The sequence below is a fragment of the Coptis chinensis genome, chromosome 6 (genome assembly GCF_015680905.1).
Source record: "Coptis chinensis isolate HL-2020 chromosome 6, ASM1568090v1, whole genome shotgun sequence".
Classification (NCBI taxonomy): Eukaryota; Viridiplantae; Streptophyta; class Magnoliopsida; order Ranunculales; family Ranunculaceae; genus Coptis; species Coptis chinensis.
In genome coordinates, this window is record NC_141461.1 from 8,974,076 (window position 1) to 9,118,254 (window position 144,179).

At 37.1% G+C, this 144,179-nt stretch overlaps 7 protein-coding genes, 1 long non-coding RNA gene and 2 other non-coding genes across 12 annotated transcripts; 4 read left to right on the top strand and 6 right to left on the bottom strand.

Annotated features, from left to right (window-relative positions):
* Positions 1 to 10,678: 10,678 nt before the first annotated feature.
* On the bottom strand, positions 10,679 to 11,774 carry LOC147491302 (uncharacterized). The gene is made up of 5 exons (XR_015197457.1): positions 11,584 to 11,774; positions 11,427 to 11,485; positions 11,155 to 11,336; positions 10,975 to 11,042; positions 10,679 to 10,890 (listed from the first exon to the last, which is right to left on the bottom strand). It is a non-coding gene; the product is annotated as an uncharacterized LOC147491302 (long non-coding RNA).
* A 988-nt stretch (positions 11,775 to 12,762) lies between these two features.
* Positions 12,763 to 19,979, top strand: SAT32 (interferon-related developmental regulator family protein / IFRD protein family). Its single transcript, XM_086569505.1, has 13 exons — positions 12,763 to 13,090; positions 13,676 to 13,841; positions 14,655 to 14,735; positions 16,431 to 16,513; positions 16,604 to 16,722; positions 16,829 to 16,939; positions 17,083 to 17,192; positions 17,293 to 17,587; positions 17,675 to 17,752; positions 17,845 to 17,895; positions 18,002 to 18,091; positions 19,297 to 19,374; positions 19,729 to 19,979. Exons 1-13 carry the CDS (start codon positions 13,081 to 13,083, stop codon positions 19,777 to 19,779), a joined length of 1,323 nt encoding a protein of 440 aa, XP_086425631.1. The 5' UTR covers positions 12,763 to 13,080; the 3' UTR covers positions 19,780 to 19,979.
* Positions 19,980 to 21,659: 1,680 nt separating this feature from the next.
* Positions 21,660 to 24,248, bottom strand: LOC147491304 (F-box protein CPR1-like). The gene has a single exon (XM_086569168.1). The coding sequence runs from the start codon at positions 24,162 to 24,164 to the stop codon at positions 23,076 to 23,078; it is 1,089 nt and encodes a 362-aa protein (XP_086425294.1). The 5' UTR covers positions 24,165 to 24,248; the 3' UTR covers positions 21,660 to 23,075.
* A 10,424-nt stretch (positions 24,249 to 34,672) lies between these two features.
* LOC147491305 (glucan endo-1,3-beta-glucosidase 3-like) lies at positions 34,673 to 38,194 on the top strand. The gene is made up of 4 exons (XM_086566173.1): positions 34,673 to 34,864; positions 34,941 to 35,972; positions 36,076 to 36,111; positions 37,352 to 38,194. Exons 1-3 carry the CDS (start codon positions 34,789 to 34,791, stop codon positions 36,105 to 36,107), a joined length of 1,140 nt encoding a protein of 379 aa, XP_086422299.1. The 5' UTR covers positions 34,673 to 34,788; the 3' UTR covers positions 36,108 to 36,111; positions 37,352 to 38,194.
* On the bottom strand, positions 37,665 to 37,736 carry TRNAM-CAU (transfer RNA methionine (anticodon CAU)). The gene has a single exon. It is a non-coding gene; the product is annotated as a tRNA-Met (tRNA).
* Positions 38,195 to 51,497: 13,303 nt separating the features above from the next.
* LOC147491307 (nucleic acid binding protein) lies at positions 51,498 to 59,492 on the bottom strand. The gene is made up of 9 exons (XM_086566019.1): positions 59,354 to 59,492; positions 58,696 to 59,016; positions 57,352 to 58,103; positions 55,079 to 56,826; positions 53,297 to 53,472; positions 52,514 to 53,159; positions 52,345 to 52,426; positions 52,153 to 52,200; positions 51,498 to 52,015 (listed from the first exon to the last, which is right to left on the bottom strand). Exons 2-9 carry the CDS (start codon positions 58,943 to 58,945, stop codon positions 51,812 to 51,814), a joined length of 3,906 nt encoding a protein of 1,301 aa, XP_086422145.1. The 5' UTR covers positions 58,946 to 59,016; positions 59,354 to 59,492; the 3' UTR covers positions 51,498 to 51,811.
* A 39,073-nt stretch (positions 59,493 to 98,565) lies between these two features.
* Positions 98,566 to 100,392, bottom strand: LOC147491308 (uncharacterized). Its single transcript, XM_086567226.1, has 5 exons — positions 99,683 to 100,392; positions 99,339 to 99,560; positions 99,165 to 99,230; positions 98,995 to 99,060; positions 98,566 to 98,856 (listed from the first exon to the last, which is right to left on the bottom strand). Exons 1-5 carry the CDS (start codon positions 100,328 to 100,330, stop codon positions 98,764 to 98,766), a joined length of 1,095 nt encoding a protein of 364 aa, XP_086423352.1. The 5' UTR covers positions 100,331 to 100,392; the 3' UTR covers positions 98,566 to 98,763.
* A 2,965-nt stretch (positions 100,393 to 103,357) lies between these two features.
* TRNAD-GUC (transfer RNA aspartic acid (anticodon GUC)) lies at positions 103,358 to 103,429 on the bottom strand. The gene has a single exon. It is a non-coding gene; the product is annotated as a tRNA-Asp (tRNA).
* Positions 103,430 to 103,432: 3 nt separating this feature from the next.
* On the top strand, positions 103,433 to 107,676 carry LOC147491310 (putative ribonuclease P/MRP protein subunit POP5). 3 transcript variants are annotated; one of them, XM_086564337.1, is made up of 4 exons: positions 103,433 to 103,568; positions 106,387 to 106,571; positions 106,669 to 106,806; positions 107,309 to 107,676. In XM_086564337.1, the coding sequence occupies exons 2-4, from the start codon at positions 106,397 to 106,399 to the stop codon at positions 107,455 to 107,457; spliced, it is 462 nt and encodes a 153-aa protein (XP_086420463.1). In that variant the 5' UTR covers positions 103,433 to 103,568; positions 106,387 to 106,396; the 3' UTR covers positions 107,458 to 107,676. The 3 variants fall into 3 exon arrangements, with proteins under 3 accessions (XP_086420463.1, XP_086420464.1, XP_086420462.1); XM_086564338.1 differs by having other exon boundaries at positions 103,542 to 103,568; positions 106,369 to 106,571; XM_086564336.1 differs by having other exon boundaries at positions 103,564 to 103,601.
* Positions 107,677 to 107,940: 264 nt separating this feature from the next.
* LOC147491311 (mitotic checkpoint protein BUB3.1-like) lies at positions 107,941 to 112,598 on the top strand. Its single transcript, XM_086564335.1, has 9 exons — positions 107,941 to 108,142; positions 108,220 to 108,350; positions 108,419 to 108,501; positions 109,481 to 109,747; positions 110,669 to 110,744; positions 111,049 to 111,129; positions 111,857 to 111,935; positions 112,012 to 112,112; positions 112,217 to 112,598. Exons 1-9 carry the CDS (start codon positions 108,023 to 108,025, stop codon positions 112,299 to 112,301), a joined length of 1,023 nt encoding a protein of 340 aa, XP_086420461.1. The 5' UTR covers positions 107,941 to 108,022; the 3' UTR covers positions 112,302 to 112,598.
* The last annotated feature ends 31,581 nt before the right edge of the window (positions 112,599 to 144,179 follow it).

Sequence of the window (144,179 nt, forward strand, 5' to 3'; positions counted from 1 at the left end):
TTCATCCAAATTAATATACTTCGTAAGAACTTCAACCAAATTTTCCATACAGTTCAAAAAAGTTAATCCTTCAAAGTTTTTCTCATAATACTCGACTAGATTATCCATTTCATTATTTATCCAAAACATCTTTATAGCATACGAACGAACACGAACACTTCACAAAAAAAAAACAAAAAATCACACACACAAAATCAAATTAATAATATTATAAGTAATTAAATTACAAAAATAAATAAATAATAAATAAATAAATAAAAACTTACTCATCTAATATGTTCCTCATCCTCATAACCGCCTTTTGAGTTTCACTATTTGCATAAACATTAGACCTACCACGGTGTATACAACACCTCTTCTGCTTGATTTTTTTAATCAGATATTCAAAAAAACCGAAAACAGTAATACACTCATAATTATATTGAACATGAGATTCTACTGACCATTTGTCTTTTGGACAACAAAAAAAATTACGAAATTTACACGAACAATCTTTACAAAACATAAAAAAATAAAAAAAAAAATAGACAAAGAAATTAGTAATCATAACAAAAATAAACATTTAAACATAAAAGTAAATGGATACTAATACAAAAATAACTCAACTTACACTTCCATTTTGATAGAATTCCAAAATAACCTGAAAAAAAAAATACACTACATTCAATATATCATGTAACAACATACACACATACATTTAGTTTTTTTCACTAGAGTAGTTTGACCAGTTGTTGATTAAAAATGGGAAAGTCATTAGTTGGGTTTGTAAATGATGGGCATAAAGTAAATTAAATGGTAATGTAGTTATGACGAAGAGATTATTAGAAAATTGTTGAAAGGGTAGTTTTGGATTTGATATTCAATCTTATAAGTTTAAGAGGAGTGTGTCCGTGAAGAGAGATTTTCCCAGAGGGTCTAGGCGATTTGCAACGCGGGTTGGTGAAAATTTGAATGGGAATGGATACATTGAAAAATTGGAAGTGAAGGAAGAAGGTTTACCTGTAACTTCTTTGGAGAAATTGGAACTAATGGTCTGTGGATACACTGACGGTATCGGGAAAACCTATAAACTGACGATAATATAGACTCCCAACAAAACAATGATATTAATTTCTATGCTTATTACCCACACAGATGCCAGTCAAAATTCATAAAATTTTTAACACCTAATTAAATTAACAACACGTGGTCGATACCTACTATTATTAGGATTTGACTAAAGCAAATGGTCAACTAAGGAAAAGACTCTATCTAATGGGCTTTACTTGGGTTTTTTTTTTAAAAAAAACCAGTGCATCTGTTACTTTTCCAGTCATGATTGCAACTATCTACACTACTAAATAAAAGAGTGTGTCGCGTAGATGGTTCATAGGGTGTAAAAGATTTTGAGTATGATCCTAAAATATTGAATTAACCTAACAACACCTGTACCAATATGGAGAAAACAGATGGATAGTGTGGGGGGGTGGAGTCACAAAATGAACTACTTCATTATTCCCAAAAATCATATCGGCAAAATAAGGTTCCATATCACATTCTAATTCCATAGAAAGCTAACCATTCACTATCCACTTGAATATCTCTGCTGTTTCCTACTTTGTCTGAGCATGGTCACGAGTTAATAATAGTCAGGAGTCGCATTACATCGGTCACTTATTTCACTCTGTTGCTAATGACTTAAGCCATGTATATCATCAAGAATTTCTTAATTCATATCTACATCTGGTCTGCCACAACCACTTTGCGAGTCTCCCTTGGATTTGAAGCTGAAATGGTAAGTAATATATAGATATTGCTTTTATTTGAAAACTTTCATTCATATTTAATTTTTGTGTTGTCTAATTAGTCCACGTAATGGATTTCAAAATTCAAAGGACTGCTTAATAGATGTCAGTAAACAAAATATAGGTGAAAGATAGCGAAAGGGAACTCATGCCCTTGATCTTATTCTTGGGCTATAATAGTCAGCACACGCCATGTACCTAAACAGGTCCAAATGATTGCTCAACTTTAACCACATTTTTTAGTATGAAATTTGAAGCTCTAATGGTCTGTTCTGACTGTTATAGTTTAGCCTCACACTTCTAACAATATCAATTTACTAATCTACATAATTATTTTCGATTGTGTTGTTATTGAAGATGCAGTTGCTACAGTGCAAGCTGTCAAAGCTGCACAGCTAAGGTCAGTGTGTTTTTACTTTTGGTTTACAGTTTTCGTTGTGTTTTTCGTCTTGAAATCAGGTCGTGTAGGTGACATGTCCATCCTATCAATATTTTACCTAAAATGCATATTATGTCATACTATATGCCTATGTATCCCCAATTCCTTCTTAAGAAAGTGTCTTCTCCAATTTAGAGGGAATTGTTGTGGTTGATATACTAACTAAAAACCTTATTGTTATTACTTCCCTATTATCTTCTTAACACATTTACTTTTACCTATACTTTTGTATAAATTAAAGTCGAAAATCAACTACGACACTGTTCAATTGCTCACGAGGGATTTCTTCACATTAACACCAAATTTGTTACCATTTGTACCCAGTGAAAAGGCTACAAAAGTAGTCGTCTTTCTTCTTATGCACCCTTTTATCTCTATCAACTCTTCCCTCATTCGCTTTCTCTTAAAAGCTACATGCCAAAAAAAATATATATATAAATAAAATAGAGATCTCTAATTCTCTCTCTACTGCTGATTATTTCTCTTTAGATATTTCATTATATTTTTTTCTTTTTTAGTTTCTTACAATTTTGCAACGATCACACCAAATTTCATTTAACCCATTCAACAATTTATCTATTAGAGGAATTGGCTTTTTTTTTTTTTGTTTCCTTATCAAGCCTGAATGATCATAATTTGAAGGCGAGCCTTTTGGAAGCCTTCTCAAGATTCACTACTTTCCTTTTTAGAAGCGTCAAAATAGCTTTCGGGTTTTACTTGCAAACTGTAGTATCTAAAAATGTTTTCTATTTTTTTCCCCCAATTTTTTGTTTTTTAATTCTATTTTCTGATAACTGTGTGAGATTTGAGACGGTGAACTTCCTGTGTTTTTGTTGGTTTGTTTGGCAGTTGAGGTTTAGTGTATATGATATTACTTCTGAAGAGGACTTCCCTGCTCTTTGTAAAAAGTATATTTGTATGCTATTTTATTTTAGCTATAAACTGTGGTTTTCCGTTGTTGGAATAGAGTAAGAAGTTCAAGGTAATAACAATTCCATTTCAAAGAAATTAATGAATTTTAATGTAGATTGAATGCATGTAGATCTAAATGTAAATGATGTAATTTTTTGCTTCATAATTTTAGCACTATACATTCCAAGCTAATTGCTTATTATTTTATTAGAGGTTACTTTACTTATGTTTTAAACAAACTTGGGAACCTTACCAACTAGGGACTCTTAGTTTAAACTCTCGCCTGTGATGATACACACCTTAGGGGTCTATTCTTTTGTGTAGTTTTTCTCTTTGAACTTTGTAATCACATAAACCAAGTAAAGATGGAAAGAGTTGAAACTTCTATGCATAGTTTCTGGAAACATGCATAATACGTTTTATGATGCAGAACTAGCGACATTGAAAAGTCACATAACTACACAAATATGTTATCTATAGTTTGTTACATTGTGTTACATATATGCGACGGCTGTCGACTTAGATTAAGATGGTACACATTATGTTGCATAACTTTGAAAAAGAATGGAATGGTTATGAGTATTTTATTATACAACACTTAAGCTTTATTTGCCTTTCTTTTCTATAATAGTAGGACTATACATCTTTACTAGACTTTAGTTCTAACTTTTTGTATAAGACCTTCCCTTCCAACTCAGTCATTTTGGAAGCATATGCACAACTTTCACATATAGCGATCCCCCGACTGAGACTTCATCTATATTGTGGTTGGTGAGTAGCTACTAGGTATAGACAACTCAATCCTTCTTTATGAATTTTGCTGGAATGATCTTAGTGTTTTATTATTTGTTTATTAAAGGGTGGGTTGAATAGGGAAATGATTGTCAACTTTATGGTATGTTTTATAGGGTACTACCTATTGTAAAACGAAATAAGCGGGAGAATGGGTACAAACCTGAAAGGCATTGAACAAGCACAAATACGAGGTATGTAAAAAAAAATTCTGCATTAATGGGTTTCGAAAATGTTTAATTAATGGGATTAAAATTTGATTGCAATATATGCTATTACCTCGAATTTTCAAAATCGAAGTTATGCTTTTATATGTTTTAAGTAACTAGATTGTTCTTTTTGAATGATCCATAATGTCCAAATTCCAACTGTTTTTTTCCCTAACTTTTCCAAGTTCCGCACTATCTTATTGCTCACTAACAGTCTAGGCACTGCATTGTTAATATAGTAGGCACTAAACAGGGCTACATAATATGTTTTTACACTCTTCATCCCTTTCAGTAACAAATTATACTTATTTTCTTGCTTCCTTCATTTTTTCGGGAACAAGTCGCCCTTCCTTCTAATAATGGCCAAAAGCGAGTAGGAAAGGTGGCTACTAACAAAGGACAGTCACTGAGCTTCTACCGTTAAACTTGAGTACACTAACCAACCAAGGGGGTGGCCTAATTCAAAAACATCAACTGTTTAAAGAAGCATTACTTTGCTGATCAAACTGTCTCACATATATTGTTACAACCTTCTTTTTCGTCATTTTCAATATAACAAGAGGAGGGTCGACTTTAGGAGTTTTAAAGATAACAATTTCGTTTCTTAATTCTAGGTTTTCAAGAGCATGCATTCTTTAATTAAATCCAAACAAGGGTTTAGGGAACCCTTCTTTCATTCTCTATTATCGTCGTCTATTTGGTATTTTTTTTTTCACAATCATTATCGTTGTTGTTATCCTCTTCTTTAAACCAAATAGTACAACATATTTCCTAAAATTAATTGCGGACTATTTTAAAAAAATCCCAATATACTTTGAATATAAAGCCATGTGATTGCTCGATCAACAACTGAGGAACAGACTTACAGAAGTAACTCTATCAAACTTAAATGGTTATCTGGGGTAGAAAATTGATACGTTACTAAAAAGTAGTAGATATCATGCTTTGTCCAATAATGATCACGAGTCCGATTACATTGCTCAGTCATCCCTCTGTTCCCAGGAGAAGACCAAACATATTACTTATTTCAATATGTTGCCAATGACTGAAGGCATTTATATGATCAAGAATTTCTTAATTCTATATCTACAGCTGGTCTGCCACCACCACTTTGCGAGTCTCCGTTGGAGATGGATTTGAAGCTGAAATAGTAAGTAATATATCGATATTGTTTTTATTTGAAAACTTTCATTCCTATTTAATTGTGCTTTTGTCTACTTAGGCGCGTAATGGATTGCAGCATTCAAATGACTGATTGATAGACGTCAGTGAACAAAGTATAGTTGAAAGATAGCGAAAGAGAACTCATGCCCTTCATCTTATTCTTGGGATATGATGGTCACTAAATGCCCTGTATGCAAACAACTCCAAATAATGAAAGTGGATGAATATCAACCAATGAAAGTAATCACAATAATCTGCTCACTCCAGAAGCCTATGACATTGATAGTTTTTGTTATTTTGTTCCTTCTATTTCAATATGTAAACTTCACCAGGAAACTACTAAGTAGTGCATCACTATTGTTTTCCCTAAAATTTTATTACTTTAGTAACTTTAGTTGGATTGCCTTTTCATTATGTCAACTCCAGGAGACAACTAACAGGTAATGCATTAATGTTGTTTTCATTTAACTTTTGTTACTTTACTATACCTTCAGTTCGATCCACTTTTCCTATTTTAGCTTCACATGCTTAAGACGACCTCCACGATAGTAGAATGTCAAAAACATGTTTCTGGAATTTTTCCAAAGGCAGAGTCCACACGCATATCATATGGAAAGAGAGAGGTTATACGATTAATTTTCACCACTCATCGGTAGTTCAGCACAACCTGTTGGCTTTGCACTTACAAATAGGCAACATTCAGCAGAAAGTGAACTATGGTAACCTAGATTAGAAGTGGTTTCATTTGTTATCCATTTAAGATGACTGCTACCTTCAACTGGGCCACATTAGCGCATCACTGTTTCGTACTTTATTTGATAGACGAGCATCATTACGTAGACTTTAGCCGGCCGGTGTTTATTTCGAGAAAAAAAAAAAAAGTGTTGTGTTACTCTTCCTTCCATAGTACTCACCTCTGCAAAAGTACTAGGTTAACCGAAAAAATTAATCTGAAAAATGAATCTTGAAACTCTTGAAATTCTCTATTAGTAACCATGATTTAACATTTAATATTTAAAATCATATCGAGTAAATTCATACCAAACAAATGAAGAACCTATGGTTTTTCAACTCCAATCGAAATCGTCGTTAACTCCCATCTCTTGCTTCTACGTCAGTTAGCCACATATTGTGAAGGTCGAATAGTACCTTCATTTATAACGGTACAACCACCAAATAAAACAATCACTGAACAGTTGATGAAACTCTACATACCAAACTTCACCTCAGTTATTTAAAAAAATCAAAATAATTACTACAGAGCTTCCACAACTAACTGCTACACCCCCCAAAAACAAAAAAACATTGATAAAGTATGTGCCTTCCCCTTACAGCTTCACATTTAATACATAATAAAACATGTCTTAACCTAAGTCATTCTAATAATTAAATACTTACAAGCAAATTAACACCAAACACCTCTTGAACAAAAACAAATTTCTACTTCTCAATATTTTTCTCATTATAAAAACACTAACTGCATTATTATATATAATTTCATACCTCTTCAACCATCTTGATTGTCTGAATAAAACCATCTCCTGTTCATGTGCCTTTCTCTGCTACATTGTAACATTTCAATGCTCGAAACAACATTGTCAGTACCTGTTTTTTTTTACCTAGATATTTTGAGCAGATTAGGACATTAACAACAAATATGCCCCAAACTTAAGCACTTGACAATTCGATAAAATTGACTTTGGTGAAATACAAGCGACCTGTGTTTAAACACTTAAAAGTAATACTCATTATTAAATTCACCACAAGTCGATTTCATCATAAAAAATCAACTTTTATGAGAGAACAAATCATTATAACAAAATACTTTCATTCTAAATATATAATTAAACCCATAACAGCCTCTAACCATGTTAAGTAGTTTTATATTTTATACTACTCTTTTATATTGAAAATAAATGGTATCAAACTCGGGGAAAAAAAATCTAACAATATAAATAAACTGATATTATTTTGTTGCATCTAATATCGTATGCCTATAAATAGGCATTCATATATGTATCCAAAAGTATAAAACATTAGTTGGAACCTGCCTTAGTTAACTCTCCTAACTATTTAAAGCTACGAGACAAATGAATTATTCTATAAAGCATAACATCCAAACCAAAATAAATGTCTAGAATACGTGTCAAGTAAATACACCATATTGTTACACGCTCACAGTTCCTTCTTGCTCCAAGTATAAAACATTAGTTGAAACCTTCCTTAGTTGAAAGCTACGAGACAAACAAATCATTCTATAAACCATAACAACAAATTATTCTATAAACCATAACATGTATGAGTCCACCCGTCACTTCTTGCTCCACATGTCACTTTGTTCCATTCCCACATTGTCTATAGAAATCATGTTGGCAACCATATATCTTTCCCTTGGCAACCATATATCTTTCCCTCCCTTTTCCCACCTGACAATCTAATAACTTTATCCCCTTTCACACTACCCCAAATTTCATGCATACCCACTACCCCATATATTCATTATATTGACACATCACCTCATCTATAATTTTACCCTTACCCATTTCCCCTCACAAATCTACACATCACCATAAAACCACGTTTATCCACCTGATCATATATCCTACCTAGCTACTAACCTATTTGCCTTACATTCACAGGCTTTTTACAATTCCAATGAAGCGACTCAATTTATCCTTTTCATTCTAAACATATTTGGGTGGCTCTATATATATCTACGTATAGTTTAAAGCAGTCTCAAGGATACCATACAATATCAAACATAACAGTATAACTCACTCTAAATAAGATCACAATCACATATTCATCCCAAACTTCCTACCTTTCAATCTTTCTCATTATTACCAGAATGTCTTATGCTCACCATCACTGTGTTAATGATATTATTGGTAATGGCAATTGAAAAATAGTTGTACGAGTTGCTTGAATTTGGGAAACAACATACTATACAACAGATCAATTCAAGAGTTTCGACATGCTACTATTTGATGAACATGTACATATATAATTCGTTTTATTATTTATTCACATTAAACCTATTAAACAACTTAATTATGATTAACATTAATATCTTACTCTAACCCATTTGTTGTTTTTCTTACCAATATCAGGGCCACAAAATACACGCAAAAATCCCATTAAGCGTTGAAACAAAGTTCAGACATCAAATTGAAGAAAATCGCATTTACTATATCGAAGGGTTCACTCCTTATAGAGCAGTTAATTCCCGTAATTTAATTGCTGGAGAATGGATTATATAATTCAAATGAACTACAAAAATTAAACCTCAAAATACAGATAATCTTCCATTTCCAGAATATGCTTTCTCATTCATCCCTTTCTCTGATATACCAAACTAGTTCAATACCAGACATCTAATAGGTCATCAAATATATAATTGATTTCAGCTAAGCTTTTATATTTTTTTATACATCAAAATATAATCTAAAAATTTTGATGTCTTTTTTACAGATGTAGTTAGACGAATCTACACGTGGAACCAAGCAAGATCGATCAAGAAAAATAATGGGCGTGATACCGTTATTAAAGAAATTGAACTTCTTAATGAAGAGTAAGTTAACTAATAATACTAATATTACTAACAAATTTTCACTTGCGTTTTCTAAATTCATATAGTAACAAAGTTTTTACATGTAGGGGCTATCTGTTAAAAGTTACTCTTTGGGGCAATGCAGCCAAACAACTCGATCGCCACAAAATCTGAAAAAATTCAAATAAATCGATTCTCACTGTTGCTTCTACAACTCTTAAATATGATAATGGTATTGTCATATATAATCAAATTATTATTATTTTATATATCTACTTTACATATCATAATATATTTTGTACCATCTTTTAAAAATAATATCATCTTTTATATACGACAGGTGAATATGTGCTATCCTCTACATCAGCAACAAAGTTATATCTTAATTTAGACATTCCAGAAGTTGCGATTATTAAAAATAGGTATCATTGCTAAAGCAAAATTAGATTTAAGTTAAACAAATATTTGCAACTTAACATTTTAATGATGAAATTGTCTTCTGTTATATAGTCCAATTCAAAAAGAACATCAACAATTGCAAGTATAACCTCCTCAATCACTATCCCAATCAACTGAAGGTACATCGTCGCAGGAACTCACTACCCTATCTGATATTCTTGAGTCACTAAATGATATTCCGTTACAGGTAATCAAAAAATATATATAGAATTTTTTTGTCTATATTATGGTTTCTGTACATTATTAACGATATTCTATTCAGGTTACTCAATTCAAATATGAAGCAACCATCTCCATTATACTTTACGATGATGGATGGTTTTATGTTGGATGTATAAGTTGTCCTAAATCAGTTACTAAAACTGGCGATGTTTACGAATGCCCAACGCATGGAGTAACTGACACAGAAAAAAAGTAATATAACTATACACAGTTAACATCATACATTTTATCACTTATACATACTAAATATTTTCAAATGCTCAAGTACCGTTTGAGAATGAAAATTATCGACGAAACTTCAAAAGCACGAGTTGTCGCATTCCGTGAAGCTGTTACACTTCTACATAAAACTGAAAATGATGAGCTACATATAATTGAATCACAGGTACAAAGCTACAATTGTTTGTCTAAATTTCAACATTTTTTCATTTACAGTAACTTGATGTCTACAATAATTGATTGTATACAGGACAATGGTACTGAAATACTACTGGAGCTCTTTCAAAATCTTATTGGATATAAAGCTATCTTTCAGCTAAAAATAGATGAGTTCAACAGGCAACACAAAAATAGTTTCTTCACTGTTACAAAAATATATCCTATTACAAGAGCTTCATCAAGCAAATAGGATCACAAGAACTTAATCAAGCAAATAGGCTTTCAATCAAGATACTTACACAAAATCCAGTTTGTACTGTTAATATAGTGTGTTAAGTTGTTTTTCTCTATGCTATCCCAGCTGTTAATATAGTGTGTTAAGTTGCTTTTCTCTCTGCTATCTCAGCTGTAATATGTACATTTTCACTTAGTTATGTTAATTATTAAATATTATGTTTAATTTATTTTTTTCTTTTTTTATCAATCCCTTTTCATGGTCAATTTATTTTCCCAAACATAATCCACTTATTCCTTCTGAATATATATATACCAATCATAATTTGTGTTTTTTTTTTTTTGTACCTTACTTAAGTAAGCTTCCACCTTTGACCTCCTTAATAATATGTTTGCTTTGTCAATACATACTTACACATTAAATTCAATATCAATATTGTGAATTAGTGGTTAACACTCATATTATATTCATTATTGCATCAGACTACCAACTATCAAACATTCTTCCATATAAACCATTACTACATGTCTACATCTAATACTTCCCCTCCTCACAACAATACATACAACATCAACATTTCAACCTTTTTAAACACACTACTCAAATTCTTAACATGAACAACTTAAATATTCTGCATACTCATAACTTAAATAGCTCCTTTTTAATACGTTCCTTCTTCAACAAGCTTAAACTCCAACTCAGAGCTTTAACCCACTTTCTATTTTCTTCCAAAGCCTTCCACACATCTAAAACAACAACAAGAAAAATATCTATTTATAAATGAAAAAAAAAATAAAAAAAGTATGAACTTTAAAATAAAATCCAATTACTTTTTCAACCCATAAGTATTATTAGCACATAATTTTCTATAGCCGCAAGTATGCTTCTCAAAAGAATCCTACAATAAATGATTAAACAAAAACAAACAATTATTACAAGATTTTTTAATCAAAGTAACAATTAAGCAGTATACAATTAAACCCAAAATGTATATGAACATAACAACGTACTTTGATATCAATAGTCAGCGCCCTTAAAGCTAAAACAACCATTTTCAATTCACCTGTAGATGAACGAAATTCATATCCTTGCTTTTTCTTCTTTCTTTTCTTCCGCCCTACCCCAACTCCATTTAAACGTTTCTTTTTAAGCTCACCCAACTTTTGATTTACTTGAACCAGCTTTGGATAATCTAAACGCAAAAAATGAGGCGAAAAAAAAACAAGTTAATAAAAAACAAATGCTACTAACAACATTAAGTCCATCAATATGTCAACTTTACTTTTCATGAGTATTATATTCCTTCTTCTTCTAAAGGGATATCATGCTTTCCTCAGGCGGCTGTTAAAAAAAAAAAAAAACCATCATCAGCAACTATATATACTTTTATGAAAGCACTGCAAAAAAAAAAAAAAAAAACAACTGTTTATTAAACTTACAATCATAAACTAATTGTCATAATTAAGTTGAGTATTTAATGAACATTCACTACTGCTTGAATATTCAGCACTACTAATCTCAATTGGTTCATTTATACCACCCAATAAATCCTCATCACTACTAATCAAGAGATCTGAATTAGACATTTTTAACTTTATCAGATATAGCAAGTAAACAAATACACAGGAGTAGTGCTATTTTACTTTCCAGCCTTCTCTCTAATATATAACAACATCATTTGCATGAAACTAACACCGAATTTTTTTTTTCAATCAAATGTTTACAAGTGTTTTACCTTTCATCACGAAGAGAAACAAATGTTGAGGGAATTCTAAAGCTCGCATCACGTGTCAGAACTAATCAACTTGGCCTTGGACAATCATGTACAAAAGCCCAATTTCTATTTAAAACTTCAAACCCATTTCCTAATAAAACCCACAATATCAAACTTTAACTTCAGCAACCCGGTCATATAAAAAAAAACCCATATATAATCCACAACACTGACTTGAAACCAATTTAACGAAATTAATTGCCCCCCATAACTTTAAACTTTAACGTGCGTAGCACGTGCACTTACCTAGTGAATGTAATAGATATCAACTACCTACACTAGCATCATGCCACGTGCCTAGCACGTGGAATCCTAACGTGGGTGAGCCCACCAATTTTTTTTATTTTTTTTCAAAATTTACAATCAAATTGAAATTACAATTTTACCATATCAAAAAGACAAAAACAAAAACAAAAGAAACTACAAAATTACTAAATTATCCCTGTAGATTTTTATCTAGACACAAAGACCCACCTATGATGTTTGATAAAAACTATATTTAAAAAAATACAATTACCATTTTGCCTCTCAAAAAAAAAAAAAAAAAACTGCAAAATTAAGAATTTACCACTGTGACCTACGTGCAAATTTTTTCTATATAGTAAAGATTTCTATACACACGGGCCACGAGGGTTTGCTATGCTCCAGAACTAACAAGTAAGTTATCATAATAAAAGTTGGGCCAAAGGTCCATTATAACTAAATCAGACTAAAAACTCACGTGGGACTATTTTGTAACCCACGTTTCAAAAGTCAAAACTGGAACAAAAGAATATTCCACACACGTAAATCCCCGCCGCTTAGCCAATCAAAACCGTCCAATTCTTTTCCTTAATTGTAAATCAACGCTCCACATGTTTCCACAAAACAACGCTTCACACACTCCACAAAACCAAATAAAACCCAAACCTTCAAATTGCTCTGACCTCAAAATCAACATTTCCTTCTTTATTTCTTCGACCGTTCAAAGCTCATACACTTCATGGATTTGTTGAACTCGAAATTGAATTCGATCATTAACTCCTCAATTACTATTGATATTTATTCTTCTAGCAAATCCGCTTGTCAATTTTTCAACAGTAATCATTGTTTTATTCTTCATCAGATTCATCAATCTTGTTTTATATAATATTAAATTATATATATACAAGGACATAAAGCGATGGGGAAACGTAAGTTTCAGCTGAATTGGTTGATAAAAGATTAGATTTTTAATGTTTTGTTGAGTTGGGGATGTGCACTTTTGTTTTAATTGTTGATATTTTATTGAATTTGATTTGTTTTTAAAGTTATTTAAAATCAATTGGTGAGAAATGATGAAAATTAAAATGTTTTGTTGGTTTGGAAGTGTAGTTTTTTGTTTTAATTTTAAGTGTTTGATTGAATTTGATTGTATATGCTATGTTTTCCAGCTCATTTTGTTAAAAAAAGCTGAATTTTGTTATGTTGGTTGGTTGTTATAGATGAGAAAAGTTTCTCTTATTTTGAAGTGTTTGATTGTGTGTAAGCTTTTTTCAAATGTTTTTCAGCTCAAGTGTTTACATGAAATATTTTGATGTTTTGTTTAAGAAGGAAACAATAGTGAAGTGTACTTCTTCTTTCAGTTTATTTGTTTCTTGTCATTTGTTTTTCACTTCAATTTGTTTACAGATTTGGAAATTTTCATGTTTTCTTTGTTTGGGATATTCTGGTACAAGAACAAACTCAACAAAGCAATCGGGAAACTTAACCTATTATTGTCTTGATTGCCATTGCAGGTAATAAGCAACGTAAGAATGCATCTATGTACGATAGTGACGATGATAGCAGTGTGAGTTCTACTTCAACTGCAATGTCAGACTTGACACTGGCAACAGAAACCGAAGAATTGTATGATGGGGAAAAGAGCTTGGAACAATGCTTGGATTCATTGTTTGAGAAGAGGTATTCATATTTTCCTATTTATGTTACATACAACGTTTATTCTTAAAGAGTTTAATTTGTTAATATCGTCTCGAAGTAATTTGAATATGGCTGTGGGGTTCAAAAGTGATACCTCTACGATGTCTGTGATCTTGTTTTCACCAGGATAATATAATTAACCTGTGTCCCTAGATTATTTTTCGTTCATATACTTTCTTCTTCTGTTCCTGCGTTGCTGCAAACTTCCATCTTAATAAGCATATTAACATAGTGTAGATAATGGGTTAGGTCTTTTAATTGAATAACCATCAAGAAAGCGAAGGAGATTTGCTAAGGAAAGTGACTTGAATATAAAGTACAAGACACCAAGGTAGGATGAAAGTGGCAAAAGAAGAAACTAAATGAGAGAAAAAGTATGCATCGTGTAGATTTTTAGGTTAGAGGAGATTTTCCCTCCCAAAGAATCATGTCAAAATATGTGAGGGAGTTTGCAGTGCATGTCATCACCCTTAGCTTGTCTTATTATCTGGTGGTTGGCTGGTGACTTTGCACCTACTGGAGCACTCATGACATACTTGTTTGACAGTTTGCTTTATAATAGTTTATCCCCGCAAGTATCCCGTGGTGTCCTTACCTTTCTAAGCCACATGTCTTTGTTATAAATGTTTGTTTTTCTGTGCCGTGTCTAAAGATTTTCGAACTTTATTTATCTACACACAACTTATTACCGTGTTCTTAGTGGAATATCTGCTTATTAAACGTCCTGTTGATGTGTACCTTTGATGGATTATATTCAAGTAGCTGATGTTGATCTTGTTCTGATTTTTTGAGTAGGGGCTCAACAAGAGAGAAGGCGTTATCATTGCTTATTGAAAGTTTTGCAAATAAAATGCAATCTCAGTTTGTGGAGAAAAAGTAAGTGATTTATCCAAAGTTTTTTTTTGATAGTTATTTATCTGAAGTATTAGTATTAAATTTGTTAGATGTGATAGTTCATTTTCTTCTTCTGAGCTGTCTGTTGTAGAAATTTTCACGTTTTAAGTTAGAGGTGTATCTTGGAAATAAAAGAGATTATGGAGTGACTTGCTAACCATAAAAAAGGGTGTTTATTGGCATTTGTTTATGTTGTTTTCACTTTAAAACTCAAGCAAAATGTAATTGCTATGTATTCCTTTGGCGCTCTACTTCAATTTGGGGGATTTTGACTCGTCCAATCATTTGTAAATCTCATCCAGCGTCAACGTTCAATGCTAAGGTATATGTCCTCATTTTATTGTCTTCTTCAGACAAGGAAAGAACCCATCCCCTCACACTTGTCGTGTAAACTAACTTCGAGAATACAAGATTGCGTGCTTCGAGCATGTCTCGAGTTATATGCAAAGCATGTGTGCTTGCCCATGTAATCAGCACAAGCTCAGACCCTTTGTTATGTCTGTTTTTCTCTAATTTGTTTTTCACTTGAAACACGTGAAAGAATGACCAGGGAGAGAGAGAAAGGTTGGAGAGTTTACATTTGGGGAACAATTTAACTTCATGATTAAGAGTTCTGGCACGTGGTGTAGTATTTTATTCTCTCAACATACTGTGTGTTAACCAGCTATATTACAGACTAGGGGAATCACAATTTCTGATGATTTTTTTTTCTTCTACGTCAGAACAACCAAGTACCAAACACTAAATTCAATTCCATTCCCTATGTATATTCTTACCGAAAGTCTTTTGTTTATTTTAACTACTCTCCCGGCGTTGTAACATTTTACGTAACAGACATTGGAGCTTCGGAGGGTAGTGTTGTTGTCGGCCCTCATATTTTATTAGTCGTTTCAGCTGAATGCTACATAATCTCACTCAGTTCCTGACCCAGAAGTTTTGTGGAGGGTATTCAACCTGTAATTCACATCTGAAAGCCAACTTTGATTGGGAAATTTTTCGGCCCTTCGTGTTTTTCAAAAGCTCGATTAGTAGGAAATTTTTGTTGTTAAAAAACATGAAAACTAAATTAGTAGATATAAAATTTCTAGCTTAAAAGTAGTAACATAGATCTATAATTTATAGCATTTATTGTTAATAGTATTGGATGTATTAGATATGGTACACTATATATAGACATTATGTTAAAACTGAAGTTATCAACTGAATACCCTCAGACCCTGCTTGGTCTATCCCTGGTCTCACTCACCAATGTTAACATACCATGACATAGGAAAATAAATTAGTTTCCTAGAATTGGAAAAGGTATTTAGTTATCACTTCCCTTGGTCTCTTCCGTATTTTAGAGAAAACGATGATATAAAGTTGATTGAATTGCGTAGTGCTCAACATTTTTTACGAAACGATTCTCCTGAACAAGACTTCACGACGTTTTACTGTCCATTTGTCCATCCACTTGACCATATTCTACTTAACGAATGCAGCATGTGAGTTTGAATCATCACTGGAATCCTTAGCTAATGCATAATATGACATCACGTTGCTAATGGAGTATTCTACATAGCATGCTCAGATATGGATTTGATATATAAATAGAAATAGATATTTATTTACTTATGTTGGTGCTTCAATGTTGAAGATACCTAGCACTCATGTGGCATCTTTTGTTGTTTCTTGCAGATGTATTACATTATTGAATCAATGCCATAATTCCATCAAACGTGGATCTGCTAAAGAGATAAATTTAGCTTCATGTGTCATTGGTTAGTTTCTATACCTTTTCACTGTTGCATTTTTTTTTTGTCATTTATATCATATGTTGAAAGCTGCAAGTTCTGAATTTTGGGTTGCAGGGTTGCTATCTCTTACTGTTGGTTGCGACGATAGTACAGCACATGAAATATTGGAAGAGTCGATTCTCCCATTCACACAAGTGCTGAAGTCTGGGTCAGATTCATTGAAGATTTCATCTGTACGTATGAATTTTATATTGTGGATCTGGAATTCATTAGTTATGGTTCTGAAGATCTTTACATGCAAACTTTAGTATTTAACGGATAATTTGGATATCGTTGTAGATACTGGACTGTTTGGCAATTATCACTTTCGTCGGTGGGAGTAATTTAGAAGATACAGAAAGATCTATGCAGATTATGTGGCAATTTGTTAATCCAAAGTTGGGTTCTAATGTGAGTAAGCATAATCCTTTCCTTTATAATAGAAGAAATCTCTTTTATCATGAATTCTATCTCAATTTGTGAATTCATTGCTCATCCATTGTATGTGATTTCTGTATTTGTTTTTTCAACAATCACAATTGTCTTCATATCAGGTACTTCCAAGTAAACCTACTGCAAATATCTTGACATCTGCTATATCTGCTTGGACATTTCTGCTTACAACTATGGATGGTTTTAAAATCAATTCAAAAGCTTGGCAAGAGTGAGTATTGCTGTACATTTATACGAGAAGCTTTCTTCTTCTTTCAATCATATACTTCTATTACTATTAAGAGAAGACTTACATGATCTTACAAACGCAGGTCAATTGCATACTTTTCTAATCTATTAGATAAGGATGATCGATCAATTCGATTAGCAGCTGGTGAAGCACTTGCTCTCATTTTTGAAGTAGGGAGTCTTGAGAAGTTTCTCATCACAGCTAAGGATTCTAGTGATAGTTCAACCCGTGAAGGGTATATACATCTACAAGGTTTGAGAGGAAAAATCTTAAATCAAGTAAGGAATCTATCTGTGGAAGCAGGGGGTAAAGGTTCGGCAAAGAAAGACCTTAATAGCCAGCGGAACCTGTTTCGGGAGATTTTGGAATATCTCGAGGTATTTCTGTTTATCAATATTTTTTCCGCCACATTTTACCTATTATTTATGTGCACAAGTCAATGTAATATTGTATATGACTATTAGGAAGGTTATGGTCCTGAAACCATAATAAAGATTGGAGCAGATGTTTTAAGCACCTCAACATGGTCTCAATTGATACAGGTACTTAGTGTTGTACTTTTATTTGCTGAGATAGTAGTTTGGAGCATGTTCTCTCTCTCTCTCTCCACTCACATTAATGTCTTTTTCTACAGGTGAACTTTTTAAAGCACTTCCTTGGAGGTGGTTTTGTCAAGCACATGCAGGTTTGTTTCTTTTCATGCTCTGCATTGAGGTTCTAATATATTTTATTGTTTACTTGAAATATTTTTTTTCCTCCATGAAAATTAATGTTGTGTTTTTTTTTAATAGGAAAATGCGTTTCTGCACGATGTTTTTGACTTTAAACCTAAAAAGAGAAATCTTGCCGGAAGTGAACAGTCGTTATCAAGTGCTGAAAAGGTTGGTTCAACTATTTCGTTGTATAGTAAATTCCAATCATTTTCCTTATGTTTCATATCTATTTCAAATTTTTATTTTCATATGAATGACCAAAGGCTCTTTTTGATCTGCTGCTTTTATTTTCTGGTGCGAGCCTGGTAAAAATATACTCAGCTTGTTGTCTTTTTGTGTATATGAAGTCTTATTAAGTTATAGTGGTCATGTGGTTACCTATTTTAAGGTTTGTAGATACATTCACACATACATGTTGATGTTGGTAGTGGTCTCATTTCTCACTAGCAACAGCTTGTCAGGTTGAAAACCAAAACCGAAACTTTATGAGAGATAAGAAGCTGATTGTGCAGCTAGGAAGCTTGTAACAATTAACGTAAATGTTCCTAGAACGTATATTATTATGTTTGAGTTGCAACTTACATTTTCTTTTAATATGTCTGAATCTTAACTGAGTTTTGAGTGCAATACTTTGGGGGCTGTCAATGGGCAGGATCCAAGCCAGACCAGTGGAGGTCCACAACCAACCAAGTGTTGCAACCAATTTAACAGGCCCTAGAACCTAACTGGGTCGGACTTGGACCAACTGAGCTGTTATAAGGAAAAGAGAATTGAGCGTATTGATAAAAAAGAGGAGGATATAGAATTGAACTCTTGACCTGTAGCATAGTAAGAGTTACTTCAGCACTAGACCAATTCTTTTTGAAGTTTAAATATGCAGTAAGAGGATAACAACCAGATGGGTTTTGCTGTGATGAATAAAATATGTCTATTAAAATTGCAGGAATAATGTAGGACATGTACTTTTAAGTCGGTTCATTTCGAATTGGACCATGGTGTATCTAGAAGTGATGAAGTGATCCAAAAAAGTTATTTGAGTGAATTTGTTTCGGGTTGTAATGCTGGATCTTCAACACGATCTGAAATTCAAGGTCTAGATCTTAAGTTGTTGGATTCAACGCAATTTGTGTGTTTTGTGCCTAGTCTAGTACCCTGCCCATCCACGGTGCTTTACATTACTGGATCACGTACTGTTGATCCGTGCCTTTAATTATCTGTCATCTTATTATTACCTGAAGAGAATCAAACATTGTGGTGGGCAATATGGACCGAAAATAACTTGTTATGTGCTTCTCAGCAAGTGGTAATTGGTGATATTTGATGAAGTGGTCTACATTTATCTTTGCTCACCTGTGTCTTATTATTACATACAGAGATTGTTCAAGTCACCAAACTCTGCTCTTAATAAGGCTAGGACTCAGTCGCTGAATAAGAAACGCATGATGTCTCAGGTATTCTTTGTGTTCTTTTTGTATGAATTTTTATTAATTCTTTCTGGATGAGTTTTTTGTTCCCTAGTCTCATTGCCAACATTGTACTTGGATTCTTTATTTTTAGTTGCTGGGGTTTTCGCTTGGATCTCCTACTTAAAAGTTGTTTACTGATTGCTTAAAAAGTAGTCTTTGCCAGTTGCATTTTCTTATGAAGTTGGTTCCCAGTGACTAAACTTGGATGATTAATCCCACATAAAGGATCAAACCTGGGTTATAGCTAATCCAAAACAGTGTTCTAGTTACTGGGTGGATGTTGTGGAAGTACCTAATTTAAATCTAATCCATTTAATGTTATACGATGCTTCCTTGCAGGGGAGGAACACTGGGCACTATGCGCTGAGTGCTGGAGATGAAGAGGTGTAAAAAACCTACTCTCAACAATAATTTGTTACCGAGAGCAATAATGTTTTTTTTCTATTTGTGTCCCCAGTACTTATTCGAAGGGACCTTCATTACAGGATATGTTCAATTAGGGTTTTCTTGTGTGTCAATGTTGTAACTTTAAATTCTTTTGTTTCATTAACAATGAAAGCCAATAAAGCACATTATGTTTCAAGCCAAAATCATTTTTGTTACTTATCATGATTGTAGTTCCTTAGTAACAGTGCGCATGAAAGACAATGTGCAGTACTAGTTGGTGTGTGTGAGCGTTGATTGTCGAGCAGTAGCGGGGTGGGTTAGGCATGTTTATGAACAAAAATAAAAAGCACGTTATTATGAAAAGCAATACAGGTTTATTTTTAATTTTGGTATTTTGATTTTTAAAATTTTTATTTTAATTTAATTGTTTTTGAAACAGCTACAGGGTTGGGCAGACCCCAACCTGTATTCGTATAAGAAACTTATCTAGACGAGACCATAACACTGAAGGTACTTATAAGATGGGCTTTGCTTGGAAGGCATTATCAGTTGAAGTGAAAATGCCTAATGAAGAGCATATTATGTATGTATAGCAGGCATAATATACGAACTCACAAACTCACAATGTTGATGGTGATGCCAACTGTCACCATATTTAGTACTGCACAAATATCTTCACCAGACCAAAACAGAAAATCTTTCATCCGCTTTCTCACTAAACCTACGAAAGATCTCACCTAACTGTCTCCTTACAACCAAATTGATTTCGGTTTTGTCTTCACGACTAAAATGATAATACACATGCTACTGGAAATAAAAAACTAACAATTCACGACAGAAATCAGCAGCCAACTTTAACATGGATTCAGTCTTGTTCACCTGTATTAACAAGGCTTCTAGGAGAAATGAGGCTGCCAATGTGAACAATAGCGTCATCTGATGAACGAGAATAAACTCCATCAATGAGAATAGTTTTAAATTCTTTCTTTCTTTTCTAAATCATAGTAACCCTGAACTTGATCACCATTAAAGGCATTAAGTAAGACAATTCCCTTCTTCATTGCTCTTAAGAAATTAACACGCACTCCTAGCAAAATCCCCCATGGCGCAAGTGTTTCTTTCCTAATAACATATACTTTAGTCCATGACACCCCATAATCTTTCATTACCCACACGTCGAAATGACCATCATCTTAGGCAGGAGGCTGTTTGAATTCCCTGAACTTTTCAGTTCCAATATCGATGGCAGCAATGCACTTGACGTCAGGGGATGCACGGTTGAAGTGATGTAAGTGATATATTTCCCAGTGTAAAGCTCCTTTCCGAAACAATGGTGTGGTTGTATCATGTGAGAACAATTTTGTATGTGTTCGTAGTTGCATCAAAACCAAATCCAGGTGTGGTCCTAAATAGTTAGCCTGTATAACAAAAAGTGGCCTTGGGAAGCTCCAATATCTCTTTCGTGATAGGATAACAAATATAAAAAAATTCTTGGTCAGGTAACGAACACAGACACATCAAGCCATTAGAAGAACCTACTACTTTAATATTCATAGGGGTTAGGTCAAGTTTGATATCGATAGCCTTGAGTGAGGTATGAATATTTTCGTGATCTACTAAGTAAAGCTTCCTTCCCTCACCGCCAAGGATAAGAAAACTAGGATCAACTCCGTCTATCTGAGAACAATGCCAATTAACCAAATAAGGATCATTAACAAAACTGTTTCACTCTGTACAGACAAACCTGCATCGAGAAAGAGCTTGGATAGGGAATCTGGAGAAGATATTAAACATGATTTCTCGGGAAATGTAAGGCGCGCGCTGCTTTCTTATTGTCATCTTCCTGCTGCTGAATGTCCTTGAGGATGGTTGCCCTGCTGAAACCAAAACCAGATGAATTACTAACCCCAAACCCAATTCCTACAACAGTTTAAAAGTTTCCTAATCGTCGAAGGTTTCCCAAACAAAAATAGGAGGTCCCACTACTGGCCCAAACTGCCAGTTCTCCAGGCCCAAGGAGACAAACAATGTCACTGCACCTTCAAAATATCACCATTTTCATACAGTTTTCCGTTTTTACATTTTAAATTCTTGATCTTTTTATTATAATTTGACTGAAAGGGGAAAAAAAACGAACAGGATGCCACTACTAGGTGTTGCGAAAGTTGGCCTGAAGTCCCAAACACTATGTTATCTGGATCAGTACCACCTAAGCATTCCTTGCATTCATGTTCCATACATTCACGGTGCGTGCACACATGTCCAAAGGACAGTCTATAACTCTATACACTATGCGAGGTAACATTTCCAAATAGGAAAAAATAGGTGCTTGTGGAAATTTGGAAAATAATAGATATTTGGGAAATGTATAGGACGTATTCATGTCATGTGGAGTCATAGGTGGCAAAAGGGTCGTATGCAGAGTAGCGAAGAGGAGACATGATGCAGCGGATCAGGTCCGCAGTAACCTAACTGCCGAGAAGTGTCATATAGAGATTGGGACAGGTGGGGAGATAGGGAGCGCGAGATGGGGGAGAGATGAACGAACCTGATGAAAAGAGAAGTTAGAAAAAATAGACAATATATAAAGAATAGAGAGTGAAAAAGAAAAGAGAGACCCTAATACGAGTGAGTTCATAAGTTGTAATATTTGAGTATAAATTTTGGCGTCGTCTGTGGGGAGAGCAAAATAAAATGGCCACCGTAACAAAAAAGGGAGTAGGAAGACCAAGGAAAGAAGTTGTTCGAGAGGTACTAGAAGAGGTTGTGAGCAAAGAAAGGGAGATGGGCGGAGAGGAAGAGATATCTGATTTGGCGGCAGACGCTACTAGACTTATGCAAGAGGAAATAGTTAGGTTGAGGAACGAGAATATCGAGTTGAGAAAGGAAAGGGAGACCGCACAAGAGGACATGGAGCGTGGGGATTATCGAGGCAGTGAGGTGGAAGAGGAAAATAAAGAGTACCAGCCCCGGGGAGTAGATCAGTAGAGGGCATCACGTTGGAGGTAGTACAGGCAATGATTGAGAGAGATAGAGAAGTGAATCGTGCGGCTGAAAAAGTGAACCAAAGTGCCGCTCAAAAGGAAGTTGCTAACCTCAATAAAAATCCGCTGGCAGATTCGATATGGAATTCGGAGGTGCCTAAGAGATTCAGTCAACCAAGATTTGAAAAGTATGAGACCCAACTGATCATTTGCATCACTTTAGGCAACAGATGCCGTTATGGCAGGAAAGTAAGTATGATGGGCTGCGCTGCATGATGTTCCCTGCCAGCCTTAAAGGGGAGCCTCGGATTGGTATTACCGCTTGTCTTCGCGGAGCATCAGTAGATTTGAAAAGCTAGAGTGCGCCTTTGTGGACCATTTCATGATTTCATTCACCAGAAAAGGAGGGTTGTAGATATCGCGGCTGTGTTCAACATCAAGCAGAGGTAAACAGAAAAGGAAGGTTCCCTGCAATGGCCCAAGAGTGTCTTTCCTAATAACATAATCTTTAGTCCACGACACCCCATAATCTTTCATAACCCACACGTCAATACGATTACTTTTTTCATCAGTCATACAAAGAAACTCTCCTAGCAAGCTCAAAGGCCCACTTTGGCCAGGAGGCTTTTTGAATGCCCTTAACTTTTCACTTCCAATATCAAAGGCAGCAATAGAACTGACTAGTGAGGACGGTGGTTTGTTACCTTCTTCGTAAGTTTCGAAGTTCTCGCGGTGAGTGACTTCCCAGTGTAAAGCTCCATTCATAAACAGTAGAGGAGGATTTAACATAAAACAACTAGGAATGCTCTCTATCCTTCTCCATCTTCCTGAGCCAAGACTATATACCTCAACTCTAGTACGAACAAATTCATCCGCACGAAAAGTCATCCATGTGTTAACAATCTTATAATTTCCCATAGTTTTATCAAAAACAAACCCGGACGCAAATGAACCAGATATTACATCAACAACATCGGCTTTCGGAATCTCCAATACCTCTGTTTGGCTAATGGGATTACAGATATAAAAATTTCCATAACTGGGAAATGAACAAATGCACAGTAATCCATTAGAAGACCCAACCAGTTTAATTCTATCAGGGAGTGAGTTCACTTTGGTTTCAACAGCCTTGAATGAAGAAGTATGACTTTGATGATCAACTATATAAAGATTGCTGCTCCTATCGAGAAGAATAAGGTAACTAGGATCATGTTGGTTAATTCTGGAATGATGCAAATTAATGAAATGTGGATTTGTAACAAAACTTCTCCAGTATGCATACCAGGGTTTACATACTAACTTACATTGAGAGAGAGCTTGAATTGGGAGTCTAGAGAATATTTCCAACATTATTTCTCTGTAGAGTTGAATCACATGCCTTTCCATTCTTCCTGATCCTTCCATTGCTCGATAAAGTAGAGTGGCTAATTCCTTCGAGGTATGCTATGGTCACGGAGTACCATGGCTGTTCTTTGCTTTGTGTTTAAAGTGTTCATGGAGACATGGACCAAATATCAATGTTAGGCCTTGTAGTTAAACAGACTAAACTTGTGGGCCTAACTTTGCTGGATCTGCATTATAGTGTCTCTCACAGTTTTGATAAAATGAGAGAGAGATTGATTTGAGAGAATATTTACTTGATTAATTTCTAGGTCTCATACAATAGTTTATATAGAAATTACAAGTTCCGAAGATTGATATCAATCTTTACTATACATGTAAACAGAAAAATATAAACAAATAACAAAGATCTGTACAGTTTTATAAACAGACGGTGTGAGTCTGCTTATTGGAACTCGGGCACGGGCGTGCTCGAGTTATACGATGTCAGAGCGCGTGCGCGCTCTTACTTCTAATACTTCCCCTCAAGTTGGATGGTGAATGTCAAGAATTCCCAACTTGTGAATTAATCTCATAAAGGTGTCATTGTCGAGAGGTTTAGTGAAGGCGTCAGCCACTTGATCTGAGGATGGAACGAATGTAGGAGATAATAACTTGGCATGTATCTTGTCGCATAAGAAATGACAGTCCAATTTGATGTGCTTCGTTCGTTCATGAAAAATTGGATTTTGAGAGAAATGGAGGGCGGCCTGATTGTTGCAGAACATGTTCATCGGAGAAGGGTGAGAGATGCCTAAGTCATGCAGAAGATACTTTAACCATTGAAGTTCACACACAAGGGTAGCCATGGAACGATATTCGGCTTCAGCAGAAGAACGGGATACAGTGCTCTGTTTCTTTGTTTTCCGAATATAGGACTAGAACCAAGAAAAGTGCAATAATAACCACTAGTAGATATCTGGACGTGTAATTGTGAGATATAATTAAAAAACGCCCAATCAAGCGATGATAGACAATAGGATCTTGAAGTAATGTACCATCATTAGTATGGAGGTTGATGTTTTGTTCCATAGGGAACTCAGAAATATGACCACCAGTGGTACCACAATCAGACATAATGTCCAAAAGACATTTGCACTGTATAAGAAATAATCCTTCTTTGGAACGAGCCACCTCAATACCCAAGAAATATTTAAGATGTCCCAAGTCCTTGATATAGAACTTTGCCTCTAAAAATTGCTTCAAGTTCTGAATGAGAGATGGATTGTTGCCTGTGATTAGAATGCCATCCACATAAACAAGGACAAATGTAGAATTAGAACCACGAATATTAGTGAATAGAGAATAATCAGACTTCGACTGAGTGAAGCCGTCAGTGTGATAAGAGTGGTAGATAGTTTGGCAAACCATTGTCGAGAAGCCTGCTTGAGTCCATATAAAGACTTATTGAGGCGACATATCCTGTGCTCCCCCTGTTTGGCGAAGCCAGGAGGTAAGATCATATAGATAGTTTCATCCAAATCACCTTGGAGAAAGGTATTGTGGACATCCAGCTGATGAAGGGACCAATGTCTGATAGCAACAATGGAGAGAAGTAATCGAATAGTGACTAATTTAGCAACGGGTGCAAAAGTGTCATGATAATCTTGGCCTTCAATCTGATTGTAACCCTTGGCAACAAGACGAGCTTTGTAACATTCAATAGAACCATCTAAATGATATTTAATCTTGAAAACCCATTTACAACCAATATGCTTATGATGAGAGGATAATGGAACAATAGTCCATGTGTTATTCTGTTCCAAAACTGCAATTTCATCAGCCATAGCAGCTCTCCATTCTGGAATTTTGACAGCTTGAGAAAAAGATGTAGGAACAACTGAAGATGACACTTTAGACAAAAAAACTTTATGACAAGTAGAAAAATTAGTGTCAGAAATATAGAAAGCCATATGATATGGAGTGGAAAACTGTGTTACCTTAGAGTCCAATTGGATGAGGTTGGCCAAACAAGGGACTGTAGGTACTTTGGTGAGAGTAGGGCAGTGATAATCTTTGATGAGAAGTGGAGGGAGGTTTCGCACTCTAGTAGATCGAGGTGAGGTAGGAGGGTTGAGTTGTGGTGGCTGAGGGAGTTCCAAAATTGCAGGTGATGGAGTAACAGATGGAAGATTGTCAGGAGGGAAGGCGCGTGTGCGCTCGGTTTGTACTGGATCAGAGAGCGTGCGCGCTCTGACTACTAGAGTTACAGGAGGGAGGGCGCAGGCACGCTCGATTTGCGTTGGATCAGAGGGCGTGCACGCTCTTACTACTGGAGCTACAGGAGATGATTGAATGTCAAAAGTTTCATTGTCTGGGATGGGTAAGGGATAAACAGGCAGATGTGATGGTGGGGAAGATAAATGTTGATAGGAGAATGCATGCTCATGGAAAATCACGTCATGGGATGTATAATATTTTTGGAAGATAGATCATAAATGCGTTATCCTTTCTGAGTATAAGGATAACTAATAAAGATGCCAAGTTTGCCTCGGTGATCAAACTTATTTTTAATGGAAGTGTTATGAGCAAAACATAAACAACCAAAAACACTAAGATGGGCAATAGAGGGAGGTGTTGTAAACAAAAGCTCATGAAGTGATTTGCCATTTAACAAGGGGATAGGAATTTTGTTAATGAGATAGCATGTGGTGAGAATGCATTCACCCCAGAAAGATAACGGGAGATGAGCTTGAAAACGTAATGCTCGTGCAATGTTGAGTAAGTGATAATGTTTTCTTTCAACAACAGCGTTTTGTTGGGGAGTATCAACGCAACTACATTGGTGGATAACCCCATATTTGGAAAAAAATTGTTGCATATATGTTATGAGATATAAATTCGGATCCATTGTCGAATCGAAGGACTTAGATTTTATGAAAATGGTCATCAATGTTGTCATGGTCAGATATGAGCGAATCTATTATAGAATGAAATTGAGTATGAATCATGGCAAAAAAAGATTGTAAATGCATAGAAGTTTCAGATTTGACAATCATAAGATAAATCCATGTAGCACGACTAAAGTAATCAATAATAGTTAAGAAAAAACGAGCATTGGAATAGGATGGTAAATGAAAAGGACCCCAAATATCACAATGAATTATTTGAAAATGTCTAATAGTTTTTATTGAACTATGAGAAAAAGATAAATGTGTTTGCTTAGCTTGCGGACATACATGGCAAGTAGCATTATTGGAACTAGGAATAAAAGGAAATTGTTTAGCTAAAATCTGCAAAGGAGTGAAAGAGAGATGTCTTAAGCGATAATGCCATAAATTATTGGTGGTGGAGTTGCGGGAAGAGCAAACGAAAGCTAGTTGAAGATGGTAGAGTCCCCCATTAAGTCGTCCCAATCCAATCATCTTCTTCGATAACTGGTCCTGAAAAAGGCAAGAATCATTAGTGAACGTGACAGAGATAGGGTGAGACTTGACTAGTTCACTAATGGAAAGTAAGTTAAAATGAAATATGGGAACAAACAGAACGTTGTCAAGACGTAATAAAGGAAAGAGGATAACACTACCAACATGAGTGATTAAATGGTCGGTTCCATCCGGAAGTTTAAGAGTAGAATATGTTAAACAAATATGATAATGAGAAAACAGATGTAACGATGAACATACATGATTGGTAGCACCAGAGTCGATGATCCATATGGATTTAGAAAAACACGATAGAGAAATACCTGTCAGGTTTGCTTGTGAAGTGGTGCTACCTAAATCGAGTAAACTGAGAAGTTGGTTGTAATGTTCTGTGGAGAAAACAGGAGAATTGGAGTCCGTAGCAACTGAATTGGCTTGAGCAGGCTTGGGAGGGATAACCGTGCAATTTGTAACATGTGCCAATATGATGTCCAACTTCGGTTCAGATGATTGCGAGAATGGACGAGAAGCGTCGCGCGCCTCGGGTTGCCCTCAGTATCTGAGGGCTACGGCCCGCTCTACATCATTGCGATCGAACCCGGTGTTATCTCGCGGAGGTTTAGATGAGCCTGATTTCAAAGAAGAAGCCCAATTGGTCTTTTAAAAGTGGTATTTAGGGTAGTAGCGTCTGGAGCAGAAGGAAGAGAGAGTGCATGAATCTTTTATTATTTCTCTTCATGTCGGATTAAAAAATAAATCTTGGACATATGAGGAAAATTATCCATTTAGAGAATTTGACTGCGAATGGATTGAAAACGAGCATCTAGGCCTTGCATGAATTTCATAAAATGACCGTCTTCAATCTCTTTGGCAAAGATAGATGCATGACCACAAGTACAAGCAGGCATAGTAGACAAAGAACTTAATTCATCCCATAAAATTTTAAGCAAAGTGAAGTAAATAGATACAAAACGATTGTCTTGTTTGAGAAGAGTGACGGAATCCTTCAGTTGAAAAACCTTGAGTGCATTAGTTTGTGAAAAACGGTCACCTAGATCTTTTCAGATTTCGGATGCAAAGTTGACATAGAGGATGCTTCCACGGATATCTGGAGTAATAGAATTGAGAATCTATGAAGCAACGAGGACATTACATCGTGACCACTTGGATTTTTCTTTAGGAGTAGTGGGAGGTGTGACAGAGCCATCGACAAAACCAAACTTATTCTTTGCTCGAAAGGCTCTAAAGGTAGACCGTAACCAAGTTAGATAATTCACCGGATAACAGAGGAGATACGAGAATAGCCCGAGACTATCTGAGTGGTGTACAAAGAAAGGATCATCGGAACCTGGAGGAGAGTCATTATTGGTGTTTGAGGCATCGACCATTGAGAATTGAGAGGAGATGGAAGCTTAGAGTGGTTAGGGTTAAGATTTGGATCGAAATTAGGCTGATACTATGATAAATGAGAGAGAGAGAGATTGATTTGAGAGAATATTTACTTGATTTATTTATAGGTCTCATACAATGGTTTATATAGAGATTATAAGTTCCTAAGATTGATATCAATCCTTACTATACACGTGAACAAGAAAATAAAAACAAATAACAAAGATATGTACAGTTTTAGAAACAGACGGTGCGTATAACACCCCGTGTTTTTATTCTTTTTTTTCTAAGAATAATAATAATAATAAAGATAATAATAATAAAGATAATATAATGGAAATAGATAAAACAGAGATAGGATATCCAGCAGTTACGGATAAAAGCCCGTAAGTAAATAGATAAGTGTTGTCCTTGTTTTTCGGTGAGTTTTTATCACGTAGAGTTTTTGAGGGAAAAACACAGCGAGAGTTTTAGAAAAAAAAAAAAAAGTTTTACTGAAAATGTTTTGAACGAGGAAGATAGTCTTTTCGCACGACAGTCGACGTCGATCTTTCGGGGTATCGCTTTCGGGAAGCTGTTCAGTTTTAAAAACTGTGAGTAGATACTTTACGCACTTCTTTTATAAAAAAATAAATTTTCGTTATTTGTTGGATACTGGAAAAATGGCCTGCTCATCTGGTTTTGATCTGATTCGATTTTTCTCTGCCTTTATTCTATCTTTCTCTCCTCTTGTTTAACTATTGAATTTGGTCATATGTTAGCATAGGGATTTGGTTAATAACTGAAACTCTGGATTGAATCTGCCGAAACTCGGAACAGGTCGTTAATGGCGGCTTAAGTTAAACCATAAATCGTTCTGATTATTTTTGTGATTTGGACTACTGTGGTTGTGATTGGAACTGTTAGGGTTATAATTGGTGATAGATGGGTTGTTGGTGCCGCGAGATGGGGCTGTTGAATCTCCGGAGGAGCTTCAATGGCGACCAAACCAAACCAAACCGTCCTGCGTTTTTTTTATTGTTTGGATTAGTGTTTTTGTTGGGAGATTGTTGTTGGGTTGAGGTGGATGTGTTGGTGGTGGATTGGGTGCTGGAGAGGGGACGATTGGAGCTTTACAGAGTGTTAATGGCGTAGGTCGCGACTTTTTACAGTATAATGAAATAATAAATTTTTGGTATAGGTACATGGGGTTTTTCTCCATTTTAGGTGGAGGAGGTGGAAGTTTTGTGAGGAAGGAGATGAACAGTGAAATTCAAATTTGGGCTTGGGCCAAATCGTGGGTTGGGCTTATGTTTTAAATTTTTGATTTTATTTTTAGATTTAAGTTTAGACTATGGGCTTTAGGCTTTGGGCTTTTGGGGTTAGATAAGTTTAGACTGGTTGACTGCTGTTGACCCTTGGCAGGTCGACTTTGACTTTGGCAAGGGTTGACTTTGACCAGAGTTGACTTTTGACTAAGATTGACTTTGACCAGTTAACCCAATTTGATCTTTTAACTCAGATTATGATTCGGTCTATTAGGATAGGTCTAGGGCTATTAGCATGCTTGGGTTTAGGCTAAGACCTTTATATATACGTGTGTATGTGTATTAACTACTATGTGAGTTTTTCATCTTTTATGATATACAACGTTATGACACTTAGACATCGGTATATTAATAACGCGTAACCAAAAATACATGAATCAAGATACTCTTTCATTCTCTGAATTAATGATATATACAATAAAGTTCAATAATGCGTAAACAATTTACCGCCCTCTGTTAGAACTCTCCACGCCTAAAGTTTTGGAATTGAGTTTTATGACTGTTGATGTCATATGTTAGGTGGGCATTTATTGAATGTGTCATAAATGGCCTATTAGCGTTATATATGGGTATTCATTGAATGTGCCATGAATGACCCGAGTATTCATTGAATGTGCCATGAATGACCAGATTGTTTGGACTGCCCTAGAGAGGAACTAAGGTATACGCCTTGCGGGTTAGTTATATTCTTTGATTATGTGAGTGTTTGGGTTACTTTTGAATACATAATATAATATCTACATATGTTATATAGAAACAGGAGGGTATGACTTAATAACATTTTGTGCAGAGGTGGACGGTCCTACCCTTATTGGATATCGGTAAGTTTTAATTCAATGGTTTAGATATTAAAACGAAGTTATTAGAATGAGTTAATATAATATAAGTTTTGCTTGGGAAGAAACTATCTTTGGTTGAAATGACGGACCACGTGTTTTGAGAATGATTTGGGAAAATATAAAGTGATTGTTTGGATAATTAAAGTATAATAATGGTTATATGTGGTTAGTCTACTCATACCAACCCAAATTCCATTTTTTTGACCCATGTTTGCTTTGTTTTTAGCGTGGGTGTGTTCTTGGGAACATTTGGGAAGCTGATTGGAACCGCTTTTTATGATTTGGATTCTTGCCTAGAGCAGTCAAAGGAGGTTATTTTATTGGTCCGATCTTTTTGGAAGTATGTAATAACGTAGTTTTCTTTTCATATGACATGAAAATACGATGTTGAAGACACATTATTTTTTAGAGTGGTTTGATGTTTTATTGGGGACGGAATATAGACTTTTTTATAAAGTAATAAAGAGAATTTTTGGAGATTATTTTTTGTTGTTAAGATTCTTTATGATGTGGGTTTTAGGTTTTGACATGTGTTGTATCCACCCCGGCCATAGCTTCGAGTTTTTAGACAATTGAATCGAAAGTGATGTTTGATATATTTATATTTCAAATATTCCATGCTGACGAGAACTTTTGGTTGCGTAGCGCGTGCTCAAGTTATACGATGTCGGATCTTGGCGTTAGCTCTTTCTTCTAATCTAGAAATTGGGCTCTAGACACTTTCTTTAGTGTGCTTTTTGTCTAGAGAAAGACCAATATTATCTTTTGATTCTACTCCAATTTTAACAACGCCACTTTTGGGTGTATTTGTTTTAAAATTTCTTATTTCTCTTTTTACCCTTTTATTTGTAGCGCCAATTTCTTCCACAAATAAATAATTGAGGCTATAGGTGTGTGTGTCAATCGAGGCCACTCATCAGGCAAGGGTGCGTGTGTATTGCCCCAAGATGTACTACAATCAAATAATACAATTGTCTTATAAAAAAAAATCATTTGTCCTTTTACAATTTCACAATTTGAATTACATCAAGCTTAAACATGCTATTCAAAATTATCAGAGATGCATTTTAAATTGTTAAAGCTGTATTGAAATTAGTTGTAATCAACATACATTTTTTCCGTTTTTGAAGTTGATGTTTTCCACATTGTTTTGGTATCTCCAGAAATTCATCTCACTTTTAATTGGAATTTTGTAGATTTCGGATGAATTTTAGTTATTTTGATTAACCCAATACTCTTTTGGTAACTAATTTAGTTCGTAGTTTTTTTTTTTTTTTTTTGGTAGTTGGCTTCTTTAGTTGAAACTAATAAAAGAGGTCAAAATTGTAAAAGTCAGTCTGAAATTTAAGACAGATGTCAAATTTCAGTTTTTATAGAAAGAAAAACAAATTTTTTTTTTGCTATTTCCTCGAACTTAAAAAATTTGTTTTGTGTACCTATACCCAATTTCGTGTACTTCTAATAGTTTCACTCATAGACTCTATGAGTCACAAACAGACATACAGCTCTTCTTACTTTATGAGAAAGATTTCATTATCATTTTTGGTAAGCCAATTAGAGTTAGAGATTTGATTGAGCAAAATGTAAATATAGCTGATTTGGTTATGATGATTTCCAAGATAATATAAAGGAAAAGTATTAACAAATATCTCTTAAAACATAAAAAATGAAATTAATTAATAGCAAAATATCGCCTTTTGAATAGAACATAAAAGATTTACCTTACACATAATTCCGGGTATAGATTCATGAGATCACGACGTACTGTATGTATGTATATTTAATAGAAAGGAATAAAGGAATATGTTGCATTTCCATCAGTTACATTGGTTGTTATCTCTCCTTTTCTTTCTACTCTTCAAGATCATGACAAAGGCAGTTGCTCTTCATTCTTTATGTGCAATTCTTTTACTTGGTTTCTTTACAAAAGGTGACCCCTCAAAATTTTAAAAGCCTCGTGGCAATTTTCATTGAAGTTATTTTGGTACTTCAAACTTGATACTTTTGCGCTCTAGTGTGTAACGAACATTCATATTTTTCTCTTGATTGATTTTTATATTTCAGGGTTATGCCAACCGTGTTTCTCCAAGGATCTCACAGTTTCACAAGCTCCAACGGGATATCAACTTCAGGGAAAGACCGAGTACAAGGTGACGATTAAGAACAATTGTATATGTCGCGCAGAATTGATACTTAGTTGCCCCGGATTCAGCACTGTTGAACCAGTAGACCCTTTCGTTATGACAAAGAATGGCGATGAATGTGCGCTCACACAGGGCGTCTATGGAGATCACACAATTGAATTCAATTATGCATGGGATACATCCTTCAGTTTTACTCCTAAAGAACCAATCCAATTTTCTTGCTCTTAAGATGCAGTTTAGTTTTTGAAGATAGGTCTCTACATGTTTTAGTTTGTACCTACATTGAGGTATAATAATGTCAAATTGTCAACCTCGACATATTGAAGCTTAATGAAATTTTTTATATATTTTGCAAGTATATATGTTCTCCCTCGATCTCTTTGCTTTCTTTCTTAGAAATAATAAGTATGAACTCTAAAGTATCTATTCTCTTGATGATTACAAGTTCAGACCAACCAAAAAAAACACTTCATAGAAATTCATCGTGCAAAAACATTAAAAGAGACATTACAAAGACTTTGCAATCTTTTATCAAATGCGACATTTAAGTTCAATAGTGTCACGTGGCATTTTCTTTAATTGCATTAGTCTGAAAAGTTAACTTAATTTGTAGCCCAAACTTCCAAACTTGCACTGGACATGTCGAAAATCTTGCATTACATTTCTATTAAGCTGGGTTAGCCTATAGAACGAGGGATTTCGATCCATTTGCACGATGGAATTATCTATAAGCAAACAAACACTCAACAAAAATTACTAAGAGAATCCTTGTTTGAACAGAGATACATTTTTTTTTATGAGAGAACAGAGATACATTGGCATTAAATATTTGGGTTATTTAAATGCACGAGATCACCTTTTTGAGTATGCTTTTTGTTGTTAATTTTAACAAAATAAACTAAAATTTTTACCTTAAATTTAAAAGTTTACAATTGTTAGGATCTTCAAAGTTCAAACTACTCTTATACGGAAGCTATCCTTTTTATAATTTCACTAGTAAGAAAAAGAGGCCGGCCACAGTTGTGGACTTGTGGCCACTCATGGAATCAAGTGGTAGAATTTTAATTGAGAGTTTATTAGGATTAGTGAACCAGGAAACGAAATCTCAAGACATGATTAGCTAGACCAAAGTTGTTTACGACATAGTACTTGGCAAAGGCCTTGTCTTTTTATGGGTTGCTCATGAGCATGCAGCATACAAGGTCTCAGAAAGACCAAAGTCCGTAACTGCTACGCTCAAAGGTGAAGTTTCAAAGCATTTCTGATGAGAAATAAGAGCATGATTGATAAATATTCTGATTCCCTGTAAAACTATACAAATAATCAGAATCAGCGTATCAGAAATTCAGACGATAGAACAGCAACAGCAATAGCAACAGCAACAGCAACAGCAACAGCAACAGGTCTTCGAAGTCTTCAAGTCCAACTATGGTCCTCAAAGTTCAAACTTGCTAACCAAGCTAGACATCTCTCCTTCCAACACCTGTCCCAGTACCACAAAAGAGTAGCTAGAAAAAGTCTCTCTCTCTGACATTTTCATACCACCAAAATATATAATCTCCAGGCCAGGCCAGTTCTCTTTACTCCATCTCTTCACCAGAAAAATGTCCACAGATAGACTAAACACCTATGTTGTTCTTTGTTGCCTAGGATTATTACTTTGCTTCTTCTTATGTGCTGGTAAGTAAACCAATCAAACAATATATTTGACTCTTCTTGTGTTTTTTTACTCTAATCTTATATGTTTCTGTTACAGATATTTGTCAAGAATCAACTACTTTCATAGACCTTTATGATCCAACATCCATGCCTCAGAACTCTATAGCAGTTTCTATGAGTGCTGAAGAACTTGGGGAAATCTCTTCAAGTGTTGTGAAGGCTGACTGGTGGGTCAGAACCCATGTTCTATCTCACTACCCTGTTACTAAAATCACCACCATTGTTGTTGGAAATGGTGTTCTGTGCAAGAAAGAGCATGATGATAAGTGGGGTCTGGTTCTTCCATCTGTTAAGAACATTTATCGCTCGCTTATGAGATGGGGTTTAGAGAAAGAAATCAAAGTTTCAGCCGTTATTTCTCAAGAATGTTTAGAACCACATTGTGAAAGGTTTAGAGATGATGCTGGTGAGAAAGTTATCAAACCTTTGTTAACCTTTCTGAAGAGCACCAACTCATCTTACTGTTTAAATCCTTCACCTGATTTCTCTACCATCAGCCTAGTGTTTTCTCATAAAGAGTCCATTAGAAAGCTAGGGGTTATGAGCTTAGGTGTCATGAATGTGATAAGTTGTAGTCCAAAAGATGAAAAACCCATTAAAAGGAAACTCTTAAGCATGACTTTACCATCAGTTCACTCTTCCCTTGGGTATCTTTTTTCACCACCATTAACAAAATCTCCACGATCTCCATCAACCAAAACAGCCCCTTCTCCTTCGGTTTCGCACTCTGGATCCCCACCTGAATATCCACCATATGTACTCCCAAAATCCCCACCACCACCTACATGCCCTCCTTGTAGTCCGCCAGCATCGCCTCCACCAAAGAAGGGGTTGTGGTGTGTTGCGAAGACAAGTGTTCCTGTTGATATATTGCAGAGAGCAGTGGATTATGCTTGTGGTGCAGGTGGGGCTGATTGTGATGAAATTGGACCAAATGGGACTTGCTTTTATCCTGACTCTGTCGTTGCTCATGCCTCGTATGCTTTCAATAGTTATTGGCAGAAGTATAAGAACAATAATGGTACTTGTGACTTTAAAGGCATTGCTATGATTATCGATGCTGATCCAAGTAATGTTTCAACTTTTATTTGTTTTCCCCAAACATTTGTGTAGGCAATTTCGAGTTATTTAGATGGGACTTTGATTTTTATAATTTGACTTTTTTTGTCCAGGTTTCTTGCGCTGCCAATTCCCAGCTAGCTAGAGAGGTATATTACTACATAATCTTGAGGCTTGAGTCGTGCTGTTTTGTGACTATTTGTGTGTTTGAAATTTCTAGTTTTTTGCTCTTTGATGTTGGGGATTAAACAAAACCAAGCCTATGCTCTGTAAAGTTCTAAATGTAAGTTATAAAATCTTTGGAAAATTGGGGGTCGAGGTTTAAACTTTAAAGAATCAAGATGAAAGAAAAGTGAGATGCTCTGTAAGTTAACATGCTTTTTCCCTGAATACATTATAGTTGTTTGGATAGAGACATCGAAAATTTGTGGAGAAGAACACATTTTCCTTTTGTCCAATGTCAGCTAGCTCATTTTATAGTTGAAGGATATCCACAACCGTATAAATGTGAGGACGCAGATGGTTACTGACTTACGGTGTAACATCTGAGCTTCGCACTTCTACAAATACGTTTCTGTGATTAGTTAATCTAAAATAGGTAGAGTTATTAAGCAATTTGCAGTAGCTCAAAACTCAAAAGTACCATAATAAGTGTTATATATAATAGATGGAGGTTCAACAGATTACCTTTAAATATTAATAAGTAACTATTGATGCATCTGAGCCTATAATAATCGAGTTTAACAACCACAATCACAAATGATTTATGCATTATGTGATAAGCATCCTTTGTGTAGCATTGAGACTAGTTTGAAGCATTTCCCCCCCCCCCCATTTCTGTGCCTAAAAGGATAGGAAAATATGAAATGGTTGTTATTTCATATTTGAGTGAGGGTTTGTTGTTCCATTGCTACTTCAGTTTTAAATCTTTGTCAGCCATTTTTGGAGTACTTTTGCTGATTCTGGATTTCAGGCTATGCTGCGTATAGCTTTGATTACTTCTGTAGGAAAGTTTTCGTTTTCAATTAGCATCCATAACTCTCATAGGAACTTTTTCTAGTGACACCTTCCCTTAGAAATAGAAGTTTCTTTTACTCTACCGTGACACAGGAATTTTTCCTGCCTCATTGCACGAAACTTTTATGACCTCCATTTTTTCTTCATCTCAAAGCATAGGATGCTTCTTTCTCACTTTATCCTTAGCTTAGTTATATTTGAAAGCTCTAATTACTAAAGATTGTTCATTTCTTTTGTTTATTTTGTCTATGACTTAATTATTTAAATATTAGACGTAATTTCGATATAAGGCTAATAGCTGAAATATTTTTGTTCTTTTCTTTCTGGCTTCATGAGTCATGATACTAAACAACATAACCTGATTGATTGCAGGTTTCATAGCATATTGTCAGCAAGGGGGGTACATAGCTGTAAATATTCATGTACTCTAAGGCTTGCTGAACTGGTAGTTTTTAGGTTTATTGCTGAAATGGTAGTTTTTAGGTTTGTCTATGAACAGTGGCACTATATTACTGATTAATGGTGGATTCCTTGTTAACAAATTGACTAGAGGAGCTTTGTTATTACTTATTAACATTCTGTTGGTTTGTGTAACTCAAATATGTTTGGCGTATTAAGTTACTTGCTTCCGAAAACTAGGAATTTGGAGGACTGAAAACAAAAAACTTGGGCTGGAAGCTACTCTTATCAGAGCCAGGTTTCGATCCTGGGACCTGTGGGTTATGGGCCCACCACGCTTCCGCTGCGCCACTCTGATTTGTTGATAGTGTTAAAGAGTTTTTTTATTTAAACAGAACATGCCCGCATACATGAAAACGTTAACTAAAGAGTTACTATACATGAAAACTCTCGTCTCTTTCTGACCTTCCAGTTAACGTTTTCCCTGAGTTGGTGTGTATTTTAAGATTGAAGTTTCTATCATCGTTTAGTATAGTTTATGGGTGCTGGAAGGTTTCTTTTGCCACTCTGAAGGTTTGCGCTAGGCAACATGCCATTGGGACAAACCTGCATGAGCACCCTTCCCCCCAGCGGAAGAAAGACTCTAACTTTGTAGCTCTTGGAAATTAATATGAACGTTGGGTTACAAATCAACTCCCAGTTCCAGATGATATGGCTGTGTAAATTGAGATTGAACTTTGAATGCTGAGTCTAAAGTCAAAACTCCTATTGTTTAGTCTTCTAGAATGCTTCCTTATGCGAATCAAAAGTCCTCTTCATCTTTTTCCTTATGCAGTTAGCAGGATCATTAGTTGTTCTGACCAGCAAATTACTTTTACAATTCGCAAAAATGCCATGCACCGACCGTTTCAATGTCAAAAGTACGCAAAAGAAGAGCCGACTACATCGGCAAAATCTGAGCTCCAAGACAAACAAACAAAAAAGTTTTCTTTTCAATTGACGCGCATATATCTTTCTACTTTGTGATCGACAACTCAAATTTCCCAAGATCATATATCAGAAAATCAATGTGAAGCGCCCCCACCCCCAACTCCTATAAAAGCCAGTAAATGCCGGTCGGAAGCTATATGCCATACATCAAAAAAAAAATTGGTACATGTCCCCAGAAGATATTTCTGTACTCTGGTTCTCCCAAAGTCCCAAGTCCCAACTCCATTCCATAGAAGTTAACCTAGATTCTACCACTTTGACTACCTAAACAAATTCAAAAGGCAATATAATTTACTCGGCGAGGGGCTCATCCTTCACCCATCCTAGATCCTAGCCCACTTAATGGGTAAAACCATAGGACGTCTGCATATCAGAACAGGCGATGAAGCTTGTGCAAGTTTTATGGATCACAAGTGCGCTAAAAGAGTATATAAAATTCGTTTACTGAACAGAACTACTCTTAAAAATTGTTAATGAAGACATTGCACAACTGAGGTCACCAACAAATAAAGAGAGAACTATTGCTAAATTGTTAATGAACACAATGTCGTTTTGTGCTCCAAAAAGAAAACAAAGCCTACAAAGTAAAGTATGGGTGCTGTATTGGGCGCCACTCATATTAGATCGGGCAGCCTCCAGCCCAAGCCCAAACAACAAAGCCCAAGCAACAAAGCCCAATACACCCCCCCCCACCAAATCGAAACCGGGAAAACCTACTCTTACCGGTCATCTCTTTTGCCCAAACCCTTCGAAACCCTAACTAAAAAACCCCAAATTCGAATTTCAATTCGAGTGCCCGACCACAAATCTACAACGATTCGAGTTTCTCACCGTTAAAAAACCCCAAATTGAAAGTTGAAAACTAGTTTCGAGTTTCTCACCATTCGAGTTTCTCAATTCGTTTGAGTTTCTCAATTCGAGCTTTAGCAAAATTGCAAGTTGGAAGAGCGGTGAAAGCTTGAAATTTGCGAGTTCTTCAATTGAAATTCAGGTTGGTTCTTCTTAATTTGCGAGTTTCTCTTATTATGTAATCATATATATGTGATATGATCATGGTTTGTTGCTTTGAAATGTTATATATGGATTATTAATATGACTCTATGACTCTGTCCAAGAAGAGGTAATACATATGCAAGTGTACTTGTGTTTGAACTGAGTGTTTGATTTGGTTCAGTTATCATTTTGATTTACTTGTGTTTGAACTGAGTGTTAAACTAGTGTTGTTTAAACGTCTTGAATTCGAGTATGTGGGCGTCTTCTTACTTTCGTAGCTACAATTAAGAGTAACAGTTCGCTGCTGCATTAGTTAGACTACCTAAGTACCAACATCGTTCTTGGCTGTGTGCATTTAGAGTTTTAGACCAACAAATTCTTGAATTCATGCACTTGCTGCGTTGGGATATTCTATCCCCAATGGAATGCTTATCAGTGTAATTAGGCTAACTAAGTTATTTTTGGTAGCGTATGGTAATCAGAGCATTTAGTCCTGGAGTAAGAACAAATACTTGGTGTGACATAAGTCACATGACACCTTAGTTTGGGTATGTTCTTGGCTAAATTTGGCTTAGAAACTTTGGTCGCCAATGTACTTTCAAAAATCCTTGCTCTGTTTCGTGGTATTGACTTTTGTCTTTGGACGGTCAGTCTCTGTTGTAAGAGTAGGGCAAAATGAGCAATGGCAAGCAACCAGGTTGAGTTCCATCTTCGATGGGGAAGACCTCGGTGTACCTTTACTCATGGTCGCTGGCTGTACAGATCAAGGGGCATAGAAAGCTCTTTGAAGCTTTAGCTGGATGTGTATTGATCTTTCTTTCTTATGGGAACCCCCTTTGTTCACCTCAACGGTAGACTTTTGTTCAGCCCTTAACCAATTGACTTCGGGCGGTGGCGCTGCAACAGCCTACTTTCTTCGCTATTAGTTGAGTTCCGGGTCATAAGCCAATACTAATATTCCTTCTTGCTGGATCTTTGCATGGAACAGGTCCACTGCACTTGAATGTATACACTGATACACTTCATGTGGAAATAAATTTAGATGTGGAAATAAATATACTAATTATATTAGAATCAACTAAAACTGTACATATATGTGTGACCTTAACTGATTTTGTTCTAGACGCATGTTGGCTTCAATTTCTCTTTGTTCATTAATGCTATTGAAACTAGAGGATGCATTAGGTGACGTAGAAAAATTGCAGAAAAAGCTAATTAGATAAGGCTGCAATCCAAATATCCATTACTTTGTTCATACGTACGTACACCTCATGCATTCTGATATTATCTTGGCTCGTGTAAATTTTGCAAACGATCATCGATCGGATATGCTCATTGTGAAATTCTTATACCAAGTCAATTAATGTTGACAAATTCTTTTAAAAAATGACTAAAGGACATGCATATACACTTATACAGTATGAACTATGAAGTTTTTGTAAGCTCAAAAGAAAGTTTATTTGCTGTCTCTTGGGAACTGGCCTATACACTCTTTAAGTACTGGCCTATTAAACCAGCGACCTATCTCTTGGGAAAAGACTTAGAATAAATTTTATCAGAATGTGTTAAATGTTGTGCGGAGGCCCTTGGTTGAATTTAGCCTACTTCTTACTTATTTCTAATGAATTGACATTATGGATTAAGTAAATCATAAGATATTTGAATTGTATAAAGACATACGGAAATTGGTATTTTTTTTACCTTTTCACGTACGCCTCGACAAAGTATTTAAGTTTGACATGAAAACTTATAGTATAACTAGAGCTGATTAGTAATTTGTACTGAGTATTCGAAAACTGATTTCTTTTTCAGGAAAATTCATTGTTGCATTTGTTCCTGCTTGTGGTGAGCAGAAGGAATATTACAGAGTTATTTTCCCCTCCTAGTGCTTATTTCTCTTTGTATGGTTTGACAGTACAAACATCGTTTCTTGGTGGTAAGGCCTTTTTTTTTGTCCCTAGTTCTCTTTAGATAGCTCCCCAAATTGAAAACAAACAATGTTGCTTAGCTGTTTCATTTTGAGTTCATTTCTCTCTCATATTTAAGTTCTTTAGTCTTTTGTTTTAAGAAGGCAAGAAATCTTCTCCATTTCCTCTGTGGATCCCTCATAGTAATAAATTTCCCTTTGGATATTTAGATTTAAAACTTTCATATGAAGAGTAGTACAAAGTAAAATGTTTTAGATAAGTCAATGTGTGAGAAGAGAATTGATTCTCGAGTGATTCTTATAAAACATGCCTTTGTGTCTTCATGGTAGATTTCTCTCGATAGGAGGACAAGGACATAATTAAGTCCAAAACCACAAATACAATGACTCACTATTTTTAAGTATCCGTTAAAGACTTTGTGGGTATGTATATAGCAGCTCAAAGGGGACACTTAGGATTGCGAACATGCTTCTAAAATGAAACAAGATATACTGGGATAACTTTGAATGGATTTCATCTTAATAAGTGTTATATTTTCATCTTAATTTTAAAATATTAGTCCTTCTGTCCCTCTTGTTAGGCAAGTGAAAACAACAAGACCGGTGAAAGTTTAACATTGCCAATGGTTTCTTTCAGCCCTTTCCCACGGTCCAACTCCTTACCTAGCTCTGATATTATTAAACACAAAATAAGTCCATAGATTAAAAAACACATCTCCTAGTCCTTGGCTTCAATTTATTAACTAGAATAAAATCTTAAATTCTTTGTTGACACAAGTTCCATTAGAAATTCAGTTAGGAAGAATTTGGTCTCAAAGTGAACCCTGTAGATGTTAATGGCTTGAAGACACAAAAAGTCTTGTGTTTCGAGCTATCAAGAAAATCTCTCTTTCAAGTTTGGAGGACTGAAAATCAACTCATATTTTGTTGATTTATTGTTAAGTTCTTGAAAGTTTATTGTTAAGTTCTAGTATTTTGTTTTACGTACATTACATTTACTCACCTTTTCATCTTGCTTATGTTCTTGAGTCTTGACTAATGAGTAATGACCTTGATCACATGCAGCTTTTACGAAGTACTTGTTTAAGGTCCGGATCTGGAAACAAAACTGAAGCGGTAAAGCATTATAGGTGAGAAGCTCTTTCTTTGGTTATCAAACTTACTAAATGTATGTTATCAAGGTGGTTTCCCCTATGCTTGACGAGGGACAGAGTCAAGTTCATTTTGTTGTATAGAGAGTCCAGTTATTTTGTTGTAATACTTGATGTACATAAATGGCAGTTCATCTGTAAAACAGATCTTGTATATATATACATTTTCACCTGTCGTGTAAAAGTTAGGTTATATGTACATATGGTTGTTGGAAGGATGTCATTATTGATTTCGAGGTTATATGAGGTTTAAGTATACTGAAATGTTGACTAAACAAAGGAAACTCGCCCAAAATTCGATAGAATTTGGATAGTGTAACTCATTCTATTTCTTCATATATACTTGGAGTTATCATAGCAAGCTTATAAGTATATTAGTTTTCATTTGGGATGATCTCTTTTTTCTAGTGGTTTTCTTTATACATTGTTTATTTAAATATGGTTTACTAATATTTGTTTTATTTTTCTTTGTAGCGATGGGTCCTCGATCAAAGAATGTGAAGAATATAGCGAAAACTACATTCAAGGGTGTTAAGAAATTGTTTGGTGGCGGTTCCTCTAGCGGTGACGCAGTTGGAAGAAAAAGACATAGAGGCAGACGGGGCTTAGCGGCATCGGTAGCGTAGGGGACCATTTGGAAAAAGAGGTTCCTGAGGTTGATTCGTTTAGTGAAGATAGTGTAGATAGTGATACTAATGTAGGTTTAGATGTAAATATGGACAAAGGGAAGAGTATAGTAGAAGAGGAGAGTGAGGGAGGAGGAGGATGAGCAGGATGATGATGTTGTTGAAGAATATGTGGTAGAAGGCGTACCACCGGTGGAAGAAGCACTTCGGTATTGGATTTCGTAAGAAAATCCAATGATGATTTGGAGTTTCAAAGAGGTGTGTATGGGGGAGGCCCGTATGATTTCGAGTTGTTGTATGACTATCGCGGTGCATGTCATTTCGCGATGTTTGGGAGAGAAGGGTAATATTTTGTTTTTCTTGTGTACTTTGATTTTCTTTTACAAAAATCTTTTTTTTCATTCATATATATATAATCGTGCTTTCGGTTGTTTGAGGAGGATGTGAAGCGTTGAAGTGTGTTTCACACTTAGCGAAGTTATCAATAGAATTCAAAAAATGAATGTGAAAGGTCTCCGAGATTTGTCGATGCGATTGAGAAGGATTGGGTTGTTTGATCTCGTGGAAGGTTATCACGAGCATATGGATCCACCATTGATCTCTGCGTTTGTGGAGAGATGGCATCAGGAGACCAACACCTTCCATATGCGGTTAGGGGAGATGACTATGACTTTGGGACGATGTTGTCCAAATCGTGGAGTCCTGATTAGAGGAAGAGCGGTCAAGGGGCGGTGAGCTGAATTTACAACAATCGATAAATCTCTTACATCTTGGTGCAGGGCTCCCTATTGATTTGATTTGATTAGGGGATGGAAGCTAGCAGGTTCACTTCAAAAGTAAGGCTAGAATTCATCGGAAGCATTTTGCGAACAAGGTTCATGATAGCCCTATATGTGACGCTGCTAGGAATGTGGTAGAGAAGGCCTCGAGTTTCGGGATGTTCAACTGGATTTATTAGAGCTTTTATTCATTTTTTCTTTGGATGTGCCATTTTACTAACAAGTCCGGATTTGGAGTGCCTATATGTTATCGAGGCCGTTGTTGAAATTGAGATGAGATAGAAGAGTATGCATGGGGTGCGACAATTTTGGCGTTTTTATATAGAGGTCTCGGGTGCTGCCACATGCGAAGGTGAAAGGGGTTCTGGCTATATGACTCTTCTAGGTAAAACTTGAGTATTTTAGAGTTTATTTTTTAATGTTAATTTTATTATTACTCTATCAATATGTTAACTATTTATGTATATCTAGGCATGGATCTATGAGTATTTTCCGGTGTTCATAACAGTCCCAAACTTCAACTATATCTCGTCTCGGTGGCGTGCTCATAGACACATCGATTCGCTCCACACTATTACGACACAAGCGTATGCATTGCGGTTTTATCGGCGATAATTGATGATTTGAATGAGTTCAATGTAAGTATTAAATTCAATGACAATTTGGAATTTAAGTTTGTTTATATTTATTTTTAGTAATTGATCATTAGAGTTGTTAATGACACATTTGATTTTGTTTCGGGTTGTTTGACATCCCTACAAAAATATCGAGATACAAACCCGATCGATGACATTGCATTTTTGAGGGATTGCTATGTTTTTTCAACATTGTCGAGCTTTTCTGTATCGCGCCAAAGGGTGGTCGCGTCGGTTAGGTCACATGCAACTTGTACCTAAAGATCCTCAATACCAAATTGGAAAACAAGAACTGTGGCGGGGCGGGTATGAGGAAATTTGGACCAATATTGGGCCACTTTACTGGGAGTCGTGGCAAAATCACGTGATCCAACTCTGCAACCGAGGACCTATTTCGTCTTATCCATGGGAGTGTCATCAAAACTACATGACTTGGTATGCGAGGAATTCTCATATAGTTTTGGTGAACCCTGAGCTTCTTCCTATTCATCCCTCCCTGGAGACACTGCCTAATTGTTCACCGATTGAAGTATTGTGATTTTTAATTGAGTTTCTCTAACTGTGATTTTTTGCATTCGATTGGTAACTTATCTTGATTTTCCTTTTTTCGACAAAACGACATCATCGATGAAACCAGTCGTTTGCTAGAGAGAGGTCTGCAATTGGCTGGGAATGAAATGCCAGAGGAAGCAAGATCCTCCTTCGAACAGACGTACAACTTGACTAGGTGCAAGTACATTGGTGGGCGTTATAGTTGATTTGTTTCAGTTTAGGGTTTGTAACTTTGTAATTTAGTTTGATGGATGTAATTTGTTTTCAGTTTAGGGTTTGTAATTTTGTTAACCGAATGAATTGATAGATATGATGTTTGCATGAATGTTGGATGTTTGAATGGATGAATGATGTTTAATGTTTGAATGGAATTTAATAAATATGAATGGATGAATTTGAGAGTGTTTGATGATGTTTGAATGGAAAAGTTCGATATCGATGTTTGAATGGAAAAGTGTTTGGAATTTGATGAATATGAATGGATGAATTTGATGAAAATGAATTTTGTTTGATATTTGATGTTTGAATGGAAAAGTGGTTTTGATGAATATGAAAGTGTTGTAAAAACAAAATGAATTTTGATTTTTTTTTTTCCAAATCGACCACCCAAGCATCGTTTGGCATAAAGGCCAAAACGACCTCAATGATTCGTTTTTCCTTTATACCAAAGCGACCGAACATTATTTCAAATCGGATCGTTCTCTTTTAATCTCAAATAAAACCCACCCACATCGTTTGGTCTCAAAAATTTGGCCAAACGACATGGCCACATCGTTTGGTCTAAAGGCAAAAGGACTTGTTCATGTCGTTTCTTTATTTTCAAATCAAATCAAAATCCTAACCAAAAAATCAAATCAAATTACATTTGTTCCAAATTACATCAAAATACAAATTACATCAAAATATCATATCGACAACATACAAACAACTTAGTCGATAACATGTCAAATGTTGGGTCTTAAAATCAAGCTCCTTTTCCCATATTAAATTGGGAATGTTCAATGCCATAAATTGCAATTGCTTAGTCGATCAAGGCCAAATTCCAACTTTTTCCCAATATCATATCGAGCTCTAAGCCATAAATTGCAATTGCATTCTTTGGAGGAACGGACAATCTTCAACAAGTTCAACATTGACAAAATGATTTCCACCAACAAAATGATTTCCATGACCCAACCAACACTTGGGTCACTCTCTCGGGATTTGCTTGGTTTCGGCGGCATGAGAAGGAAGCACTGACGAGCTCCTAAATGCATAAGGACAACATTAAATCTTGAAGCAAATAAGTATCCAGCAAAAGGCATGCTCATCCACTTATTTAAGGGTGCGTAACCTTCTTCATGTAGGATTTCCTTCATCGAATAAAAAACCTCACTTTGATTGTACAAAGTACAATAAAGGGGGAGGTTGTCAGTAAGCTCTTCGTACAACTCCCTTCTCATCTGTGGCCATTCTTCTTGACTTCTTCCTAATGCAATGCAGAAAGCTCTATAACCGCAGTTGCCATCGCCAACAGGGTCATGGACTCTAACAATGTATTTATGCATTTCTTCAGGAATATCCAACCCGTAATCCTTAGGACCCCTCGTCTTTCCAAAGTCTAAGCCATCTCTCACATTTCGTGGTGTGACTGTTTTTAGAGAAGGCTTATTTTGTGGTGTGGTTGTTTTTGGTGTTTTGGGAGAAGGTTTATTTCTTGGTGTGGTTGTTTTTGGTGTTTTTGGAGAAGGCTTATTTGTTGGTGTGGTGTGGATGTTTTGGGTTGGTAGTTTTGGAGAAGACTTCTTTCTTGGTGAGTGTGGGTGTTTTGGGTAGGCGTAGTGTTTGGCTGTGACGAGACCCACTCTTCATGGTCACGTTGAGAATGTTCAAAATGAGATGGATCTCGCTTTGAAGAGTTATCATCTCGGTTTGAAGCTTTTTCTGCTGCGGCTACCTTTCGGCCGACCTTTGGTTTTGCTTCCTCACAAAGGCGGTACTAGCCATGTACTTTTACGAATGCGGCAATCTCCATAAGCTTCCTAATCATAACCCTCGCTCTCTTCTTGAAACCATTGCAAACCTATTCATGAACAAGTCCATGAAGGTGCAACATCGGGACCAACACCAGTGACACATTGGGAAAAGCGGACAATGTTTTCAAAAGGGGTCGATAGCGATCAAAGGGATGGACCGCTCTTGCTCTTCAAACTCAATTAATTCATGAGCATATGGCGGTCCATGGCTCGTGCATAAATAACACCAACACCTTATCTCTCCATCTTTAACACGCTTTACGTGGGTATCTATTTCTTCAAATAACAAGTCTAAACACTTGCGTGAGACAAGGCCTCCGAGTTCGCGAAACAAAGGAATCGGTGGTGGTCTTTGAGTTACAATCATACTTCTCTCGAAGGTAGCTCTAATCTTGGACATCCGGATCTCTAGATGAATTGGGTGGATTAAGCTAAACATACTCAAAAAATCATGGCGGTTTGCATTTCCTAGTACACGCTTCACCGAGAGCATGAGACCCTTCAACTCTATTGGTCGTTGTACTCCCAAAGTGAATGTGTTGGTCGGTCCAACAATATCTGAATCGATCCACGTGAGGAAACCAAGTCTCTCCGTAAATAACAAACAAAATTGGAGTACTCAACCACGTAATATTTTTCCAAAGCATCCCATACTTGTTTGGAAAATAACCTCGTCTTCGATTTGACTCTGGTGTTCCACGAGAACTGGGCCTTCTCTACAAGTTACGTAGTTGGAAAAATATCGTAACATTTTGAAAGGACGCACGTAGCGATATGCCATCTACATAGATGCTTGTGTGCGTTAGGGAAAACTCTATCAGCGGCACTCATCAGGGCTAAGTCCCTGTCAGACACGATCACAAATGGGCTTATGTCACCAAGCAAGCCACTAAAATAATGCAGGGCCCACTCATAGTCGATTGTTGTTTTGTGACCGGCAAAGACTGACACACGGTGAAAGATTTCCACGTTGAAGTCACCCCAACAAACTGTACGAAAGGCCACCGATACCTGTTAGTTTTGTAGGTAGCGTCTAACATGAAAACTGTTGGAAAAATCCGAGCCAACTTAACACCTACGGATGGGCCCATAACAATCCGTTATCTCCTCGGTATTCTCATCTGTCTCAACTCCTCAAAATAATGTTCTTTTGCTAACAACTCCGCAATCTCGCAATTGTGTGAGACCGTTCATATCGATTTCCTCACCATACGCCTTGCGGTGTAGACTTGGGATATACTAGAGATGTTATCATGATACCTATTCTTGATGGAATCAATATTTGTTTAGGTTTTATTCCACACTTACTCATCTCGACAAATACTCAAACTCTGGAGCGGTTAGTCGGTAGCAAATGCATGTCCTTCAAGGGTCTTCGCTTGATGGATGGTTGTGAACACCATTAAGAGCGACAATTTTCCAACTATCGACAGTGCCGCGTTGGAAAACACCTTTTAACTTAAATGGACATCCCGATTTCTTGGTTCCCAACCTTCTCTTATTAGCCCTCTCTTCGCCTTCCTTCTTGTGTGACCGATACACACCCGAGCACTCGCAAGCCAAATTCAATCTTGCTACTCGGTTTCCTTTGGCACACTCCGACTTTTCAATGACCACAACAACATTAACTTGTCTTCCTCTAGCGGTTGCCCAACCGATTGCCTCGCTACGTGTATGAAAGACCTAAACACATAAAAAACAACAACTATTATTAATACACTAATAAAATTATATTTAGAATTTTTTTAAAAAAAATAAAATCAATGCCTACTCAATCATACCTCTTCCGTGTAGTAAAATTTATGTTGTATCACTTAAAATCGGTTGACAATCCACATCATTCGAGTTTGCAGAGGATCGGTTCGGATAGCGGCAAAAGAATTCTACATATAGAAAAATAAAACAAGAGTCTCAAACAATTTGCATTTAGTTTCAAAGTCACAAAAAAAACTTTTAATTAAATTTAGTCCAAACGACCCGACCATGTAGTTTCATAGAGGGTCCAAACGACCCGACCATGTAGTTCTATAGTGTCCCCAAGCGACACGGAGAAGTCGTTCTATAGTTTTACCAAAGCGACCCACCATGTAGTCCTATAGTGTAATCAAACAACCCGGACATGTGGATTTCAGTAGTGTTCTCAAACTACACCGCCATGTGGATTACGTAGTGTTCTCAAACTACACGACCATGTCGTTTGATAGTGTTCCCAAACGACCCGACCATGTCGTTTGGGCGGGTTTTGCATTCATTCATTTTACATCCATTCATTCATTCATTCAATCAATCAAGTGTTTTGTATTCATTTTAATCAAGTGTTACCTCATTATTTAGGTTTGCACTTTGTCGTCGACGATTTTCGGCATTTCATTTGCTTTCGACTTGTCGTGATCTTCAAATTCTTCACCTTGACTTTCAACATTTTGTTCCACTTCTTCACTTTCAACATATCTTCTATTTTCTCCTTCTCTAATTTGTTGTTCTTCTCTAATTTGTTGTTGTACCTCAAACATTACCTCAAATACTTCTTCTTCATCTTCATGTTCCATTTAGAGAAACTTGAGTATGTAGAGAAACTTGAGTATTCTATGTAAACCCTAAACTCTAAACTGAGTGAATGAGTATTCTATATATATTTGAAATTTTGATATATTTCGAATAATTGAGTGAAATATATTTGTAAACCCCCCAAACTAGTTTATTATTTACAATTGAATAAAAAAAAATGGAAAATAACAAGTTTAGATATAAAACAAATTATTATTTTAGATTTGGATAATTGAGTGAAATATGTTTGAAATTAATTTTTTTTTTATGTCGGTACGAAATTTGTAAACCCTAAACCCTAAACCCAAACCCCAAACCCCCAAACTAGTTTATGATTCAAAATTTGAAAAAGAAAATAAAAAATAATAAGTTTATAAATAAAACAAATTATTATTTTGAATAATTAAGTAAAATATGTTAGTACAAAATTTGTAAACAACTCTAAACCCTAAACCCTAAACCCCAACCTAGTTTATGATTCACAATTTTAAAAATAAAATTAAAAATAACAAGTTTAGATATAAAACAAATTATTATTTCAAATGATTAAGTGAAATATGTTGGTACGAAATTTCTAAACCCTGAACTCTGAACTCCAAACCCCAAACTAGTTTATGATTCACAACTGAAAAAATAATAATAATAACAAGTTTAAATATAAAACAAAATATTATTTTAGATTTTAGCATGTTTGATTACATTTTTTAACTTGGTTATAAAGATACTATGTCACGAAATTTCTAAACCCTGAACTCTGAACTCCAAACCCTAAACTAGTTTATGATTCACAATTGAAAAAAAAAATAATAATAAGTTTAGATATGAAACAAATTATTATTTTAGATTTTAACATGTTTGATTACATGTTTTAACTTGGTTATAAAGATACTATGTCATAACAGATAAAGAGTGCATGTAGTTTTATTGATGTAATTGTGTTGTTTCTAACCCAATTTTTTAAATCGGATTTCAATTTTTTTAATTCAATTGAAATCGTTTGAGTGCGTTTGGAATCGTTTGAGTGCATGTCCACGTCATTTGAGTGTACACTCTAAAACACGTGACCAAATCGTTTGAGTGTATACTCAAACTACATGGACAAGTCGTTTGAGTGTTGAGAGCAATAACACTCAAACTTCTGCGCGGCCAAAGTGTACACTCACGCTGGCGCCATGTCATTTGAGTGTATACTCAAACTACATGACCACGTCGTTTGAGTGTATACTCAAACTACATGGACAAGTCGTTTGAGTGTTACTCACACTAACACTCAAACTACCTGGCCATATCGTTTGAGTGTATACTCAAACCACGCTGCCACCATGTAGTTTGAGTGTACACTCAAACGGCGTGGTCATGTAGTTTGAGTATACACTCAAACGATATTGCCGCGTAGTTTGAGTGTTAGTGTGAGTAACACTTCAAACGACTTTGTCCATATCGTTTGAGTGTATACTCAAACGACTTGGCCATGTAGTTTGAGTGTAACTCAAACTCAAACTAACACTCAAACGACATGGTCATGTCGTTTGAGTTTACACTCAAACGACTTGGCCAAGTCGTTTGAGTGTACACACAAATGATGTGATCACGTAGTTTGAGTGTGCACTCAAACGACATGACCATGTCATTTGTGTGTATACTCAAACGACTTACGACATGACCATGTCGTTTGATTGTAAACAGAAACGACCCGGAGGGTTCGTTTTGGCGATACCGGTTGAATTGGTTGATGGGCTTGGGCTTTGATGGCAAACTTGTAAAATGGCAAATTTGTAAAATTTCTTTTCTTTTGAGGGGTTGCCCAATCCAATTTGATGAGTGCCCGATGGAATCACCTAAAGTATTCTCAGTGAACAATTGCACATATTATGCAAGTAACAAAATCGGCTCAACAATGCTAGTATTTTAAATAATTATCACATAAAAACCGAAACTAACAGTTAACAACACATTTACAGACCGGAAATGGGCCATTGTTGTATTTTTGTAACCAAGTAATCACAAGTCATTTGATACAATAAAACACTACTTTACATTGCAGGTTACTAATGGGATTTCGCTATACACTTGGGGTGAAGTTTTGACCTTCATTTTCCGAAGTACAGTTTTCGTATTTTAGTGCCACAAATAGGTCATTTTTGTAACCAAGCTAAGTTCTACAGCATTAAGCATTCTCTAGTAAGAACTGATGATAAACTACCATATGTTATGACTTTTATACCCATTCGAAACTTGTTTCCTTCGGCAAAACTAAAGCAATAAGGCACTCTGATGGATGAGGAGTAATGGCCAGCATAGAGCAAGTATCATGAGAATAGGGAAGAATAAACAATAGTCTTGCCCACATGGAGTTTACTGCTGGGATCTTGATCACTCCTGCGCATTCCCTCTGCTTTAAGTATGATATGAAATCTTGAAACTGCATATAAGAATAATGTGAGAAAGCGAGCAGGCCATTAACCCTAAACGACAATAGTCGCCAATATCAGCAGCTATAAATCTCAATAAGTTGGACCCAACAAAGTTAAATTTCAACCTGAGAAAATGAAAACTTACCCCTTTAAGATCCCCTGAGGTAGAAGGGAGCAGCCGACAGACCTCTCTCTACATTCCACGTTGAAAAATTAGGGCAAAACACATAATGGGAGCCATTCAAAAAATCAAAAGTCAAAATAAAAAATCAAATATAGTTCATCCCTTTCAAGGGATAAGCACAGTGGACTATACTGTACTTTAGTAGTAACTCACTTTATGTGGCGGAGTGTTTGTAAATGTTGACTTCACATGCTGAAAATCTGTGCGCTTTGTTACATCCAGTCTAGCAGGCCATCTGTATCAAGTACCCATAATAATGAGTGGTCATGAAAATGAGCTATATTGAGTGTCACCAGCTTATCAAGGAACTGAAAATCCTTACCCTGCAGGCTCAGAAATGGCATTTGAGTACTTGCAAGCATCAGAGTCCTCTCTATGTGCATAAAGTGTACAATAATGAACCCCACTTTTACATAGTACCCCCTGCCACTGACCTTGTCCAGCGTTATCTAAGTTAGGAGGTTCAAAAGGAGAAGGAAGTGGAGGAGGAGAACTGGGTGGAGGTGGAACCATAGGTGGCTGAGACATTGGCAAAGGAGGTGGAGAAGGAGGCAATGGTGGTCCCATGTTTGGAGGAGGAACAGGTGAAATAGGAGGCATAATTGGCCTGGTAACTATGTGGTCAACATGATGCATTGAGCCTCCTGGAACCGCTGCTAGTGGAGTCACGGAGGGAGGTATGAAAGGTGCCGCACCCACATTAACATGGAAGTTACTAGGCCTTACGTTAGGGGTGAAGTGGTTCGAAGGAAAAGGATGATTTACAGTGTGACCATCCCAAGAATTACCTGGAGCAAGGTAAACAGGCCGCATGAAGGGCGGTCCTTGATGCGGCTGTGGTGGCAATACCGGAGGCCCCTGTGTGACCATGGGTGAGCGTTGAATGCTCACTGCAGCTGAATTCTGCAGCTCAGTTTCAGGTTTGTTGTAAGCCCACATTTGTCCACCAACATGAGAAGCAGCGTGACCTGACATTTCAAGAACAAAATCCGTGGGGGGCACGACCAAAAAAGAAAAGATTTAGCATTTTGCAATAGAATTTTACTTGCTTGTGAGATCTTAACTGCCATGTTACTGTTAGGACCATCAATGACTGCATAGTTACCTGATACAGTTTCCGTCATCTCCGTGCAACCAGAACTAGTCCAGTTCATGGGAAACGCTTGCCCACTTTGTCCCATAGTTCCACGATTCTCAGAGTCCACCCTAGGGTGTGTAAGTTCATGAGTGCCACTCTCAGATCTATTTATGAAGGGGATGCTATGATTTTTTCCTGGTTGACTGTCCAAGCCATAAAAACAAAATATATGATGAGAACGAAGACACATAAAGCAGTTCAGTCTTTGGTATCATTAGCTGACTATAATTCCCCAAAAAGCTAGCCCATACAATTTGTCAATGAACATTTTTCTTTTCTTTTCTAGGATAGCTACAATTTTATTCCCTTAAACTCTTCAATCCCCCTTTCCCCACTAAGGTGGGATTTGATCCCAAGACCTTGGGCCCAATCTCCAAATGCTTGAGCAGTAGGCCACTAGACACCTTCAGTTATAAACAGTTACTGAACACGTTATACAGATGGAGTTGCTCGTAAAACATAACAAGAGTATCATCCAGCACAATTATGCAGTTACACAAGTTCCCCGTCGGTATTGCCCAAGGGGGTATGCTGCAGAGGTGCATAGCTCATGAGTTTGGGGTGGATCACTACAAACCCGAAGTACGTAGAGAAACTTAAACAACAGAATACAAAAGTAATAAATCGTAAGTCTGCATCTTTAAGACTTACAGTAGAAGACGAAGTCGGAACTCTTTAAACAAAAGAAGTATCAGACCATCAAGGCATTGGCAAAATTCTTGTATCTTCCAACTCAACCCAAAACGGTCTCCTAATAACAAATAATAGGCAAGACAGAAATGGGCTAGTAGCTGGGCTATTAAATCGTTGAGTACTCGCCGAGTAATCGGTGAGTACTTGCTACTGCTGCTTAGCCGACCTGATTAACAATTTAATCCCCGATCACAATCGGGCTAAAAAACTCCCCGAGTACTCAGCCGATTAGCCCCGATTAGCTGATTAATACGTGCCATTTAGCCGATTAGCCGAGTACTTGTGTTTACTATTTCAACTATTTCAATGTTAAACATCGAACTCAACATTTCGCCGATTCGATCAACCCTCGATTCTATAAAGTTCTATACTTTAATCATATTTATTTTAGTTGATTGAGTGTTTTAATTGTTTATTGATTGATTGGGTTCTTAATTGGCTCCATCATATTGGTATTTCAAAGTTAAATATATTTAACAAGTATTTGTAAAGAAATATAGTGTTATGAAAAGTCGCCCAATTAATGCCGATTAATCCCCAACCGATTACACCTACTCACTCTTCAAACGAGTAGCGACCGAGTAGCGATTTAACTGCACAAGCTTGTAGACAGGTGAGTCATCCACCATAATTTTTTTAGTTGGTGTAGACCTTTTCTGTCTGCCAATCATCTGTCATTTATCACATTGTTTTAGCTTTATGTCTCCCCCCCCACATTTTCACGACCAGTCCAAGTCAACACATCTTGATTGTTATCTCTGTGGTCAATTGTAGTGAAAATACCCCAATACAACACTTTCACTACAGTTGACCACGACCATGGAGATAACGGTCAAGATGTGTTGACCTGGACGGGGCGTGGAAATATTTTTTTTTTGAGGGGGTATGTCTAACTAACCCTATCATCAAAATAGAGCAATAAGTTGCATTCATATAAGAATAGGTAAATGTTACCATGTTAAATGTCAGTACACCAAGATATTAACTGCTAAGCAAGTTGCGAGTATCAGAGTACGCATGCTTTCCACAATTTAATCCAAGGTTAAGAACCTATACCTGAACTCAATCTGAAAGAACATGCCAGGACAACTCCGAAGATTCTTCATAGCCGTCATTGCTGCATCTACACTGTTAAATTCAACATACCAGCAGGAACTCATCTGCATATTTTCCCTTGTCAGTTTGACAGCAGATCCAACATTTCCCACAGCATGACTGCAGACAGCCATTAGCTCATCATCAGTGAGGAAGGTAGAGCTAATATGTGGTAAATTTATCCAGAGAGTGTTGGTTGGCATTCTGATTTCATCCCTTGAGATAATTGCATGACAGTTTCTCGATATGTTGTATTTTGAAGATAAAGATAAAACATATGAAGATAACTGAGACATCCTCATTCTACAATTTTCATTAGGATCAAGCTCAGTTGGAACACGAGGTGATCCTGTAAGACTAGTAGGCATGTTAACTGAGTTATTGCTTCTTATCTCAGTACCAACAGGAGTACGATTAAATCTTGCACCATCCATATGACACCTTGAAACATCTGATGTACCATCACTAGAACTCAAGCTTCTAGTTAATGATATATAATTCCCATTTTCCTTGCGCTGCTGCCTCAGACGCCCCATAACAATGGCAGCTTCTTCGGCCGCCTCAAACTCCATCAGCAACGCATTTTCACTGGTAAGATCAGAAACCATGCGTGTCCTGAAACCGACCTTCGTCACTTCATGCAAGATCTCATCTTTTATCCATTGGCTTGAGACATTTCCAACATAGACATGGCAACTGGAACCAACTGCCACACCATTAATAGATCCTCTACTCCCCAACCCTACATCTAAAAACTTAACTTGCAGACGGGCACCCCAAGGAGAAGATCCCCGCATATATTCACGAGCTTTAACAGCATCCATAATGTTCATGTACTCAACCAAAGCAAATCCTTTGATAGGAAAGAACATGAATTGTTCTATTGGACCAAATTTCTCAACTTGAAATCTAACTCCAGTTTCCGACACATCAGAACCTAGAGAACCCAACCAAAGTTGTTTTGAGGCTGAAAAGACACCCATGGCTGCAGAATTGCCATCAAAATACCACACAGTCGGATTAGAAGAATGGTAATGTAAGGATGAATGTTGGTCAGGCGAAGCCAAAAAATTAGATACACTTCCACTGGCAGATCTCATGGCTGGTGAACTCAAATCATTTGAAACTTGATTCTTCTCAGTCCGAACCAGATGGTTTCCACTTTCAATTCCATCATTCCTACTATCCACAGTTTTGTTGACAGGTGAAAGAAAATTGCTGCCTCTCTTTGATTGCACTTCATGACATGAATTTCCTCGTTCTCTAATCTCCATATCTTTCACAGACCATGAACCTTCCGACTCGTGACTCAAGTTGAATGATTGGCTATCAATCCTGGGAGGAGCTACCCCACCCCAGTGTTTCCCAGGCCGACCAGAAAGTTTATCGTCAAACTCCCTGTCTTCATTAAGAGCACAACTAATCAATGCATTATACACCCTTGGAGGGCGATCCTTGTCAGACTGTTCACTGGAGTTTTCATGTATCCTAGGAATCAAATAGTGTCGACTAATGCACATAGATGGATCAGAGATGTCCTCGTTACTTTCTTCTTCGCTATCTACTTCCTTGAGCACGTCTCTGAAAGATTGGAATGTCCCTTCAAAAGCAGATGAAATATCTGATGCAGCTTGAGAACACACTGACTTGCATAACTTCTTATACTTCAAAAGAATCCAGTGTCTCAAGGATGGATCTTTAGTAAGAGCCTGTAAATCTCAAATATTGTTACAGTCATAATGTATTGTAAGCACTTAAAGCGGAAGGAGTTGGAAAACAATGAAAGTGGGAACACATATCATCAAGATTTTTGTTTATGAGGTCCACAACTTGTAATTCTAGAAAATCCACATGGAAAATTTTAAGCATTATAGATCACTGTTTGAAACTTCTGATTATACAAACAAGATTATTTCCTAGAAAATGACAGTGTCCGAAATAAGTATCGGAGTGCCTAGAGCCATTATTATTAAGCAGAATGCAACACTTTTAGTGTTACATTACTTTTAGTGTTACGTTAACATGCCATAACAGAAAAGAATGTTTAACTTTCAAATTGAGTGGACCATGAAATTCAATTCAAAAGATAAACGTGCGAAGCAGTTGTTAAACCAATTCAGATGGCAAAGATAAGCGAGAGACCGATAACAATGACCATACACTGCAAACCGAATTTAATATGATAAAACAGAGTTGCATTTATTAAGAAACTAAGCCATAAGTCCAAGTATTACCATTCCCACCAGACAATTCTTTGTAACTAATGATGCATCCGCAGAAATTCGTTTTTCATCTGATAATAGCCTATCAGTACTAATTTGAACCCCTTCTACAGTTGCCTCAGCAGAATCCATACATGATGTAGCCTCGTCCCCGTCCCCTGTCTTTTCTGCACAAGTTTCATCAGCAGAAGGAATCTGGCTTGTGATCTGCCGTAAAAAGTAATTTCCTCCTTTGAACAACCCTACATCTGCTGAACTGGATTTGAAGAGCTCAAAACAAGCTTCAATCAAATTCTTAGGACAGCAAAAGAAGATTCTGATCATGCTAAGGACTCGGAACTTGAATAATTTGGACAATGGAGATTCATCTTCACTTTCTACTTTTTGCTTCAGCTCGGAGAAACAATCTGACAAATCTTGCAATTTTGCAATGTCCTCATTATCAATTTGATAAATATCCTTCCCTTCAAATGAGGAGATGAAGAATGTAAGCACATTGACAAAAACTGCAGAGCAGATGCCTCGGATAACAGATGATGTCGGTGCCTCTGATGCAGCAGCGCAACAGATATCGACTAGACCAATAACACAGGCTTTAGCCGTCAGCAATGCAACCCCATCAGAATCATCTCCATTTAGTATCATAGAAAAGTTCCAACTATACATATTAATGGCTACTTTAGCAGCAGCCTCAAGAGCAGTTGGGCAATGAGATGCATATCGAGGAATAAGTTCAGCCAATATCCGTTGTGCACTTGTGCAACCTGAGAAGTCATTAGTGAGCATAAATTGATGTTAAACATCTTTTTTTGTGGAAAATCCATTCCACAAGGCTACTAGTAATGCTAATGATAACGATCTGAATTCTAACTTTGGTACAGATATGCATCCAGTTTTTGCTGGAAGCTGAAAAAGAGAGTGATAGCTCTCCAACTGCAAAGCAAAATGTGGAATATCGAAAAAAAAAAAAAAATCAACGATAAGTGGAATCAAATAAGAGTTTTGCTACACAAGGCCATAAAAGTCAAAGCCGATGATTAGGTTTCTCTGGCCAAAAAAAAATGTCAACAGCCACGCATAATCTTGTCAATGCAAAGTGCGTATTGAGTTATACAGCCACTGTGTAAGGAACAAGGGTGTGGGTGTGGGTGTGTGACATAGTAATACATTCAACTAGTCTATATTTCTTCCACATGAACTCAGATATTTGATTCTCTAAATCAACACATTAATTTATAGTTCCTAATTGTACAAAGAGATACAAAAATCATTCAAGACCACTTCCTTGTCAAGATCCAACTACTAAACATCACCAATATATTTAAACACCAAAAGTAAAAATGTGGTGAAAAATACCTCTTGAAGCAGTAATAAGAGCAAGATAAGCTTGTTCGAAATCCGGCATAAGTCGAGCATCTTTTTGAGAAATACAAAACTTAATCCTCCGATAACAATCATACAAGCTCCTAACTTCTGCTTTATTTCTTTGTTTCCTCAAAATTTCATCTTGTGTTAAAGGTGATACAAAGCTCTGCTGAAAACCATGAGGATCAATAACATTCTCATGTACTTTCCTTTTCTTCAACGGTTGCTCTGCCAACGCCATCGCAAACCACAACAAAAAATACACTTACAAATTTCCTCACTCCCTCATTCTCAAAACAAACAATCTTTTCCCTGTTTAAGATAAAACAAATACTAGTAAAATTTCCACCTCATTCTCAAAATAAACAAAAGCCCATTTTGCCCCAGACCAATACAAACAAAAGTTTCTAATTTGAACTACCAACTAGGGTTTCTAATTTAATTCTAAAAACTGACTGTCTCAAACTAAACACAACAAATGAGCTATGATTGTACTCAAACTGATCAAGTAACAAGTAGCCTAATACTATAAACTAAATTTGAACAAAAACAAGTTTTAATGAGATTGAATAATAATAATAATAATAATATATGTTTACATAGCATGTAAAGAGAAACAAATTTTAAGGTTAAGTATGTGATGACGTACCTTGTTCGATAGCTCAAATTGAGAAGCGTTTAATGAAATATGAGGAGAAGACTGTTAAAGCCGAGTGAGAAAGTGAGGAGGAGAAGAAGACTGTGATGGTGATGAATAGTTTTTGTTAAGTTTAAAGAGAGAAAACAGGACTTTTTTGGTTTTTCTATTATTATTCTATTATTAAAGATTGTTTTGACTTTTCACGGCGTTTTTGCTATGGGCCCACCTTTATCCACGTAGGTGAAACTCGCCCCAACCCACCTAGGCCTCTAAACTCACCTTGTTATAGCAAGTCCAATTGGGTGTTATGCCAAAGGCCAATATAGCACCCAAAAACCAAATAACCATTCCAATAGGGTAGTTAAAAGGGTCTTAAATTTGGCTGGTGTGATGTGATATACTCGGTTAAATTTGTGAGAGCATCCTTAGGAGAGAAACTAAGAAAACACCAAATATTTGAACCAAACCAAAAAAACACCAACCAACTTCAGGAGCGATATCAAATAGTTCACATCAAATGACGCAATTTTGGATAAACCGTGTTGTATAGTCCACACAGCTTTCTCAAAACCGCACCACTAAAACCCACCTTAGAAGCCCAAGCCCACACAGTTTTCCAGAAACCACGCAGTGTTTCAAACATCGCGTGCTATGTCTTTATATACATGACCAAAACCGCGGTTCATTCATTTTTAACTTTTCTCTCAATTCATAAACTCTTTCCTTATTAAAAAAAACAAAAACCTATCTAAACTCTTGAAATTTTATATGGATCATTTTCAATCTTTTGACAGTGATGATGATGAGTATTGGCAGTACACAAGCGACATTGGCGATGATGTAGAGGAGAAGAAGCCGAGGAAGTAGAAGACAGTGGGGGAGAAAAAGTTGAGGATGTCGCGCCGACTGATAGACATCCTTATGTACTTGAGTATCAATTGAACGACTTCGATTGACAATTTAATCCCGATGAAATACTTGATATGCAAGTTGTATCTTCTACACGTAATACAAAACACGTGTCGAGTGTAGTAGCTAATTCTCAGGTAATTAATTAGTTTTGATTAAATATTTTGAATATTATACATTAATTAGTTGAGTTTGACCAATTAATTATTTATCTTATATGCATTATTATTTTTTCATAATATCAACAAGTTATTGACTACCGAGTTAGATCGGCTTTACTTGGTGTTAGAGAGTGGTAGAAGGTTCTTAAGAGTTTGGATAAGTTTGCACATATTAGAGATAGTATTTTGTGTATACCTTTGGGTCTTTTGGTTGATGTAGATTATGAGAAGACTGATTGGGCAGTGGTCATTGATTTAGTAGAAAGATAGTGGAATACAACTCATACATTTCATTTTCCTTATATGAAGTTGGGGTTCACACCACTAGACTTCACCATGATTTCTGGGTTGAGTATCGGTATAGGCCAACTGAAACCTTTTAATACAAATTATGAGAACATTAGTAGTACGCTTATGATTTTTCCTCGCTTGGATGCAGATGCTTATGATTATTCTGGTATTAAGCTATCTCATATTAAGACTGCATACATGGAACCTCTCTTGGATCCTAATATACGAGCGGAGTTAGCTTTGACTGTTCTACCTGGTAGTGAGGGTGTTGATATGTATGTTAGGGCTTTTATGATGTTTTTTATTGGGCATGTTTTGTTTCCAAATGGTCATTCTACAGTACGACTTGGATATTATGCTTATGGTTTTAATTTGCATAATATGAGAGATTATGACCTTGGTAGCTCAGTATATGTCACATTGATAGCGGCATTAAATAAATCTTCACAGACATTTGGAAGTAAAAGTCCTCAGATTGCAGGATTCACAGGACTTTTAGAGATTTGCTTTTATGAGTACTTCCGTTGTCTTTGTCCTAACATATATATGATTGTTGATACTCGCCGTAGATTTGCAAGTTGGTCAGGGCCTCACTTGACTCATAACAGGGGGCAGATTAGAAATAATGTTTGTATGGCTCGTGCTCAGATTGATATTAGATCATTGTCATCTATTGAGTGGAGACCTTGGTGTTTGTCTACTGCCTTTGACGATCCAGTTATGCAGCATGCTTGTGTGTTCTCACGTCACAGAGTTGTTTTTGTCGCACGTGATTGTAAGGTTAGGTACTGTGGCAACAGATGTTGGAGACAGTTGACTGGACGTTATGGAGTTCCATGTGCTCCCATACCAGATGTTAGTGATGCTAAGTTGTGGAGTAGAACTCAAGTTCATGAAGTTCATGCCAGTGGTGGTCCTTGGCTAGATGCGTCTTCTTTTGTTGTTGAGCAAACTACTGATCAGTATTATAGATGGTGGAACCGTGTCTCTATGGGTTTGTTGTTGCCCCCTGTTGGTTGGGCTAGCAACTTCGAGTTTGTGGGCCTAGAAGGGATGAGACGTGAGCTACGTATTCCTCATCCACCACAGCCTGTTTACAACCCACAACTTGTGAATGCATATCATCCAGCTCCTATGTCTACCACTAATCATCAAATGTTTGCCGTGTGTGGACCTGATGGGGAGGCTACTTACCTTTCCATTCCTGAGGTGCCTGATGCTCATTTCTATAAGTTAGAGCCACAAATTGATCAATATACCCTAGTGAGTTTAGTTGTTTTATTTATCTTCTTCATTATATATATAATATGTACTCACACTGTATTTTCTTGGATTTTCAGGCTGAGGTTCGGGAAAGATATGAGAACAAGGTTCGTATGTTTGATGGGATGAGGATTGCCGTGTATCATTATAGATAAGAAAGAGAGGAGGCATATTCTCAAACATATCAGCAATCCCAACTTAACGTGCGTATGACAAGACTCGAAAAGCATATGAAGATATTCAGCAGGTGTACACGCAACAACATCAGGGATATGAGGAACTTCAGGCTGAGGTAGTTAACCTTCGTGCAGACAGAGAAGATCTTGGTTCTCAGGTTAGGAACTTAAAGGAGGAGCTTCTGAACATCCAAATAGAAAAAGGAGAGTCATCGAGTGGTAAGGGGCATAAGAAGAGAGCTAAATAAATTTTATGTAATATGAGATGTATAAGAATATGTAACATGAGCGGAGTATAATTCATTCCTAGTATCATTTTCATTCTCAAACAATTGTACAATTCATTCTTAATAGATGCATAATCATAGGTTTTGGATCATTTTTACCATTTTGGATCATTCTTATCATTTTTATCATTTTGGATCATTCTTATTAGATACAATTTCACAATTCCTAATTTATATCATTTTTATTCATATCACGCACGCAGTTTTGGATAAACCGCGTCATAGAAGGCCAAGCCCATGTGGTGTTCGAAACACCGCGCCATAGAAGCCCACTGTCTAGCCCAAGCCCATGCGGTGTTCGAAAAACCGCGCGGTTTTTCCAAAACTGCGAGAGAGATTTGATACAACACCAAAGCAAACACTTGACCGATTTAGTGTTTGCTTTGGTTTTTTTTGGTGTTTTCATCAACATGTGTCTCTCCTGAAGATGAAAAAATACCAAATTATTGAAATTTTGGTGTTTGATGCTAGGATAATGTCTCACCTAAAGATGATCCGACCTTGTCTAGTAGTCGCTAAAATAAGTTCCAGAGACTAACCATTTAAAACGGTAAAAAAACTCTATCGCCCGTGCATTAAATTGCAACATACGACAAAAACTCTGTCATCTGTCACTATTCACTTTTACTGCTTATTTTTAAGTGAATAATGATAGACGGCAGAAAGCCTACCGTACGTTCACCAATTCTACAAAATGCTAAAAAACCTATTAGACTGGTTTTTCATGTTTTGGCATGCCAAATTTGGCTCACAAGCTAAAAATTCTAAAAATCCTATGTGACACCAGTTTAGTAGCTGATAAACGCTCTTTACACACGTTTATTTGGTTTTCAGTTACTTATTTTCTTAAGTCCAAGGTCCACAGTCCAAAGTCCGAAGTCCAAAGACCCAAGTCCAAAGTCCAAATTCCAACGTCCGTATAGTCGATGCGTTTTAGTCAAGTTACCTTACTCATTGGGATTGGTAGGATAGGTCGAGTAAAGGGATCGCCCAAACCTTAGGGCTCGGATAGGTTCACAACTGAAATTACAACTTTTAGTGAGTAGGATTTTTAGGTTTCTTTTTAGTTGGTTTTAATTAAATTAACGGTAATGTAAATTACTACGGCGATTAAATGTAGGTAAACAAAATTAGAGAAACAGGGAGAGAGTTAATCATGCTCATTCAAGAATCATTTTTCAACAGTTTTTATTACCAAATCACTACATCTCTAGTTCGTCTCGTTTCGGAGACGACGTTGAGTATTGATCCCTAGTGCATGCCCACATCTCTAGGTCGCATTTCACTAGCATAAGGAGTTTCAATAATACCTCATCTCTGGTATATTATTTCAGCTCCTGGCTCGATTTCACATCAATTTGGACAAATTGGAGAGTCTGTCGACACCAAAAGAGTCGCTACGAGACATTTTGTCGCGAGAGCGAAGACCGTCTGGAGCATCGCTGATTCAACTTTGTAGTCCTCGATCATTTTGGGACCGGATGTTAATTCTATGCCTAATTCCTAAGTAGTGATTCTAGAATATTAACGAAGTCAATCCGGATTTTCACACGAAGCAAAGATAACCCTCCCCAAGTGGGGATTAGCTCATCATCATAGAAGGAATAATAAAACTTTGTTGTATACATTAAGTAAATAAATGCAGGACGAAATTAAACTAGAAAAGAAATGACTGTTATTAAGGGTAAAATAACTTACGAAGATTTTAAGCCGAAATGGAAATGGAAATGTAAAAGAACCGGAAGAAGAAAAATCTAACTAGGCGTAGCTAAAGCATTAATATCTTTGAAGAGGTAATAATGAAGGCGACCCCTTCATATATATAGCCGATACGAGGGAGTGATCCGTGAATGTTTTAGATTTTGTTTTATGCTAATTGAATGGTTCAAACAAAACTTTGTTTTAAGCGTATTAATTTTAGATCCTTTTGCTAAATTAAGGTTTTGTTTTAGCTTATGTCAATTCAAACCACCTGGTTTGAATTGGTATGTCTTCTCTCTTGCCCGGTGGTATCAAATTGAAACCATCCTTTGCCACCACTGCCTATGCCGACTCATCATGCCTTTCGGGCCAAGCAGAGTGTGTCCACTTAGTGTGTCGATTGGCATACCGATTTTGGCGCTTTTACGACTTTTGTCCTTTGCAGAGTTCGTCGCCCGTCGCTATATAGCACTTCACTAGCCAACGTCGGCACCTAGATTTATCCGATTCGAGCTTCGGAAGTTTAATGCTTCTTTGTATGTGGGCCCGTTCTGCACTGGTTTTGTTCTTTTGGAAACTTCAGCTCTAGTCAGGCTTTGTTGGGCTTCACGGGGATTGAGTGGGAATTCCAAATATTACCGTATTCCTATACTTGGCAGCTTCACTAGCCAACGTCGGCATCTAGATTTATCCGATTTGAGCTTCGGAAGTTTGCTACTTCTTTATATGTGGACCCGTTAAAGACCGGTGGTTCGTTTCTTTTGGAAACTTCGGCTTTAGTCGGGGCTTTGTTGGGCTTCACGGGGTCGAGTGGGAAACTTCAATTATTCCCGTATTCCTGTGCCCGATGCATGTTTTATCACTATATTTATTTTAATTCGGAATCCGCAAAAGTAACGAAAATATAATTATTACATGATTATTAAACACATAATCGACCAAAATGCTATGTCTCGGGGTTTAATATTACAGTTTTGGGTGCTTATCACACCACCCCAAACAAAGCACTTTGCTTGTCCTCAAGCAAAGAAGAGACATTAAAACGATAAGTGGTCAAAATGTGTTGTTCTAAGCTAAATCTCATTTAGCAGAGTGCGGTTGCATTGACCGGTGATGCAACAAGGCATTGAACCACTAGGAATTCCCTAGTGGACGAAGTTATAGCCTCGTGAGAGAGTTTTCCGAGAAGATACTCACAAACTTCATTTATACTACAACGACTTCAAGAACAAAGGCTTGTTTCCTTAATTAATCTCAGGTATCTAGACATCTTACTAGCAGGGGAAACAAGGATTTTATTCTTTTGAAATTCAAGTTAATATACATACAATAATTGAAACATCTACGTATGAGCATGCATGCAGTAATCTAATAATGAAATGTACGAGCAGGGCCATTTCTGGATCCTTTGGATAGCATCCTTAATTAGGTTCTCACAGGTATGTGTCAAAACATAATTTCTCTCTTATTTTTCCACTCAAGCTTTGCTATCTCCAGTGTGCAGTGGGCACACGTTTCCTCACATACTCAATGACAGTTAGAGGAGCCGAGGTCAAGAAGTTACAACTACTACTTATTATCACACTATCATATTCCTAATTGAGCTAGAGGTCTTTATTAGGTGTTATGGGGCTTAGGTGGTAGTGTAGAAGAAAATGGAATGGAAAGTTCAAAAAAAAATGATAAGTATGAGAGAATAAGGTCTTGAGATATTTATACTAGAAATCCTTATTTTCTTTCCCCGCTTCTAATCATGGGTTTCCATACTTGGATTTTTAAGCTTTTGTATTCCCTTTGATTTGATTTTTGGCCTTTTGATTTTTGGAAACATATTTCTATTTTCTTTTTCTTTTTCCTAAAACAGTAACCGATTTTGATTTGTGACAAGGTTTTTCTCTTCATTTTTTCAAGACTTCATCCTATTTCTCATACTCATCATCTAGGTAGGCTTATTTATTTGTGGTTACTAGATGGGTAATGATTTTTGGTGAAGTAGAAAGGATTAATGAAAGGTTCAATGGGGACTAAGCGGTAAAATTTTTTACAGGTGCGAATTTTTGGCTATATCGATCCAAAGAAGGCCTAAATTCTCGCCTAAGATTTGGGTAGTGATCAAGTAAGTAGGCGTGTGAACTTCTATTCGAAGAACTACTCCTCCGTGTCATTACTCATATATCATACATTTGAGGCTTTTGGTTAGATTCTTACGGGATATGGAAACTAAGTTGTCTAACCGTGGGTCCTTAATCCTATCTGGCTGTGTACATTTAATGATAGTCAGTGCATGAATGCTCATGAAAAGATGTAAAAACTATTGCATATGTATTAAATTAAGTTTTTAAGGACAAGTCCTGATTCTGATGCTAGGGGGAGATTTCTAAATATTTTTCATCATAGAAAGGGAAACGAGAATTTGTCACTAAATACGTTTATTTAGACATTAAGTAAACTATATACAACTATGTATGCCTAATTTTTGCAAAAGGTTCTCACCACCCCCAAACAGTCGGACACTGTGTCCTCAAAGTGTTAAGAGGAAGAAAAAGTATACCTGAGAGGCTTTGAGCAAAAATAAAGTTGACATCTTCCACGAAATTTATTGTAACACACTATATATTATACATCATAAAAGTAAAAGCATCGCTGTTAGAGTAGCACATCTGTTAGGTCATTTATTTATTTCACATCAAAACATAAAACAAATATGTACATGCATCAACTCACATTGCCCCAACCTTGAACGGGGATAGTCCCTCCTTGCCTCGTCCCCTCGTAGAAATGTCATTCCTTCGCATCCCGCCAATCTATCATAGCTTTCGGACTTCACTCCATTTCCTCTTCTTTGCATTGTCTAGATGAGCTATCATTTTTTCATCATTAGGGAAAGAACGAACTTTCTTAAGATACCTTTGTAGGCGGTCCATGTCCGAAATCGCAAGGAACGAATTATCTTGTTTGTTGGACACATAGAGTCAACCTTTACCCAGTCCTGAAAGGTGGCTGCAAACTCAGGGAAGTATGTCCTCACTATCCCCGCATCTTTGAATCGGCGGGGTGATATAGTGTTGCCGAAAAGACCGAGCCTTCTTAAGATTCTCAATTACTAGTTCTGTAATGTCGAAGGTGGTACGTTGCTGGGCCAATGCATGGAATGTCTTACACGCTACCTTTGATGCCGTGGAAAAATGCCAATCTCCCATGATGTTCAGAAGAATAAATAACATGGCAGTTCCAACATTCATGGTCATACTGGCAAGTGGAATAGTGAATTCTGGCCATCGGCTAGCTTCGGCACGTTCTTTGACGTGGGCAAGGCCATCGCCATATCGGGCAGCAAAATCTTCCCTAGAATAGTCATTAAGGTCATTCTCTATCATGTATTGAATGGGGATCGGAGATCTAGCTGAAGAGGAGGAAGGTCTAGAGCCATAGCCACTGTTGGCTCATAAAAAGCGTGTCGGGTGTTACCAATACGTAGTGTAAACCCATTCAAAGGGAAACCCTGGACAGCTGGTAGATCTTCCATGTTATCATAAAAATAAACTGCCAAACCTGGGGAGTATGTCCGCTCGGTGTAGAATGAGAGAGTTCCAACCAACTTGAAGTGATGTAGTCTCTCGAATAGATGTCCATATGCCGGAGAATTCAAAGAATGAATGGAAGGATTGTTCGAATCATCTTTGGAGCTTCCATTGTGTGAAAAAATGTGACCTGTTTAGACAAGGATAAACAAATATTAGAGTATGATGAGAATAATTAAGTAAAAACAAATTACCATACGAAAATTAAAAAAATAAAAAGAAAATGATAAATAATATAAAATTGCAAAATTTAAATGGTTTCATTGGCCCAAGTAACGGCGAGGATCCTTTTGTGGGAGGGATCCGTTTATAAGATTTTCTATGCCGTCAATCCGTGCAACAGCCTGTTGCAACATTTTGCTTTCTGTCTAGTAAATCTCGGCGTGGTTCTCCATTATGAGAGTGTGATTTGCCAAGAATTGGTTGTGGCTGTGCTAAAATTGTGCTTGTTCCTCTTCGTTTATTGTCCGCAGGTCCTGAAATTCAAGAAGGCTGGTGATAATAATGTTCTGACGTTTGAATAATGTCATCAGTCCTTGTTGAATTAAGCGAAGCCCTTCCATGGGATTAAATACGTTGCATAATGCATTTTCATGAAAGATGTTGTCGGTGGAACAATCTTCGTTGGTTCCTCGCACCGACATGGTTCTTTGCGTCGCCGGGTTCGAGAATCCGTCTCCTACATACCGAGTGAATGGTAAGAATGTTAGCCGCTCAAGAGGTGTGTGAGGAGAAGTACTAGAAAAACCCCAATGTATCATGGTAAGTGTCACAATGGTTGGTAAAGGGGCTGCCTTTTTTCTGGCACGTGCGATCGCATTCCAGAGAAATTTAATAATGCAAAAATCATTGCAGTTAGTCTGCAACACCCAGAGTAAATGGAGGAGGGTTTGGTTATTTCGAAGTCTTGGACGTGCGATGACATTATGAGCTACCCATTGGATCACGATAATTGGTTCTTTTGCAAAGATCGCCGATAAACAATACGGTTTTTCGGTTGTATTCGCCGTGAAGGATAGTTGCAAACATCGATGCCGGATATTATCGAAAAGGTGAATCGAAGGTGTACTCCTTGGTTTGTAATAGGAATTTGAAGTACCTCGAGAGATGATTTCCATAGTCAATTCATGCTCAAGATCCGTTAGCACGGACAAAGAATTGTCCGCTTTGGAAATAACCGCTTTTATAAAATAACAAGACCAATTCTCGGAATAAAATGTTTGCTTATGGTGTAAAAGAGGGTACCATCCTCGACGTAATATTTTAGTGTCAAAAAAAGGATGAAAAAGACCATTTTGGAAATTTTCCATAAAATTTTGCTCAGGCACGAAACTTCTAGTGAGGGCCATAAAGATGGAGTGGTGAAAAATTATTTTGGAAAAAGGGAAGTTAAATTTTTGAGGTGTCTATCCTTGTTATAAATAGGCACCCATCGAAAAGTGTAAAAAATACGTTTCGAGGTGTCACAGTGGTAGTTAGGCCACGTGTATCTTCTAAGATATGCATAAAAGTGGGTGTAGTGTGGATGAGAAGATTGGGGCATGTGACAAGGAGTGCCTTTTTTTTTTTTTTTTTTTAAAAACGTAAGTAGAAAGACAAGGAAACTGTAGATATATGATTACAATAAGATGTAAGAACGCATAAACGGTATGGAAACATAACATAATGATACGATGACTTAAATACAAACCTAAATGTTAGATAGAACTATATGCCACATGAACAACATGACTATAATAAAACAACCGAAAGCATGAAGACTTGAGTAGCATATTCAATCATTGTTGCTCAAACTTTTCTAGTGCATCCATGAATCTTGAGCTTGGAGTGATCCAAAAAACGGTTTTAGAATAAGAAGTGTAGAGGGAAGAATATGAAATGAGTGAATATAGAGGAAGAGTTGAACTTATTTATAGAAAGAAAATTGCCGTTTTCTGACCGTTTTTTTGATGCGTTTTCATTATCGGTTTCTAAACGTGTTACTTACGTTAAAGTTTGTTGTTTAAGTATGACATGTGAAATATATATATATATATATATATATATATATATATATATATATATATATATATATAATTTATTATTACCAATATATGTTCCTACCTATATACTATAATATTAGATATAGCTAATATATCAAGATAGAAATATTTAGGAACCATCTACTATTAAGCTAGAAAATGCAAACACGTAAATAAAATATCAGATATAAATATTATACAAGACCGAAAAAAAAAATCTAGCTACTGATGATCCTCGTGTGTCAGAAGCGTAATCCTGGGCCGCAGAAGAAGAACCAAGAGTCCCCGCTGACGTCGCGGCAAGACGAGCTCCCCCGTGGAGGCTAACTCGCTCTGGATATCACCAAGAGTATCCATCACCTGAGCCTGAAACTTGGCTCGCCATGAACATTCGCTGAAACTGGTTCTGGCGAGTAAGCATACTGTCCTGAAATGCAGTCATGGAGGCTCTCATTTCCTGCTGGAATTCACCCATGCTGTTTGTCATCGACTTCGTGGCGAGTGGTCATATCTGTCCTTAACTCGCCTAAGGTACGTCTCATCGATACCTGGCGAAAGTGTACATGTCTCTCGGACCATCATTCACAAAGACGTATGGCCTCTATGGGTTGGGTGATCTTACTCATGGCAGTCTCATCAAAGTATGGTGGGTGAGAGGATCCTACGCTTAGCGTGCTTCGGCCCTAGGTCTTTGTGGGTTCCCAAGGGTCTTGTATGCATTTCTTAAAGACCAGCATATTCTCATATTGTGGTATAGGGAGTAGTGGGTGGCGCATGTAAATCCCAGATTAATCATGACTTGCGTTACTAGAACGGCAAGGGGGCTGACCTAAGAGTGGCATGTGTGATAATATCAAAAGAAAGGTAACGATGCGAAGTTACCTTTTTCGCCCTGGAGGATCCAGAGAAGGTGGAGGAAGGTCTTGTTGATGTCGGAAGGCTTCGAGGTGCCAATGACGTTCAGTCCCAGCCATTGAGTAACTGCTAGCTGGTTCCGTCGCACCGAGCGCTGATACGCGTATTTCCCGTCGATGTTGTACTCTCCCTCGATTAGCGTGTTGAGCATTAGATCGTAAGTCCGTGGGTACACGGACTGCTGCTGAGTCAGTACGTGGTCGACCAGTGGAATGCCCGTGATCCCGGAGAGCAACACCGGTGTGACTTCGTGGCGCACACCCTCGACGGTGACCCAAAAATGGTCGCCATTAAAGCTTCCATTGTCGTAGAATTTCATCACCAAATCCTTAGAATAAAGCCCTCCATTGGCATATAACAAACTCTCCCATCCTCTAGAGTGAATTTCGTGAATAAAGAATGGAGCAAACATCCCGTTTTCAAACAAATTCCCAAAAAAAATTTCAACACAAATCCGCCTGTTTTCGGCCATTGCTGGTCGTAGAGAGAGGATGGCTATTGATTACTGATGAGAGGGAGAATTGTGATGATCTGACGGAAGGAAATCTTGATCGGAGCTGTGAGGGTCTTGCGCGAGACCTGGTTTTAGTGTGGGCCTGTCTCGTGCGAGACTAATTCGAGAGGGGGCAAGATCCGGTTTTTTAGGAAGACGAATTGTGTATTTGTGACGCGTGTTATCGGGTTTTTTGGGTTTAAATGGACTGAGAAATCGATATTTTGGTTGGGCCAAAAAATTTCTCGAAGCCCAAATCAAGCCTAAAGCCTGATTTAAACCTAAAAATCTAAATGCTTACCCACGACTCTTTTGGACTCCGAATTGGACGAATTAGATATCGAAACGATCGGCACGAAAAATTCTATCCAATTGTATGAGTCATTCTTGAAAGTCACAATTCTTTTTTTTTTAAAAAAAAACTAGAAAAGGAGAGTGTAAAGGTTTTATTTACATACAAGGGAGATATACGTGAAAAACACTGGATGTCTAGGGGAGTCATCATCTTAAATCATAGACAACTGTCATGTCGGCTCTGGAGTGAACCCAATCCAGCCAGACTGTGGCTTCACCTCTATGTATTATGGGGTTAGGGCGCGGGGCCGGTACCATCCGGGACCGCGCTTGTAGCCTTCTGGCCTAATAAAATTACCCTTTTTACATACGGCTATCCTCAAACCGCCCCAAGGGACTCAAAGTAACCAATTCTAGGGTTGGTCTGGTGGAATCCATTGCCCGTTTGTGTTCCAAGTATACAACATCTGAGGTTTGACACGAATCCCATGTGCAAAACTTAATGCAAAGGGAAAAGGCAACAATATAAATATATTTACAAAGTGAGTCTTTTAACGTCAGATCCTCAAGACGAATCCCAACCTGTGGGAGAAACGGCGCCGGCGGCGAAGATTATCCCGCGGTACCGGTGTTAGACAAAAGTATACCTTAAACTGGCTAGTATCGGATAGGAAATCGGGGCCTAGACGAGGAAGGGTGTTTGGCAATGCATACACCAGCCCATTCTTCAAGACGCCGTTTCACGAAAGCAAAAGAACTATGACCATTCCCTATTCGCGGATGAGTGAGACTTACACCAAATGATTAGCTGAAGTTCGCGAGGTAGAGAGTAGAAAAGGGAAGAGAAGGAAGGAGGTGAAATTTTAGGTACCCATCGTTTACCGAAAGGTACGTTTGCTTTCGTGTTGCGTAAGACATTTATACTCGGATTCGGAAAAAGAGTTTTCGTGGACTAAGGTTCGGCGCTTGCAACCACACACTTCAAAAAATTTGGAGATCATAAGATAGAAGATGGCCCGCTACCAAAATGCGTACCCTCTATAGAAACAAGATTGAGTATGCGTAAGCGAAACATCTAGTCGGTATATCTTGGATTCGAAGAAGAGTTTGTTCAACATCGGTGGCGTAATTCGTGGTAATGTTTTAGGCGTTGTCCGTTGACTTGAAATTCATTTGTTATCTTTTGGATTAAGCAAAGAGATTGCCCCATAATGTTTCACCGGACGACCAATGAAAGGACCGGACCATCGTGTTTTCAATTTACGGGAAAGATGTGTAACTGGAGTCAGACGAGTAAAACTTTTTGGCCAATTTTGAAATCTTTATGCAAAATGTGCTTGTCGTGCACTCTTTTCATATTAGCTTTGTAGGATTTAGAGATCATAAGCATCACGCTCGAATCTCCTCGACTCATTTAATTGCGGTTTTAAACTTCTTCGCTTTTGATCGATGATATTATAATTGAGGCTTTGATGGTGACCACTACCTCTTTTTGTGTGTTTAGATGGTGTATGGATGATGTAGATAGATGATGATTGTTGAACAAAAGAGAAGCGTATCAAAACCTAATTATCCCTCACTAAGTAAAGGATGAGTAGGGTATCGTTCCACTTTTAAGTGTATGTTATGTGAAGAACGGGATTTGGAAAGGGGTTTGAGGATTAAAAACTAATGTTGTAGAGATTGTAGATTCTAATGCTAAACTAAGCTAAACTAACTAAACTATTGAGAATTTATAAGAGAGAGAATTCAAGAGATTAGAATCCACCAATACTTTTAATCTATGACCTTCTCGCTTCATGGTTGTTCTTACAAGTAGACTACAATTAGGCAATCGGCGAAAGTGCCGATGCCCTTTGGATGAAACATCGTTAACAATTAACTTCTACTTAAGGTTGTTCTTATGTTTATGCTATTAATATCTTCTTTCCTTTTATGTAAGCTCGAGGCAGCCATTCAATGTATTATCAAGAGCAACATCAAGGAGTACTTCCTAATAGGTCAGCCATTCAATGAATCACCACTTAAGGCAAACACAAAGAATACTTCCCCTAGGCAGCCCACTCCACGAGCTACCCCTTCTAAAGGCAACACAAAGAATACTTCCCTAACTCTAAAGAATTACACTACTAGAAGAAAAGTAAAGAACACTAGCATGATATTAATATTGCAAAACATAAACCCTATTCTATGCTTCCATCCCCTGGTGTGGGCAATGGAACTAATAACTATAAACATAAAACTAACTAATTGAAGAACACCATGAACCGGAAGAATCATTAAACCTTAAGCATCGGGTTTCATCTCCTCCCTTGAAGGAGAAGATTAGCCTTCCATATAGAAGGAAGAACACGAAGAGCGAAAAGAAGAAGAGTTGAAGAACATAAGACTAGAAAGACTAATTTATTAAGACTCGACTAGTTAAAACCGATCTTTTATTATTAATCTCTCTACGCGCCTCAAGTTCGAGACAAGAATATAAGTGAATTGGCCAATTACATGAGGCACTTAGGTCCTCTATTTATAGGGGTTACAATGAGTTCTAGAAGCATTCCAAACCGTCATTTGTTTCCTAATACAAATAGGTTTCTTTTCGAGTCCCGACTTCGCCTTCAAACCGAGAAGGAATTGGCTACTGATTATCGATTCATGCGTGCGGACACATTATCCATGCGCCCCGGACTTAATCAATGCGTCTCGGATGCTTTCGATCTATCGCCCCCGGTGACGCAATCAATGCGTCTCGGGGCTTTCGATCCATCGTCGAGGCACGATAAGCCCATTTTCTCTTACGCTTCTATCCTTCTATCCCTTTTGCGGGCTTTGGTCCAAGCAACGAATCATTTGGCCTTGGGCTTCCAAATAGACTTTAAAATAGGTCCAAGTCACATATTTAATAGCTCCAATTCCTTGGCCTTCTCTATGATTGTCCACGGACCTCGCATGTGATCATTAATGCTCCGAATTGCTTCGTTTTACCCCATTTTCTCTAATATTCTACAAAACTCTCTTTTTCACCTGTAGAATCTTAAAACACAACTTATAAACACTATTAGTCTACTAAGATGGCTAAACAAGAGGCATAATCGAGGGTTAAATAACACTTTTTGAGCACTTATTAATGGCCCAAAAGGCACGATGCTCAAGTTCAACTGGCAGATGACAAGGTTTTCCAAAAAGAATGCGGTAAGGAGACATCCCTATAGGTATCTTAAATGTTGTTCGGTATGCCCACAAGGCATCCGATAAGCGTAGAGACCAGTCCTTTCTTGATGGGTTGACAGTTTTCTCCAGAATAGACTTTATCTCTCTGTTGGAGACTTCCACTTGGCCACTCGTTTGTGGGTGGTATGGAGTAGCAACCTTGTGAGTAACTCCATATTTCTTCATTAAAAACCCAAAAATTTTGTTACAAAAATGTGTACCCCCATCATTGATGATAGCTTTGGGAACTCCAAAACGAGAGAAAATATTTTCTTTTACAAATCTCACGACAGTCTTGTGGTCATTTGAGCGACATGCGAGTGCCTCAATCCATTTGGACACATAATCTACAACGACTAAAATGTATAGAAAACCTTGAGAAATAGGGAAGGGTCCCATAAAATCGATGCCCCAAACATCAAAAATTTCTACAATCAAAATAGGATTTAGGGGCATCATATTTTGTTTGGTAATTCGACCTAGGTGCTGACAATGAATGCAAGCTATGCAATGTTCGTGTGCATCGCGAAAAAGGGTGGGCCAGTAAAAATCACATTGTAACACCTTGGCCGCAGTTTTCTTCCCACTGAAATGACCTCCGCAAGATTGTTCATGGCAAAAGGATAATACGTCGGTGTGTTCCCAGTCGGGAATGCAGCGACGAATGAGTTGGTCGGAACAATACTTAAAGAGGTAGGGTTCATCCTAGAAATAATATTTTATAGTGGATAAGAACTTTTTATGATCAGGACGTGACCAAAAGGAGGAGATTTCCTCAGTAACTAGGTAGTTAACGATATCCGCGTACCATGGAGATGAGAAAATAGAGTACAAGTATTCGTCTGGGAAGGAATCACCGATGGCTTCAGAATCACTATCGATGTCACCAACCAGCCTTGATAAATGGTCGGCTACTTACATTTCGGTTCCTTTATTGTCTTTGATTTCCGTGGGGAATTCTTGTAAGAGAAGGATCCAGCGGAACAATCGTTGTTTTCGTCCTTTTCGAAAGAAAGTACCGAATTGCTGCATGGTCAAGTATATACGATGGTCGATGTTCTAACTAGGTAGGGGCGAAACTTATCCAAAGCATAGACAACAGCTAGGAACTCTTTCTCAGTTGTAGTATAATTATGTTGAGCGTCGTTAAGAGTTTTACTAGCGTAGTAAATGACAATAGGTTTGCCGTCACGTCGTTGGCCTAGCACGACACCAATAGCAAAGTCGCTAGCGTCACACATCAGTTCGAATGGTTGAGACCAATCAGGGGGTTGAATGATAGGAGCGGTAGTCGAGGCGGTTTTTAGAGTATCAAAAGCTTGTTTGCAATTGAAATTGAAGTCGAATCGCATCCTTAAAAGCGGAGAGATTGGTTAAGGGTCGAGCAACTTTAGAAAAATCCCGAATGAATCTCTGTAAAACCTAGCGTGGCCTAAAAGGCACGAATATCCGAACTGCATGCATTGGGAAAGGTAGATAAATTTTTTAACAATTTTAGCTTTATCGACTCTATCCCGTCTTTTGAAACAATAAGACCTAGAACAAGTCCTTTGGTAACCATGAAATTACACTTCTCCCAATTGAGTACCAGATTTTTCTCTTCGCAACGCTGCTAATACTTTAGAAAGGTTGGATAAACAGTCGTTAAAGGAATTTCCGTAAAATGGAAAAGTCGTCCATGAAGACTTCCATATAACGTTCCACCATATCACTAAAATGTGAAGCATGCAGCGTTGAAAGTGCCCGGGCATTACAAAGACCAAAAGGCATTCGATGCAGATGCAATGGTTCCAAAGGGACATGTGAAAGTTGTCTTTTCTTGATCGGTGGGATCGATGAAAATTTGGAAGTATCCGAATAGCCATCAAGAAAACAAGTAGTAAGCATGACCGCTAAATGTTCTAGCATCCGGTCAATAAATGGGAGAGGGAAGTGATCTTTACGGGTTCGCATTAAGTTTGCGATAGTCAATGCAAATTCTCCATTTCAAAGGAATGCGAAAGTGGAGATGTACTCACCATTTTCATTTTGTACAACTTGAATGCCGGACTTTTGGGAACAACATGGACAGGACTAACCTACCACTATCCGAGATAGGGTATATGATACCGCGATCAAGTAAACGTAAAACTTCCTCTCTCACTACTTCCTTCATGGCGGGATTAAGGCGGCGTTGTGGTTCTCGCGATGTCTTTGTGCCGTCATCAAGATGTATACGATCGTGCATATGCTAGGGTCTATCCCCTTAATATCATGTAAGGACCATCCGATAGCGGAGCGGTGTTCACTTAACGACGGAATCAAACGCGTGCCTCTTCGCGTCAGAGTCAAGGAGCAGCGAAATTATTATAGGGTGACTGCCATCGAGATCGAGATGCACGCATTTCAAATCGAGGGTAGAGGTTTTAAACCGGAGTTGGAGGATTGGGGATCAAGGATTCGTGAGGATCATCTCTTCAATGGAAAAGAGCTTAATCCGGTTCTTCAATCGTTTGCACCGAAGCATTAGGGTCAATAGTGGTAATCGACTCTAATAATGCATGGACATCCCTTATGTACGAAGTCATCGCCAAACTCCGGATTATCAAAAGAGAGGAATTGGTGTATCTCGTGCGGGGAAAAGAGTTTGTGAAATAATCATGACCCGGACTATCAACCAAGCTAATCTCGCCCTCCATTATAGGATCGGGAAACTGTTTCATTAATTTGAACACGTTGAGTTCGACGAAAGGTTCCCGAAAGACAATGTCATTGAACCGTCCCGACAATTTATGAGAGCGTTAGCAGTTGCAAGAAAAGGACGTCCCAAGATGATAGGGATGGAGTCACAGGCTACTTTAGTATCTAGAATGACAAAATCCACTGGGTAGTAAAAATCTTGGACCTTTACTATAACGTTCTCTACTATGCCTTTTGGGTATTTGATGGAGTGATCTGCGAGTTGCAGAGTCATATTGGTAGGTTTTAATTCATGGAGACCTAACTGCTTAAATAAGTAGTAGGGAAGTAGGTTAACACTGGCACCTAGGTCTAAAAGTGCAGTAGCGGTATACTTGTTGCCCAACGTGCATGGTACTGGTTAATTCGACACGGTCCTTGTACTTTATCACACTATTGGTAGTGGTAATCGAGTGGGGCTTTCGCTGAGGAACGCTTGTTGAGGAACATTCATACGTCGTTTGGTGGTGCACATGTCCTTCAAAAACTTGGCATGCTTGGGCAAATGCTTTAGCGCATCTAGGAAAGGTAAGTTTATGGTCAAATTTTTGAAGGTTTCACGGATCTCATCAAAATGTTCATCATGTTTGTTCTTTACCAAACGGGCAGGGAACGGAGCTTTTGGACGGAATCGCGTATAAGGATCAGTGGCGTCTTTCCCTAGGGACGTAGGTGTAGATTTTGAAGGTACAACTTTGTTCGTTATAGGTTTCGAGGTAGGAGTTGGAAGGACGTCAGTCGTGACTTCTATCGATTCCTCGTCTGGCATACGTATATTATTGTCGATGGTACGGCCAGAACGAAGAGTGGTAATGGCATTTACCTCACCCTGGCTTGGATTACTAGGTCTTGGTGCATTGTTGAGTTCAAAGCAGTGTTTGTAGGCTTAGGGTTTGGGAACCGCTTGCCTCAGGGAACACGCCTTTTGACTTTTATCCCGAGCTAACGGTGAAGAGACCGTTGGATAGAAGCTAGGATTTGATTCTCGGTTGATTCATGTATGTCGAGAAAGTTTCAGCCATTTTATCGGCCGTGGATTGGACTAAAAAGGGCAAAGGAACTAGTTCACGGTTATTATTCACGGGTTGATTTTGGTAGCCATATCCTTGATTAGCGGGAACAAGGTTGGGTTGTTTTGGTACCTATATTTGCGTTGTTGGGAAAATTACTTTGCCCTTTGCTGGAATTGTGGGGATTTCCTTGACGATAGGAATTGTAGTTCGTGGTGGTCGACAGAACGTTGTTGCCACCGAAGGAGCTTGTTGTTGGACGAGGGTTGCCCAAGCTAAATTCGGATGTTTTCGCCAAGGTGCATTAGGGATGTTGAAAGCACAAGCCTCTTCAAAAGGTTGGGGAGGACACTCATATACCAAAGGACAATAAGAATCGGCGTGCTCAGGACTTAAACAAAGATGGCATGGGGAAGCGTTAGCGACCCATGACTGTTTGGGTTTTGTTCATTTACTTGTACCGAAAAGAGCATCGACCTTTTTGTTTAGGGACTCGATTAGAGTTTTTAATTCGGATCGGGTTTGACCTCGAACATAGGCGTAACTTTGGTAGGAGTGTCTTTAGAAGATCTAGAAGAATCAGTGTTTCCCCAATGGGTGCTTCGTGAGGCCTGTTTCTCAAGAAAAGTGTATGCTTCAGTAGCGCCCTTGTCCATGAAACAACCGCCGTTCATGATATCTAATATTTCCTTTTGATGGTCAGAGAGACCATTAAAGAATGAACGGACTAATACAGCGGTGTCGAGTTGATGATGGGGACATTTGAGAAGTAGATCAGTAAATATGCTCCACGCTTCTGAAAAGGATTCCTGGGGGTGCTGGCGAAAGAATTGAACCTTTTGAAGCATTTATGTAGTTTTCTTCTGAGTATAAAACTTTATCATGAATGCTTGAACAAGTTTGGCCCATGTGTCAATGGATTGCGGCGCTTGTCCGGCGAGCCAAACTGAAACTTTATCAGCTAAGGTGAAGGGAAACAACCTAAGCAAGACTTGTTCGTTGGTAACGGTCGGATGGCGAAAAGTGGTGACTACTTGTTGCATCCGACGAAGATGATTGTACGGTTTTTCATGGTCTAACCCATGGTAAACAGGTAACAAACCAAAAATGTTTATGGAATCACGAAAATCACCTACAATCGTGATCGAGTTTAATGCAGGAAGCGTGTCCTTCCCCAGAAGACAAGATAGAAACCCGAAAGGGTTTCTCGACCATTTGTGAGATTTTCCTCAACCATATTTAAAGGAGATAATGGCAACGGAGATGTTTGACGAGGTTGATTTACGGAGGAGGGACTATGAGGGACTATGTCTAGGAGATAACATAAACAGTTGTTTCTTGTATTTTCGACGATGATATGTAAGTTCTAATTCCTTATGTTTACCAGACTGTAGTCTCATACAAATATAAATTTTAATTTAAGGCTCATAAGGAATGAATAATGGTGGAGGTTTTAGAATTTAGGAAGGAGGGAGTTGAAGCTTAACGCCTTCTCGCATTGCTAACTTTCGGCAGGGAAGCTAGGATAACGTGTGAATATTCCAAAGAGCGTGTCACCGAGAGAATTGAGGGAGGTTGTTTGTGCAAGACGTTCCTTTAATTAGGCAAACTCAATTTTTTTTCAAGTTTCCTAGGCATTGATGGAATAGGATGATGATTTATGATGGTATATTATGCGGGGTGTTATTAAGATGATTTAAATGAAATTTTTAATTACTATGATTTTTTTATTTTTTATTTATTTTTTATTATTTTTATTATTATTTTTTTTAATTTACGTAATTAGTGTATTATGGAGACGTGATTACAAAATATGCAATTAAAAACGATAGATGCCAAAATAGAAACTAACTAACATATACTAGTTTACGCAGAAAGTCTACCCATGCAAATCTATATTACCTATACGTGCACTATGTGTAAGTTATACATGAGCTAGGGGAATGTTGAGAACGAACTCATGCAATTGAATACCGCGTACGTGAATTGATGTAACATACACATACAAAAATATTCTAAGCAGGTGTTTTGAAATGCCACGATATATCAAAATATATTCAATCATATTAATTGTGTTACGTGAATATGTGATGACGAACCACCTTTATATGCACAGAGTTCTCATGCCAACATACAAATATACGAGGTAAAACAGGTTATAGCAAATAATATCCTCGACAAAGTTTGAGGAGTTTTAAGAGTTTGAAACCTGGCGTCCCGCGATTCCTCGTATAGCGATCGACTACTCCCCGAAGCTTATGCTTACTAGTAAAACAGGACCAAAGAGCCCAAAAGAGTAATCGAAAAAGGAAAGTGGCATGTACCGAAAACCGGAGTGTTGATACTCTAGGTTAGTCTCGTGTTACTAATTCAGTCTCGTCCGAGACTCTTTTGTCTGTTTAGTACTTCAAATTCCTACGGAGTACTTAGACTGTGCTAATGAAAATAAACAAACTTGGTTCATAGATATTTGTTAGTAGAAAAAGTTAAGGTAAACTATTCCGTAACTCGTTAATATTGTAACAGAAATGAAAATTAAAAAGATGAGGAGGTAAGGGAGGGGGTTTTTATGGATGTATTCCAGTTATTACGTTAAGTCCAGAGTCCTTCCCCAGCATGAAGCGCCATTTGATAAACGCTCCTTACACACGTTTATTTGGTTTTCAGTTACTTATTTTCTTAAGTCCGAGGTCCACAGTCCAAAGTCTGAAGTCCAAAGACCCAAGTCCAAAGTCCAAATTCCAACGTCCGTATAGTCGTACGTTTTAGTCAAGTTACCTTACTCACGTGGGATTGGTAGGATAAGTCGAGTAAGGGATCGTCCAAACCTTAGGGCTCGGATAGGTTCACAACTGGAATTACAACTTTTAGTGAGTAGGATTTTTAGGTTTCTTTTTAGTTGGTTTTAATTAAATTAACGGTAATGTAAATTACTACGGTGATTAAATGTAGGTAAACAAAATTAGAGAAACAGGGAGAGAGTTAATCATGCTCATGCAAGAATCATTTTTCAACAGTTTTTATTACCAAATCACTACATCTCTAGTTCGTCTCGTTTCGGAGACGACGTCGAGTATTGATCCCTAGTGCATGCCCACATCTTTAGGTCGCATTTCACTAGCATAAGGAGTTTCAATAATACCTCATCTCTGGTATATTATTTCAGCTCCCCTCGATTCGATTTCACATCACCGGACGAATTGGAGAGTCCCTCGACACCAGAGAAGAGTACGCGAGACATTTTTTTGTCGCTGGCGAGACCGTCTCCTAGAGCATCAGCAGTCCAACTTTGTACAGTCTCAGTCATTTTGGGACCGGATGTTAATTCTATGCCTAATTCCTAAGTAGTGATTCTAGAATATTAACGAGTCAATCCGGATTTTCACACGAAGCAAGATAACCTTCCCCACGAGGGGATTAGCTCATCATCATAGAAGGAATAATAAAACTTTGTCGTATACATTAAGTAAATAAATGCGGAGACGAAATTAAACTAGAAAAGAAATGACTGTTATTAAGGGTAAAATAACTTACGATTTTAAGCCAAATGAAATGGAAATGGCGTAATGTAAGTCTTGAAGAAGAAAATCTAACTAGGCGTAGCTAAAGCATTAATATTTGAAGAGGAGGTAATGAAGGCTGACCCCTTCATATATATAGAGGCGATACAGGAGTGATCCGTGAATGTTTTAGATTTTGTTTTTATGCTAATTGAATGGTTGAAACAAAACTTTGGTTTTAAGCGTATTAATTTTCGGCCCTTTTGCTAAATTAAGGTTTTGTTTTAGTTTATGTCAATTCAAACCACGGTTTGAATTGGTAGTGCGGTCTTCTCTCTTGCCAGGTGGTATCAAATTAAAACCATCCTTTGCCACCTGCCTATGCTGACTCATCATGCCTTCTAGGCCCGCAGAGTGTGTCCAGTGGCGGCGCCGATTTTGGCGTTTTTACGACTTTTTGTCCTTTTGCAAGCAGAGTTAAATTAAGCCCGAAGTCGCTATGGCAGCTTCACTAGCCAACGTCGGCACCTAGATTTATCCGATTTGAGATTCGGAAGTTTCCTGCTTCTTTGTATGTGAGCCCGTTCTACACTGGTTTTGTTCTTTTGGAAACGTCGGCTCTAGTCAGGCTTTGTTGGGCTTCACGGGGATTGAGTGGGAATTCCAAATATTCCCATATTCCTATACTTGGCAGCTTCACTAGCCAACGTCGGCATCTAGATTTATCCGATTTGAGCTTCGGAAGTTTGCTGCTTCTTTATATATGGACCCGTTCCATACTGGTTCTGTTCTTTTGGAAACTTTGGCTTTAGTCAGGCTTTGTTGGGCTTCACGGGGGTCGAGTGGGAAACTTCAATTATTCCCGTATTCCTGTACTTCGATGCATGTTTTATCACTATATTTATTTTAATTGCGGAATCCTGCAAAAGTACGAAATATAATTATTACATGATTATTAAACACATAATCGACCAAAATGCTATGTCTCTCGGGGTTTAATATTACAGTTTTGGGTGCTTATCAGTAGCTCTCTATTAGACTTGCTTAACCGTCCAATGCTAAGGCCCTTTGTATTTTTGGATCAAATCCTGGTTCAACCCCTACAAAAGTCTATAAGAGGATATGATTATCGAAAAAAAAATATAAATAAATAAGTTATATAAGAGCATCTCTTGGTGGTGGTATCATTTTGACAAAATTTGTTAGCAAGTTTGACAAATTATGGTTGCAAAATAGTGCCAATTCTAGGTGGTAGCAAACCCTAGTCGTATATGATCTAAGAGTATCTTTAGGAGTCAAACCAAAAAAACACCAAAATTTTGAACCAAACCAAACGCCAAACCAAAAAAACACCAACCATCTTTAGGAGTGAAACCAAACTTTCACCATCAAATGACACGGTTTTGGATAAACCACGCCATATAGCCCACGCGGTTTTCCCAAAACCACGCCACTAAAGCCCATTTGACAGGCCCAAGCCCATGCGGTTTTCCAAAAACCACGCGGTGTTCTCAACACCGCGTGCTATTTCTATATAAAGATGACCAAAACCGCGCGGTTCAATCACTTTTACCTTTTCTCTCAATTATAAACCCTCTCCTTAGTAAAAAAAAACAAAAACCTACCTAAACTCTTAAAATTTTATATGGATCATTTTCAACCTTTCGACAGTGATGACGATGTGTATTGGCAGTACACAAACGACATTGGCGATGGAGGAGAGGTACAAGAACCCGAGGAAGTACAAGACGGTGGGGGAGAAGAAGCCGAGGATGTTGCGCCGACTGATAGACATCCCTATGTACTTGAGTATCAAATGAATGACTTCGATTGGCAATTTAATCCCAGTGAAGCACTTGATATGCAAGTTGTGTCTTATACACGTGATACAAAACACGTGTTGAGTGTTGTGGCTAATTCTCAGATAATTAATTAGTTTTGATTAAATATTTTGAATATTATGCATTAATTAGTTGAGTTTGACCAATTAATTATTTATCTTATATCCAATTTTTTTTTTTTTTTTTTTTTCATAATATCAGCAAGTTATTGACTATCAAGTTAAATTTCGCTTTACTTGGTGTTAAAGAGTGGTGGAAGCCTGAAAGGTTATTAAAAATTTGGATGAGTTTGTACATATTAGAGATAGTATTATGTGTACACTTTTGGGTCTTTTGGTTGATGTAGATTATGAGAAGACTGATTGGGCAGTGGTCATAGCTTTAGTAGAAAGATGGTGGAGTACAACTCATACATTTTATTTTCCTTGTGCGGAGTTAGGGTTCACACCACTAGACTTCACCATGATTTCTGAGTTGAGTATCGGTATAGGCCAATCGATATCTTTTAATACAAATTATGAGAATATGGGTAGTATGCTTATGAGTTTTTCTTGCTTGGATGCGAATGCTTATGATTCTTCTGGTATTAAGTTATCTCATATTAAGACTGCATATATAGAACCCCTCTTGGATCCTGATACACGAGCAAAGTTAGCTTTGACTGTTCTACCTGGTAGTGAGGGTGATGATGTGTATGTTAGGGTTTTTTTTTATGTTTTTTATTGGGCATGTTCTGTTTCCAAATGGTCATTCTACGGTACAACTTGGATATTATGCTTATATTTCTGATTTGCATAATATGAGAGATTATAACCTTGGTAGCTCAGTATATGCCACATTGATATCATCGTTAGATAAATCTTCACAGACATTCGGAAGTAGAAGTCCTCAGATTGCAGGATTCACATGACTTTTAGAGATTTGGTTTTATGAGTACTTTCGTTGTCTTTGTCCTAACATAGACATGATTGCTGATACTCGCCCTAGATTTGCTAGTTGGTCAGGGCCTCACTTGACTCGTAACAGAGGGCATATTAGAAATAATGTATGTATGGCTCGTGCTCAGATTGATATTATATCATTGTCATCTATTGAGTGGAGACTTTGGCATTTGTCTACTGCCTTTGACGATCCAATTGTGCAGCATGCTTATGTGTTGTCACATCATAGAGTTGTTTTTGCCGCACATGACTGTAAGGTTTGGTACTGTGGCGACAGATGTTGGAGACAAATGACTGGACGTTATGGAGTTTCATGTGCTCCCATACTAGATGTTAGTGATGCTAAGTCGTGGAGTAGAACTCAAGTTAATGAAGTTCATACCAGTTGTGGTCTTTGGCCAGATGCGTCTTTTTTTGTTGTTGAGCAGATTGTTGATCAGTATTATAGATGGTGGAACCGTGTCTCCATGGGTCCATTGTTGCCCCCTGTTAGTCGGGCTAGCAACTTCGAGTTTGTGGGCCTAGAAGGGATGAGACGTGAGCTACATATTCCTCATCCACCACAGCCTGTTTACAACCTACAACCTCTGAATGTATACCATCCAGCTCCTATGTCTGCCAGTAATCCTCAGATGTTTGCCATGTGTGGACCTAATGGGGAGGTTACTTACATTTCCATTCCTGAGGTGCCTCGTGCTCGTTGCCATGAGTTAGAGCCGCAGATTGATCAATATACCACGATGAGTTTAGTTGTTTTATTTTTCTTATTAATTATATATATAATATGTACTCACAATGTATTTTCTTGGATTTTGGTGAGGTTCGTGAAAGATATGAGAACCAGATTTGTATGTTTGATGGGATGAGGACTGTCGTGTATCATTATAGCTAAGAAAGAGAGAAGGCATATTCTCAAACATATCAGCAATCCCAACGTGCGTATGACAAGACTCGAAAAGCGTATGAGGATATTCAGCAGGTGTATACGCAACAACATCAGGGATATGAGGAACTTCAAGCTGAGGTAGTTAACCTTCTTGACGACAGAGAAGATCTTGGTTCTCAGGTTAGGAACTTAGAGGAGCAACTTCGGAACATCCAAATAGAGTGAGGAGAGGCATCGAGTGGTAAGGGGTGTAAGAAGAGTGCTAAATAAATTTTATGTAATATGATAGGTTTTGGATCATTAATTTGGGATATTGGATCATAATCATAGATTTTGGATCATTTTTATTGTTTTGTATACATAATCATAATCATAGGTTTTGGATCATTTTGGATACATAATCATAATCAGTTTTAGATACAATTGCACAATTCCTAATTTCTTCATACAATTGCACAATTCCTAATTTTTTAGAAAAAACGCACGCGGTGTTGGCAAAACCGCGCCTATAGAAGCCCAAGCCCAGGTGGTGTTGGCAAAACCGCGCCATAGAAGCCCACTTAGCAGCCCAAGCCCATGCGGTGTTGAAAAAACCGCACGATTTTGCCAAAACCGCGTGAGAGATTTTGTAACGCCCGTATTTAAAATACATATTTATCTATTTATTAATTAATTTATTTATTTATTTAAAATTTGATTGGATTGGATTTGAGATATGTGGGCCTGGTTTCTGGGCCCGAGTCTGTGTTGGGCTTAGGTTTCAAACCCAGATATATATTCATATTGTTCTGGAGAATAGGGTTCTTAGATAATAAAAAATAATAAAAATGGAGGCGGCTTGTTTGCTCGAGCGTTGGAGCACGATGACTCGGACTAGGAGGAATTCGTCGAGCTGTTAATTAAGGTGAGTAGATAGTTTTTCTATTTCACGGAATCCAGAGTTTTACTGGTATATAGACAAAATTCTATTGTCAAATGTTTCGGTTCATTTTCTGTTTGTTCGGCTGTAGTTATTCGGCGATATTGTCGAATTGTTAAACTAGGTAATGTTAGTGTATCTTTTGCTTAGATTATTGAAATTGTTGGAACGGTTAGAACTCTGGAGATTTGTCAATTGCGGCGACGCGAGTCCAAAAGAAAATGCCCAGTATTTTAGTTGAACCTTTATTGTTATATTTACTGTGTTGTTACGTTGGTTTATGATTGTGGGATTGGGTAAAACTGTTGGCGGTAGGGGAAGATTGTGGGTTGATGTTTGGGGGATGTAGGGTGCTGTCAAGCTCAAGGATGCGACAATGGCGGTCGGATCCAAGGTTGATACTGCGATACTGTGGTGGTGTGGATTTGTGTAGTTTGAACTGTTATTTTGTATGGTGGGTTGGTCTATTGGTTGTAGGGGTATGGTTGAGTGTTGTAGAGTGGCGGGGGATGATGAAAGCTTGAACAAATGTGAAGAATGGTAGTCGAGATCATTGGAGAGTGATCTCGGCCGGTTAAAACCGGTGTTGGTGTGAATTAAAGATGGTGGTTTTTCTTGAGGAGTCCAACCCGCTTGGTTGAAATGGGCGCACGAAAGTGGAGGTTGACGGTGGTCGATCCGGTGGTGTGGAGTCTTTGTGAGGAAGAAAGAAGAGGACGACCTGTTCCTCTTAGTTGGGCTTGGGCCGGAATCTATTTGGTTTGGGCCGGTTTCAATTTTTGGGTTTTAGTTTTAGTTGTTGGGCCGGACCACTTTAATTAAGTTTTGGGACCAGTTTAGTTTTAGTTCTAGGGCGGACTAAGTTAGTTAGTGGGTTGGGTCATTTTCTATTTTTTTTTGTTTGGGCCGAACCACATTGTTGTTTTGGGCCATTTTATATTTCTTTTGTTTTGGGCCTAAACATGGGTTAGTGGTTGGGCTAGATTCTATTATTTAGTTTTGGGCCTTGGGCCGGTTTCCGTTTTTGGACTTTAGTTTTTAGTTGTTTGGGCCCGGTTTTGTTTTAGTTGTTTGGGCCAACATTAGATTGTTTTGTTTGGGCGGTCCACATTAGTTTAAGTTGTTGGGCCAATTAGTTTAATTGTTTGGGGCCAATTTCTAATATTGTTTGGGGCCAGTCTATAGGACTTAATAGAGATCCAAATGGGTCTTTCAACATTTAGACTTTTGGGTTCTAAGGTTTGGGTTTGGGCTTGGCTAGTTGGGTCCGAACCATTACCTTAGTCATGAGCCCATGAGCCATGCACCTTGACCTTAGCCATGAACCATGGCTATAACCCTGAACGTGTTGAACATGGAAACGACAGGTTGACTTTGACAATGACATGTTGACTTTTTCCATATTTTTTCACATATTTAATAATATGGACAAATATAGTAATAAAATATTGTCGAAAATGGTATAATTTTGTTTGTCATTATCTAATTAAGATTTGACGTGAGTAGTGTGTAAAGAATATAAGATTGGCACGTAACAAGAGGGGAATTCTTATAAGACTTAGATATATACGTTTTTATGATAATTAAACTACATACGGACTTAGATTCATGGACTTTAGTTTTGGGCTTTTGACGGCTGATCAGTCTTGACTTGTGATTTGGACTCGAATAATTATGCGTGATATTTGGACTTGAGTTGTTCTTTCCTTTAAAGTCGTTTCATTTTGATATTTGGTGGAACGAACTTATATTTTGATTATTTATATACTATTTATATGGTGCACAAATGAAAATAATGCGTGCCTTTGAGGGTGACTTGAGTTCATATAAATATATTGAGCTAATAGATTTCATGATTGATTATTATTATGAGTTGCTACTTAAATGAATTGTAGTATGTATGAAGGTTGAGATATTCCATATGGTGTAGTGCAATATATAATTGGCACGTGAAATAATAAGTTTCGAGATTTGATATAGAGATATTTGGATATCGTGCAATGAATAGTATTGGCACGTGATAATGTGGATTGTATTATAACGAGAAACATTGAGCTTCAGTACAATTAAGTATACTAACATGAGATAGAATAAGAATTATTCTGAGATATAAAGGTATGACACCTGAATAAATTACGTAACGAAAATCCTAGAACCTAGCTACCACAACTCATGTGATTTGCCTTTGTAATGGGAGTATGTGATATGATTGGCCCTTCGGGCATTTCAGTGAATCTGAATGGCCTTTCGGGCGTAATTAATTTGATTGGCCCTTTTGGTATTTCAGTGAATCTGAATGGCCCTTCGAGAGTAGCCGAATAGTGGCTTGATTATTCCGTTCGCACAATTAGAACGAGATCGCGATATTTTATGCCGAATAGTGGCAGTACTTACATAATGACTTTCGTGTGAGGGTTACCTAGTGTGCGGCATCCCACTCAGGGTAGTTACGCACGAAGTGGTTCATTATGTAAGGGGAGGCATGTGGATGTACATGTTCGGCGTTGGGAAGCGATTGTGGTAGCCAGGGAAACTAGGTAAGACATAGATACGACGTGATTTTAGGGACACGCAAAGAAAGCCTTAATTAATATAATTATGGTAATGTGTTGGTTAATGATGTATCTTTAGATAGATGATTGTATATGGTTTTGCGTAGTGTAGGTCAAACTAATTACTTGGGAGAGACGACCCACTCAGAATTGAGCATGAAATGCGGTAAGTATAGAATATGTTTACCGGTTATTAGTTTAGTTAGAACCTAAGGTGCCTCGTGGAGGAACTAAATACATTTTATTATGCATTATGGTTTGTTGTGTGGTTAGTGGGAACTTAAAACGCTCTCGATGGAGGAACTACCGCTTTTACTTATTGTACTTAAGGATGTTATATTAGTTGTTGGAAGTTAAAGCCTCGGTGGAGGAACTAAGCGCCTTATGGATTGTGTATGTATATGTATAAATATATGTTGTATTTTAGAGCTACTCACACCAGCATTTTTATAATGCTGACCCGATTTGCATGTTTGCTTATCGGGTGTGTTCATTAAATTAACATAGTTGATAAATCTTGACAGGTTTCATGTTGAAGAAGGTTGGTTACTGCTTGTGGTTTGCATTAGCGTCGCATTCAGGATATGTTTTGTTTTCCCTTAAGGTGTAATAGATTTTTAGTTGAGACAAATGTTGTTTTATATTTTCAGTTGTATTTATAACTAAAGAGGGTTGAAAGGAGATTTATAACTTAATCAGTTTTGTGAATTTTTGTAATGAAAAGGAATTTTGTTTAAGTTAAAAATTTTATTGGTTTTTAATTATCTGCATATTTAAACTGTTTATGGGTTTTTGGGAGTTGAAAGTGCGTCACACCTCGAAGATCGAAGAGTCGGGAACAAATTCTGTTTTTCCAAATTCTGTCGAAATTCGGGTTGTGACAGATTTGATACAGCACTAAAGCTGGAACCAAATTTTGGCCGATTTGGTGTTTTGTTTGGTGTTTTCATCAACATGTGACTCTCCTAAAGATGAAAAAACACCAAATTGTTGATGTTTGATGCTAGGAAAGTGTCTCTCCTAAAGATGCTCTAAAGACCCTACACACGCACTAGTTGAAGTGGCGCAACAATTGAAGTGGCCTTACCCGCGCTAGTTGAAGTGGAGCCAACTTTGTGCAAACCATTGAAAAATTCAAGAAAAAGTCAGGCGCCGGCAGATTGAGTACAGTGTCATATATGCAAATTTGCGCCGAAATTTGCAACTAACAATTGTTTGTACCAAATTTGTTAACACCTAGTTCGAGATGAGACTTTTTTTTTTTTTTTTTTTGGCAAATTGTTATAATAGTAGTTGTTTGGTCTCTACCTAGAGATGTTCTAATATCTGGCTTAGTAACAATAGGTAAATTGTGGATGCCGACTAGCAAAATTGGCAAAATCTTTAGGTGATGATACTAGAGGTCTGGGGCTAGGGTAGAGAATCGGGTCGGGTTTGATCCGAATATGACCCGGTTTGAATTCGAATAGTTTGGGTCGGGTTCACATTTGGGTTCGGGTTCAGATATAATTTTTAGTGTTATCCGATTGGATTGGTTAGGTTCGGGTCGGATTCGGGTTGAAGATTTTGGTTTTATTCGGGTTTGGATATTGTCAATCTATTTGGATTCGGATATAGTCATATCCAACCCGAACCCGACCCATTCTGAAGCTCGAACCCCGCCAACATAAAAAAGATACTGAATTAATTTAAAACAGGCTTGCCAATAAATAAACAAATAGGTAAATTAATCTACTTTAAGTTTAAGTATGTCGACTGCGGAAGAGTACGTTGTTTGTCTAGTTAGGCCCCCCCCCCCCCCCATTAGATTAGATGAGCCAATTAGGGGGTAACACTAACTAACCCCAGAATCTAACACTGCTAACATCAATTATTGGAAAGGCTTAAGGCCAGAGCAGTCCAGATTTTAATAGAAGATGGATATTTTTGTCGATCTTTATAATCTTTTGAAGGCATATATGACAGGGTTGATGGTATCTTTAGGGAATGACTAATAATTCATTGGGATTGCAAGGTTCATGTATGCTAATATGCATGTTTGCTACTATTCTCACACATCTTTTTAAGTATGAAGAAAATATACGATTTAGGTGTTTGCACTATTTTGTACTGAAATCAACTGTATTTGGACATGCGTGAGATTCAGATCGAACACAATAATTGCCTTTAGGCATTCTCTTCCTTTAATATATGAAGTACCGGGAGTCCGGAATTCCGCATTTTCATTGTGCGACTATTTTAATGGCCTTTGTGTTACTACACCTATAGTCCTATACTAATCATATAAATAGTACCTGGGTGGCTAAGTAACTAACTAATTGGTGGTTCCAGATTTGCAATTTTCACACAAAGAACAGTTGGCTCTTTCAGATGATATAGTTCTGCTACTCATATAGCTAGCGCAGCGGACCTTGTGGTACTAAGACATACTGTCACTTTGTTAGTTGTGCTAGAAGCTAAGTGGAGTTACTTGCCATATTCACCTTGATGACCTAGTTAATCAAACTCAAATTGTACTTCAATACAAAGTTGGCATCTAAAACAAGTATTTACTGTTGGAATTTCTTTGTTGTATTTCAATCTATTTAAAAGTAAGCAAAGTGGAGGTGGAGAACATTGAATGTTCTCTCCATTTTTATGCTTGGAAGATAGTCCCATATTGCCTAAACTTGTTTTGCTTTTGGAGCAAGTTTCGGATTTCTGTTTTCAGTAGGTTTCTTATTCTGTTTATGGAAACCGAGTGTGACTCTCTATATAACCAGGACGGTGTGAACCACATCATATATACTTATAGAAATAGATCTCGCACAAACAAAACCCAAGCTTCTCCTTCTCTTCTTACTGTCCTGTAAGGAGAAGACGTTATTGTAGCCTTTCTACAGCAGTGGAAGGGGCGAAATTTTTCCTTAAAGACAGTCTTATCGGCCTTGGTTGTTGTTCCTTGTTCATCTACTATTCTACTCTAGTTGTTGTTTACATATAACTATTATAACAATCTTAAGGAAAGATTATCGTAGTAGAACAAAGGAGAGTGTTTTAATCGACAATAAAAAAAAATAACTCTTTTACTTTGAGTTATTGTTTGTGTTATTAGGTTATGACTTCAGAAATTTTCTAATAATTTCGTTTTTGTTAGAAAACCAATTAAAGATTAAATCTCTATTGATCTTTTGTGGTTTATTAAACCCTATATGGTTGTAGACCTTTCTTCTAAGTCTGTGGGAGTCAAATATGAGATTTCTATCAAGAAAATCTTCAAAGTTCGTCTTTTTGACAGCTGCATCACTTGTTACGGAAATTGCTATAACTTTCAGCTCAGTACTCGGTTTTGCAATCCGCTTCTTGTGTTGGATAGTTGATTCAAAGAGATTTACAGTGGTATAAAGCTTGATACCCAATTCGTCCTGAGCTGGTTCAGTGTTACAGTTCTTTTGAACTATTTTTCTGGAAGGAGGAAAATATGGTAATCCAGTTTTTCAATCGGTTAGATATCGTATTCTTTCACTCTTTGCAATTTTTTGGTTTGATTATATGATGATATTTTTGCCTTGAGTTGCATGCTTTATTCTTAGGAGGGAAATCCCTAAGCTTAAACTTCTTTAATAACCTAGTCAACATATTATACGTGTTTATCACTAAGATATTAATTGATTTGATTAGAAATAGTTTGATATTAATTTTCTTTGTACATATATAGATGTATGTAGATGGTCTAAGAGAGACCTTAAGATAATTAATATCAACCACACTCAAATTTTGGATAGTAATTATAGTATATTCAATACGTGAGCTGTTTACCTCTATTAAGTGTACATGTTGTTAGACAATGATTATAATTGTAATGTTGTGAAAATACATGTTAGATGAAGTAACTTGTAGCTTATATCTAATATATATAACAATGTTAAGGTTTTGTAGCATGCTAATTTCGGATATTAATCATCGTGGATTTACTTTGAACTTGATGATAGTTTATTGATAAAATTTTTCTAGTTGAAAACAATAATAGGTTGAGCCATTAGATGTTGTGGTAGTATTTGAAGTCTTGTTGATATAATATTCTATCTGACTTGAGCTCATGTATGAAGAGGAGGTGGAGTTTTCATCTGTTGTTTTGCATATTCGGTGGCTAGATTTATTTAATATCGTATACCTTTTGTTATGAATGGTACAGTTAAAGTTTACTTTTCCTAGACCAATGGTACGGTATGATATTAAGTATGTTTGGCATGAATATATTCATTACCTTTGGCATGAAGTTTAACCATGTATATATATATATATATATATATATATATATATATATATATATATATATATACATATTTTATTTTATTTTTTCCAATAAACATCGTTGTCTACAAGAGAAAATAATATGTGAAACAATCAATATCCTCCTAAACCTAATTTAGTTAAGGAGATGTAAAGTTATGTATTGTTTTATTAGACAATATCCTTCAGTGATTATTTTAGACAAGTAGATGTAATGCATGTGGATTGTCTTATTAGACATTATCCTCCTCTGAGTATGGATAAATAGCCAAGGTGATGTACAAGTGTGTGGATTGTCTCACTATGTAAGTTGGAATATTGAATGATAAAAAAAAAAGAATGATAATGATATTATCTTGGAGTGCAGGGGCGACCACTGAACTTTGAGGGGCCCAAAGGCGAGTTTCTTAAAATCGGCCTATATTATTGAAAAAAAAACAAGTCTTTTTACACAAAGGGACGTGGGCCAATGTTTGAGTGGACTAGACTGCACATAAATTGTTGGACTGAAAAACATTAAGTCCTTTACATGTGGTCTAGTGGGTATACGATTATACTTGGGAGCCCAAAATTTGACCAACAAGATGGGGTCCCTAGGTGGCCTCCTAGTTGGCATGCCCTCAGAGCCGGCCCTGCTTGGGTAAAACCCTTTTTCATCTAATTATTCGATTATTTAAAATTCATTAGAATCATTTGTGAATTTCCTTTCATATAGATAGTATGAACTAACATAATATAACTATGTTTAATATGATCCATAATCATAGACTTGAGTCAAATATATTCTTGTCATAAGAATGCATATTATTGTTGTTATTTCTTTTTAGTGTTTGTAGCGGTATAATGTATTTTGCATGTAAGTTTGATTAGATTGAGTAACCATTGAACTATGGGGGTGGGTTGTGGCCCATATGCATGACCTTTGTTTCACCATAGTTGACCTCACAAGATAACCGGAAAGACACTGAACTAAAAATTATGGAAAGGTCCTAAGCCTATCCAAAAATGCTTTAAAATATAGGGGGTGTCTTGTCAAGGCTATTGTGAATGAATCTAAAAGAAGTATTTTTGAAACCTAGAACTATCACCTAGTAGATGTTCATTGGTTAAACTCATAATATTGATACTTGGTTTCAGTTGTCATGAGTGATAACAATCTTGTAGATACCACACTATTATTAAATGTCTTATATGCTAATTTAATTAAGGTTGTGTTTTCTGTGAAATTGGCATAGAGTGGTTGAATGTTAATAATGAACTACAAAAAGAGAATCTCATAATTTCTGAATAAGAAATTTGGAAGACTATCAGTGAGTACATCCACTATTCATGGTGATGACGTTTATATGTTTCTTGAGGAAGATTCATTAACTTATAAGGAAGTTGTATGTCTATGAGAAGTGTCCTTTTTTAAGGATACAACTCTTCTAAACTGGACTCTTGATTTACACAAATCATAAGGAAATGTAGTTAATCTACCTATTGGGGGATCTATAGGTTGAATTGGATCTTCAAAAGAAAACTAAAACGTGATAGTTGTATTGCAAAATACATGGCTAATAATAATAGCCAAGGGGTTTCACTCAGTGAAAAGATTTATACTATTTTGAAACCTTGCTCATGTAACTAGAATTTCTTATTCAGAATTCTAAAGACTTTAGTTGAGTAGTTGTGAGGAACTACAATACCAAGTAGTACCAGGTGATGAGCTTAAGGTATACAATTTAGTAAAATCTTAATTTGTATGAGTTGATTCAAGCGCCTATAAATGGCATGAGCAATTCAACAACATATTGGTGTTGTATGGATGTCAAAGTACCGTTGTTAATAAAGATGTGTACTTTCTTTAGAGTAAAGTAAGACATATATGTTAATCTCTCTTTGTTTAGATGATTTAATATAATATCATGAGCGCTAGCATTGATAATGTGTATGAGACAAAGAAATTCCTATTTGAAACACATAATAGACCGTCATTGAAAATAATAGTTCATTATGTTGTTAAACTCATTTATGTAACTGCTATATTAAGTTGTCAAGATGTACGTTGATATTTGAATATGGTTGAAGCTCACAACGTACCTTAAACCAGACAGGCCGGATGGTATAGGAGAATTTCAGGCACTATAGAATTGAATAACTAGTGAATATAGGAATTCAAACTCATGTTGGTCTCATTATGTTGTTATAGCACTTAGTAGAAATAATTTTCATTGAAAAGTATGGGTATTACGTTAGTAAGACTGTGTTAACACTTCTTGTGTTAGATATCCATCTTATAAAAATAATCTACTTGTGTTTTCTCATACTAATAAATATGTCAATATCTTTGGTTGCCTATTGTACTTGATGGATTATATATGTGAGACATGGCATTGCCTACATAAAATCATACTGAGTTGATAATCTATTGTTCTTATAAGGAACATTGGATGTATATTGTCAGATTATCCAAATACTATAGCGGAGCCATTGATTATGGACTTATGTTTAGTAGATTTCTATCCTTGTTGGAAGGGTAATGTGTTATAAACTGAATCCAGTAATGTTTTTGTGTTTACCCTTGGTGGAAATTGAGTGTCTTAGATATCATCTAAGCTAATCGCTTTAGAAAAGGCATGTGATGATGCTGAGTGGGTTAGCAACCTCTTGGCAAATCTTCTCATTGGCTCTAAACAACCTCCTGATGTGTATATGCTTTGCAATAGCTATGACATAAAGAAATATGTGCAATGGGAAAAGAATACATGTAAGTTTGAGATATAACTTAATCAAGCAGCTGCTGAAGATTATGTTAGGTCGGACTTAGTTTGGCCACATGTCTGACCGCACCACTTATTTGGAGGCAAGTGGTTATACGTCGAGGGAGATGGGACTAATGCCCATATATATATAGGGCGACACTGACAGCAACCCTACCTATATGATTGGAGATCCCATGAAGTAGGTTCAAAGGGAAAAACAAGTCACTTCGTCGTCCTGCAGTACTATCATCTTATTTATTTATGAGACGTCCCACCCTATGGCGAGATGGTACTATAGTATACTTTGTATAACTAGAATTGCAGTGAGTAAGGATGAGTTCTTTAACTCTTATTGGATTCTATAGCCCATATTTTAATGAGGTGGTGTATTTAAACTGCAATGTATGCCTGATGGAAATCCACCTACGTGAATGTAGAACTAATGAGTATTTGGGCAAGTACTCTAGAGCATTCATGGAACACAGGCAGCGTAGGGCCAAAAAGCGTAACACCGCAGAATTGGCATATTATGAAAAAACAATGTGGGTGCATGCCATCTATTTAACTACAAGGGAAGTTGGTTCAAAGATTTTTTTAATCTACCGTTTTCACGTGAGAAAAGACATGTTACCCTATGACTGGTTTAAGCCCGAAAGGCACCAGTATCTTCGGCATTGCAATTTCGTTTCTCTCTGGCATTTCATAAACCCTTTCTTTTATAATATCATATCCTATTCCAAAATAGTCGGGGACTATAAGTATTTTGAAATAGTGAGGGATTGTTGGAATCTCTTTGTTATATTTCAATGATTCAATCTACTTAAAAGTGAGCAAAGTGGAGGTAGAGAACATTGAGTGTTCTCTCCACTTTTATGCTTGGAAGATAGTCCCATATTGCCTAAACTTGTTTTGCTTTTGGAGCAAGTTTTGGATTTCTGTTTCGATGGGTTTCCTATTACGTTTTCGAAACCCATTTGTGACTCTCTATATAACCAAGACTGTGTGAACCACATCATATATACTTAGGCCCTATTTGGCAGCATGAATTGCCCAACCTATAGAATGAATAAGACCCTGTATACCAGGTTTTGGGTTTAGGTGAGATAACACGAAAGAAATACAGGAGAGAGAGAAAACATCTTTTTATTATTCATTCAAGTTATACACTCAAAAAATTGAGCCTTCTTCTTCACCCACTCATTTTCTTCTCTCACAAATTTCTCCCTCCACCTTTCCAAATTAAAATTAGAGATCATATTTTTTTTTCTCACAAATTTCTCCCTTTGCCTTTCCAAATTAAAATTAGAGATCATAAACAGGAGGAGCAAGCAACAAAAAAAACATAAATGGTCTATGGTTTCTTCTTCTTCACCGTCTCTATTCCAATCGACCGACCATCACTTTGATTCTTTAATGAAATTATGTTGAATTGAAGTTTGGTTTTTCTTTGTGAAGTTATTGATACAGGTTTTCTTTGGTCAATTTGTGTTTTTTTTTTTTTTTTTTTTTTTGTTTTTTATTCCATTTGGGGAGTTGAAAAAAAAACAATAAAAAATAGACAAGACAATCTCTCTAAAGAAAAAGGGACTAAGCAGTTTCTAGAGTAACTACTTTTTGAATATCCACCACTTGTTTTCCATACCCTAAACATGGTCAAGTACTACCGAAGTTCACATGGCCAAACAGAGCTTTATAGAAATAGATCTCGCACAAATAAAACCCAAGTTTCTCCTTCTCTTCTTAATGTCAGCCGCTAGAGAGAGTTATTACGCCGTTCTAGAGAGAAGTCTGATTAATGCAAAACCAGCCTTCTGTAACTATTGAATCCTGTGAGGAGAAGACGCCATTGTAGCCTTTTTGCACCAGTGGAAGGGGCGAAATCTTTCCTTAAAGACAGTCTTATTGACGCCTTGGTTGTTCACTGTTCGTCTCATGTTCCTTCTGTTCTACTCTAGTTGCTGTTTACATATAACTATTCTAACATTTACCATAGGTAGCTTTGGGGAAGATATCACCGATGTCATATAGATTAACGGTGTTAACAGGCACCATATTTTGTAGAACCTGGATACAACCTGATCGAACGCAACCAATAATGAGATATGGTTGAGGTGTCGGTAGTTCAATTGTAACGGACTAGACAAATACCAAGATCCATATGTACATAGGTTGGTACGGTTATGAACTTATGGTTTAGAACTGATTGATTTCATTTGCCAGAGGCAGGTAGCCCAGGATTCATTCATTTGCGGATCAATTTCTAGTTTGAAAATGCTAAACTAATCGTAGTCAATAGGAGGATTCTATTATTAAATGCTTTAGATATCTGAGAACAAAGTCTAAATGTTTTTTAATATGGCTTGCCTTTCCTATGGAGCATCTTTCCTCAACACTTTCTGAAAAAGTCTCACTAGTTTTATACTTATATTCTTTCATATATTCAGTTTCGAACAGTATTAAACATCTCACATGATCTGAACTCCTTTCATCTATGGAGAATGAATTTACTTTTTATAAGGTATATCTGGAGAATGATATTCATGTGTTTAATCTCGTAAACAAACATGTTCTCAGAGATAGGATGGCATTAAATATACTTCATTAATCATGGGGATTACACCACATGAGCTAAAAAAAATTGTATGTTGAGTTATTAAACCCTTACAATATAGCTCTTAATTTTAAAGGAAATATATAGTTATTAACAGACTTCAGAACCACCCTCTTTTATCATCAAATGTCATTGTGGTAGAGAGATCTTGAGATCAAGCCCAATGTCCATGCCGTTGTAGGCTAGGGGAGCATACATCCATAGATCATCGGAACTTAAGAGCTGCATAACAGAATTGGTAATAAATAAGTAACAAACCCCATAAAAACTTTAAAAGATCATGCACATCAGTACTGGTGGTAATAGCTTTCTCAATTTAGTTAATCAAGATCCATAACATTTCTAGCTTTTTTCTCGTACCTTGATTTGAACCTGCAAAAACTTCACATACTGAACGGCTTCTTCAAGCATTGTGCTAATGTCAACCTGCCACACCATGAAGAAAAGAATCAGTACTAGGGTTTTCTTTCTTGCAATTATATATTTAACAAGGAATACATCATAAAAACATGCTCGAGTGTCCAACTTACCTTTGTTCCATTAGGCACTAGATTCTGTAGGATTCTCAACCTTTCGTTTATTCTTTCTCTTCTTTTCTGGTAAGAAAAATCGGATGATTTAGTATTATTCTCGATGAACTCGTATTAGCTAGCACTCAATGTTCTGTTATGCACTATGCTGCTATATGGTGCCAATGTACTTACCCTTGCATATATACTTTGAGGGTCAGTTGCAGATCCCCTACTAGCTCTTGTTTTGCCATTCGAGTCAAGAGCTTCAGACTCCTTAGAGTTTGAAGTCTCCACTCTGTTTTGTTCTTGTGAAACATTGGTATCATCCTCAGAGTTGCAACAGCTAGAGCTCTGCGCATTTGAGTCGGGATTAATCTCTTCCTCATTGTTGCTAGTTGTGGCAACCGTTTGCTTCTTTTGATTTTACTTTCTTGTTCCTTTGGACCTGGTGTATGATAAGAAGTTAACAAACATAACACTCGTGAAAAATATTGCTCAGGTTGACTGAAAAGTATGAGATTAAACATTTTACTTACATATCTTGAAACCCGAGACCTTTTCTTAGGATTCTCAGATGAAATGGTGATGCTTTTATCTTCTGTGGCTGTTGCAGATTCTGTCGTCTCAGATTTCCCCTTTGAATGCAGTTTTGTATCAGGAGAGACAACAGCATTCAGAGATAATCCTTCAGAGTCTTCCAAACTATTGCTACTCAGTTCTTCATTCATGAGAGCAACCTCTTCCACTACATTGTCAGGAAATAACTTAGTCATTAAGCTGGGCTTTTGTTCCTCAAATATACAATGATCCACTGGCATGAAACTGTTATCGGTAATCAACATTGGACCAGGATCACTCGTGTGGTAATTTTCTTGTCCCATATCTGGGAGATAGATACTGCTATCACTACTACTGTAACTACCTCTAGGAAAATAATAGGAATTAGAGTTAGGATTGTCTTGATAGTAGCGTAAATTCTCATCGAACCCCAGCACCGCATTCATAGTACACTCATGACTAGGCCAAAAGGTAGTTGATGCATCCAAGCTCATACCCCCATCTTGTTCACTTGGAAAGGGGTAGTTACTGACAAACTGTGCCATGAAACTTGCTTCCTCATGGGAAAATATTGCACCAAATGAACTAATACGTTCACCCTCAGACATTGCTCCTACAGTCTCCATTCTCTCTCTCAAAAGATGTGAACTCTAAAAAGAACAAAAGCAAATAAGGTAACTGAGTGTTAACTGTTAACAGAAGCTCAATTTGCTCGATACTTGAGGACAAACAGAATTCTGTCACATATTTATACCAAGTACACCCAAGGATGTTGCACTGAATTGACTTCATTTCTAAATGATTTTCAAATTCTTAATTCCCAATCATTGATGTAAAGGAGTTCCAAGTTTTAGGTGACTCATTGCACGAGTCCACGGTGGGGTAGACGCGGAGCGAAGTACAACTAAGATAAGGCCAAGTTCAGGCAATGATAGACTAAAATAATGTAACCTTTTAACAGCTTTAAGCGGTTTCAAATTGCTTATAAAAAAGTATAAAACATAATGAAGATGATTAAACAGTCTTTAAAACAATCATTGAAATGAGACCAAAAGTGATTAATTAGTTGCAAAGTAGTTGATTAGGGAAGAATAATTGTGACTCAGACTGATAATAAGCAGAAGGTGTAGTAGACCTACAGTCTGGCAAATGCAAGAACGTGGGGACCTACTTGAATATTGATAAACCGATAGAATTCTGCTATGAGTTTTTTAAAAGGTGAAACTGAAATTTGTCGATAAAGGGCGGCGAGATCGTGGTTATAGGTCTGACATTCTTAAAAGTAGGCTCGATGAGACAATATATATATACATGGACGTCGATTCTTGTCCCCCTTGATGTTTCATACCTAACAAGTTTTCCTTTGCTTAACACGGTAACACCTCGTATATATGCAACACTTAAACAGTGAAGATCTACAGTAAACAGGATGGAAACAAACTCTAGAAAACCAAGTTTGGGTCTATAATCTATTAACGCCGATTTGAAGCATTTGATGCAACACGCATTAGGATTTTGAAGTGCATTTACATTTACATGTAAAATAAGCACAGACATGTAAAGAAAGGGAATTGCTATAATGTACTAATTCCTGATCTGAAAATATTTTTCGCAATTGCTGTGGAGTAAGAATTAATTTTAAATAACTGGGCACTGAAACAGGTGGGAATACTCAAAATCTGAAACTCAGTGACCATTTTAATTGACTAAAACGCCCTTGCATACTTTAAAATCATCTCATACACTGCACGGCAATGGGATAGTTAATGTCATATTTCAAACAGTTGACCACTGTTTTATTTTGTATTTAAAATTGGTGCCCTAATAAACTATGCATTTTCGCTTAATAGTTTACATGAACAGAGGTCAGGCGAAAAAACTTTCCCCTTAATGGTTCAATTACCCCTAGACGCTATAGTTGAGCTGAAGTTCGATTTTTTTTCCCCCCTTTAAAATTAGGAGCGCACTAGTACATTTAGTTACTGCTCAAATTTGTAGAATACCAGAATTAAAATCACTTTGGAGGATCTTGGTTTTATCTAGCCCTGAACAGGCGACTGTATGATCTGTCGCGAAACGATTATACTCCAAAAACGAGAATAAAATCTAATAATAATCCAAAATCCTAGAATGAAAATATCTGATTTTGTTGTTTTTTAAGAATTTTATCTTGGTTCAGCCGGCCTGCACGACCTTAGGATTAAGGGCACTTGAGAGCTGTCACTTGCCCTGCATAACCCTCAGTAGACAGCACATAACTTTTAACTTAGTTTATTTATCTTGATTTGGTCTCCTCTTATGTGAAGGAGACACATGAACCACTAGTTCATTGCCACGAGGTCTCTAATGTATTCTGTTTAAAAGTGATGAAAAGCATATTTTTGATAAGTAATTTTAATTTATGACACACAACATGTCGATAGATAAAACCTTTTAGGTTGCAAAGTTGTTGCTAGGCGATATCCCACAAGTGACAAGCCACGCAATACCAATGGTCACAACTCTATGACAAACTCACACTGGCAACTCAGAAATGAGTTGCACTTCTACCACTGTATTTTCTATGGATATTAAGCTCACTTTACACCAAGATAGTTTTTTTTTGCTAAAGACCAAGACAGGTCATTTTTGTGAAAACTGTTAAATACATAGTCAGACCAAAGAGAAACACAATAACACATAACTTAAGGAAAATATTAAAAAGTATTACAACGGTTTGATTTGTAAAAGAAAATGGACCAGTTCCATGACGGTGTACCTGTCCTTGTGGTCCTTATTAGGATGGAGGAAACTACATCAAATAAGTACTTATATATATGCTGATATGCATGAGCGAGACCTGCAAAGTCTAATGCAGAAGTTCTTTTTCTTTTAGGAATTTAATAACAAATAAATAATTATACATGAGTGAACGAGTCCAAACTCCAAACTCCAAACTCCCGTTTCTTTTAAATATATATATATGGTGATACAAAGTCCTTCAACCATAATGGCATGTCTCATCCACACTAAAGTGCATTTCACGAAAACCACAGTATTATACAAATTAATTTGCATACTTCATGTTTAAGTCAATTAATTTACAAATTATTTAATTTCTCGATCTTTTCATTAACAAGTGGAGGTTTTTCAAATAAAATTTTCAACTCAAACACGACAATGTCAGAAACATGGCGAATGCCAGAGGCTGGCCTAGGACACGCCAGTTGAAATGGCTTCCAATTGCCGATTTGCATGAAACAAAACTCAATAACTGCATTTAGAGGCAAATGATCCAATGGCAATAATTTCATTTATAGTTTATTTTCTTATTTTTGTTTTCCACAATATTTCTTGTCAAACCTAAGACGTGCAGTTAGGCTGCTTAGTTTGTTGAAAGGTAGGTGATCCTAGCTAATAACATATATTCAAGCGATGATCGATTGACACTTACATTGTCAGGTCATTGATATACAATCATGAAACTTTTCCTAACACATGGAAAATTTTAATTGCCAACGTATCAATCAAATTAGCTAATTTTGATGGGTTAGATGGGCTTTCAAGGATTACTTTGTAAGTATGTTGAGAAGAACTTGATCTCAGGGAACAACAAGGCCAATGGGCAAATATACTTGCTAACATTTTTGAAATAAAATAAAAATAAAAATATACGCCGCTGCCGGGGATCGAACCCGGGTCACCCGCGTGACAGGCGGGAATACTCACCACTATACTACAACGACTTTGCTGATAGTTTGCAAGTACTATTTAAATTTCTCAACACAAAAAACTTCTCAAAATAATAGGATTTAGATAGTTTGTTTCCTTTGCAACTCGGTCCTTAATCTTTCCTCCACGAAGCAGAGGAGTTCGTTCTCACTGGTAACCCTTTATATGCGAATTATTAATGATACGGTAGATTTTGATACCACAATGTAGTTGTAGCTTCTATTACAAGTCAGAGTTCAGAATGCAAGTTGCCAAAAGTTCATATATATTTGTTGTTGAATATAGTCTGAGTTTTATATAATTCAGGATTCGACACTTGTTTTGGAAAATTGTAAGAGTGTTACCTGCATTTGCCATCCATATGTTAGTTCGTGTTCTTTTGAATCAATTAACACTACTTTATGTTTAGACTCTTTTTTTCTTTTTAGCTTATGTTACCATGTCACCAACTTCGCAGTGGTTACTGCAGTCCCTCTCTGTGCAGCAAGGCAAGTTTAAAACAATTTGGCCTTTCGTAGACCATTTGTTAAGCGCAGTTTCTGTACTTTGTATGAAAATGAAATTTTGTTCACTTTTGCAAATTTTGAACAATGTTTATATAGTTTGCTAAATAGAATAATGCTTCCAATATGTTGTACGAGTGTGTGACTCTGTTTTTTGAGTTTCAACTCTATGAATCTACTTATGAAAGGCATGCTTTGATGCCATACGACTTTCTTCGTAGTTGACCACTAGTTTTATAAGATGACAAGCTGTTTGAATTTTCGACATTACTCAAAAGTCAAAACACCTCCATCCTTTGTTCACTCGCCTGTTACTGTTTTCAGAGTTTCGAATTCATATTAAATTGCGACTGGTTTTAGAGTGTTTGTTTTCTTGGTCTTGTTCGGCACGAAGCTGAGGTAATCCTCTTTTTCTAATCTTGAGGGCATGATACAAATTTCATATTTACGGTAGGTTTTTGTTTGAAACCATGTTGACTTCAAAGCACTAAACCCCATTGAAGAATATATACAAATATCTATTTGGGTTTTTTATATGAAGTCAATTTGTTTTGGGGAGATTTTTGTTTTTTCAACTATAATGTCCGGAGTCAATATCATTATTGTGATGAATGTTTTTTTACAGAAGTTTGAAGATTTTGGATTATATTTAAAAGCTTGAAGTGAACTTGTCATAACTATTGATCTTCTATCTATCAGAAGAGTAAAGTTTGGTTCAGTCAGTAACAAGTATATGACTTTTCATCTCGCGGGTAGGGCGAGTAGGTACTCGTCCCTGTTATATATGGATCGTAGCAGGTGTTACTTTTTGTTCACTATTATTCATGTTGTGTCATTGATTGTCCCTATCATTTATGGATCATACTAGGTGTTAGCTTTTGCTCACCATCATTCAGATTGTGTCATTGATATGGGGGTTGGTGACATGAATAATATTTTTATCATTCAACTCCATCCACTTAGAGTTTTTGCATAGCATTTGCCTTTGATTAGAACTGAAGTAGTCCTCAGTGATGCAGTTAACGGTCATAACTGTACTTGTGTAGTCACTCTCTTTTTGGGATATCCTTAAATCCTCCAAGAGTATACAAAGAGTGATAGGAAGACCGAACAGCACTCATCGTGTGGTGGTCAGTGTAGGGGCAGTCAGAAGCTTTGGCTTTGTGATAAATAATGAAGGAACAAGATTTATTCAAGTGACCACAAGACTTGTGAGATATCAGACTATTCATTATCCACAAAAAAAAGAATAAAAAAAAGGAGGAAAAACAATATATAGTGTATTGATGAAAATTTCCGACGTGAGATCCAAAACAATCTCTGATTACTTGGCCAAGAAAAGGATAGAAGATATTATGAAACGAAGTCGGTGAATTGTCTTCCAAGTGTGGTCTCAAGTGTTTCCCTATTTTATTCTGATTATGAGATGCGTACCCGTTATTTCATTTTTGTTTTTACATGTTTTGTGGGTATTGTTCCTAAAACTAAATACAATCACAGTAGTTGTTTTCTGAATTTTGGACATGTTTCCACTCACTTACTAAATTCAGCAATAAGTGACAGTTTCAACTCTATGAATCTACTTATGAAAGGCATGCTTTGATGCCATACGACTTTCTTCGTAGTTGACCACTAGTTTTATAAGATGACAAGATGTTTCGAATTTTCGATTACTCAAAAGTCAAAACACCTCCTTCCGTTGTTCTCTCGCCTGTTACTGTTTTCAGAGTTTCGAATTCATATTAAATTGCGACTGGTTTTAGAGTGTTTGTTTTCTTGGTCTTGTTCTGCATGAAGCTGAGGTAATCCTCTTTTTCTAATCTTGAGGGCGTGATACAAATTTCATATTTACGGTAGGTTTTTGTTTGAAACCATGTTGACTTCAAAGCACTAAACCCCATTGAAGAATATATACAATATCTATGTGGGTTTTTTATATGAAGTCAATTTGTTTTGGGGGGATTTTGTTTTTTCAACTATAATGTCCAGAGTCAATATCATTATTGTGATGAATGTTTTTTTACAGAAGTTTGAATTTTAATGGCACTGGTGGTATTCTCCTATTCTACGTGTTAATGATTTTATTTTTCTTGTTTGATTACAATTTAGAACTAGTCTCATTGCTTTTCTCAAATTTTGGGAGCATGAAAGTAACAACATTGGTGTTCTTCACTGCTGTTGTTGGTCATAGTTTTAAACTAAATTACAGTTACACATAGGAATTAGTATTTTCTTGTAATTTGGTTGTTGGTTTAGGTGCCGGACAGCAAAAGTTGGGTATCCCTATTTTTTCTTGTTTGTGGCTTGGGTTAAGCATGCTATGATTCATTTATTGGACATTTATTTGTTCCCATAGGATATTGTACTTTTGTATGATGGTATGATTTAAGGGGAATGTGCTTAATAACAGTGAAATTTGTTTTTGTCTGGAATACAATTTTGTTTGACAGATGGTTGGATATATGCAGGAGTGTCATTATGAAGTTTAGAAATAGGTATATGGTAATGGAGATCTTCTTGGATCCTAACAATGACATTGGCAAAGAGGACCCAATTATTGTGACAAGTTATAATGTAACGAAAGCAGTTAAAGACAGCATTCTTTTGAACTTTGGGGAGTGCGGTTTAGCCACAACGATGGGATCATTCTCGGGTAAGTAAATCTATATTACAAACTGCTTCTAGTAGTAGTGATGTTTGCTAGTTCGCTTTGTTACTTCATTGTTCTATGACTTGTATGTTGTGTGTAGTTACATACGTGAATCCCATAACAAAGCTTTGCATCATGAGAGTCTCAAGAGAAACATTCCAAAACGTGTGGGCTGCAATCACCATGGTCAGAATCATTGGAAATTGTCCAGTGACATTCAACTTACTGGACTCCACTGGTGAGTGCAACTCTTGATTTTGGATTATATTTAAAAGCTTGAAGTGAACTTGTCATAACTATTGATCTTCTATCTATCAGAAGAGTAAAGTTTGGTTCAGTCAGTAACAAGTATATGACTTTTCATCTCTAGGGTAGGACGAGTAGGTACTCGTCCCAGGTGTTATTTTTGGTTTACTATTATTCATGTTGTGTTATTGATTGCCCCTATCATTTTGTGGATCATACTAGGTGTTAGCTTTTGCTCACCAGCATTCAGATTGTGTCATTGATATGGGGGTTGGTGACATGAATAATATTTTTATCATTCAACTCCATCCACTTAGAGTTTTTGCATAGCATTTGCCTTTGATTAGAACTGAAGTAGTCCTCAGTGGTGCAGTTAACTATACTTGTCTAGTCACTCTCTTTTTGGGATATCCTTAAATCCTCCGAGAGTATACAAAGAGTGATAGGAAGAGCGAACAGCAATAAGTGACAGTATTGACTTGTTTTTGTAACAGGAAGCCTCAAAGTCCTCAAAAGCACAGCCTTGAAGTGCGACGAAGCGAAATTTGAACAGTACAAGCAGTTGGTAGGAGATGATAAACTCACAGCTGAGACTACTCAGAAAATGCAGAACAGTCTTGAGAAGATCAAATTCTTGAACTGAGGTGTTGAGGATGATATGAGAAAGTCGCTCCATTTCTTTGATACAAAGAAACATCTTGTTTTTCAGTTAGTTTTGTTGTTTACATGTTGAAGATGAATTGATGTTCATGCATATATATATACTAGCATGTGTCCTGTGCTACGCATCAGTTAAGCCAAATTGTAAAGAACTAAAATGAAAAAATTAAAAAAAAAATTAAAGAGAAATTTTTTTTGTGAATCTCTCACTAAGAAAGAGAACAATTTTCTAAAAATGGGGAAGATATACAATTCCTATACATAAATTTTAGCTTTTAAATTAAGAAGACTATCTTAAAATTATTGAAGAAGGAGGTGGTTCAATTTTAATAGAGATTAGAGAGCTAATTGTAATTAATAAATATGAGAGATGTAATTTAAATAAACGTAGGAAGGTGGTTCTAAAATCTTAAAATTGAGAGATTAGGAAGTAGGAACCATCCCAACCCAACTTTAAGCCCGGCCCAAATTTAGAACCACGATCAGTTCAAAAGGTCAAAAATCCCCGACTAATTTTTGTTGTTAAGAAGAATTGAAAACTCGAAATAATGACAGCGATAATACCGGCGGTGCCGGGGAAAGAATTATCAAACCCACCGAAAGATGGTATATCAAATCTTCGTTTCTCTAATCACAGTGACCATCTTCTGGTTTCCTCATGGGACAAGGTACGTAATGTAACCTCTCGGTGTCTGTTCATTTCTAGATAAGTAAATAACATTTCATTTGTTGGATGTTGGATTAGAGTGTGAGATTATACGATGCGGGTTCGAATGCAATGTTGGGTGAGTTTATGCATGGTGGCCCAGTTTTAGATTGTTGTTTTCATGACGATTCTTCCGGCTTTAGTGCTTCTGCTGATAATACTGTCAGGAGGTAATTATATTCTTTTTTTATTTTATTTTTCCGAGTTTTGGTTTATTGATTAATTCAGTTGATTTCAGGTTGATTTTTAGCTCTGGGAAAGAGGATATATTGGGAAGGCATGATGCACCTGTGCGCTGCATTGAGTACTCATATGCAACAGGTAATTAATAGGCACCTTCAACTTGGTCATCACTCAGTGGTGTTTAGGCGTGTCCTTCCTTACCCCTTACCTGACCTGTGCTCCCTTTGGATAGATTGTTGCATTACCCTCCAATTCAAGGGCATAAACTCTTGTACACGTTTCCTTTTCAAATGTACTTGTAAAGCCTTGCAAGTTTCTTAAGTGACTGTTTTAGTCTGCTTGTTATGGTACACTCTAAAATCTTAACTAGAAATAGGACTAGGTTTGAATAAGGTTTTCTTTGAATTGTAGAAATAATTTTCATGGGAAACTTCCATTTTAATATTTAGTTTTCGATCCAACTCTTGATTCTGCATGAACTGTTCACAACTCAATATTGCAATGGTGTGCATTTTTTATTTTATTTGATTTATTTTTTTTTTTAAGAGAAGAGAGAGAGAGAGAGAGAGGCTGAGGTTAGAGCTCTTGAGTGGGAAACGTTCCCACTAAATTCAACGAACTAATAGGAATTTCGCTTAATTTCACCATCAGAATAATTTCCACAAATCACTTACACCCATATTGTATCTGTTTTTTCAAGCTGCTCCTGAAATGTAGTCTGCTCCTGATGGTAATGAGTACTTGCTCTAAAGTTAAGCTTGTCTTGTAACTATATCCAGTTAAGTTTTCATAGTGGAACTCAACCTTCAACATTGTAAGGACCTATACTTACTGAATTATGTCTGCCTGTTTCTGAGTTTAGTAGTGTATTTGTGAGTACAATATATTTCTTTATTCAACATATATGAGATGAGCTTTCACAAGGCGTTGAGACCTTACACTTGACTGCTGAGTTAGTATGTACTGCCCTGATGAGGTTTTGATTTAACCACAAGCTTCAACTTGCTTTAGAACTTTTTTTTTCAAAGAATCATCTTTGTGCTTGTTCCCAAGTAAATTTGCTTATTTAAAATTTCTTGGTAAAAGATCTTAATATCTTTGTAATCCATGCAAATAGGACAAGTGATTACTGGAAGTTGGGACAAAACAGTGAAGTGTTGGGATCCTAGAGGTGCAAGCGGGAAGGAGCGCACTCTTGTTGGCTCGCACTCACAACCGGAGCGTGTATATTCTCTTTCACTTGTTGGTCACCGTTTAGTTGTAGCAACTGCTGGAAGAAATGTAAATGTATACGATTTGCGTAACATGTCTCAACCAGAGCAAAGGAGGGAGTCTTCATTGAAATACCAGACCAGATGTGTTCGTTGTTATCCGAACGGGACAGGTACCATCTAAGTCTATATGACTATATCTATATGTTATATACGGAAAACATTTGATATTTCCTTCTGTTATGCTGATGGTTATAAAACTCTTTGGTAATAGGAGATTTTTGTTTTGCAAAATGAAATGTGCATCTCCATGTTCTTCATCTGAATCTCCGAATTGTTTATGTATGGTCAATCAGATCACGTTGGAGATTAAACATTGTACTACTAGTTCATTTCTTATGTTACTTGGACACTCCATATTTTAATCCGTGTTGGATACGTATCCACGCGTCCGTGTCAGAAACATATTATATGTGATATACCTCAATTTTTCATATTTCACCGTGTTAGACACGTCGTATCCGTATCAGATACGGACACATGTATGACGTATCCATGCCAATGTAACTTAGTTTATTTCCTAGTGTTTTATTCTTTGTGAATTATTGAATAAGATCATTGCTGATCTTGAAATGTACTCAGTTTTGCCTATAATGATTAACCACACGTATGTATCTCTATAGTTTTGCGGAAAAAAAAATATACATTACTGTAATGGCAAAGAAGTTTTAAGAATATACTTACGACAAGGCTCCGTGAGCACAGCAAAGATATTTGGTGTCAGGATTCAAGAAATGTAGTCCTCATTAAGAGGAGTCACATTTGGTATTTCACTTGCAGATATTAGCGTTTCAGATGCTATTGAATGATTTTAGATACCAAATCGGTCATCCTAGCGGGAGTCAATTGACAAACCAATTAAAGGGCATTTTTCCTCTCCTTGGGAAGAAATAGTCGAGTAAATGTCACTGATAGTAGAGATACATATAATAGTGAACTCAAACAATTTCTATTTTGAATGTTGCTTTTGGATACCTTATGGATTCCCTGCTCTGGTTTCTCGAGGAAGATTTTAACTTTGCTTCCTTTCACAGGATTTGCTCTTAGTTCCGTGGAAGGCCGGGTTGCTATGGAGTTTTTTGATCTATCGGAGGCTGGTCAAGCCAAAAAGTATGTGCTTGTTCATGGGGAACTAGTCTACCAGACCCCACCATGCAAAAGCAGACTGACATGTGTCCTTTTGACTTCTTTATGTGTCATTACTTTTCACACCAATCTCACCCTCGCCATTTTTTCCATTGCACATCATGTGGCAAAGATAAGAGTTTTTGTACTGCTCCTTACCAACGACAAACAGTTTATTGCATTATAGAAATTATTACAACCACATTTTAAGTTGCCGTGTTTTGTAGTAAAGCTTTTGCATGTTTTTGCTGGGATTGTTGTACATTTATGGACCGTATGCATTGTGCAGATATGCTTTTAAGTGTCACCGGAAATCAGAGGCTGGAAGGGACACTGTGTACCCTGTCAATTCAATTGCTTTCCATCCAATGTGAGTTATCTTCTGTATTATTGGTCAATTTGTAATAGTACTGTCACTAAGTGTAGAATCACTTTATTGCCTATTGTCGCGCTGGTTGCAGTTGTATTCAGACTGATATATAGGATCTTGGCTGTAATAATACATCCTGACAGTGCATTATCCTGGTGGAAAATCCTCTGGGCTGAAAATGATTAATGGATTATTTAGTTCTTCATTATTTGGTACTGTGGATCAGGATAAAACTACTATCACAGTGGAATCAATTTTAGTGGGAAGTGAGAAATATATTTTGTGTTGCCCTGCAGAGATCCAATTGTTGATTTTGTGAATAGGTAGAAAGTAGATGATTGAGCATTATGTTTCACTCAAACAGAATTAGGATGATTTGAACTAAACTGCAAAGCATGTTGCTTTGTATTGTTTGTTGATTATTTCTCGAGTTTTCAGTCACAAGTCCTTGATCCATCTCGTAGAAATTATGATCCAATTCAAATAGCATATGCAAAGTTGTTTTAACAATTGAAATGGTGAAAACTATACCGCTAAGATTTTATAAACATGTTATAGATGGACCGATACAATAGTTAGTCAGATCACTTTTTTCTTTAACTATTAATAAGGAGAGGAAGTAATGAGCATTTTACCAATCGGCTAATGCTAGAAATCAGGAGAAGAAAAGAACCTTTTGAAAGCGTTTAATATGTCATCTAATGTGATCTGGATTTTATTGCATCAGCTACGGAACATTTGCAACAGGAGGTTGTGATGGCTATGTGAATGTGTGGGATGGAAACAATAAGAAGAGGCTGTACCAGGTAATACTATTTAGAAACTTGAGGTACTCATATTAATTAATAAGCAATCAATGACTTGTACACCTTTTTGTTTTAGTACGTAAGATATCCAAGCAGTGTAGCAGCGTTATCCTTTAGCAAAGATGGGCGCCTTTTGGCTGTAGCATCTAGTTATACATACGAAGAGGGAGAAAAACCGTATGACCTTGCACTCAATCTCCCAGTCTTCTTCAGTTTATTTAGTATCTTTTTCTGTTACATTGACTTTGTTACCAGTCATTTAATGGTTCTTCTCTTTGCAGCCATGAACCCGATGCCATATTTGTGCGCAGTGTAAATGAACTTGAAGTGAAGCCAAAGCCAAAACCGTACCCTAATCCTACCTAAAATATGTAGAAAGTTTGTTCAAGAATATTAACATTCTGGTAGCGGATGTATTTGTCCATGTCCGGTAGATGGTGAAGCCTGCTGGATTTGAATCAGAGATGTCCAATTGCTGACGTTTGGCTTCATTGTTAGTTTAATGACTTTATACACGAATATGTCAAATATTTGAGGATTATTGATCCCGTTTTCTGAACTAATTACCCTGTAGTTGTGAACAATATGAGAAAGATAAGATTATTCTGTTTTAGTATATATTACTAGATTTTGGACCCGGGCATACGCACGGGATCTATTAAATATTTTGTTTGCTGAAAAGGCTTTACAAAATATCTCATACAAATTTTCAAATCAGAATATATTTTTATTGAAAATAAATCAAAATACGTTAATGAAAGCGGCGTGATTATGACATATAAGTAATCTTTGGAAACTAAGGGATCAAATTGAGATAAAGATATTCACTTTGTAGTTTAGGATATTAATCCGTAATTTTTAAATAGAATTATCTTAAACTCGATCTAGTTTGTATAATAGTTTTCTTAGATTTATAGTAATTTAGCGGCAAATTTTCGAATCATAATATATTTTTATTGAAAATAAACCGAAATACGTTAATGAGCAGCGATTATGGTGCATAAGTACTTGGAAACTAAGGGATTAAATTGAGATAGTCTCTTCACTTTGTGGTTTAGAATATTAATCCGTAATTTTCAAATGGAATTATCTTAAACTCAATCTAGCTTGTATAATAGTTTTATTAGATTTATGGTGATTTAGCTATAAATCATCACCGTTCAGCTTACGTACTAATGTGTACAAATCACTAAAACATATTGATTATTTCCATATCATCAAAAAATACACTATTCCCATTTGAAAAGATTTATCACATGAACATGTCCTATGAACGGGTGTCATTATATTAAATTATTCTAAAAAATATTAGCAACTATGAATAGCTATGAAAAAATGAAAATTATATTAATTACTCATTTAAATTTCTTGCACCACTCTCTATAAAAAGGAAGCACCAAACCTTGATAAAACTCATCGACTTCTTTTTATTGTTAGGTTTAATAATATAAGTTTGATTAAAGCTTTGTGAGAATGTCCAATATGGCCAAAATAATATTGAAGATGCTTGAATAAAAAAATTATAATAAATACTATTTAAAATGCAAAACTATATTTGTCGAGACATTTATACTCCCTATATATAATACAAATATGTTTTAGGGTTATTAGTTCAATGCATTTGCATCAAATTTTTAATTTTTCATTAATTATATATTCTTTGATATTAGTTTAATGTAGTACGTTGCATCCAGTTTCTAATTTTTCATTAATTATTCTTTAAGGCTAGTTCAATGCAATTGCATCAAGTTTCCAATTTTCTGTTAATTATTATTTGAGGTTAGTTCAGTGCAATTGTATCCACTTTATGATTTCCCGTTAGTTATTCATTAAGGTTAATTCAGTACAGTTGCATCCAATTTTCGATGTTTCGTTAATTAGTCTTTGAGATTAGTTCATTGTATTTGCATCCATGTTTCAATCTCCCGTTAATTACTCTTTGAGGTTAGTTTAATACATCTGCATCCAGTTTCTGATTTCCTATTAATTGTTTTTCTAGGTTAGTTCGATAGTTTACAATTTCTATACAGTTTACATATATGTAAGGGTCTGTTTTTATAAATTCACTTTCGTTTTGGGTTCCTAATTACTCGTAATTACTCATGTGAGAAGGCCAAAAAAGTGGACATTTATGCTTTGAGATCAGTACGATGCAGTTACATCTGACTTCCAATTTCTAGTTAACTATTTTTTGAGGTTATTTCAATGCATTTGCATCCAATTTTTGATTTCCCGTTAGTTAATCTCTTATTTTAGTTTAATGCAGTTGCATCCAGTTTTTGGTTTTCCGTTAATTATTCTTTGAGGTTAGTTTAATGCAGTTGCATCCGATTTCCGATTTTATGTTAATTGTTTTTTGAGATTAGTTCAATGCATTTGTATCAAGTTTCCGATTTCCCGTTAATTATTTTTTGAGGTTAGTTCAATGCAGTTACATCAAATTTATAATTTCCCGTTAATTATTCATTTAGGTTAGTTGGTCGCGGTTTCATCCATTTTTCAATGTTTAGTTAATTAGTCTTTGAGATTACTTCATTGCATTTGGATCCGGTTTCAATTTCCGTTAATAACTCTTTAAGGTTAGTTCAATGCATCCGCATCTAGTTTCTGATTATTTATGCTTTGAGGTTAGTTCGATACAATTATATCCGGTTTCTGATTTCCCGTTAACTATTCTTTGAGGTTATTTCAATGCATTTGCATTTAGTTTCCAATTTCTCACCAATTATTTTATGAGGTTAGTTCAATACAGTTGCATTCGGTTTTTTATTTTTTGTTTATTATTTTTTGAGTTAAGTTCAATGCATTTGCATTAAGTTTTTGGTTTCCCATTAATTATTATTTGAGGTTTGTTTGATGTATTTGCATACCATTTCCGATTTTTCGTTAAATATTTTTCAAAGATTTGCATCAAATTTCTAATTTCCCGTTAATTATTCTCTATCGTTAGTTTAATGCAATTTGCATAAAGTTTCCAATTTCCCGTTAATTACTCTTTGAGCTCAGTTATGTCTTTGAATCCAGTTTTCGATTTCCTTATAATTATCTAATGTGGTGTGTAATAGCAACTTCTACTGATCCATCTGTAATGTCATTGCAAACATGACATAAAAAGTAAATTATGCTTAATTTACTATGTGGGATCATCAAAGATTATTCAGTTTTCGATTTCTCGTTAATTATTCTTTAAATTATGCATGACTCACTATGTGGAATCGATCTTCAGAGATTATCTACGAACGGGTGTTGTTATATTAATTATTCTGAAAAATATTTACAAATATGCAGAACTATAATATATTAATATTATATTAATCACTAAACCAAATTTCTTATAACGTGAAAACCTCACTCTCCATTAAAAAAAAAACTCATATTTGATAAAACCTTTCAACTTTATTTTGTTGTTTAATAATAGAAGTTTGATTGATGTTTTGTGAGATTGCCTAATAAGGCGAAGTTTATATATATTGAAGCTACTTGAATACGGAAAGAGATAAGATAAACACCATTTTAAATACAAAACTATATTTATCGAGACATTCCCACAACATATAACCCAACTATGTTTTGAGGTTAGTTCAATGCATTTGCATCCAGTTTCTGATTTTCCGTTATTTATATTTTGAGGTTAGTTTAATGCAGGTTGCATCCAATTTCCAATTCGTTATTTATTTTTTGAGATCAATTCAATGCCGTTGAATCCGGTTTCTGATTTTTTTAATTATTCTTTTGGTTAGTTTAATACATTTGCATCCAATTTCCAATTTGTTAATTGTTCTTCAAGGTCGGGTTCGATGCATTTGCATCCGTTTTTTTTTATTTCCGTTAATTATTACGTGAGATTAATTTAATGTATTTGCATCCAGTTTCGATTTCTCGTTTATTATTTGATAAAGTTGTATTTGCATCTAGTTTCCGATTTCCCGTTAATTATTTTTTAAGATTAGTTCCACGATTTGCATTATGTTTCCAATTTATAATTAATTTTTCTTTGAGGTTAGTTCAATGCGGTTTGTATTGATTTCGATTTCACATTAATTTAATCTTTGAGGGTTAGCTCAATGCATTTGCATCCAGTTTCCGATTTTCTTACAATTATTTTTTAATGTTAGTTTGATATATTTGCATCCAAGTTTTGATTTTCCGTTATATTCTTTGAGGTTAGTTTAATGTAGTTGTATCCATATTCCAATTTTCTATTAATTACTTTTTAAGATTAGTTTAATGCTTGTATTTGCATCCAGTTTCCGATTTCCAGTTAAATATTATTTGAGGTTAGTTTGATACATTTGCATCCAGTTTTTGGTTCCCATTAATTATTTTTTTACGTTAGTTTCATTCAATATTATACATATTTTAAAATATTTGTCATTATTGCTTTGTCGTTATTTTTTTTTCCATTTTCTATTATATATTTTGTGATGTTATTTTTTGTATAATTGTTACGTGTTAAGGATATATTCGAAATAAGTCGGTGCTTTATCATAGTCTCATAGACACTAAAATTGTATGATTTGTAATATGGAATTAGTTTATACAAATCACCTATTTTTTAGTAATTTTTTTTATTTGATCAAATATATAAAAATTAGAACAATAAAAGTGTTTGATTCGTAATATGAAATTACATTTTACAAATCACCTATTTTTTAGCAATTTTTCTTTATTTGATCAAATATATAAGAATTGAAAATACACTTAAACTCTCCACATATAAGAATTAGAAATACACTCAAACTCTCCAAAGAGCTCCAAATATAAGAATTAGAAATACACTCAAACTCTCTAAAGAGGTTCCATGTACGTAGGATTGTAGCCTATTAAAAAATACTATCTTTCATATTATAGTGCCACATAGGATAGAGAAAATGTTAACTCTCATTCCGATACATTTGCATCCAGTTTTTGGTTCCCATTAATTGTTTTTTTACGTTAGTTTCATTCAATATTATACATATTTTAAAATATTTGTCATTATTGCTTTGTCGTTTTTATTTTTTTTTTCATTTTCTATTATATATTTTGTGATGTTATTTTTTGTATAATTGTTACGTGTTAAGGATATATTCGAAATAAAGTCGGTGCTTTATCATAGTCTCATAGACACTAAAATTGTATGATTTGTAATATGGAATTAGTTTCTACAAATCACCTATTTTTTAGCAATTTTTTTTATTTGATCAAATATATAAAAATTAGAACAATAAAAGTGTTTGATTCGTAATATGAAATTACATTCTACAAATCACCTATTTTTTAGCAATTTTTTTTTTATTTTATCAAATATATAAGAATTGAAAATACACTTAAACTCTCTACATATAAGAATTATAAATACACTCAAACTCTCCAAAGAGCTCCAAATATAAGAATTAGAAATACACTCAAACTCTCCAAAGAGGTTCCATGTACGTAGGATTGTAGCCTATTAAAAAATACTATCTTTCATATTATAGTGCCACATAGGATAGAGAAAATGTTAACTCTCATATTATAGTGACACATAGGAGAGAGAAAATCCTTCTTTAAAGTTCTCTGCTTTAGTAAATACTAGATTTTGAACCCGGTCATACGCCCGGGATCTATTAAATATTTTGTGTGCTGAAAAGGCTTTACAAAATGTCTCACACAAATTTTCGAATCAGAATATATTTTTATTGAAAATAAACCGAAATACGTTAATGAGCAGCGATTATGGTGCAAAAGTACTTTGAAACTAAGGGATCAACTTTATATAGCCTCTTCACTTTGTGGTTTAGGATATTAATCTATAATTTTCAAATAGAATTATCTTAAACTCGATCTAGCTTGTATAATAGTTTTCTTAGATTTATAGTGATTTAGTTGCAAATTTTTCGAATCGAATATATTTTTATTGAAAATAAACCTAAAATCGTTAATGAGTAGCAATTATGGTGCATAAGTACTTGGAAACTAAGGAATCAAATTGAGATAGTCTATTCACTTTGTGGTTTAGGATATTAATCTGTAATTTTCAAATAGAATTATCTTAAACTCGATCTAGCTTATATAATAGTTTTCTTATATTTATGGTGATTTCTTGGCAAATTTTGAATCGAATATATTTTTATTGAAAATAAAACCAAAATAACGTTAATGAGCAGCGATTATGGTGTATAAGTACTTGAAAACTAAGGGGTCAAATTGAGATAGTTTCTTCACTTTGTGGTTTAGGATATTAATCCGTAATTTTCAAATGGAATTATCTTAAACTCGATCTAGTTTGTTTAATAGTTTTATTAGATTTATGGTAATTTAGCAGTAAATCATCACCGCTCGGCTAAAACTATTACTAATGTGTACAAATCACTAAAATAGATTGATTGTTTCCATATCCTCAAAGAATACACTACTCCCACTTGAAAATATTTATCACATGAGCGTGTCCTACTTAACGGGTGTCGTTATATTAAATTATTCTAAAAATATTAGTAACTATGCATAGCTATGAGATATGAAAATTATATTAATTACTAATTTAAATTTCTTGCACCACTCTATAAAAAGGAAGCATCAAACCTTGATAAAACTCATCGATTTTTCCTTTTATTGTTAGGCTTAACAATAAAAGTTTGATTGAAGTTTTATGAGAATGCCCAATGTGGCTAAGATAATATTAAAGCTACTTGAATAGCAAGACATTCCCAATCACAATAAATGAATTATGACTAACACTACTTAAAATACAAAACTATATTTGTCGAGACATTTATTCCTTCTACATATAATACAAATATATTTTAGGGTTATTAGTTCAATGCATTTACATCAAGTTTCTGATTTTTCCTTAATTATTTTTTGAGGTTAGTTTAATGTAGTATGTTACATCCAGTTTCCAATTTCTCATTAATTATTCTTTGAGGTTAATTCAATGCAGTTGCATCAAGTTTCCGATTTTCTATTAATTATTATTTGAGGTTAGTTCAGTGCAATTGCATCTACTTTATGATTTCCCGTTAGTTATTCATTAAGGTTAATTCAGTACAGTTGCATCCGACCAATTTTCAATGTTTCGTTAATTAGTATTTGAGATTAGTTCATTGTATTTATATCCAGGTTCCAATCTCCCGTTAATTACTCTTTGAGGTTAGTTCAATACATCTGCATCCAATTTCTAATTTCCCGTTAATTGTTTTTCTAGGTTAGTTCGATAGTTTACAATTTCTATCGGTTTGCATACATGTAAGAGTCTGTTTTATAAACTCATTTTCGTTTTAGGTTCCTAATTACTCGTAAATACTCATGTGAGAAGGCTAAAAAAAGCGGACATTTATGCTTTGAGATCGCGATGCAGTTATATCGACTTCCAATTTCAGTTAACTATTTTTGAGGTTATTTCAATACATTTGCATCCAATTTATGATTTCCGTTAGTTAATCTCGATTTTAGTTTAATGCGATTTGCATCCAGTTTTTTGTTTTTCGTTAATTATTCTTTGAGGTTAGTTCAATGTAGTTGCATCTAATTTCTGATTTTATGTTAATTGTTCTTTGAGGTTAGTTCAATACATTTGTATCAAGTTTTCGATTTCCCATTAATTATTTTTTTAGGTTAGTTCAATACAATTACATCAAATTTATAATTTCCCGTTAATTATTCATTTAGGTTAGTTCAATGCAGTTTCATCTATTTTTTAATGTTTCGTTAATTAGTCTTTGAGATTAGTTCATTGCATTTGGATCCAGTTTCTTTAGACTACCCTTTACAAACTGCTATCCTCTCTCTTCCTTTCAAGACCTCTCTCCCTTTCACTCTTGGCCGCCTCTCCTCTTTTCTTTTTCTTTTTTTTCCTCATTTATATCCACTCTCCTTTCATCTCAACCCTCCACCTGTCTCCTATCTCGCGGTCCCCTCCCCTCCATGTGTAGGGTTTCCGTACCGCGACCACGTGCTGCCATCCCAATCTGGTGCAGCGCGGCCCTGTGGGTTATGTTAAGTCCGGCCCAAATCCCAATGCTATTTCCAGACGGTATCATGCCACTACAGATGCCCCCTCTCGAGTCCGCGATGATATCTCGATCGGGGAGTCGAGAGCTTGCTACCTTCCACCTGCCGACCGTGGTCTTCCCTCTTCCCCATCATAATTTGGATTCATGAGTGTTCATGCGGTTTCACCTTCCGCCTCTTCGTTTAGGTGGTGCCTCCGTGTCTTTCTTTGGCTGGTTCCTTTTGGTGTCCCCTCGATTTCAGCACCCCCGCGAATTACCCTTTTGCCCTCCCCCTCTTATAAAAAGCCCGCTCGATTTCTCTTCTCTCTCTTAGCCCTTCTTTCGTCTTCCAGTTCCTCTTCCCCTCTTCTTTCACCTTTCTTCTGTCTTCCTAGCTCCGGTCGCTCGCTCGGTTGTTCTCTTCAAATCCTGTGGCTGACCTTCTTGCTCCGGTTGCTCTATCTTTTCCTCAGGTTGGTCTCCTTCTTTCTCTGGCTTCCTTTAATTGTTGTAGTGCGCATTTCCTCTTTGTGTTTGAAACTGTTCATCTTCATTTCCCTTTTTGCCTTGTTGTGACTGTGTGTCTTCCGCCCTGTCCTCGATGTCTGTCTCTAGATCCGCCACCTCCTCCTCCTCCTTCCACCGCAGCCTTGCCTTTTCGACCGGACCGAGGCCCTCTACCCGGGCAAGCCTTTACCCTTCCGCCGCCACCACCACGTAGTCGTAGACCTAACCTTGAGGCTGTTAAAGCGGCCTACGGGATACCCGCTGACGTCATCCTAGAGCACGTGCCTGATTTAACTTATTACCCACATTTGGTCCCCCACAAGCCAGGGTGTCTCGTGGCCACGGTCGGCCAGATTGTCGCCGGCCTTCGATTGCCTCTCACCCGTCTTGATGTCGAGGTGTGCAATCATTTTAACATCCCCCCATGCCAAGGTATTGGCAACTTCTGGAGGGTCATGTATGCCGCGAACCACTACAACCGCTCGGAAGTACCTCGGATAACGGTTCGCGACATGGCGCCACTTCTACCTCAAGAAAGAGTACAAAAGAAGTCGGTGTGGGCTATCACTCATTCTGCTTCTCCCTACTAAAAAGCGCACTTTATCCTCCGTCACTTCCTCCGACAAATTGTGGCACCATTACCCTCTCTATATATCCGGAAAATTCCTCTCCGCGGACCTTCCACCTGAGTTGAACCTCCGTCATCTGGCTTTCCTCCCCAGTGGTGAGTCCCGCTCTTTATCTATCCCCATTGAAATATGTCTTTCGGCTATAATCCAACTTGTTGTTTTGTCTTTTTCAGGCTGGCGGCCCGACTCGATATCGCGACCCTACGACAACATCTTTTCCTCGACATTCCAGAAGATCCGTGATTTGGGCGCGGCTCAGTCTGTGATACTCGGAATTGACCCAGCCACCGCTACTCCCCTACTATCTGATCCAGAGTTGGCAACCATCGGAAAATATAGCGCCCCCTTTTTTCGTCCCCCTCCCCCTAAAGAAAGAAAGCCCCGTGTCACTTCTCCCCCCAAGAAAAAACGCCGCACCGCCGCCTCTTCACACCGCAACCCCCCTGCTCGCCATACCGCTCATCGCTCCGCAGCCCCCACTCCGTATCGTTCCCTGAAGACTTGGGAAGACCAATACTCCCCGTCTCATTCCTCTTCCACCTCTTCTCCCCCTTCCAGCATGGGCGCTAACAAACGCAAACTCTTTGATAGCGACTCGGATGAGGACGTTGTAGCCGCTGCCCCCCAATCCACTATTGTTCCTCCATCTCCTCCCCCAGCCTCAAAGCGGCCACGGCCCTCCGACCCTGGAGAAGGCCCTCCATCTAAGGCCGCGATCCCACCTACCGCGCCTTCTCAAGTGGAACAGCGTCCCGGGAAGGAGGTGGCATCCCGCACCGACAAGGAGGCCGACGAGCCCATTCCTCCATTTTGCCCTTCCTTCAAGCTCCGGAACCGCGGAACCGCACCTTGACGGTCAAGGATTCTGCTTTAAAGAACCCTGCCATGGCTTCTTCCCTGTTCTACGGGTCTCACCTCCCCGCAGATATGGCATACGCCGAAGGTGGCTCCTTTGAGTCCCACGGACTTCCTTCTACACGGTTGGGAGAAGGTACTACTTTCTTTGCATTTGATCTCTTTCTTCTCTCTTTGAGTGTTTACTTTTGTTCCCTTCTTCGGATAGTCTCGGATATATCCTTCATGATCCGCGGCCTGTTTGGTGCCAGGGCGCGGATCGATGAACTTGATAAGGAGGTGGCCGACCTAGCAGAGAAGAACTCGGCCGCGGACCTGGACAAGCTCCGGGCCCAAGACGAGCTGAGGACCGCAGAGGCCGCCCACTTGGCGTACATGAACGCCGCCCTCGGTAGCGAGTCCCTTCAAGAGAAGACGCTGGCTGCTTCGGACTCCCTTTTCGAAGCACCAAGAAGCTCTGGCGGCACTCCACGCGCAGCATGAGGCCGACATGGACGAGCTCCGGGATATCTACCGGGCCCAGGCCGAGAAGAGGGTGGCCAAGAAGGTCAGGGAGGAGATTGACCGTCTCACCAAGGAAGGCCGCCTTCTTCCGGAAGCTCCCACCACTGTTCCGCTATCTGAGGTCGTTGTTAAGCGGGACTTCGGCATCCGAAGGGATGGACGCATTGCCGAACGGGTAGCCGAGGCTATAGGCGTGGCAGCCGGATCTAATCATAGAAGAAGCGCCCGATTCGGTGATTCCCGGAAAGTAATCGTGCCTTGAATATAGCTTTGTTTGTGCCTCGCTAGGGCGTCTTTTAATGCTATGTGTTGTCATACTCTTTCCGCTACTGGTTACTGTACTTTCCCTCCCACCAGTTGGGATGCACATATTGTGTTTTGCTCCTTTTTATCTAATTGTTTCTGCTCCTTGCATTTTCCTTTTTTTGCTCTTTGTGTGTGTATTTGTCCTAGTAAAAACTGGCCTCCGTTAGCGCATCCCTCCCCGTCAGTTGGGGATGTTTGACTTGCCTGCCCCACGTCCTGATTGGAGCTCCGCTGCTCTCTCCACCTCTGGCAGGCACTCTGCCCGCGGCATGCGGAAGCCTCTTTGCTTCCGCTGCCCCAATCTTCCAGGGGATCGCGGTGACTCGTCTCACCCCGGCCCTGAGAGACTTTACCTTAGGGTGGCAACTCCTTTTTGCCCCTCTAAGGTTTGGACCTCTCGTCCTTGGGGGGCTCATCCCCCCCCTTCCCTTCACTCTGAGGGGTAATGAAAACTCAAAACTCAAACAATAATAGTTCACCTCAAAAGTGCTACGGTTTTATATATGTACAAATAGCTCATGCAGTTTTCAGTCTCTCTCATTACATTTACTCATGAAAGATTTTCAACAACCTTACATTCCACGGCTTATCCACCGCGGTTCCCTCCAAAGTTTGTAACCTGTAGGTGCCGGTTCCCCCTATCCCGACCACCACGTAGGGCCCCTCCCAAGCCGGGCCCAACTTCCCCTCACTAGCTTTTTTGGTGCTGGGAGTCACTCTCCGAAGCACCTTGTCTCCCACCGCGAATCTCCTCACTCTCAGCTTTTTACCGTACTGCCTCTGTAGGCGACGGTGATATTCCTCCAATCGACGCTGTCCTGCGTCTCTCGTCTCTCTCCTCCTCCATGAGTTGGTCTCTAGCCAAAATGCCCCTAATTTGACTTATCTTCCACAATACCGCGGTCCTAGTGGTCGCCACCACCATCTCGGTTGGTATCACGGCCTCTACTCCATACCAATGCAAAAGGGGTCTCATCGATTGGGCGTTCGGGGTTGTCCAGATAGCCCAAAGTACTTTCGACTTAGTTCGCCGCCCCGGTTCCTTTCTTGCCCTCCATTTCCTCTTGAGATTGTTGAGTATGGTTTTGTTAGAGGACTCGCCTGCCCATTTCCCGGGGGTTATATGGGGCTGAGAATCCCTGTTTGATGTGATACATTTGCGGGAAACCCCTAACCTTTGAGCGGTGAACCGGGTTCCATTATCCGCGATTATCACAGAGGCAACCCAAAACGGCAAATGATGTTTTCCCACAAGAATTTGATCACATGCACCTCCTTCACTTCTTTGCGTATTTGTGGCTTCAATCCACTTTGTAAAATGTCGGTCGCGACCAATAAGAACCTCCTTTGCAGCGGGCCATGGGCAGCGGTCCCACTATGTCGAGGGCCCACATCGCGAATGGCCATGGGCTAGACACACTGTGCAGCGGCTCTGTTGGGGCCCATATCAACTGAGAAAATCTCTGACACTTCTCGCATTTTTTGGAGAATTCCACCGCGTCTCTCTTCATGTGAGGCCGGTAACCCGTCGCGTCAAGTAAGCGGTTATCTTGTCGTCTACTTTGCCGAGTGGCTCCCGCGAATCCCCGTGTAACTTCCATCGAAAGCACCTCGAGCCGGTCCGGCCCCAAACATTTCAACAAAGGTCCTTTGAAATTCTCCGATATAACTCTCCCCACTAAGGTGTATCTCCTCAGAAATGCGATTTCAACCTTCGTCTCTCCCTAGGATCAACATTCTCCCTTCCTGTCAAAAACTGCTTGATGGGCAACATCCACCCCTCGTCGCTTTCCGCGGTGTTCATGACCTCCACTTTGGTTCCTCATTGTGCCGGTGCATCGGTCTTCTCACCTCTATAGTCCTTCCTTCCGATCCGGCATGGGTTGCGGCCACATATGCGTGGGGCATCGGCGATGAGTTCTCTCCGCGGTTCAAATGTACAAACCGGACCGCCGAGAACTTCGGCCCCGACCCGTAGGACCTCAAGTATCTCGCCATCACGGGACACCGTGCCGCGAATCCACCATTCGCCGACACACCACCAAATTGGAATCGATTACCACGGTGAGTTCCTTCACCCCCAAGTCCCTCGCCATTCCCATGCCCGCGATTACGCCTCATATTACGCCTCGTTATTGGATGCCGCGAACCCCAATCTCATCGTCGCTCTAGTTGTTATTATGCGGTGTAACCAATACTACTCTATTCCATCGCCTTTTGCGATCCGGGGGGTGACCCGTCGGCAAACACTCTCCAACCGTTACCCTCGTCCCATGGGTTCGCGCTATCCGGCTCCTTTTCTCCCTCATTTTCCAACACCATCTCCTCCCCCCAAGTAGGGTCCTCTGCGGGGAACTCCGCCAAGAACTCGGCCAGGGCCTGAGCTTTCTCTGCAGTCCTCACTTGATACTGGATCTCATATGCACTCAGCATCACAGCCCATTTCAACATTCTCCCTGATTTCTCTGCCCTCAGAGCCTGCTTAAGGGGCAAGTTCGTGACCACGACCACTGAATGTGCTTCGAAGTAGGGCTTTAGTTTCAGGGCCGAAAATATCAAGGCGAGGGCGTATTTCTCCACGCGACTATACCGGGTTTCCGCATCCAACATCGTCTTGCTCGAGAAAGTATCCGGTCTTTCTATCTTATCCACTACTTTCGAACAAGGATGATTTGCGTGATCTGTGACCCGAGATCTGGATCTGATTTCTCTCCCTCTTCGGTCAGCGACAACAATGGGATCTCCCCCAAATACCTTTTGAGCCCCTGGAATGCCTGCTCACACTCTGCTGTCCATGAGAAATCCGCGGAGTTCCTCAACGGATCGATGCAATGGCGCATTTTGTCGGCGACCGATATGAATCTATTGAGAGCTGCGACTCTTCCAGCCAACCGCTGCACCTCCTTTACTGTCTGCGGCGAGGGCATCTCTACCAAGGACCTAATCTGCTCTGGGTTCGCCTCTATCCCTCGCCGCGTCACAATGTACCCTAGAAACTTCCCTGTGGTCACTCCAAATGTACACTTCTCGGGGTTGAGCTTCAAATTGTGGGTCCGCAATATTCGGAACGTCTCCTCCAACCCCTCCGAATGTTCCTCCTCTGTCATGCTCTTTTCCACCATATCATCGATGTATACCTCAATGCCTTTGCGAATTTTGCCCTCGAACATCTTCTCCGCCAGGCGCTGGAACGTGGCCCCTGCATTTTTCAACCCAAACGGCATTCTCGTGTAGCAGTAGGTGCCTCCTTCCACTACGAAGGAGGTCTTCTCCTGGTCCGGACCATACATCGCCACAGTTTACCCCATCGATCGTCCATAAATGAGAACACGCTGAACCCCCGTCGTCACGTCTACCCATTTCGTCATTTCAGCGGCATCGGATAACCGTCGCTGGGCACTCAAATTCACGCCTGTGAAGTCCACACACATCATCGACCTTGCCATTCTTCTTTGGGACCGCGACTATGTTGAATGAACGGTCGCGTGAATGCCACGTCCCTTATAATACCCGTGATTCTTCAATCGACAACTTCTTCCAGTTCCTTCCGCGTATTTGGGTCTCACACTCCTCATCTTCGTCTCTCACGGCGGCGTCCTCCCTCATAATGCGGCGATGACAAAGCGGAGTCGGATCTAAACCCGGTGATATCCTCTATCCCCCACATAAAAGGCGTCTTTGTTTCTCACCAAACATTGTATCGGTTTCTCCTCCATTCCTCGCTAAACTTCGACCCTATCGGCGTGAACTTCTCTTCCTCCCCTGCCCCTGGGTTTACCGTCTCTATCTCATCCAAAGTTTTGGGGGCACAGCGGCTTGCTCGCCTCTTCCACGCCCCACATGTAATTGCTACTGCGGCCCTCTTCACGGAGCTCGCCCGGTTCATCCTGCGGTGCGGGACATCCTTTTGATTGTATTACGGTGACTATTTTTGGATGCCACGATCTCCGCGGACCTCATGGGTGCCATTTGGGGTAGGGAATCGAATAACTTGATAGTGCGTCGACGGCGCGCCCTCATCTCATGTATCCATCTCCTTCCCGGGATTGCGTTTATCTTTGGGGCTGGAATCGACCACCATAAACCTTGAGAACACGGTCACTAGCCCAGCGTTGGCGATAATAAGAGTTCCCCCATAGGTTCAGTGATGCTCCCATTGAATCCGTACAAGCTTGTCCGCGGAGGTCTCAGTTGCCCCGGGTCGATTCTCATCTCCTCTAAGGCCCCCGAGCAGCAAATCCGCAGGCCGCGATCTACCGAACCCTTTTGACCACATAATTACCCATCGCTCTTTGTAATAACCAACGATCCTCATGCGGTGTGTCCACGGCTTCGAGGAGGTCCGCCGGAGAACGTAATTGTCTCTTCCATTGCCTCCTCTCTGTATCTCTGTCCTCGATGTGACTCATTGACCTGCTGGATACTCGCGGTCCTTCTGACCTTGTCTCGGTGGGCATTATGGCTCAGTGCTTCCCCGCTGAAAATAACATTTATAGTTCCCAGTATTCGCCCGGCCGCTGCACCCTGCTCCCTATTTTGAGGTTCACCCACAAATTCCCTCAGCATCCCTTTCTCCACCAATCTCTGGACTAACCATTTTAAGGCATAACGATTCGTTGGTCTGCGTGATTGTGCACCGGTGATAGTCGCGATGGGGCTTGTTAGGCATTTCAGCCCGGAGTGGTTCGCTGACCCTTCATATCCTTTTGCATTTTTTATCAGCGGCAATATCTCACTCAGCGGTCTCACCGGTAGGACGGTCTCCAATTCAGCGGTATGGCTTCCTCTCTCTGTTCTCTTGAACTACTTCCCTCCCTCTTTCCGGCCTCGGCGATTGTCCGGTATCTCTCTTTGCCCGGTCTTTTCCCCGATCTTCGCGATCCCCCTTTCTCCACCGGGCGATCTTGTCTTTGCCTCCCTTCTTCGATTCTTTCGCGATGGTATCTTCATACCGATGTATTTTTCTACCCCGGGTACAATTCATGCAAGGTCGCAATCTCGTTCTTAGCCACGCATTGATGGACCCGCTCCGTTCGAATCGCGACCCCCTTTCGAATGCTATTACCGCCCGTTCTCGTCAGATTTTCCACCTTCAAGGTCTCGGCCTTGGCGACCTAAATACTCGACCGACTCCGTGGATCTTTGTCTAACATTGAATAGGGCGCGATGTCTACCACCCTCCTCTTCGATGTATAAAATGATCCACAAATGCCCGTTCTAGCTCTTGGAAATTCGTTATGCTCTTTGGGGTAATCGATAGTACCGGTCGGAGGCCCCACCTTAAAGGCTGGCGGGAACATCATGCACCGCAGACGGCCATACCTCGCCTCTTGCCGAGAGGCATCTGGCTGTCTGAAGTGATGGATGTGATCTGCCGGTCCCGTCTTAAATCATACCTCTCGAACCTCGGCTGGTTAGGCGTTTTGGTACCTCGGACGTCCATATCAGCGTCCGCCGAGGGTTGCAATTCAACCCCGCCACCACTGACTGGCGGCGCCCGTTTGGGCCCTTGTCATTGAATATTAAGCCTCTCTGTCCATTAATCATGTGTTGGACTGCTCCACAACATTAATCCGGTCACCGGATTGTCCACTGAGGCGGTCCTTGCTCCTCACCCTCCGCTTTTCTCCCTCCGTTTCCTCTTTCATCTCCCCAGATTCTTCCTCCCTTCTCTCTTTTCTCTCTCGCCTCCTCATTTTCCTCTCTCGACCTCCCAATTTCTTCTCTCATCACCAAGCGCTTCCTCCTCCAGCTCTTCCTCCTCCCCTCCCCTCCTTCTTCCACCGCGCCTCCGTTTGCTCCGTGGCTCTCTTCTTCGGGCCTACCCGCCTTCTTTGGTGCCATTTCTATCTTGTCGTCCCCACAGACGGCGCCAAATGTTACAACACAAAATAGTGAAGGCAAACCCTTTCTTTAGACTACCCTTTACAAACTGCTATCCTCTCTCTTCCTTTCAAGACCTCTCTCCCTTTCACTCTTGGCCGCCTCTCCTCTTTTCTTTTTCTTTTTTTTTCCTCATTTATATCCACTCTCCTTTCATCTCACCCTCCACCTGTCTCTATCTCGGTCCCTCCCTCCCATGTAGGGTTTCGATCACAGCGACCCGTCTTTGCCATCCAATCACAGTGCGGTAGCGGCCTCATGGGTTATGTTAAGTCCGGCCCAAATCCCAATGCTATTTCCAGACGGTATCATGCCACTACACTCATCGATTTCCTTTTATTGTTAGGCTTAACAATAAAAGTTTGATTGAAGTTTTATGAGAATGCCCAATGTAAGAAGATAATATTAAAGCTACTTGAATAGCAAGACATTCCCAATCACAATAAATGAATTATGACTAACACTACTTAAAATACAAAACTATATTTGTCGAGACATTTATTCCTTCTACATATAATACAAATATATTTTAGGGTTATTAGTTCAATGCATTTACATCAAGTTTCGATTTTCCTTAATTATTTTTGAGGTTAGTTTAATGTAGTATGTTACATCCAGGTTCCAATTTCTCATTAATTATTCTTTGAGGTTAATTCAATGCAGTTGCATCAAGTTTCGATTTTCTACTAATTATTATTTGAGGTTAGTTAGGTGCAATTGCATCTACTTTATGATTTCCGTTAGTTATTCATTAAGGTTAATTGATCAGATTGCATCCGACCAATTTTCAATGTTTAGTTAATTAGTATTTGAGATTAGTTCATTGTATTTATATCCAGGTTCCAATCTCCCGTTAATTACTCTTTGAGGTTAGTTCAATACATCTGCATCAATTTCTAATTTCCGTTAATTGTTTTTCTAGGTTAGTTCGATAGTTTACAATTTCTATACAGTTTGCATACATGTAAGAGTCTGTTTTTATAAACTCATTTTCGTTTTAGGTTCCTAATTACTCGTAAATACTCATGTGAGAAGGCTAAAAAAGCGGACATTTATGCTTTGAGATCGGTCGATCATGCAGTTATATCGACTTCAATTTCGGTTAACTATTTTTTGAGGTTATTTCAATACATTTGCATCAATTTATGATTTCCGTTAGTTAATCTCGATTTTAGTTTAATGCAGTTGCATCCGGTTTTGTTTTTAGATTAATTATTCTTTGAGGTTAGTTCAATGTAGTTGCATCTAATTTCTGATTTTATGTTAATTGTTCTTTGAGGTTAGTTCAATACATTTGTATCAAGTTTTCGATTTCCCATTAATTATTTTTTTAGGTTAGTTCAATACAATTACATCAAATTTATAATTTCCCGTTAATTATTCATTTAGGTTAGTTCAATGCAGTTTCATCTATTTTTTAATGTTTCGTTAATTAGTCTTTGAGATTAGTTCATTGCATTTGGATCCAGTTTCCGATTTTCCGTGAATAACTCTTTAAGGTTAGTTCAATACATATGTATCTAGTTTTTGATTATTTATGCTTTGAGGTTAGTTCGATGCAATTATATCCGGTTTCTAATTTTCTATTAATTATTCTTTGAGATTATTTCAATGCATTTGCATTTAGTTTCCGATTTCTCACCAATTATTCTATAAGGTTAGTTTAATGCAGTTGCATTCGGTTTTTTATTTTCTTTTAATTATTTTTTGAGTTTAGTTCAATGCATTTGCATCCAGTTTTTGGTTTCCCATTAATTATTATCTGAGGTTAGTTTGATGTATTTGCATACCGTTTCTGATTTCCCGTTAGATATTTTTCAAAGATTTGCATCCAATTTCTAATTTCCCGTTAGTTATTATCTGGCGTTAGTTTAATGTAATCGCATCCAGTTTCCAATTTTTAGTTAATTACTTTTTGTGTTTAGTTTATTGCATTTGCATAAAGTTTTCGATTTCTCGTTAATTACTCTTTGAGCTCAGTTATGTATTTGAATCCAGTTTCCGATTTTCTTTTAATTATCCAATGTGGTGTGTAATAATAACTTCTAATGATCCATCTGTAGTGTCCTTGCAAATATGACATAAAAAGTAAATTATGCTTGATTTACTATGTGGGATCATCGAAGATTATTGAGTTCGATTTCCATTAATTATTCTTTAAATTATGCATGACTCACTATGTGAAATCTTCAAAGCTTATCTACAAGCGGGTGATGTTATATTAATTATTCTGAAAAATATTTGCAAATATCGCGAGAACTATTATATACTAATATTATATTGATCACTCAACCAAATTTCTTATAAGCGGAAAAAACCTCACTTTCTATTAAAAAAAGAACTCACCTTTGATAAAACCCTTCAATTTCATTTTGTTATTTAATAAAAGAAGTTTGATTGAAGTTTTGTGAGATTGCCTAATAAGGTGAAGTTCATATATATTGAAACTACTTGAATAGCAAAGGAGTTCCCAATTACACGGAAAGAGATAAGATAAACACCATTTTAAATGCAAAACTATACTTATCGAGGCATTCCCATAATATATAACCCAACTATATTTTGAGATTAGTTCAATGCATTTGCATCCGGTTTATGATTTTCCGTTATATTTTGAGGTTAGTTCAATCTGATTGCATCGTGATTTCCAATTCCGTTATTTATTTTTGAGATCAATTCAATGCGGTTGCATTCAATTTCTAATTTCTCGTTAATTATTCTTTTCGGTTAGTTCAATACATTTGCATCAATTTCCAATTTTCTTGTTAATTGTTCTTTGAGGTCAATTCAATGCATTTGCATCCAGGTTTCGATTTCCGTTAATTATTACGTGAGATTAGTTTAATGCATTTGCATCCAGTTTTGATTTCTCGTTTATTATTTGATAAAGTTGTATTTTCATCTAGTTTCCGATTTCCGTTAATTATTGTTTGAGGCTAGTTCAATGAATTTGCATCCGGTTTCGATTTCCGTTAATTATTTCTTGAGGTTAGTTCAATACATTTGCATCTAGTTTATTTTTGAAATTAGTTGGTCACGGTTGCATCCGGTTTCGATTTCCCATTAATTATTTTTTTTAAGATTAGTTCCACATTTGCATCATATTTCCAATTTATAATTAATTTTTATTTGAGGTTAGTTCAATGCAGTTGCATCTAGTTTCCGATTTTCCGTTAATTTAATCTTTAAGGGTTAGTTCAATGTATTTGCATCCAGTTTCTGATTTTCCGACAATTATTTTTTTTATGTTAGTTTGATGTATTTGCATCCAAGTTTTGATTTTCCGTTAATTATTCTTTGAGGTTAGTCTAATTCAGTTGTATCTATATTCCAATTTTCTATTAATTACTTTTTAAGATTAATTTAATGCTTGCATTTGCATTCAATATTCGATTTTCCATTAAATATTATTTGAAGTTAGTTCGATGCATTTCCATCCAGTTTTCGATTCCCCATTAATTGTTTTTTGACGTTAGTTTCATTCAGTATTTTATATTTTTTAAAATATTTGTCATTGTTGTTTTGCCGTTATTTTTTTTTTCATTTTATATTATATATTTTGTGATGTTAGTTTTTGTATAATTGTTTTTAACTATGTTTTGAGGCCGTGTTAAGGATATATTCGAAATAAGTCGGTGCTTTATCATAGATACTGAAATTGTATGATTTGTAATAGGGAATTAGTTTATACAAATCACCTATTTTTTAGCAATTTTTTTTATTTAATCAAATATATAAGAATTGAAACACTAAAAGTGTTTGATTCGTAATAGGAAATTACCTTTTACAAATCACCTATTTTTTAGCAATTTTTTTTTTATTTGATCAAATATATAAGAATTGGAAATACACTCAAACTCTTCAAAGAGGTTCCATGTACATGGGATTGTAAGCTATTAGAAAAGACTATCTTTCATATTATAGTACCACATAGGTGAGAGAAAAAACTAACTCTCATATTAGAGTGCCACATAGGAGAGAGAAAATCCTCCATGAGAGGTCTCTGCTTTAGTATATAGATAGTAGATTTGTCATTATTGTTTTATCGTTATTTTTTTTTTATTTTCTATTATATATTTTGTGATGTTATTTTTTGTATAATTGTTACGTGTTAAGGATATATTCGAAATAAGTCGGTGCTTTATCATAGTCTCATAGACACTAAAATTGTATGATTTATAATATGGAATTAGTTTCTACAAATCACCTATTTTTTAGCAATTTTTTTTATTTTATCAAATATATAAAAATTAGAACAATAAAAGTGTTTGATTCGTAATATGAAATTACATTCTACAAATCACCTATTTTTTAGCAATTTTTCTTTATTTGATCAAATATATAAGAATTGAAAATACACTTAAACTCTCCACATATAATAATTAGAAATACACTCAAACTCTCCAAAGAGGTTCCATGTACGTAGGATTGTAGCCTAATAAAAAAATACTATCTTTCATATTATAGTGCCACATAGGATAGAGAAAATGTTAACTCTCATATTATAGTGACACATAGGAGAGAGAAAATCCTCCTTTAAAGTTCTCTACTTTAGTAAATACTAGATTTTGGACTCGGGCATACGCCCGGGATCTATTAAATATTTTGTGTGCTGAAAAGGCTTTATAAAATGTCTCACACAAATTTTCGAATCATAATATATTTTTTTATTGAAAATAAATCGAAATATGTTAATGAGCAGCGATTATGGTGCATAAGTACTTAAAAACTAAGAGATCAAATTGAGATAACATCTTCACTTTATGGTTTAGGATATTAATCCATAATTTTCAAATTAAATTATCTTAAACTCGATCTAGCTTGTATAATAGTTTTTAGATTTATGGTGATTTAGCGACAAATTTTCGAATCAAAATATATTTTTATTGAAAATAAACCGAAATACGTTAATGGCGGCGATTATGGTGCATAAGTACTTGAAAACTAAAGGGATCAAATTAAGATAGCCGAAAGCGTGATTATGGTGTATAAGTATTTGGAAACTAAGGAATCAAATTGAGATAGTGATAAGAGCCCAAAACTGTAGTTTTAACCCCTTAACAATCGTGCTTTTTAGACCAATTATGTGAATAATAAGTAAGAGTTATCACGATTTCGTGTTTTATACATTTTAGGGCTTCAAAGTCCATTATGTGCAGAAATGTGCCACTTTAGCGAGATAAAGAAGCAAAAGGTCGGTTCTAAGGAGTTTTGTGATTAAAGGCCAAGATTCAAGAAGACAAAGCCTCTGTAAAGCCCGGTCAAAAGATGAAAAGTCAAAGTCCACGCAGGCAGAAATAGTGCACAAAGTCAACAGAACTTCCGAAGACCATATCTTTGGACTCAGACCTCGGAATTGGGCCTACCTTACGTCAAAACGACCGGCTCGGAAAGAGCTTTCTAATGGTTCAAGCCTTGGCCCAATCAGAGGAGAAAAAGTGGACGAAAAGTCTGTCGAAGTCAACTGCAGTTGAAGAGGCCTTTTTGGACTGAAAGAATCAGGCCCAAAACATGGCTCCAAGCCCATGCACGATTTTTGGATCTGGATGTATAAAAACAAAAGCTTAGCTCTTTGTTAATGGTAGATAGTTAGGTTAGAAAATAAATTAGGTTAGAATAAGAAAAGTAGCCATTAAACCTTAGTTCTAGATCTAGTTTTAGATTAATTAATTAGTTTTATTCTTTCCTTAAATTCAGTATTAAATTATTGTTATTGATTTCATTAGATAAATAAATTAGTGTTCTTGATAATCTTGTTCAATTTCTTTACTTATTAGCTTAAATCCTTAGATTCAATTACTTGTCATTATTAGTTTAATTCAATTATTGCATGAGTAGTTTCGAATTGAGTTTAAACAAGTAAAGTTCAAATCTTTATATTATGTCTTATTTAGATTTCATGAGAAATGATAGTTTAATGACTCTAGGCTAACCCTCCATTAGAGGGGTTGAGGAAGTCTTGATGAAGAGTTGATTTTGTTAGCGTAGAATTCGTCCTCATAATCTATTCAATTCTAGAAGTAATTAGTTCACCATGAGAATGGGTTTAATACTTCACATGCTAGTTATTACTTGGTAGAGATTGCCATGAATAGTTAGGGATTAGATTTACCAATTGTTATGCGATAACATTTCAATTTGGAGTGCAACAGTTCTTTGTTAGTAGATTAAGTAGAGTTAAGGCGGATTCAATCCCCCTAATTCCTTATCATAGAGTCTAGTTAGTATTTCTATAGTTTAATTATTATATCTTGTTAGTATAAATTGAATCCGTAGTATAATCATAGAATAGATATTTCATATAACACATCACTCTCACCATTGTTCTTTGGGTTTGATTAGTTTAATTTGTTTAAGTCTTGAGAGTTAAGAGTGGAACGATTCCGTTACTCTATATATTGCATGAATATATATGTGAGAGTAGGAAATAAATCATTGAATCTCAGTAAGAATAAGGTTAGAGTAATCTAATTGAGTTTTTACGGGTTATCAAATGGCGCCGCTGCCATCTTAATCTCGTTCAAGACAAGAATTCAATTGCTTGAATCTAAGGGGCAATCCCCCATTCTCTACCCACCCACCCTTTTAATTTTTCATTCTTATTCCTTGAATTTTCGAACATTCCTTCGTTTTGGGCATAGGGCTGCGGATTCACAGAGAAAAATACTGCGGTGAAGGTATTTCTAAATTTTCGAAAATTCTGAAAATATTCATACATAATATTTAATGTGTTGTTGATTTACTAGAATATTTTCAGATTTTTCAAAGTTGGTTTACCTTGTGAAACAAATACGATCTTTACAGTGCTGCATTTCAGTTTTCACACCGTATGTTCTTGAAAAACAGACGAGTAAGGTTACTTAGGGAGTTCTAAAAATTCTATAATTTTTACAGGAGTATCTATCCTAATCCAGGAGTTTGTAGTAAAAATTTGATGAGTTTTTTATTTGTTTTGACCTCCTAAATAGTAGAGTGTTTCCAGTGTGTTTCTGCAGTGTTGCAAACACTTAATATCTGGAACACCATCCAATAAAGAGAGGTTGTAGACATCCAATTGCTCTAACTTTTTTACAGGAACAACTAGAATCTGTCAGGAGTCTCCAGTAAAAATTTGGAAATTTTTGGATTTGTTTTGATGGGTTAACCATTCGGTTGTTTGTATTGTGTCCAAAAACCGTTTCGCAAACTTTGAAGGGCTGTAGAGGGACTTTCACAGCTCCGATCGATCTGAAATTTTACAGGCTACTTGATAGACGTCTTAGCAAATTACTGTAAAAATTTCAGATTTTTTGGAGTACGATAAAAGGCCTAAAACTTGAAAACCCTGGAGCGCGCCCGCGCCCATGTTGAGCGCGACCCGCCCTTATTCACTGTAATTTCAACTTACCTTGAGCGCGCCCGCGCCCAACCCGCGCCCTACCCGCGCCCTACAAGGAAAATTCATCCGAACAGCCCAATTTTCATAGGTAAATGCATATTTTTATTCCTTAAAGTTATTTAGTGTTTCTAACTTGTTAAATACACTGAAATCGGCGTATACAAGGACGCTTATTAAGAATAAGCCGAAGGGAGGCATTCGGTGCTCCTTCTTTCCTCCTTGTTTCTTACGTCGAGGAGGAGTTTTAATTCTAGTATAATCGGGCTTGTTTTCTTAAAGCGAAATACCACCACGCCTATCTAGAAATGTATGCTTAGAATTGTGGTTGCATATTAATTGCCCTATAATATATTTGAAAAACCAATATGGCATATCAATATGTAGACCAACAATCATATGATAATTATGCAAACCCTTCACCATGTTCATCTTGTGGTAGTCGACCATTGGGCTTCTCAATGCCCATCATATCAAGAGCAATCTTGTAATTATTATGGGAACCCTTCACCATGTTCATGTTGTGGTAGTCGACCATTGGGGCACTACCGATGCCCGTCATATCAAGAGTCCGAGCCTCACTATAGGATATAATAATAATTATGAGCCTCAATTTTCAAATTTTTATAGTGACTCATACAATCAAAAGTTTCCTAGTCATCCAAACTATTCATGTAATTCCACCGATAACAATCAACCAGCCATTAAATTTCAACCTAACCCATCCGAGACGACATCAACCGAGTCACTCAAGCGCCAATAACTATGACTATCAAACACCATACCAACCGGACCCACACCACCAAGCTTCACCTCAGCTAACAACATTCGATGAAATGATGGCCCAAAACAAATTAATAATTCAGAAATAAACCGAAACCTAAAGATACTAGGTTCACTGCGCCCGGACATTTCTACCATCGGAGATCAACACTATTCCCATAACTAAGCCCGGTCAACCTAGTTCACACCTACCCTACATTTCATGAACCATTACCTTCCAAAGACCCTCCCATTAACCATGATATTAACTCCACACCCCACGGATGAGGAAATTCTTGTAGGCGACTCTTTAGGACTAGTTTGGATGACCACTCAAAAACTTGGCGATGTCAGAGGAACTTCCCAGCGATCCACGGCGATGAATATAATGATTACACTTTAGAAGATATTTATAAAGATGTGACGAAGGAAGAATTTGATAACTATTGGCATTCCCGTAATATGGACCCTCTGTTGAGCATGTCGGGCGCTTTGAGTTTGCAAAACCACAATTTGGATGATGTCTCGACACATTCGAATGAGGCCATTGAGGATACTTGTAGTGTTTTAGAGGAAAAGGGTGAGGACATGGAGATTAACAATTCAAATCTAAGGCATGAACAAGTTAATGTGCAAGAAAGCGAGGAAGTTACATCTTTAGAGCAATGTGAATCTCGAATTCGGTTTGGCGGTGAGGAAATAACAATGGAAGAAATAGAGAAAAATCTTAAAGATAAAGCCACAAACCATAACCTTGTGGATTCACCTAAGCCGGATGTAGAGTTCTTAAGAGCATGTGAGGATCCACCACCCAATGAACCACCAACCAACCACCATCCACGAGTTACCACCTCCATAATCGACCATCTACCACAACTAAGTCATCCATTCACCCACCATTTAAAAGGAACCTCGATTTTGCCCTTGAGCCAATTGCCTCGGAGACCATCTATAATTTTTTCAACCCTCACAATGAAGAGTGTTTGCCTAGCACACAATCCCATGAGTACACCATTCGGTAATTGAGAGACAAGCTCGACCCGAGTGTAGTGAGAAACCTAGTTTGTCTTATTTTTTTCCTTATCGAGCTTCATGAAAGACATCATGATCCACACTTCATTCCCTTCTCACCTAAAGTATCGCTAATTCATCTTTTTGGTCATTCCAACTATTTAAAACAATTACAACATGATGGTTTGCATATGTTCTTTGATAGGATGCATAAGTTTTCATTCCGCCCGGCTTACATGTTTGCTTCCAATTATACAACATTATTACGTTTTGGGGGTGCATTTAGTATCATGTTTTTATGGCTAGACCCCCAACTCTTCCGACTATTTGTTTATAGTTGACCGCGCATCATCCACTTTTTGCCACCCCAGTTTCATGCTTGTTTGGGGGTGTGCGATCTAGAGGAATCGGCGTAAAATGACCCCACATTAAGTCTCGGGGAATCGACTTTAAAAGACCCGTTTTAAAACAAATTTTTACAAACTGTTTTCAAAAATTTATTTGGGGGTGGGGTGTTTGGTTTTTCCATGCTTGATCACTCAAATTCTTATTCTTACCCCCACCTCGCTCCCTTGAAGAGTAGCTAGATTTTTTCTTGTTTGTTGTTTTGATGTTGTTTTTATTATTTTTAGTAGATAGGATGTTACGTTGTTAAATTCGTAGTTAACTTTGAATTTGGTAGTTAAATGTTGTTTGAATTTCAATTTTAATATAATGTGGTTCTTTTCAAATTGTGCATGGATTTTATTGTTAATCCCACCTTCGAATTGTTTGGGGGTGGTATTATTTATTATATCATGATTTGTAGAAGATCCTCCATTTTAGAGTTTGTTTTGGAGTGAAGGTTGAGAATATTGTCGTAATTGGCATACCTATGATTAGATGTGGTGGTAGGATGAAATCTAAGAGAGTTTAGAAGTTACTAGTCTAAATCCAATATGAAAGATATTAGGGTTGTTATAGAATCAAGAATATGAGTTGTTTCCGTTTTCGGAGGTTCGGAAATTTTATTGTTCGGAAATTGCCTTAAAGCTTTTGGCAACCTACCGATTCGTTTTAACAATTCAAAACCTATTTAAACTCCCCTTCTTTCTACACTAACAAACCACAATACATTCCACCATCATCCGCACCATGCACTCCAAGTTTTACTTTCTTTTCATCTAAACTCCGGTTTTATTATGAGGGCGCTGCGCATACCCTTGAGCTGGCGCTGCGCCCTTCACATTTTGGAAAATTTAGTCGAGTAGCGGCCGCCCTCATCTTGGCGCGACCCGCCCTCATCTATGGACCTAGAAGCGCCCAGCGCCAAAAAGCGCGACCCGCCCTCATCTACTGGACCCTAGCGGCGCCAGCACCTAAAATGGTGGGCGACCAGCTCAAACACCTGGAATTCTAAAACTTGGAAGCGCTCGGCTTCGACTTCTGGACCAGAAAAATTCCGGTTTTCACGGGTAGTTTCGGATCATTCATAGCTATTCGGGCGTAATTTTGAGATGACATCTCCTACATTGATACGGAACGGTCTTTTCGAAGATTTGTTTCAAAGCACTACTTATGGTGCTTGGTTTTGTGCGAGGTGATCACACCCGTGAAGTAGGAACCGCTTATGGTTCTTGCTAGCATTTGTTCTTGGACTTGCCATGCCCATTTGAAATACATTACCCATGATGCTATTGGGTAGATAATATGCATATCTACACTTATGACTTTTTGCATGAGGCTTATGGGGCAGGCATTTTTTCGTATCGAGGACCAAGGGAATATAGCGTAAGCCCTTGGTAGCCGGTCCATGAACATTAGGCTGTTATGTTTTGGATCATGCTAAACATTTTAGGGAATGTCGTTTTTTTTTTCTTACGTGAATGATGCCACTTGCGGCGTCTTCCTTGCTTTAGCCGCGGGGCGTATGTGCCATGACCTTCCCGAACCTTGATGTCTAGTTTAGCACGAGCCCATAGCATGAGGCATAAGTATCTTCTTATGCCTATATTAGTTTGTCGTATTATACTATGTTTCTTCCACGTTTTTGTGCCCGTTTCCTGATTTGGGTTGGAGTCGACATTGTGAGACCCACCAATTCTATTATTCGATCTTTCCGTGCAATGACTTGGCAAGGGTGGAGGATACAACCTCATCGGGTTGCACCTTACACCCATCCGACCAAGTGCGCTTTAACGGGTTAGCATCCGTAGATGATAAATGGCGGCAAGCTTGGCAAATTATCATGGCATGGTGAGCGAGCGAAGGAACCTCACTTCTTTATAGAAGAGGAGGATGGCGAGTGCTTATTTGGAGTGGAGGTAAAGTTTTAATTTCAGGTTAGTGTGCGCTTATGTCCCAAGCAATTTAATTACGCTAACCCCATAATGGGTGTAACTCTTTATAGAGTTCGTCGGTTTTGTATTTCCTATATTAGTATGTTCTAACCTTGTTTTTTTGGATGTTCGAATTTCCAGCGTTTCCATGGTATTTTTTCTACCCTCTTTATTTAAATGCTTTGAGGACAAAGCATGCTTCTTGTTTGGGGGCATAGAAACACGTGTAATTAAGGCATCTGTTAGGATATAGAAATGTATAATATGCATTTGTTTTCAAGTTAAAAATTTCAAAAATATAAATAAATAAGTTTATGCTATACACTTAGGAATATTGGTATTGTTTTCTTTCTCTATGCTCTTAACAATCTAGATGTCTCACATAGCTTTTTGCATCGAATAATTGTTAGAAACTTAGGTTAATATGTAGGTAATAATCTTTGCATCTATCTATAAATATATTACATGAGTATCTATGATTGTTAGCGATGAAGTTTACGAAATCTAGGCTAGAGTACTTATTCACAAATCCTGTGAGAATATAGCCTAAAAGCCTTATATGAAGCGAAACATTTGAGAAATGACACAAAGGGAGAAGTAAAATCGGGATAGAAATCACACCGTCCACTTGCTTGATCACTATGCCATATCCTAAGCGAGAATTTAGGCCCTCTTTGGATCGATATAGCGGAAATTCAAACCTATGAATTATTTTCCGCTAATTAAGCCCCTCGAGCCTTTCTTTAGCCTTCCATAAACCACAATTCCTTTACCACTGTTACAAAAACAAAACAAAATAAAAAAAAAAAATCAACCTACCCAATTTAGATAAGTCACGAGAATAGAATGAGTGAAAAAGAAGAAGAGAAAAACCTGTGTAAACAAAAATTAGTTAGATGCTTGAGGAAAAAGAAAAGAAGTTTCCATTCAAGGAAAAGAAAAAAATAAAAATAAATAAAAACTCCAAAATAGAATAAAAGGGAGTCAAAAGCCAAAGAAAAGAAAAAAAAAATATGGCTAAGGATGGAAACAAAGTATAGAAGCAAAAGAAAATAACAAGGTTTTCTCTAAGTTACATAATATGAAGACTCTATTATCTCGGACTTGTCCTTTTGAATATCCATTTCCTTCCTTCTTAAACCATCTCCTAATCCCCATGACACCTAATAAAGACCTCTAGCTCAATTAGGAATAGGTTAGTGTGATAGTAAGTGGCGGATGTGTTTGATCGACTCCGGCTTCCTTATTTGTCATTGAGATTGTAAGGTAAAGTGTGCTTGCTTACACTTTTTGGAGTAGAAACTTGGCGGAAAAATCGTAGGAGTGATTTTTGTCTTGACATTTATGTGAGGACCTACTTAAAGGCGCTATTCCGAGAGTTTTTGAAGCGAACACGCTAGGCATTTCATAGTATTACTCATAGTATCTATATTTGTATCATAGATGATTGATTATTATGAATATATTAGTTTAGGTTTTGACTTGGTTATTCTTATTCATTTGCTAGTGAGATGTATAGATAGTTGAGACATGAATGAGGAAACAATAGTTTTATTTCTTAGTCGTTGTAGTATAGATGAAGTTTGTGAGTACCTTCATTGGAAAACTCTCACGAGGCTATAACTTCGTCCACTAGGAATTCATAGTGGTTTAAGGCCTTTTTGTATAATATGATCAATGCGATCTGTCGCTCAGTGAAACGAGAGTAGATAGAACTCCATTTTTGGTCACTTATTCTAATTTCTCATATTTGCTTGAGGACAAGCAAAATGCTGTTTGGGGTGGTTTGATAAGAGCCCAAAACTGTAGTTTTAACCAATTAACAATCGTACTTTTTAGACCGATTATGTGAATAATAAGTAAGAGTTAATCTACGACACGTGTTTTTATACATTTTAGGGCTTCAAAGTCCATTATGTGCAGAAATGTGCCACTTTAGCGAGATAAAGAAACAAAAGGTCGGTTGCTAAGGAGTTTTGTGATTAAAGGCCAAGATTCAAAGAAGACAAAGCCTCTGTAAAAGCCCGATCAAAAGATGAAAAGTCAAAGTCCACGAGGGTGAAATAGTGCACAAAGTCAACAGAACTTCCGAAGACCATATCTTTGGACTCGGACCTCGAGGAATTGGGCCTACCTTACGTCAAAACGACCCGCTCGGGAAAGAGCTTTCTAATGGTTCAAGCCTTGGCCCAATCAGAGGAGAAAAAGTGGACGAAAAGTCTGTCGAAGTCAACTGCAGCTGAAGAGGCCTTTTTGGACTGAAAGAATCAGGCCCAAAACATGGCTCCAAGCCCATGCACGATTTTTGGATCTGGATGTATAAAAACAAAAGCTTAGCTCTTTGTTAATGGTAGATAGTTAGGTTAGAAAATAAATTAGGTTAGAATAAGAAAAGTAGCCATTAAACCTTAGTTCTAGATCTAGTTTTAGATTAATTAATTAGTTTTTATTCTTTCCTTAAATTCAGTATTAAATTATTGTTATTGATTTCATTAGATAAATAAATTAGTGTTCTTGATAATCTTGTTCAATTTCTTTACTTATTAGCTTAAATCCTTAGATTCAATTACTTGTCATTATTAGTTTAATTCAATTATTGCATGAGTAGTTTCGAATTGAGTTTAAACAAGTAAAGTTCAAATCTTTATATTATGTCTTGTTTAGATTTCATGAGAAATGATAGTTTAATGACTCTAGGCTAACCCTCCATTAGAGGGTTGAGGAAGTCTTGATGAAGACTTGATTTTGTTAGCGTAGAATTAGCCCTCATAATCTATTCAATTCTAGAAGTAATTAGTTCACCATGAGAATGGGTTTAATACTTCACATGCTAGTTATTACTTGGTAGAGATTGCCATGAATAGTTAGGGATTAGATTTACCAATTGTTATGCGATAACATTTCAATTTGGAGTCTTGACAGTTCTTTGTTAGTAGATTAAGTAGAGTTAAAGTAGGATTCAATCCCCTAATTCCTTATCATAGAGTCTAGTTAGTATTTACGTAGTTTAATTATTATATCTTGTTAGTATAAATTGAATCCATTAGTATAATCATAGAATAGATATTTCATATAACACATCACTCTCACCATTGTTCTTTGGGTTTGATTAGTTGAATTTGTTTAAGTCTTGAGAGTTAAGAGTGGAACGATTCCGTACTCTATATATTGCATGAATATATATGTGAGAGTAGGAAATAAATCATTGATACCGTAAGAATAAGGTTAGAGTAATCTAATTGAGTTTTTACGGGTTATCAGATAGCCTCTTCACTTTGTGGTTTAGGATATTAATCCGTAATTTTCAAATGGAATTATCTTAAACTCGATCTAGCTTGTATTATAGTTTTATTAGATTTATGGTGATTTAACGGTAAATCATCACCGCTCAGCTTACGTACTAATGTGTACAAATCACTAAAACAGATTGATTGTTTCCATATCCTCAAAGAATACACTACTCCCACTTGAAAAGATTTATCACATGAGCGTGTCCCTCTGAGCGGGTGTCGTTATATTAAATTATTCTAAAAAATATTAGCAACTATGCATAGCTATGAGATATGAAAATTATATTAATTACTCAATTAAATTTCTTGCACCACTCTCTATAAAAAGGAAACATCAAACCTTGATAAAACTCGTCGACTTATTTTCATTGTTAGTTTTAACAATAGAAGTTTGATTGAAGTTTTTTGAGAATGTCCAATTTGGTGAAGATAATATTGAAGCTACTTGAATAGCAAGGCATTCCCAATCACAATAAAAGAAGTATGATAAACACTACTTAAAATGCAAAACTATATTTGTCGAGACATTTATTCCCCCTACATATAATACAAATATATTTTAGGGTTATTAGTTGAATGCATTTGCATCAAGTTTATGATTTTTCATTAATTATTCTTTGAGGTTAGTTTAATGTAGTACGTTGCATCCAGTTTCCAAATTCTCATTAATTATTCTTTGAGGTTAGTTCAATGCAGTTGCATCAAGTTTCCGATTTCCCATCAATTATTATTTAAGGTTAGTTCAGTGCAATTGCATCCATTTTATGATATCCCGTTACTTATTCATTAAGGTTAATTTAGTACAGTTGCATCTAGTTTTTGATGTTTCGTTGATTAGTATTTGAGATTAGT

Excerpts from the sequence above, each read along its gene's own strand:
- SAT32 (XM_086569505.1), top strand. Across the intron at positions 14,736-16,430 it reads TCTCAGTTTGTGGAGAAAAA|ATGTATTACATTATTGAATC; the intron begins GTAAGTGATTTA and ends TGTTTCTTGCAG. Across the intron at positions 16,723-16,828 it reads ATTCATTGAAGATTTCATCT|ATACTGGACTGTTTGGCAAT; the intron begins GTACGTATGAAT and ends ATATCGTTGTAG.
- LOC147491304 (XM_086569168.1), bottom strand. The coding sequence starts at position 24,164 with ATGGAAGGATCAGGAAGAATGGAAAGGCATGTGATTCAACTCTACAGA.
- LOC147491305 (XM_086566173.1), top strand. The coding sequence starts at position 34,789 with ATGTCCACAGATAGACTAAACACCTATGTTGTTCTTTGTTGCCTAGGA. Across the intron at positions 34,865-34,940 it reads TTGCTTCTTCTTATGTGCTG|ATATTTGTCAAGAATCAACT; the intron begins GTAAGTAAACCA and ends TTTCTGTTACAG. Across the intron at positions 35,973-36,075 it reads GATTATCGATGCTGATCCAA|GTTTCTTGCGCTGCCAATTC; the intron begins GTAATGTTTCAA and ends TTTTTTGTCCAG.
- LOC147491307 (XM_086566019.1), bottom strand. The coding sequence starts at position 58,945 with ATGGCGTTGGCAGAGCAACCGTTGAAGAAAAGGAAAGTACATGAGAAT. Across the intron at positions 52,427-52,513 it reads GCCATTTCTGAGCCTGCAGG|ATGGCCTGCTAGACTGGATG; the intron begins GTAAGGATTTTC and ends TACTTGATACAG. Across the intron at positions 52,016-52,152 it reads CCTCAGGGGATCTTAAAGGG|TTTCAAGATTTCATATCATA; the intron begins GTAAGTTTTCAT and ends TCTTATATGCAG.
- LOC147491308 (XM_086567226.1), bottom strand. The coding sequence starts at position 100,330 with ATGGAGACTGTAGGAGCAATGTCTGAGGGTGAACGTATTAGTTCATTT. Across the intron at positions 99,561-99,682 it reads GGTCTCGGGTTTCAAGATAT|AAGCAAACGGTTGCCACAAC; the intron begins GTAAGTAAAATG and ends TAAAATCAAAAG. Across the intron at positions 99,061-99,164 it reads TAGTGCCTAATGGAACAAAG|GTTGACATTAGCACAATGCT; the intron begins GTAAGTTGGACA and ends ATGGTGTGGCAG.
- LOC147491310 (XM_086564336.1), top strand. Across the intron at positions 106,572-106,668 it reads AACGATGGGATCATTCTCGG|TTACATACGTGAATCCCATA; the intron begins GTAAGTAAATCT and ends TGTTGTGTGTAG. Across the intron at positions 106,807-107,308 it reads CAACTTACTGGACTCCACTG|GAAGCCTCAAAGTCCTCAAA; the intron begins GTGAGTGCAACT and ends TTTTTGTAACAG.
- LOC147491311 (XM_086564335.1), top strand. The coding sequence starts at position 108,023 with ATGACAGCGATAATACCGGCGGTGCCGGGGAAAGAATTATCAAACCCA. Across the intron at positions 108,143-108,219 it reads TGGTTTCCTCATGGGACAAG|AGTGTGAGATTATACGATGC; the intron begins GTACGTAATGTA and ends ATGTTGGATTAG. Across the intron at positions 109,748-110,668 it reads TTGTTATCCGAACGGGACAG|GATTTGCTCTTAGTTCCGTG; the intron begins GTACCATCTAAG and ends TTCCTTTCACAG.